At 40.6% G+C, this 121,896-nt stretch overlaps 5 protein-coding genes across 14 annotated transcripts in view; 2 read left to right on the plus strand and 3 right to left on the minus strand.

Annotated features, from left to right (window-relative positions):
- bag6 (BCL2 associated athanogene 6) overlaps positions 1-16,301 on the minus strand; it is a 17,752-nt gene extending 1,451 nt beyond the window's left edge. The window contains 25 exon segments of the mRNA XM_035390158.1: positions 1-102; positions 738-845; positions 1,095-1,310; positions 2,090-2,158; positions 2,398-2,532; positions 3,596-3,720; positions 4,040-4,142; positions 4,362-4,415; positions 6,708-6,877; positions 7,253-7,577; positions 7,864-8,180; positions 9,522-9,567; positions 9,886-10,235; positions 10,455-10,508; positions 10,870-11,104; positions 11,286-11,378; positions 11,380-11,490; positions 11,655-11,784; positions 12,141-12,313; positions 12,887-13,009; positions 13,098-13,169; positions 13,678-13,922; positions 14,309-14,426; positions 14,574-14,660; positions 16,146-16,301. The exon segment at positions 1-102 is cut by the window's left edge and continues 45 nt beyond it. Coding sequence (XP_035246049.1) covers positions 1-102; positions 738-845; positions 1,095-1,310; positions 2,090-2,158; positions 2,398-2,532; positions 3,596-3,720; positions 4,040-4,142; positions 4,362-4,415; positions 6,708-6,877; positions 7,253-7,577; positions 7,864-8,180; positions 9,522-9,567; positions 9,886-10,235; positions 10,455-10,508; positions 10,870-11,104; positions 11,286-11,378; positions 11,380-11,490; positions 11,655-11,784; positions 12,141-12,313; positions 12,887-13,009; positions 13,098-13,169; positions 13,678-13,922; positions 14,309-14,426; positions 14,574-14,651 — 3,552 coding nt within the window. The 5' untranslated portion in view covers positions 14,652-14,660; positions 16,146-16,301.
- On the plus strand, positions 16,262-35,173 carry LOC118212420. Of its 2 annotated transcripts, XM_035390271.1 has the most exons (8): positions 16,262-16,293; positions 16,384-16,443; positions 29,997-30,127; positions 30,795-30,968; positions 31,432-31,462; positions 31,628-31,663; positions 32,163-32,198; positions 34,338-35,173. In XM_035390271.1, exons 4-8 carry the CDS (start codon positions 30,843-30,845, stop codon positions 34,730-34,732), a joined length of 624 nt encoding a protein of 207 aa, XP_035246162.1. In that variant the 5' UTR covers positions 16,262-16,293; positions 16,384-16,443; positions 29,997-30,127; positions 30,795-30,842; the 3' UTR covers positions 34,733-35,173. The 2 variants fall into 2 exon arrangements, with proteins under 2 accessions (XP_035246162.1, XP_035246172.1); XM_035390281.1 differs by lacking the exons at positions 16,262-16,293; positions 16,384-16,443 and adding an exon at positions 24,442-24,570.
- Positions 35,174-40,475: 5,302 nt separating this feature from the next.
- On the plus strand, positions 40,476-43,297 carry tnfb (tumor necrosis factor b (TNF superfamily, member 2)). Its single transcript, XM_035411182.1, has 4 exons — positions 40,476-41,066; positions 41,385-41,412; positions 41,527-41,586; positions 42,005-43,297. Exons 1-4 carry the CDS (start codon positions 40,896-40,898, stop codon positions 42,430-42,432), a joined length of 687 nt encoding a protein of 228 aa, XP_035267073.1. The 5' UTR covers positions 40,476-40,895; the 3' UTR covers positions 42,433-43,297.
- Positions 43,298-46,144: 2,847 nt separating this feature from the next.
- Positions 46,145-107,132, minus strand: gabbr1a (gamma-aminobutyric acid (GABA) B receptor, 1a). Of its 8 annotated transcripts, none has more exons than XM_035435139.1 (24): positions 107,006-107,132; positions 99,109-99,195; positions 97,102-97,166; positions 95,107-95,245; positions 94,629-94,814; positions 92,548-92,565; positions 76,767-76,927; positions 69,891-70,025; positions 66,180-66,350; positions 65,136-65,237; positions 64,000-64,065; positions 63,058-63,249; positions 61,478-61,723; positions 61,227-61,290; positions 58,768-58,845; positions 55,528-55,678; positions 55,281-55,413; positions 54,815-54,931; positions 53,719-53,829; positions 52,579-52,672; positions 51,715-51,842; positions 51,109-51,237; positions 49,434-49,577; positions 48,335-48,619 (listed from the first exon to the last, which is right to left on the minus strand). In XM_035435139.1, exons 2-24 carry the CDS (start codon positions 99,185-99,187, stop codon positions 48,335-48,337), a joined length of 2,994 nt encoding a protein of 997 aa, XP_035291030.1. In that variant the 5' UTR covers positions 99,188-99,195; positions 107,006-107,132. The 8 variants fall into 8 exon arrangements, with proteins under 8 accessions (XP_035291047.1, XP_035291064.1, XP_035291030.1 ...); XM_035435130.1 differs by lacking the exon at positions 107,006-107,132 and adding an exon at positions 106,031-106,417; XM_035435112.1 differs by lacking the exon at positions 107,006-107,132 and adding an exon at positions 105,400-106,417.
- Positions 107,133-109,813: 2,681 nt separating this feature from the next.
- sh3bp5la (SH3-binding domain protein 5-like, a) lies at positions 109,814-121,354 on the minus strand. 2 transcript variants are annotated; one of them, XM_035421107.1, is made up of 7 exons: positions 121,258-121,354; positions 120,691-120,968; positions 119,990-120,052; positions 119,204-119,332; positions 116,838-116,999; positions 114,733-114,906; positions 111,787-112,419 (listed from the first exon to the last, which is right to left on the minus strand). In XM_035421107.1, exons 2-7 carry the CDS (start codon positions 120,940-120,942, stop codon positions 111,787-111,789), a joined length of 1,413 nt encoding a protein of 470 aa, XP_035276998.1. In that variant the 5' UTR covers positions 120,943-120,968; positions 121,258-121,354. The 2 variants fall into 2 exon arrangements, with proteins under 2 accessions (XP_035276990.1, XP_035276998.1); XM_035421099.1 differs by having other exon boundaries at positions 109,814-112,419; positions 120,691-121,354.
- Positions 121,355-121,896: the final 542 nt, after the last annotated feature.

Raw genomic sequence — 121,896 nt, forward strand, 5'->3', positions numbered from 1 at the left:
CTGCAGGCTTCCTGGGGCAGTGACAGGCCTGACTCCAGCTGACTTTGCTGCCCGACTCACAGCCTCTGAGAGAGTGAGGTGGGGTCCTTCACCTTGTGCTGTCTGAGGAAAACAGAGAAGCTCATGTAGTCCCTGTGTAGCAGCACACACTGAAACTGCATTGAAACAAAATTCAGGGGTACAAAATACACACAAGAGGCATTGCATCTCTGGGCCATCGCTTGGTTGTCTTAATCGGGAAGGGGTGAAAAGAAATGACCTACATTTCAAAAAATGCTTCACAAGATAAAGCTTCCAATATTTTGGACATTACACAACAGATAATTTGCACCAACAAAACATTACTGAAGGGGTCTTTTGAACCTAAAATACACACTATTAAGAGGGAAAGTATTTTTATTTCAATGAGACTTGTACAGGCAAAATAAATTCTACTTTTTAATTAGTAAGAGGCTGGGAAGAGTCTGGGTAAATTGTAAACCAAGGTCCAGGTCAGCACCAAAATGCTACTTCTTCACAGATTAATTAAGTTCAGCCTGGAGGTCCAGAACTGGGCAAAGGGTGACAGACAAACTAAAAGGTGGATGGACCAGGGCATACACAGTGGGAACAGAAGCATACACATTACACTGGAAGTGACAGCAAGTGTATTAACTGTAGTGGGGCAATATGGGGGAGTGAAAGAGGACAAATTCATGAATGAACAGCCGGCAGGTAATAAAGGACGGTGTTTTTACCTTCCTGCGTTTTGCTGGCATCCCATGCAAGTAAGCATCAGACAGAGGGGGTTGAGCCTTAATCTTCCTCTGAGAAATCAGATCATTTCTGATAATGGGAACCCACTCCTGATACGAGAGAGAGAGAGAGAGCTGTAGGATCACTATCTCTACAGCCCAGAGATACCTGCTACTGATGCAGAGAGAGGGAGACAGTGGGACAGAAGGTTCCTCTTACAGTATCAGTACAGCACAGAAAGAACCTGATCCAGAGAGAGATAACTGATAATATGATAACTATAACAACTGAACACAACACAGAGAGACAGAGTGTGTGAGAGAGAGAGAGACTGATGAGAGAAAAGCACACGCTCTTACAGGAGGAACAGCTGCGGCCCAGGGCTCCGTCTCTCCCCCCGACTCCTCCCTCCGGCCTGCTGCAGCCATGGCCCCACCTTCTCTTGTCTCCCGTAGTGAAGCCCCTCCCACAGCTCCTGGGTCTTGAGGTGACAACCCCACGGCCCCCACTTCCCGTGATGGCACCATGGCCTCCTCAGCCGTGGTGGCAGGGGCAGGAGAGAGAGTTCTGTCCGTCTGGTAGCAGTGAGGAAGGAGCAGGAAATGCGTACTGAGTCTCATGCACAAGCACTGGGTAAAAGCCCACAATAGAAGCTGAGGAAATAGAATGTAGCAAACACAGTTTCAATATTCTCAGATACTTACCAACCACTTCAGCATACTGCTGAGGACTCAATCCTCAGTCAGACTGTGTATACTGGTCTTTGTTACTACCATAATTACAGCCTCTGAACAGAAACAAGCTGGTCACTGTTCTTAATTAGATACTTAGTGTCGACTGAAGGATGATTTACCCTCTTCAGGCCACATTATGTCAGAAACAGCTTTGTGTGCAAAGACAATCACATCCCAGAAGTTTTAATCATTCACATCACATACCATCTGTTTTGCATTGCGCTGTATAAGTTTCTGTGTAAGTTACTTCTTTATAAATCAATTATAGTGAGATTCGAAATGATTGGGTCCCTAATTGCCAAAAGTATGGCCATCTTGTCACTGAAACGGAAAAATAAAGAGTTCAGCAACAGGACAAATTGAAATGTGCCAAACTGGCATTATGGTGGCATACGTGAAAGTACAAAATTATGTTAGAACTTAAACTTCTTCAGCAAATTTTAACAGATCAAGAGACTCGCAGTAACAAAACCAGCACACGCATTGGGTCCACAGGACCGAGTTTGAAAACAGAAAGTTTTTTGAAAATAACACCATGGTGAAGGAAAACTATAATGAGCTCTAAGAAAGAACGAGCAGCATCTGACTAAATAAACTAATCAGGAGAGACACACACTTACCTCCACGTTGTGGCTCTCAAACTCCGGAATGCACTGCAAGTCCGACTCCTCCATGTCTGTGGCCTCTCCCTGTGATGCATAACCAGACAAGTCCCCATAATCACTAACTGAAACAGGCGCCACTTGTCCCAGAGGTTTACAATTCCTCTTAATAGTAAGTAAATGCAATCCATTTCAAAGGAAGCTAATGAAACGGGTAGCCTGGCTGCTATGCATGACCTATCCGCAGAGTAATGACGTATGAGGTGAAGCAGTTAAGGCAGTCTGTATGCAGGCTGGGAGGGCCATTGGTCTGAGCTGTACGTTACCTGAGTGTGCACCACATAATGCAGGACCTGGTCTTCTGTAACCGGGATGTGCTCGAGTATGACCTGTAGTCTCATTGACATCATGCTGGTCAGCCAGTTCACCAGGCTGGGGTTCACCTCCGCAGACATCCTCCTCTACAGAGACGAGAGGAGAGGACCGTTCTAAAACCACAGGGAAACTATGCTTCCCAACAGGAGGGGGAGCTTCAGAAGAGACATGTTTAAGGCTCTTTAAGTTTTATTTAACTGCAGATGCACATCACAACTCGGATTAAAACATCCAGGTACACAGCTAGCCAGCCACTTAACCATTTAAAAAATTTCTAAAAAGAATTAATTTATAAATCAAGTCAACCAAAATGTCTGACGAAGCTGGTTAGAGCAGGGCATTAACAATTTATTTGTTTATTCATTTCCATAGAGGACCACATTTGTAAATACCAATGCCCTTATGTGCTACCCTCCGGCATGAATTTCTATAGCAATTTGCAATGTATGCATTTCAGTCCAGAAATAAAATCCAATCCAAGCCACCATGTGCCACTGCTAAAGCGAGGCTATACTGGGGAAAAGGGCAAATTACTGTAGCTTCAGCACAAAGAGGGATAAACCAAATGAGATCAGGTGTTGGACTGTGATAAGCTGCAATACGGCTTTCCCATGCATTTCCCAGTCTGTTCCGCATGGATTCCTCCATAAGGAGGCTGAATGGAGGAGGAGGGTTTGTTCCGCACGGATTCCTCCATAAGGAGGCTGAATGGAGGAGGAGGGCCTGTTCAGCAGGGACTCCTGCATAAGGAGGCTGAATGGAGGAGGAGGGTCTGTTCAGCAGGGACTCCTCCATAAGGAGGCTGAATGGAGGGGGAGGGTCTGTTCAGCAGGGACTCCTACATAAGGAGGCTGAATGGAGGAGGAGGGTCTGTTCAGCAGGGACTCCTACATAAGGAGGCTGAATGGAGGAGGAGGGTCTGTTCAGCAGGGACTCCTCCATAAGGAGGCTGAATGGAGGAGGAGGGTCTGTTCAGCAGGGACTCTGGCATAAGGAGGCTGAATGGAGGAGGAGGGCGGCCTGTTCAGCAGGGACTCCTCCAGAAGGAGGCTGAATGGAGGAGGAGGAGGGTCTGTTCAGCAGGGACTCCTCCATAAGGAGGCTGAATGGAGGGGGAGGAGGGGGAGGGGAGAGCGGCGCGAGGCTCACAATGCGATGGTTTATGACGGCCGTGAGGGCAGTCTGCTCCCCTCCCAGGCAGTAGAGGTTGAGGGCCAGGCATTCAAACAGAGCCTGATTGCACATATGCAGCAAACGAGGGCCAAAGGTGTGGTCTGTAGGGACACAAAAAACAAAAACATGCAGCTCATTGGAAATATAAAATCATAAGTATTATGAGGAAAAGCTACAGTCATGATCCTTCAGCAACGTCTGTCTTTCATCCATATATTCTAACCACCCTAATAGGGGAAAAAAACACTTTCAAGTTTAATTCAAAATTATTGAATCAAATATTTGCTGTATATCATTTCCTATGAACTTAGTAGAGCTTAAAAAAAGAATACTGTCCAAACTCATTTCCCTACATATGTAAATGTATGTAAACTCAACATCTCTTAATATTCTTAATTCTAAAATCTCAGATGTGATTACCTGTGCAGAGCAGAATGTGTGTTGCAATGCGTGTAAACTGCTGTCTGAAGAAGGACATGTTAGTCTGTGTGACGTCTACACCTTCCAAGACTGTAACAGTGGACTGAGAACAAAGAACAGAGACAAGGAGGTTAATACATAACGTATACACACCTGAGTTCAAAATAAATAAACAAAATAATGTTGGAGATAACTGAACGTTGAAAAGGGAAACGCAAAACTGAGAAGTTGGAATTATTTTTTAATCTCACAAAATTTCCCTTAAATCTTTTAAAAATAAAAAAGGCAGAAGCAGACAGACAGTCAGAAGCAGCATACTTACGAAGCTGTCCGTGATGTATTCCTCCAGCCCGTTAATCAGCTCTTCAGCTCCTGCCTGAGGAGGGAAAATGTGAATTGGGGCACAGATGTGTGAAAAGAAAACATGCAAATCATTCTGGTTTTCCCATAGAGACCTAAATCTAACAAATCTTTAAATATTTATTCCTCAACCGGCATTACGGTTAATGTAGAAGCACCACTAAACTTCCTCCATTAAACATCAAGGGCAAGCCATCATAAAATACTCTAAAATATTGGTTAAAAACCGCTTAGCACAGAGCTTAAAGGGAACCCCGTCTGTTAAGACATTTAGGCCTTAAAATGGTCTAAATGCCTTCAATTATATAAACGTGTCATAAAAACCGTTTAAAAGTTATTTAAAATAAAATAAAGTAAAAAATCGACTCGTAGGTCGCCATTGTTATTACCGTCACAATGCACCCTGGGTAGTGACGTCAAATGGTTGCACAGGTCTCCTGTATATATGTCTATGGTCTCCTGTCTATGGCTCTTGTCCATTGAGCGGCACTGAAAATGTCTTCTGTTCAGCCTTTTCGATAAGAGCCAGAGCGGGACACTACTCAGCAGAAAAGCACCGAGGACAGCCTCATCAAATAAATAAAAACTATGAAGACTGGGGGCCAGAGGAGACGAGAGTAGTGTATAAGAGATGGTGTCTGTGGAGCAACTGCTCGCCTACGCTAAGACGGAAAAGTTTCAGAGCTAGAGCTCCGCTTTCTAGCAGCAGCTGTTCAAAATCACTTGACCATACGGATCAAACTATCGCTTTTGGTGAAACTGAAACGTATACATGACCGTAATTCATTTAAACGGCGTAACGTAGCCTAATTATTGATCCGCATCCTTGAATCTTAAATTGGTGATAACGCCTCCTTTAAATGCATATTCCCTAATGATAATACATGCGGATACAATACAGGCGGGGTTCCCTTTAAAGCTAGAACCGTATACAAAGGTATGCATTTAGCACAGTACTGAAGCACATCATGATACTGGGGTGAGTACAGTGAGTACAGGTTCTCAGAGATGCTGGACTAAGCAGAGGGTGAACTGTGAGGGAGAAGAGGACAGGACTTAGAGATACTGGAGTAAGTAGAGAGTGAATAGAGAGGCAGAAGAGGACAGCACTTAGAGATGCTGGAGTAAGCAGAGGCAGAAGAGGACAGCACTAAGAGATGCCATAGTAAGTAGAGGGTGAAAAGAGGAAGAAGAGGACAGTACTTAGAGATGCTGGAGTAGGTAGAGGGTGAAAAGAGAGGATGAAGAGGACAGCATGTAGAGATGCTGGAGTAAGTAGAGGGTGAACAGAGAAGAAGAGGACAGCACTTACAGATGCTGGAGTAAGTAGAGGCAGAAGAGGACAGCACTTACAGATGCTGGAGTAAGTAGAGGGTGAAAAGAGAGGATGAAGAGGACAGCACGTAGAGATGCTGGAGTAAGTAGAGGGTGAAAAGAGGAAGAAGAGGACAGCACGTAGAGATGCTGGAGTAGGTAGAGGGTGAAAAGAGAGGATGAAGAGGACAGCATGTAGAGATGCTGGAGTAAGTAGAGGGTGAACAGAGAAGAAGAGGACAGCACGTAGAGATGCTGGAGTAAGTAGAGGCAGAAGAGGACAGCACTTACAGATGCTGGAGTAAGTAGAGGGTGAAAAGAGAGGATGAAGAGGACAGCACGTAGAGATGCTGGAGTAAGTAGAGGGTGAACAGAGAAGAAGAGGACAGCACGTAGAGATGCTGGAGTAAGTAGAGGCAGAAGAGGACAGCACTTACAGATGCTGGAGTAAGTAGAGGGTGAAAAGAGAGGATGAAGAGGACAGCACGTAGAGATGCTGGAGTAAGTAGAGGGTGAACAGAGAAGAAGAGGACAGCACGTAGAGATGCTGGAGTAAGTACAGGGTGAACAGAGAAGAAGAGGACAGCACGTAGAGATGCTGGAGTAAGTAGAGGGTGAACAGAGAAGAAGAGGACAGCACGTAGAGATGCTGGAGTAAGTAGAGGGTGAACAGAGAAGAAGAGGACAGCACGTAGAGATGCTGGAGTAAGTAGAGGGTGAACAGAGAAGAAGAGGACAGCACGTAGAGATGCTGGAGTAAGTAGAGGGTGAAAAGAGAGGATGAAGAGGACAGCACGTAGAGATGCTGGAGTAAGTAGAGGGTGAAAAGAGAGGGAGAAGAGGACAGCACGTAGAGATGCTGGAGTAAGTAGAGGGTGAACAGAGAAGAAGAGGACAGCACGTAGAGATGCTGGAGTAAGTAGAGGCAGAAGAGGACAGCACGTATAGATGCTGGAGTAAGTAGAGGGTGAGTGCAGAAAGAGCAGAGACTCACAGCGATGTTGGCCTCGGTGGCCTCCCTCCCGTGTAGATAGTGCTCAGTGAAGAACTGGGTCAGCTGGGGCTGAATGCGGCTCAGGGGCTGGTGCTGGCCGTGAAGCAGCAGCACCAGGTCCAGCATGGAGAAGCTCTGGCACACCAGGGCGAGCAGGTCACCGAAGAACCCTGCACACACCACACCTGACCGTGAGCCACCATTAACAACCATTCAATTATCCACCTCAGGTCTCACAACCTACTTACTGCAACATATACTCAAGGAGGAAATGCAAAGAAAACCATTCATTTGTTAGCAATTCCCAATAGCCTTCATCAGCCCTGGCATGGCCAAATAAAATAGGCATGTCTTCTGAAAGATGATGATACCAAAACTGACATGTTATTATATGGGTATGCGTTACAATCGCAGAACGCCTCATTTACAAACAGGCAAAACAATAAATACCAAAAAATCATAAGGGAAAAGGAAGCGGCAGCCACTCGCACATCACACTGTGAACTACAGGAATGCAGACACACTGTGAGAGACAGAATGATTACCTATGGCGTCACCAGTGCCAGGCGTGAATATGTTACTTGTCTGGGACAGCCTCTGGATAAACTGGGCGATGCTCTCAGCGTTATTTTGGGGGCCCCCCAGCGAGCCCATCATGGTGGACAGCACCCCCTGGACGATGCCAGTGAAGAGCTCCGGGCTGAGGGACTCTCCAGGGCCCCCCGGGCCCCCTATGCCTGCACCGGACACAGAGTTGGGGGTGGAGGTGGGGGTAGGAGTGGGTGTGGTAGTAGGAGGAGGGGTGGGGGTAGTGGAGGCTGAGGGGGGCTGTTGTCCAGTGGGAGATGGTGAGAAGGCCGGCTGGGTCGCCTTCAAGATCAAAGGAAATGGCAACAATGTTAACAAACACAATGAATTGGTCACTTTTCAAGCCCCACAAACTGCCAATCAATACATTTTATTATCATTACTACTTGTACTACTACTAGCACTACTACTACTACTACTACTACAATTAGTACAACAACTACTACTACTACTACTACTAAAAGTACTACAACTACTACTACTACTACTACTACTACTACTAATACTACTAATACTACTAGGGCCAGTTACATGTATAGCTCATGTACAGAAATGAGCCAGCATTGACCTGGATGAAGTCTGTCACTCCCTGAATGAAGACAGGCACACCAGGCATGGTCACAGTAATGGAGGTGGGGACTCCTGAGCCTGCTACCGGGCCTCCTGCCCCGCCAGCCAGCAGAGAACCCAGGAGCTGAGCCAGGCCGGCCTCCCCTGTCCCGCCCATGGAGGCCGTGCTGGTGGTGCCGGTCGACGTTTGGCCAGAGGTGTTGGCCGATGAGGTCGGTTGAGAGGTGGACGTGGTGGAGGTAGAGGACGAGGAGGAAGAGGGTGAAGAGGAAAAAGAGAAGGAATGGGTCGAAGAGGGAGTGGAGGTGTGGTCCGCTGGAGAGAAAAATGAGTCGATCAGAGGAACATCTTCCACAAAAAAAATGCTTCTCACTCCTGCTGACTAAATTCTACACCCAAATCATTTTATCCTTTTTCAATCATTTGAAGCTTACCAGTCTGACTTCCCACCCAGTGAAATCACCACCCGAGAGTGAAGTGGTTGAAAAAGAAAAGCCTACACAAAGCCTGACCCACTTCACAACAAGCAAGATGCAATCAGTAGCAATCACTGCTTTCAGATGGAATAGCTGGGTTCAAATCCCACATCTCATTTCAAACTGACATCATACAAAAATGTTGCAATAAGCAGTTCACTTTCTGGAGTTACAGACATTATTTCCATTTTAGCCAGGGGCTAGCCACCACACAGCCTGGTCTTCCAGGCCGAATGTTAGATTGAAACTGACTGAAAAAGAAGAGTTTCAGCTACGTTTCCAGACGGCATTTTTTCATGTTTGAATTTATGCAAGGCGTTGCAAGAGACAGAGACTGAGAGGTCAGGGAAGGCGAACTGGAGTGTGGACATGCCGACTGAGGGTAATTCGCCTCATATTGGATTGTCTTATGGTAGTCAGTGAAAGTGACATGTAGGTGTTTTAGTCATTCCCCCCTTGCTGCTTTGAGGCTCTTCTCACATGTAGTCCAGCAGATGCAGGAAGCATTGATACTTCTTTCCTTCAACCTCAGAGGAAATCTCTCTAACCAAAAGTGACATTAAATGTTGTTCATTTTTTATTAAATGAGGTAAAATACACACGTATAATATGTGCAGGCATATTATCACTGTACAAGCTGCTTTGGAGTATGTTGCTTTAAACCACTAACCCATCGATGCCCCAATATCAGCTACTGGGAAGCCAGCAGGCAGTGAGAAACTTTTGTAAATATCTAAAATATCCTTCATTGTACACAAAAAACTGTCCTGCTAATAAAAAACATACACTAAAACTGAAATAACTCCAGAAGGTGAACTACACGTTTAAGTAATTACATTTCTTTTAGTTCAATATTTAGGTACTGAAGCATTTTCTCATAGGAGAGGGGGTGGGGATTTCCAGTTCAATAAAGTCGTGCTGATTTTTATGTTTATGTTTCATTGAGCAACCGGTAAAACCAGAACAGTAGAGGAGTTGATTTACTATCCAAATTACAGTTTTAATGTGGAGCCAAGACCAAACTAGTACCAGCAGACTCAGCTGCCACTGACAGATAATGAGGGCCTAAAAATGAGCACCACTGTGCAAACAAGAAGGCCCCGTGATATTTTAAAAGGACTAATAATGAGAGAATACAAACTAGGGGAAATGACCATGAGGGTGGAGAGACGGGCCTTACCCATATGGACTGGCATCAATAGCTGTCCCACAAGAGCGTTGATCATCTGAGCGAGAGAGTTAGGAGGGGGTTAGGCTCAGTGGCCAAGCAGAGACATCCACACACACAGCTACAGGCGACACCTATCCGGACAGGACTGTAGAACTATGCAGGGTGCAGAGACCATAGAGCACCCGCACAGAGCCATAGACATGGCAAAAAGTAAGCAAAGACCAATAAACAAGCGCAAAACAACCAGTATTACACAACCACCTCAGAGGTTAACAGAGGCGTTCATTTCAAAGAAGCAAAGCAATGCAGAGACGAGCAGAACACACGCTAACCGCCATGCTGAGAAATATGCAGAAAGGAGAGAGTTCTGTACCTGTGCCGGCTGCGGCCCTGCAGAAGGGGGAACAGTTGCCCTCAGATTAATTGTGGCCCCTCTGGTCCCCAGATTGGGTTGGGGGACCCGGGGTGCGAAGGAGGGCCGGGTGATGACCACCCTGGCCTGGGGAGGGTGGGGAGGCACGGCAGGGGTGGCCGTAGGGGTGGGGGTGGTGGTGGTAGTTGCGGCAGAGTTGGCGGTTGCGCCACGGTCGGTAGCAGCCTGCTGCCCCTGTTGCCCGGCAGAGGCGGCTGTTGCCATGGCAACGGCCTGCTGTGTGATCTGTTGCACGATGGCCTGCATGAACTCCGGGGGCAGGCCTGGGATGTGAACAGGAGGAGCGGGGCCTACAGAGGGACAGCACACAGCACAAGCCTGTGAGAGGGAGCTCTGCTTGTCCGTACTCTACCTGAGCCAGGGAAAGCAAAGAATACTCTGCAGACCAGCGGACAGACGACTGCAGAGAACTCCTGCCTCAGCTAAAGGACAACAGCCACAAATAAACGTAATGTATGTAATAATTTGCCGCTAATGACAGAAAGTACGCAAGCATCATCATTTCTTACCAGTCTGTCCAGCAGCTGCTGTAGTTTGCTGTCCTGATGTCGGAGATCCGGAGTCTGCACACACAAAAGCAAAAACATCATTACCAACATCACTGGTATCATTACCAAAAGGAGACATTCAGTTACTGTCATTAGACTCCTACAACCAGTTAAATAATTAGGAACACAAACACAAAAAAAAGCCTTTCAAATAATTTTTCCCAACTTATCCCTCAAAACCCCTACCAACATTTAGCAATGTTTCTATCAAGCCACCATCTCATCAACATGGAATTCCTTTTCTAGTCTGACCATAAACACAATGTCTATGCTTGTTTACATGCAGTGGGTGGGGGTTCCATAGAAAATGCCTAATGAATCATTTTAAGAACTGACTGGTTCACAAAACAAAGTGAGACTGAGAAGTGAGACCCACCATCCAGGTTCATCTGCATCATCACCACCGGCTCCATGGTCTGGTGGCTGATTCTGATCATGCGCGGCCCTGCATGTCCCTGTCCAGGCTGCTGATTGGCTGAGGCAGGTTGTGGAGGCGGGACCTGTTCCTGTCCTTGTTGCTCCGATTGGTCAGCTGATTGTGCAGGTTGGGACTGGTCCTGAGCTGCCTGTCTGCCATTGGTAGTCATGGTCACAGTGGATCCCAGGTTTATCTGCTGGTGAGTTTCATATCAATACTGCACCGACAACAGCAGTTCTGTATTGAGTTCACAGTGGAAAATATGGAGTGCCACTTAAGGCCTTGCATTTCACACAAATGTGGAACGCCAGGTTTAAACACCACTGCAATGCCACTACAGACAGGTGAACGCTCACACTGTCACAACAACCCACCGGTATAGGGATGTGGTGCAGTCCACCTGGCATCATGAGGGGGGAGGTGTAGTGGGACATGGGCCGGATCACGTGGAGGTGACGGGGAGGGGGGGGCCAGCAGGTTGCAGCGCAGATCACTCAGAGCGACTAGCGCATTGCCCAGGGGACGGAGGGCTTCCCCCACCAGATTCAAAATGCGCTGGTCCTCCTCTCTCTCCTGCGTCTGGAAGACAAGTTCGTCAGGGCTCAACCAACAGAGCTCTTACAATGTCATCTCAATGCCAGTGAGCACCGTCCGCAGCAAACCAGCCAATGCATTTAACATGCTGGGCGCAAAATGTACATTATGCCTCGTATGTGGAGGGGCACAGCCAATGCGGCTCTTACGTTGTTGTTGTAGTCTGCACTTGTGGCGGAGCCCAGAATGGAGTGTGTTCTCTGCACGAAAGGCTGCAGTCTCTCCTCCACCCTCCTCAGCTCTGACAGGACCTCCACAAGGTCTGCTGGGCAGGGGTGACTGTGGGACAGAGGGTGGTACGGAGAGACACGCTACTGCTGCCCTTACAGTGGGCCACGTCAGCCGGTACGTACACAGTGCACTCGGTCCTTAACTATCTGCAATATTTTTATGAAAAATACATTTTTCTCCCAAAATATTGAGGACACTGTGATTTTTTTAAAGAATTCTAAGCCATACCATATAGTTACAGTAGAACTACACAAATTCAGGACAGTTAACAGTGTTTTATAAACAAAATTCTATACAAATTCTGTATATAAACAGAATTAATCTGGGATCGAGTCTATATAAACAGCAGCTATAGTGCAGATACAGAAAACCTAACAGGAAGAAGGAAAGCAAATCAGTCTTACTTGGGTCCAGAGAGGGGGGGGCCCTCGGTTTGGGTGGAAGAGGAGGAAGAGGAAGGCGGAGGAGGTGGAGGTGCAGGTGGGGAGGTGTCCATAGGCTGAGCTGAGGGTGAAGGAGTGGATGAGGAGGAGGGTGGGGCAGCGGACTCCTGTTGTGATGAACCACTAGACTGACCCTGAAACCAGTAGAAGGGATAGTGATATAGGAGCTTTGAAGAATTTATACAGATTAAACTGAAAAGATGAAATGCATTGCTTGAGTGTGACCCCCTTTGTTTGCCATGTGTTCTTTGTGTTTCACCAAACTGTTTACATGTGACAGTGTCCTCTACAGGGAAGAGGGGAAGAAGACAACCAAAACAAAATTGCTGATCCTGTAACTATCTTTGTCCATTTCTTTCCATTATGTTCATCAATTTTTTCACAAATGAGGAGCTCATAACTCTGACAGGTAGTTTGTACAGTGTACAGGCCTAACATGTACAATACATCTACTCAGGTCAAACATGAAATATAGGTCAAACAAAAATACAGCCAAAATATGTAAAACTGATTAAATGTATTACTTGCTAAAAAGAATAAGTGAAACAAAATTATAATTCAAGGCTTGCAAGGTGGATTCTTGCCACAAAAAAAAAACTTCTGAGAATTTTCTAGATTAAGGAGCAATGTCAAAGATCAATGCAGTTTTCAACATTGATTATGATAGTGAGGGAACCCTGCTTTTGAGCACTGCAGCTGAGGTGTACCTCCAGTCTACGGATGACTGCGTCTGTGTCCCTCAACAAGTTCTCAGCCAGTATCAGTCTCAGCCGGGGCTCGCTCTGCACCGATTGGTCCATGTCGATGTGCACATCCACAGAGCCATTGCTCTGAAACGGACAGTGAAATGATCCATTACTGGCATGTATTTCTGAGGTGAAAGTCCAAGCAATGAAGGCGACAGCAAGACCCTCTTACCCCGGTGCTGGTGCTGACTCTGGCACTCCTTGTATTCTCCCCCAAGCCTGACATCATCTGCTGCACCGACATCTGAGGGAAGGGGGCGAGAGCGAACTCAAACAACTAACTAATCACTGACAGCTATTGCTCAGGGATAGCAGGCACGGCTGAATTACAGTGCGTGGTATGTCAGACAGTGAATGCACCCTCAGATTATCACCAAACGGATTTAATCAAAAATGTTACATTTTTCATGTTACATTTATGTTACATTTCACATTGCTACGTTACATTTTTCATCCTTAAGTTAGATTGACTTTTGGAATGAGCCACTTCCACATAGCTGGTATTTTACACCAGGGGGCTTGGAATAGTCCAAGGAATGAAGAGTAGAAAGAAGCAGATGCACACTCATACACATGCAGGTAGCTGTGCATGCACGCAGAAAGACAGAGAAATAGATACACACTCATACACATGCAGATAGACACACATTCACACAGACAGACAAAGAAACAGATACACACTCATACACATGCAGATAGACACACATTCACACAGACAGACAGAGAAACAGATATATGCAGTATTTCAGCACCTGAATCTGCTGAGGGTCCATGATGTTCATGGGAAGGTTGAAAGTGCCAAGCATGACGTAGCTGTTGCCATTGCGGTCATGCGTGGGCATGTGAGCCGCTCCTTGGGAGCCGGAGGCAGACGAGTGGGAGGGCATGGCACCCTCCGCACCTCCTGCGCCCCCGGACACGCCCCCCACTCCGCTTCCCGTGTGCGTGGTCTGGGGCGGCGCCCGCTCCACCAGATGTATGACTTTCCCATCCACATCTGACAGCGGAGGGGAGGGGGGGATAAAGGAAAGAAGAGAGGACGTCATCTCAGTCCATTCTTATTCACTAGCATGATACTTCTGCTACAATGCGCAAAACATGCACATGCTAACTGTGTTACAACACGCAAAACATGCACATGCTAATTGTGCAGCATCTGTGCTCAAGCCAAATGTAATTACTTGTGTTCTGTTACTGTACTCAGATCAGAAATGCTATGTTTTTTACTGTAATCACTTATTGTGAAGAGCCATTTACCAGTTGTTCTACTGTCCTTAGGCTATACATGGTGTAGTGCCTACACGCTGCAGTCAGTGCTCAAGTTGGGCAGCTGTGAGGCAGATGTATTACTGTCACATGTAATGTAATGCCCATGCAACTCACTGTATTCTGTTAGTGTCTTCTCATCCTGGAGTACTCTGCCCTGGTAAATCAGCCTCTGTTTATCCACAGGAATTCCCACGGAAATTGAGATGTGCTCCTTAAACTGTTTAACTGTCAGCTGGGAGAAACAAATGGAAAGAAGGCAGAGGAAGGTTCCCAGTTTACACACAGCAAAGAAAGAACGAGTCACTCTTGACCAGTGCTGGTTATCATATGCAACAAAATCACAAGGGCCATACATATCAAACACAAGGGAAGCACTTACATCACTTCTGACTGTATAACTTCTGCTCTGAGAGTCCAGAGTCTTGACCGTCACCTCTATAGTGCTGGGCTCATCCATATTTATTTGCTGTTTTACATGGGTCACAGTGAGAGGGAGAAAGTTAAGTGAACACCCATGAACATCTCATTAGCCAAACAGACTTTCCTGCATTTCCCTTCTACATCACTAGATACATTATGAGCACTACATCAAAAAAACTATCACAAAATACATTTTACTCAAGTCAGTTACCAATTGGTCATTTGCTTTAGGGCTGACAAATACTACTGCCTGTTTAGAAACAGTTTTCCAAAGTAGTCTATCCAGTAAGATTAATGGTAAAAATGATACACACTAGAGTGCCACATGATAAAAAGTGGTAGTCATAAGCTTTTACTCACAGGCCCATGAGTAGTCTACCTAAGCAAACATTGAAAGTAAACAATGTACTTATGACACATGGTTTTTTCCCTGTGCAACAGAAAATTTAGGCAAGTCCAGGCAAATCTTTCTGCCATGAACCTACCAAACGTCAAACCAGCACCTACTATTTCCCAGGTCAACTTTAACAGTACGCAGACCATTTTTATAAGCTGCATAAAAACATGTTTATACTTGTTAGCTGGCGAACTGGAGTCTTTGACAATACAGATTTGCAAAACAAAAATTGAGATTTATCATTGCATCTAAGAAATATATATATATATATATATATATATATATTACAATTCGCTATAACCAAAAACGCATTAAGATAGCGGCATGTTTTGATCTTGACATCCAAATTTTCTTCAGCTACAAACTTGGCATGGCGTAGTTTATTATAGATAGTTACTAAATGAAAGCATAAACGAACATAACCTGTAAACATTTAAAATGGTTAACGCTAGTTATCAATAACATGCTGAATACTTATATATTATAAATCTATTTTCTAGATTAGCAAGGACGTTGAATTAGCAGAGCACTCTGCTAGTAATAATGCCCACTAGCACTTCAACTGCAACAGACGCCTGACGAGAGTTAGGAAACGGGAGTTAGCTCAGTTGCAAACATATCCTATAAAGCTAACTATCGCCATATACAGTCAGTTCTCGCCAAATAGTATGTAGGTAAGAAAAGTTAACTACCTATACGCCATTGTTCAATTAAAATAAGAACATCACTAACGTTAGATACCACACAGAGCAAAGAGTAAACAGGGGCAACGTAGCCTAGCTAACCATACAACGATGGTGTCCTATCGTTGTGTACCCGAAAAGGGCCGGTGTAGGTGCCGGTTTTTGTTTTAACCTAGCACCAGGACACCTGATTCGACTTATTAATGTCTTGATTGAAGATCATAATTCACTGAATCAGGCGTGGTAGGTAGTGATAGGCTAAAACAAAAATCTGCACCAACACCGGACTTTTTTTGTTGCAGAATTTGACACCCAGGATAACAGACCTGCTAAATGACTAGCTATAGCTCGCTAGCATTAGCTAAGTTAGCAAGCTAGCTAACACTTAGCAACGAGCATTTCAAATTTACTTGCCGATCTCACGGATATATTGTCAGTTTTTTGTAGTTACCTTACTTCGCGTACTGTTGAAACACCTTTATTTCCCAGTCAGAACCAATTCATGAGGTTAACGAACGACCGTCTGTTCATATTCCCATATTTCGTTAAATTGCCAGTATTTTAAAGATGCGACAAAATAAAGGAAGGACCTAGCTGACGTAAGCTTCTAACCTGGTGTCTATCTTCACCGCCTGAATTGCGTTTTATCAGGTGTTGGCCAACTACAACCGCTTCCATGTCTTTTTCAGATACAAATACTTTAATCCTGAGACGGATTTTCCGACCTGACCAAGAGGAGTATAACGCAAGTACATCCAAATAACTGCTGTCCTTTCCCAGCCATTCTGTCAATTGATTAGCGCTATTATTTCTTATGTGGATAAGAAAGGTATTTTAAAGCATGATTTTGTCACAACTTTTCTTTTATCAGAATGTACTATATTCATCCCGTAGCTGCATGGAACACAGAAATTACACTGCATACGTGTGTGTGCGCGTGCACACACAAACATTCACACACAAGCAGCGTACTGTAATTATCACGCTTTGTGTGTGTGAAAATTAGGCATTGTTGTGTCCTATATTGATTTGATATGTCTTTCCGCACTTGTAACAGTAGAGGGTGATGTTGCTGCTGAGTCACTGTTGCAGTAAAGAGTCATTGAGTCACTGCTTCAAGCAAAATAAAAAGATAAGATAAAACCTTTATTGATCCCCGGAGGGAAATTCAGGTGTCATAGCAGCAACAGCATTGAGAATGAAACACAGGAGAGGTACAGGGAAGAGTAAGAGTCAACCAAATTAAGATAAATAAGTAAAAATAAAAAAATAAAGATAAAATAAAATAAAATACTGAGCTGCTGGCCCAATAAATATAGATCAATGTACAGTGAATGCACACTGAATGGCCCCATAAATATAAATAAATGTACAATGAATGTTCGTGTGCAAGTGCGCCAGCGACCATGTAGGAGTCAGTAGTCAAAGTCATATGTGGGTCACGCTTGGTTGTGGAGCTGGTTGGCGACTGGCACAAAGGACTGGCAAAGGTGATTTGTGGTGTGCCGAGGAGGGGGGAGTCTGTGGCTGAACGTGCTGAAAAAAAAAACTATAGTACTAAAAGCCACGTGTACCTATTTACATAGCCATAAAATGCAATAAACTCGGATCTCAGTTAGCTGACTACTATTCACTACTCACCAACTCTGACTTACCTCTTTCTTTTATGCCTGATGTATAAAATAGTGTACTTCACCATACTTCAAATTTAATATATAAATGATATGCTTAAAGTAGTGCTAGCAGGCAAGATATAATACTATTGTAGTGCAGTTTAAATATAGTTAAGGGTAATTAATTGCATTATTATATGTGTGTAATGATGTAGTGTACAGCTTACTACTGTTGTGGAATGCTGGTGTAATGATGCTGTTGTATTTTGAAGGTGTTATGCTATAAACGTATTCTGGTATAATGACACTTTAGTACTATGCAGGTACAACAATTCTGTAGTCTAATATAGGTATATGAGCACTGTATTATGTATGTACAGTTATACTGTAGTGCTGTACCGGTATAATGCTAATGTATGGATTATAGCTACAGAGAGAACTGTAATCAATAAATGTATTGTTAACTGAACAACCAACAATTTGTACTGGAACAAACAAAAGTACTAGTAGACATGTCTTTATATAGCTGTGCATATAGCATTATCCAAATGAAAATTCACAGAAAGAAAGAAAGAAAGAAAGAAAGGCTAGAGGGGGGTCTGGGAGCCATTTGAACAGATGAGTCTCCAGTTCATTTTGGGAGATGGGCAGGCATTTTTCTGTCCTGCCTGCAGTGGGAAGCTCATTCTACCACAGGGGACCAGAACACACAGGAGACTTGGAAGTGCAGGCACGTGGGGGTGAGGTGCGAAACCCTTAGAAGTATCAGGATGGAGAGGTCTGGTATGTGTCCTGGGTCTGATGTTCTTTTGAAAATATAATGGAGTAGTCACTTTAGCTGCTCCATAGCCTGGAAGGGGAGTGAAATGGCTGAGTCAGAGGAGGTTGTAGATCAGATGAGCAGTAGCATTGTGGATGAGCTGCAGGGGTCTGATGGCAGAGGCAGGGAGGCCAACAGAGAGGGAGTTGCGGTAGTCCAGACGAGAGATGACCAGCGCTTGGACTAAGAGCTGGATTTAAAAAATATATATTTGTCACATTTACAACAACAAAAAATAAATTCCAATAGCAGGCAAATGTTCTGTGTAATGAGACAATAATGAGATTAGAGGAGAAAGAAACAAGTAAAGAAAAGTAGGACTTATTTATTTATTTGTTTGTTTGTTTATTATTTCTCCTTTATTTAACCAGGTGAGTCTCATTAAGATGTCTATCTCTTTTACGAGGGAGTACTGGCCAAGCAATGCAACAACAACAAAAAAACTGACACCTCTGTTTCACCAAAAAGTTCAGCTCACGTTTAAAAATGTAGAAATCCAATGTTACTGTTGGGTGCACTTGATTTAGCTTGCCATAGCCATTGAGCAGGGATGGTTGTGAGCTGCCGGGGCAGTGAATAGAGACGCATGGCAAACCAGGCTTCGTTATTTTTAGAAGTAAGACTTCTATGTCACACTGTTTGAAAAGTACATTACAGTGCAGACCTGGTTCAAATTGGCTTGTCAAGCAGCATTTCCTGTGGCATTAAAATACTACAGTGGAAGTATTTCCACTACCCCCCTCACTACCCATCTTCCGCCGTGGCCTGAAGACTCATCTCTTCAGACTATACCTAGACTAACTACCACCACACTGTATATTTCACTCTAAATCCACCCCCCCCCCCCTTTTATGACACTTGTTACATGTTGCCCCATCCCAGCACTTTTGGTAATTTGTATTTGTCCTAATACTGTAGCTTATTCTTCTGCCTAGTTGGCTTTGCAGAGGTTAGGTCAGAATAGTGTTCACTGTGTGAACTAAACGGTGTTGTTGGCTAGAAATAGCTGTACAAAATAAGTATTGTATCTTACTGAACCTGTGTTTAGTAGTTGTCTATGACCATGAAATGCACTTTTTGTACGTCACTTTGGATAAAAGCGTCTGCCAAATAAATGTAATGTAATGTAATGAAAAAAACATTCTTCAGAATTTTATCAGATTCTGTCTTCACACGTGTCCAACTCTCTCTTTCCCCCCCTCTCTCTCCCCCCCCTCTCTCTGCCTGCCATTTAGTGTATTGAACATTAAGGTAGTCAGCTTATTTATGGGGCAGTTTTCTTTATGCTAATACTGCATTTTAACTCATTTACTTCTACAGACTTAAGGGAATTGCTTCAAATTTGAGCCACCATGTCTCCAAAATTCACTGTACCATGACATGAGTCAGTGAACAGAAAAAGAAGCATGTATCTTCAACAACATATTTGAGCCTTAGCATACAAATTGAAGAGTGGATATTAATGTATTTTAAAGTGTTTTTGACATTATTCCTTAGGCATAATGTGGTTATCGTGTATCATGTTAATCAGCACAAATGTGCTGAAATGGATCTTGAAAGCTAGCAGTGTAACATGCTGTAGAACACATAGATTTTGCTTTGGTCTGAACTATCAATGAGTTAACAGTATATTTCACTCGCAAAATTCACCTTTTAAAGAACCCACCCCCACAAACAACACAGAAAAGACATGAGTAATATGTGTACAAGTAAATCTACAGTGGGACAGTGGGGAAAATAAACAGATAGAAAGAAAGTTTTTGTAGGTGGTGAGGAATTGGAGGGGGTGTTTGATTTCCTGAAATGGGGGGGGTTCTGAGATATATGTGGGTGGGAGGGAGCAAAAAAGCAAATAATTAGACATTATTAACATAACCATATGTAGCAGTCAGCGACAGCTCCATACAAACTATAAATCACAGATACTGCTGTTATGGCTTGACCAATCATATGTTCCTTTGTGAGTATGCATCACAGCATATTGGTATACAGTTTATGTTCGTGTCTGGGTTGAAGAACTTGGTAAATATGCTGACAAGGTCTTATGTTGAAACAACCTCAGCATTCAGTAGGTGAAATTGTTACAGCTGTTGGAACCTTTTTTAAATGGATTGCTGTTAGGACAAGTGCATGATGGTGCTTTAAAAACCAAAATATTCAAAGAAAATTACTTTTGAATGATGGTCAAAGTGCTCTTGAAATGATTGTGAAATAAGCAACCATGAAATTGCTTTATAGGAGAGGGAAAAAGTAAGAACAACATGTTGGGCCCTGTTCTTGGTAAAAATGGTTCTGCAGTTGCACCTGAGTGCTAGTGGAATTGTTCAATTCACCCTCAGAAATGGAATATTTTTCACTGTGGCCTGGTTTGGTAATTTTGTGATCTTGAATAAAGGTGTTTGCATCAACATGGGTGGGGCAATGCAATAGAGGGTACAGTGTGTCAATAGAAATTTGGGCTGTGCTAATGTGGTGCTGAATAATTTGTTTGTGCTTTAACCCACCCAGACCACCTCTTAACTCAAGTACAGAGGCTTTATTTTATTTTGGGAGCTTTAAAATGTAGAGATTTGAGTGTTGAACATATTGGGCAGGCGAGTGATCACACAATTTTTTAAAGAATTGTAATCCTTTCGTTGGTATTAATGTTACCTTATTTTTAAAGAGGCCACTTTCATTCTGTAGCCATGAACCTTTGTTTAAATCTACTGGTAATTAAACCAGCAGTAATCAGGATCTCATTAGAGCTGTTTCAACACCTGCTTTCCAAACATACATCTTCTTCCCACTGTCATTGGTTTGAAACAGTTTGAAACTTTTTCTGGTCTTTATTCAGAAAGCAGAGCGGAGTGTATTAATAAGCCCTATAGTCATAAGACCTGAACAACAGAAAAAAATTTCAAATGGTATGCAGATTTGTTTAACCACGTAACACAGTAGGGACAACGTCTTTCGATTTTATTCAGGCAAACTGATCCACCCTCCTCCCTGGAAATTCCACTTGAAGAAGACCTGCACTGGTCAAATTTCTGTTCTTGTGCTCTGTTTTATGTTTTTAGAAGAATCTGGGTATTAATTTGTGGTTTTCTGTTATGTACGTTTGAGTGTGTCTACTGTGCAACGGTGCTAGGTTGCTACTAATTACCAAAACACTGAATTGTTAATACAATGTGATCATATATTTTTATTCTTTTGCATATATAGCTTTTTTGATTATGTTTTTCATGAAGTACAACTGAAATAGAAGATACACACATTGAGACAATTATATTAAACACTATTAAACTTTTTCTAAATGTTATTCTTTAGCAATATTACAGAGATGTACACCTTTCGTTCACATTTTGATGTTTTACTCATAGAAAGTGAATTCTTCCAGCTTAATGCTTGCCTTTTTTTATAAGCTACTCTGAATTTATTATGCATTTTTCAAAAAGTGACTAATACTTTGCTTCCAAACTTCCTTTAGTCAGATGATTTGCAATGCTTGTGCGAAACCTCACACATTGCTCCAATGCGCTTTTATCAGCCTAGCTATTTGGACTTTTTATTTTACGTTAGCAGGTTTGGGGAAAGAACCTAGATGCAAAAAAAGACTTAAAAAAAAATAATAAATCACAGCGATTGGTTTCATGACATTATTTCTGACTTTTGCAACTGAATATGTATAGTAATGCCATTCTAAACTAATAAATGAAATAGATATGTCAGTAAAGTTTAACACCTCAGGAGATAATAAAATATATTATTAATTTAGCCTCCACTCAATGACAAAAACAATCCAAATGGTGCCTGCTACAAACTGTTTCTAGAGGGAAAGCTCTTTCCTTGTCATGTTTTCCAAATCATACAATAATGATCGCTGATGAACCTCTCTGATTTGATTGATGCTCCTTCTTTCCATGTGTACACCAGGGCTGCCCAACCTGTTCCTGGAGATCTACCGTCCTGTAGGTTATCATTTCAACCCTAATTTGGTGCACTTTATTTTACTAATTAGCAGCTCAATGAGATCTCTAGCTGTTGAGTGAAGTGTGCTTTGTTAGAGTTGGAGTGAAAACCCACAGGATGGTAGATCACCATAAACAGGGTTAGGCTTCCCTGATGTACACAATAACATAACATTTTAGGGAACATATCAGTTCAGTGCTCAAATGCCTTAATGGCTGCCTGTCAAAATCAGAATTGACTATAAGATCGTATTGTTAGAACTTTAAACAGTTTGTCTCCAGAATATTACATTACATTACATTACAGGCATTTAGCAGACGCTTTTATCCAGAGCAACTTACACAACTTTTTACATAGCATTTTTACATTGTATCCATTTATACAGCTGGATATATACTGAAGCAATGCAGGTTAAGTACCTTGCTCAAGGGTACAACGGCAGTGTCCTTACCCGGGAATCGAACCTGCGACCTTTCGGTTACAAGCCCAGAATATCTTAGTGAGTTACTTATTCCTTACTCTCCTCCAGGATTACTTTGTTCTCAAGATGCTGATTATGTGAAAATTTCATGTACTTATATCTAAAATTACAATGGGTGGTAGACCCTTCTCCTACAGAGCTCCTGGCTTATGGAACAATCTTCCTATGCATTTGCTGGCTTCAGACACACTCTTTGTCTTTCCTTGTAGGCTTAAAACATTTCTCTTTAGCCAACCCTATAGTTAGCCATTCCTAGTGTACTATATCCTCTTTAATGGTGAAGAGTAATCATGGAGTTTATGAAATTAGATGTGGTTGTCAGGGCATACTTGCAGTACTGCCACTCAAGCCAGCAGGACCAGATGCTCGTTTATCAAGTCTAGGGAGCACTTGTTAATGGGCTGTTTACACACATCTGAGGTGTCAAGCGGGCCATTACAGAGCTGACACACTTTGTAGTTTAGCGTCAAGTGTCAAGCTGGCTTTAATAAAGCTGACACACTTGGTAGTTTAGCGTCAAGTGTCAAGCTGGCTTTAATGGAGCTGACAAGCTAGTTTAGCCTTGTTACATTACATTACATTATAGGCATTTAGCAGACGCTCTTATCCAGAGCGACTTACACAACTTTTTACATAGCACTTTACACTGTATCCATTTATACAGCTGGATATATACTGAAGCAACGCAGGTTAAGTACCTTGCTCAAGGGTACAACGGCAGTGTCCTTACCCGGGATTCGAACCTGCGACCTTTCGGTTACGAGCGCAGTTCCTTACCCACTGTGCCACACTCCTTGTGCATGAATGTATGATCTGAGTTAGCCCTGCAGTGTTGGAGCATATATTGAAATCGAGTTGAGGCTCCAGTACATTTACTTTGTGTGTTGACAATCTTTATTGTGTCTAACCACATCTTCTCTGTTTGTTTTTCCTGGGGTTCCTGCACCTCCCAGACCACTCCAGCCTTATTTTCCCCTCCCTAAATTCACCCTTCATTCAACCGCTTCTTTATACCAGGCCGGCCAGTGGAGGATGGGCTCCTACCTCTTTCTGGGTTCCTCTTAAGTTGTCTTCCCTTCGGGGAGTTTTTTTAAATTGACCTCATGCGCTTGCTTTTTGGTGGTTCAGGCCTGATTTTGGCTCTTTTTCTGCTACTCTGTAAAGTGCCTTTGTGTCAGTTCTCTGTAAAATGTACAATACAAATAAAATTGATCTGACTCAATTTGATTTGACAATACCATCTTCGGGGTTTCTAAGTAGCAAAGGGAGAGAGACACGTCTCTCATCAAGGGGTGTACAGACAGAATTAATCTGCCAGTCTCACTTGCATATGACAGGTGGAGAAAGGCTGAAGAAATTTTTTTTCATTATTTTGTTGTTTCCTACTAAAATATCATGCACAAAACATGCTGGCAGCCAACTAATTATTTAATCTGCAAGAAGATCATAGAGGTAGGGGTAGTTCTTATTTTTGTAATGAAATAAACAATTATGAAAACTAGAGCAAAAACTTCGGATAAGTTATAAGTGATAAAAGAAAAAAATGAAATGATTAATCAAGTTGCATCCACAGAAGCTTTACATCCCATGACCTATTGAAGTTACTGTCGGAACTTAATCCAAGACCAAGTATGTGGAAAGCTGATAATCAGCTTGGCACAAGTTAAAATGCAAATGCGTGTTGACTGAGGCTATATTCAGTTATTTGTACAATTCATGTAAAATCCTCCACTAAAAGTCAGTGCTCTTCAATAATTGGTTTTAGTGAAAGCACAGCACTTACATAAGAATAAGAAAAGAGGAACTGGAGGAACAAAGGAACAGGAACTTTTCTACAAATCTTTGCATGTCCTGCAGAAAAAAATACATCAAGGACTGATGAAACTAACTGGGAGAAAGTGTTTTGAGTTGCCAACTTAAAAAAATACCGCTGACACCCACTTAATCTAGGACAAAGAAACAGAGAGAGAGAACTGAAATTTATGGTGATCTCGGTACATTCCTGTTCTAAGTAAGTGAAACTATCTTTAAATGTTCATGATTGATTAACACAGTATTTTTAATCTTAGAAATGGGTCACAATTACACTCAGGGGTACATTCTTTTTGATATGAATGTTTTGGATCTGGTACTAAAATATTTATATTTATTTTTTGCGTAGTCATCTGTACCCAAAATAGCTTCCATTGTTTACATTGTGATATAGTGTACATATTATATTATACCTAAGCAATCCAGAATCCACCTTACTTAATCGTACAATGCTTGAATCAGGCCAGATTCTGTTAGGCCAGATTCTGTTATTTAAGAAGTTGCCCGGAATGCCGCATAATTGGAGAAAAAAGAAAAAAGAAAAAAGAAAGCAGATAACCACAGATTCAGTACAGTAATGAAAGTACTCTTGAAGAACCATAATACAGTTATACAGCACTAATTGATTAGTTTATTATCCATGATTCATAGAAGTAAGGAACATAACCTTATTAATCCCTATGTGAAAAGTGGATTCCCCCAGTAGCCATTCTCACTGCATAATCCAAGACATGGAGGAATTCTGACTTTTTCCCTTTTCGAGGGGCGAGGTCTCTGGGCACTGGGTGGGGGCAGCGACGGCTCGGAAACACTAGGGGTTGCGAGAACACTAGGCGGAGCAGGGACACTGGGGGACTCAGGAACACTGGAGGACTCGGGAACACTGGACAGAGCAGGCGGCTTCTCCTCCGGGACAGCGGGCAGAGCGGGCCGCGGCGGTGGCCCCTGCGGGACAACGAGCACAGCAGGCGGCGGTGGCCCCTGCAGGACAACGGACACAGCAGGCGGCCCCTGCGGGAGACTGGGTGGAGCAGGCGACCCCTGCGGGAGACTGGGTGGAGCAGGCGACCCCTGCGGGAGACTGGGCGGAGCAGGCCTCTGCGGGACAACAGGTGGAGGAGGCCTCTCCTGGGCGCGGGACGAAGCAGGAGGCTTCTCCTGGGCACGGGGCGAAGCAGGAGGCCTCTCCTGGGCGCGGGGCGAAGCAGGAGGCTTCTCCTGGGCGTTGGGCAAAGCAGGAGGCCTCTCCTGGGTGCGGGACGAAGCAGGAGGCCTCTCCTGGGTGCGGGGCAAAGCAGGAGGCTTCTCCTGGGCGTTGGGCGAAGCAGGAGGCTTCTCCTGGGCGCGGGGCGAAGCAGGAGGCTTCTCCTGGGTGCGGGGCGAAGCAGGAGGCCCCAGCTGCAGTCTGGGCTGGGCTTGGGACAGGAATACGGACCCCAGCCGTAGGGAATCCGGCTGGGCCGCCGGATGGGACCGACGGGACCTCCGCGAGCCGGGCCCTGGAAAAATGGCCAGCCGAGACCCCTTAAAAAAAGCATGCCAGGGGTCTGCTGGCTGAGCAGTTGGAGGCCTGGCCGACCGGGAGGCAGCCCGACCACGACGCCTCCGTGACCGCCTGCCCCGGGCACTGGGAGGCCCGAGGGCGAAAACTGGCTCGAGCTCCCAATCGCTGGGCGGAGAATCCTAGGGATCAGTCCACCGTACTGGCGGCATGATTAAACAAGAAACCCCAAAAACCTCAGGAAACAGGAAGAGGGGGAAAAAAAACTCTGCTGGGTCCAGTACAGCTGGATCCTTCTGTCAGGAGTGGTGAGGGAATGGACCCAAATGCAGTGAAACACCCAAAACTCCCAAAGGAAAATTCACCCAAAGACTTTAATTATAAAAACTCAGGAACAAAGGCAGGAAACCAAAAAATGCCTCGCAGGTCAAATCCCAAAAACATAACACAAAACTTTCTTCAAACGCAAAAACAAAGAAAATCCAAAAACACGTAGAAAACAGAACATGGGCAGAAACACACAGGGAGCTACTCTCAGACGGAAACACACGCGAAAACACAAGCAGACACACAATCAGAAATGCAATCAGAAACACAAGGATCCAGCACCCGAGTCAGGGAAGAAAAGAACTTAAATAGACAAGACACTAATGAGACACAGGAGAGCGCAATGCACAATCAGACCACAGAGAGGGAAGGGAAAATGAGACATAACCAAAAAACAATAGTTGAATAATTGAAAACAATAATACAATTAAACAGGGAAAAGGAACAAAACTACAAACTGAAGTGCCGCCATCTGGCGGCCCAAAAAAGGAAACACAGACAGGCACAGAACCATGACAGTTTATTAGACGTATTGCTTTAAGTAATGGCCAGAAAGTGAATTGTGACCTTATCCTCCTACCCTGTCTACTGAATTGCATTACTGTATCTCCAGTCTTCCACATACCCCTGCTACCATTTCCCGCCCCCCCCCCCCCATAGGCTGAATTTATAGAACAGTAAGTCTATCTATCTATCTATCTATCTACCTATCTATTTATCTGTCTGTCTGGCAACAACACATACAAAAGACTACCTTCATTGTTGTTATCCCTTCTGTTTTAATAATTACAGTATTTCCCCAGTGTTTCTCTAGTAGGCTCGGTCTCCTGCTTGACAATGGCTGAGTCTCCACTGTAAGTTTATCTATTGACTATGCACTGAAATGTCAGGCATTTCCCCATCAGCTTCCCTGGGACACCAGCCAGCAGAGAAGATCAGCTTTGCTCCACATGACTGCTCAATCAGCTCAATAATGTCAACAGATTCCTTGTAATGGCCGCAGCACAGCCAAAAAAACATACAAATACCTCACGCTCACATTACAAAATGTCATATCGCAAATCAGGCATCGTGTTCTTCCAAGGGTAAAATCAACATCAAATCATTGAGTTTACCTGCTAACTGAAAATGCAACAAAAATAAAAGAACCAGCCAGGCTTCTGCAATAAAGATTACATGGCCATGAGGCATACTTGTATAATGATAACATGGGAGATTCCCCTCTCAGAAACAATATTAAGCTGTGTTTACAAATGAAACCTGTTTTATACACCTGTTCTAAGGAGCGCACCACTTTCCCCACCTGTATGCCTTGCCCCACATCGCACATGAGCACCCTTTCCCCACAGATGTCTTTGTGTCTTCTTATGACTGTTCATTAGGCTATATTTGTGGTTAGATAATTAGTTAGGTTCACCAGGTGTTGCTTCTGATGTAACAAAAATCCTCCTAACATTTGGTCACAGTCATGTTACAATTAATGCATTCTTCTACTTTTGATTATAAAGTCACCTTTTTGGTGAATTTTTATGGTATAAAACACTATCATGATCTGACCAAAATGCAAAACAGTTGAATACCTTATACATTTTGAAAATACATGGAGAGCCCTTACACAGAGTATGAACTTAAGGATTATGGATGAGATTTAACCAAAAAAGGTGAAATTCTCATGTATTAAATGGCTGAAACCAAACCAGAACAAATCTGATTTATTCTCTTTACAATGATGAACACATAAAAAGAATATACCGGACTACAATACACAGTGTTGGTGAAAATACTCTGAAAGCGTCATTGTACAAACTACAGTTACTTCACACTGAAAGTAGTTGAGCTACTACAAAGCAACCTATAGAGAAGGTAGCTTGCAAAACTACAATTGGTTTGGAAGAAAGATAATGTTTTACAACCAAAAGTAGTTCGTTGTTCCTGTAGTTCACTACACCTCAATATGCCAAAAAGTAATTAACTACAATCACTACACATATTTAAACTTAGTTGAACTACCAGCCAACTGCTGCATAATGTAATTAAGCTACTAGTTTTACTACATGTCATGTAATATGAGTGGATGGACAAACATAATAATAATGGGGTTTTTCAAATCGTCATATGTAGGTGTATGCAACATAATGTCATGTTCCTTTGAAATGCAATTTTATACTGATTGGACAATCATTTTCAGAAAAAGAAAATAGGTTACAGTGCCTGAATAGAAAAAAGGACTGCCTGGAAATTCCCATCAACAAGAACCTTTATCAAAAGGTTTGCAAGTTTGACAAAAACACTGACTGGTACTTCTCATGTGCACTTGGTCAGAAGGGTAAACATCCTCCACGTGAAAATGACAGACTTGCCTTTGAGTGTTCTTGTTTTTACTTGTTTTTACTTATATACAACACATTTGGAAAAATGGATTTCTGTGTGTCGGATTTATGTGCTCGTGTTCACATATGATTTTAATGTGTCAGATGTTTGATTCTGAGCATTTAAACTATGATCCCATTTCTCTCAGTTGTTGTATTCAATATTCTCTCCCACTTGAAGCCCCCTACAACAGAGTTTTTTTTTCCTTCTGAATTATTATGGGATGATTTTTGTCAGTAGAATGTTAGTGACAGAAGTTTACATCATATCCAATAAAAGCAGTATTCGATTCAGCCAACCTCAGGATGTGATTCAGCTTGGATTTAAAGAAATGTGATCCACATCAAATTTCTTCTGTTTGGATCATAAATATTTAATGAGAAAAATAACTGTAACACTTGATGGATTTTGTGTTGTTCTATATTTCTACATTTGTCTGTGCACCTGTGCTGAAGTCTTGGGACAGCACCTATGCATCCAAGTGGTGTCTGTTTGTGTTTGCCTGGGGCACTAGTGACCTTTTCTAGACAAAAAAAAAAATGGGGATGTCCCAGAGAATCGAACACATCAGACACAGGGGAGGGAGGGAGGGAGGGAGGGAAAGAGAGAGAGAGAGAGAGAGAGAGAGAGAGTGAGAGAGAGAGAGAGAGAGAGAGAGAGCAACTTTAGTGCACAGAAAAATGTCAAAGCACTTACTTCTTTGTATTACAATACATTAGACTTGAAAAGAAAGGGAAAAGTATGACCGTAGACCTAATGGGGAACAAATGTGAAGTGGTTTGTTTCGTTTTTATCACTGCCTAGGGAAGACCCTTGTGGTTTATATGTGCTCCACAATCTATATAAAAATAAATTGTTTTTTTTTTCTACACTTTATTCGATTATCCTGATTTGGTAATTGGCACAGGTTTGTATTTTAGCCATTCTACTTTCCTATTTGTCTCTCAGTATATTGGATCTTAAACATGGACTCAGGGTCTATCAGTGCAATGTTAAAGGAACATTTATTTTGGTCAGATTGGTATGGACATTCCATATGAAGACCCTCTCTCTCGGCTCAGTGTTATCATGATGCAGTGACCAGTGGCATCAGTGTGATAAGCATAGTGTTCAGGTCTCTGGTGTATAAGCATATAAAGGCTTCCCTTCACTCAACAGTTGGTGTATTTTCACCTGCTGATTTCCCCTGAAGTCTTTCTCAGTATCTCATACTATACCACAGTTATGACAACAGCTGTTAACATGGAATTAAGATCTTTCGAAACTACCAAATCAGTGTTAATTTATATAACTGCCAGAATGTACAGAAGTGGCTGTTTTATTCCAGGTGCTATTCATTCACTCTCACTTTGTCTGTACAGCCTGGTCAGTCTGCTGAGGGTAGTACATTTGAACTACCCCCTTCTTCTTTCTTTTTCCGACCACAGTGGTGGAAAAAAAACCTCTACTCATCTCTTCGCCACCATGAAGAGGGGAAATCCTGTAGTACTCTAAAGCAAACATTTATCTACACCACAGCATCAAACGTTGACACATCCATACTACAAGACACACCGAGGTAAGTCAAGTTCATGAGAATAATGTATTGTATGAGTCTCTAAACAGGAAATAATGTAAGCTATATCAGGTAATGTATGGTACTGTAGCAGTCCGGGCCTTACGGTAAATATACTGGATTTCATCATTCCTTAAGTGGACTCTAATAACTCAGTAAGTGAAACTGTTGACTCTATAATATGCTAAAGTGTTTCTGTCCTTTCTAATTTTAAATTATAGAAAACTCGCTGATTTTCTTTGGGTGTTCATCTATCATTTCTGTTTTCTACCCAAACATACCAATGTGTGTCTGCAAACTGGATACAGTTGTGCATTTCAAATTGCTTTTGATTTTCTTTAACTGACTCCACTGGTTTTTTTGGGTGTAACTCAGCTCTGTAGAAAGAATGCTTTATTTTTTGTTTCTGAAACAAACATGTACCTGAATGCACACATATTTTTCATAGTTTCCTGATTATAGAGTATGTATGGACTTGTATCTCAGAGTGCAATGTTACTGCTTTTGCAATATAATGCATGAAGGCATTTGGAGCGTTCTACCTGGAGAGTCCAAAACTCCTCTGTCATTAAAGGGGAAACACCTGCTGTGTGATATCAAAGGTGAAACCCCAGCACCCTTTCACCACTGTAAACGTGTCACATCATAATCAACCCCTCGTTGTGACCAGAGTGCTGATGTTTCACTGGGATCAGGAGCCAGTGTCACTGCTCTTCCAATGGGGGATGAAAAGATGTGCACCCAAAAGTTTTTACTGCTGCTGGTGTGGTGTGGTCTGCTGTCCGTGGCCGTGGTGGTCATGTCTGTTACTCAGCTAACCGCTCGACACAACACCCAAGACCAGGTAAGTCAGGTCGCCATATTCCACTCACAAGGACTTACTAAGTAAAGCAGTGAAAAAGAACAACATGAGTTATTTGTTATGTAATTTATTCTGTTTGTATGTCTGAAATGATTATAATGATGAGGATGATGATGATGATGATGCGCACTTAATATGCAAGCTGAATGAACATGGAGTGATTGGATGCACAGCTGTATACTAAATTTATCATACAACACAGTCGTTCAGAAGTCAGTCATTAGATGGTGTTAGAAAGTTACTAATTAAGCTATAATTGCTCATTAATGTTTTTATGTGACCACATAATTGCAGTACACTGCTATATGAAGCTTACGTGCATGTATGTGTGCTTGTGTATGCATGCATGTGTGTATTTTGTTCGTCTCCCTGGACTTTTGTTTGTTCGGAAACTATTCAAGTCTATTCAGTGGTCATGTATAGAATTTGATTACATTTTTTTCAGGTCGAAGATAACAACCCACAACAAAATGAGCGTGAGTTTTCTATTGTTAGGATTTATGTTACTATATTTTTATTATATGTTACTATATGACCTGTGAATGTACTGTACCAGTTTTTCAAACATACAATACAAATATATAGACATATGCATGTGAAAATCTTACTGGTTGCCCATTTTTGTTTTTTTAAATTCCCAGCTCAATCTCAGCCTGCTCAATCCAGCTCGACCACTGGTTAGTAGTGTATCCTCTCTCACTCCCATGTTCCTGAAAATCAACACAGGGTATGCAGTGATCTCAGTACAGTAGAACTGACTATGTTCCAAAAAGACCTGGATATCATGTAGTTGGGCAGAACATAACAGGGTGTAGTTAACAGATTGAATGTTTTGTGCTGTAGTGCTTCAATCAGAAGGTCTGAGGGGGCAGCGGGTTTTTAAGAAAAACATATCACAATACACACATTATAGTATATGCTCAAATGAGTGAAAACCTTTTGGGCAAACTGACAAAACCAATACCTGCTGCAACAATGTGAAGCTAGTTTTGAATCTCAATTGAAGTACTGCTCCTGTACTTTTGGGAAAGGTGATAAACGTAAATTGCTTTAGTAATTACCCACCTGGATAAATATATAAAGGGAAACTGAAACCATGACCAATGTACATGTGAGCAAACTGGAGTATTTGTTAAATGTAATGCTAAATCAACAGAATTTTGCTTTCCATTGCAGGTCGTCCCCTTTCTCACATTCATCTAACAATAATGGGTAAGTTACAGTCCTGAACTGAAAGAAGTTGTTGGAAAGGAAGGGACTTTCATCCATTTCATCCATTCAATAGGACTCTCTGCAGAGTCTCTGCTGGCATAAACACTATATGCAGCCATTTTGGACCACAACTATCCCTAGTTCACACATTTCAAGTTTTAATATACTTCTTTTGTGGCACGTATTAATTGTACAGTACTGTCACTTATGTGTCTGTGGCTTAACTCCACCGACCCCCACTCCCCCTTCTGGTGGTCCTAGTTCTTGGGCCACCAAAATCCTACTGCCAGCTTTGACTCTGTGCGCTATGTCAAAATGAAAAAAAGACACCCACATTCCATTCTTCCACATTTCACCCTCCTTTCCCTTCTCCCATCATTCCCCTCTGTAATGTTAAGAGGGACCGTTAGTGCTCATGATGGCAATGGCCCTGAAGGTCCTCTGCTTCACATTTCCCTTTTGAATTTCTGTCGTTATTCGACTTGACTATTGCCCTAATACTGAATAGCATTCGTGACTACAATACCAAATCACAAAATAGCTCTGGTTTTTTTATATACTGTAGAAGTCAGTTTGAATGGTGAGTAAACTCAGCATGAGGCAGGTGTAGCTGCCTGTAGTAGCAGCCAGCACGTGGTGTTTTCTCCTTAACTCTCCTCCTTGCCTCCACCCTTCACTCCTTTTGTCTTATGCTTGGATGGACTGGTGCTGGAAACAGGGAGCCAGAGAGCCAATGGCCCCTCCACTTTCAAGAAGCGAGCCGTATTAGACTAAACCAATGGATAATGTGTGGAAGGAAAAGTAGGAAAATATAATGGGTAGGAAAAAATGATATCACATCAGCACTTTCTCATTGGTCTCTGCTGTGTCGCTGGATATTGATTAGAAGCATCACTTCTAAGGTATTAAAGCCCATGTTTTCAATGCAATCATTGAAAGCCTAATAAGACAGGAACAGCGCAATTGCTATAATTAATCTCCATTCAATTGAATATCTTTTAATAATAGTAATCATAATAAATGGCAGCAATTGTAGGCAATGTCAATGAGCCCTATGGTTTCCAACTACATCCCTAATTTTCTGCAATGTAATTTAGATCAAGAATATAATTTTAATATAGTCATAAGGCTAGCAGGGCAAGCCTCTTAGGTTCATATTCACACCAGCTGGATGTGGCAACTCTATCAGTCACTAAACAATTTCTTTGCAAATGCCATACCATGACCAAGCAGCACTAGGCCTGGTTATATGCTTGAATAAGTTAAAGTGTTTTTATTATTTTTAGACGATTTACAGGTAACTCTGCCTTTTAAGACGAAAGATGTGTGTTGGCTAAACATGTTGACTGTAGTTGTGGGCTAAATTTGATTCTGATGTACTTGCTTGGAAGGGCTGCCATATTTCTGCAGTTGCCTTGCTTGGCATTCCCAATTCTCCCAACAAGGGAGCACATTGCCATGCCCCCCACCACCTGACAGACCCTAATTCTGGAACATAGTCTGTATACCTACACTGTCTATCTTTGTACGGAATTTCTCCAATTGTGATTTCTGAGCATTGAGACAGGGTGGCTGTGTCTCCAATCCCAATGTATTCAAGGTGCATTTGGCTGCCAGCTCTTTATACATTCATACTAGGATTAATTCAAACACACATGCCGAGCACGCCCAAGGTGCTTAGGAAACCCGTGGCTTTTATTACTACATGTATCAAAACCAAAACCTGGTTCAAAGCTTTATGTTCAGGATCTGGCCTATACTTTACTTCCCCCTCACGCTTTCTCTTCTTCCCACTTCTTTCTCTGCTCCTCTGTAAAGTGGGTTGTGTGACTCACTCAGCAGGCTCAGATGTGGAAACCGCGGTAATCCGAAACCAGTAAGGTATGCTGAATAAAAATAGCAAGCACAAACAAGCTTGTTTAGACTTAGACTTAAAAGATTGTTTGTCAACTTTATTCTGTTTGTATGTTTACTCCGCTTGTGGACCTTCTACATACCTAAGGACAGCTGGCTGACTTTCAGCCTTATGTCCAATCTTCTCTGAGTGATGATGAGCTTAACACTCTCTGCTCTTAACGCTCTCTCTCTCTCCCTCCCTCATTCTTTCTCTCTCTCTCTCTCTCTCTCTCTCTCGTTCAGACTCCAATTTGACCTTGAATGAGGACCTGCCTCCCCACTTTGCCAGCACCTCACGTTCACTTGTCCTCAGAAACAACTCGGTTTACGTCGAATCTGGGGGGCTCTACCATTTTTATGCCCAGGTGACTTTTGGCGAGATGCCAAACCTGACCGAGCGAACGGTCACTCTGATCAGGAACGGCATACTAGGGCAGGCAGAGAGGCGACTCAGTGAAGCAGTGAACTGGGGGACGAAAGAAGGCAGCGTATCTATTTCCCGGACAATTAGATGCCAGAAAGGGCAGAGTTTCAGACTTGAGATCAGGCCACGAATGCTTTTCAGATATAACGCACAGTATACCTACTGGGGTCTCTTCCTACTGACCCCATACGGAGTCAGGGAGGAAAAGAGATAATGTCAAAATTATAAAAAATGTTGACAGAAATAATGTTGGTCAACAGAAAAAAGGAAAAAGAAAGAAGGAAAACAGTTCATTTCAATCATGAAGGAAATTAATTTAATCTTATCTTGAAATGATGTTCCTGATCTAATGCCAAAGGAACAGGAGGGGATTGGATAATGTCATCTATAACTGATTTAAAACAGAATTGTTCCAATAAAGAAGACAGAAAGATTGTCAAATTAAGCTATTTAGTTTAATTTTTATATTTCTGTGCAAATGTAATTTTGTTAGAACAATATGTTGTTGTTGTTGTTGTTGTTGTTGTTGTCATTGTTAAAATGTCTTAACAGTTTGTGTAAATTCTCAAAAAGAATAAGATAAATAATTTAACTGGTATTGTATTTATATATAAATGTGTTGCTGACATATTTCATAATGAACAATTTATGTAAAGAAAATGTATCAGTGCCTTTAACTGAAAATAATTAAACTCGTATAAACTGAACCTGTTACTCTATTAATGTCACTGTGCGACAACTCATGTTGACTCAGGCTACGTAAACCTGTTCAGCAAGTTTGTTTTTTTTGCCATGGCAATGATTATTGCTGCAATTGGCCACTGGATGGAGCTACTCTCTATAAAACAACTTTCCTTTCACTGCACTCTGTCACTTCTACTAATTCATGGATGAGCAAGAAGAGATACAATCAGTTATGATATGATTATTCACATCTTCATGTCTTTTGTTTCTTTTACCTTTTTGCCCATCATTGTTTAAATCTACCAAAGGGAATGACGTTAACGTAAATGTCCCTGATGTATAAATCACAGTCCAGGAACAATTTACTCATGAACACAAGAACACAAACAGATTGATAAACAATGTGAAAACAGGAAACCACAACAATGCTGGTAAGAACGCTAAAACCCCCTCTCCATCTAACTCCCTCTCCTCTCAAACCAATGCTTATGCGTACATTGTTTGCTGCACTTTCAGGTGTTGATAAATCTCTTGCTCTTAAGCCAATTTGCTTTGAAATCCATACCATAAAATCCATAAGATCTGATTCAATGATGTGATGTTTTGATATACTGAACACTGTCTTTGTTATTAGTTGTCAATATGGCACCCATTACTTCTTTCCTCCCCATATCCCTTTTATTAAAAAACATTTAATTTTTTGCTGTTACATGCTTAAAAGCTCATGATCTGTGGTACATCTCCATAGATTTGTGGAAATCAACATCCTTTCCCTCTCACATTCAGCTGAATGTTTGTAAATGTCACAGATATGTAGAACATATAATGAAACATAAAATGAAACTGTCTCTAAGGTAGCGTTGTTTCCCAAGGGGAAACATATCCAGAATTTCCCTGTCCTGGGTTGATAGCAACTTTTCATTTTCTCTATTACTTTTTCATGAACAGTGATTTGGTATTGATTGAGACAAAAATTTAAAATAAACAGATGTATGATAAAAAAAGATACTTAACCAGTTTAAGTAAATAAAGAAACAACTCACTCCACATATGAAGTGGGCTGCTAACTATCACTGCAATACAAAGTATTCATTGAATAATATTGATTGTGTACATTCTGTTAGTACTAAGAGTTTGTTTACAGGATACACTAAAAAAGTATCAACTACTGTTTACACCACGTCATGTCTTGTTAGAGGGTGGAATTCACCTTCTTGTTATGACAACTTCCCTATATCTGACAGAAGGCTTTGCTCATGCGCAGAAGTGGCACATTACATTTTCCTCACTACTGCATGCCATTGCTACGCCATGCATCATTGCATAGCTGAGCAAACAGAGGATGTGTAAGGCCATTGGCTGTAGGCTATGCTCATAGCATCAATGCATGACACAGCATTGCTCTTTAAACAATGTTGAAAAAGCACCATAAGAACTTTAATCAGCATTTTGTCATTCTTAAAATATGCTTTATTTTTTAGAATTCCTTATATGCGATCATTTTAATAAAATACAACAAGTCACTCTACAATCATCCTTGTGCATGTGTACACATTAACATTTAAAAAACACCAACTGAACTCTAACCAACTTTTTGAAAATTTCAAAATTCCTTATAACACCTTTTCCAACCCAGAAAGAGACTTGGTCAAAATCGTGATTCTGGAAACCACAGAGAGTAAATGGTAAATGGACTTCATTTATATAGTGCTTTTATCCAAAGCGCTTTACAATTGATGCCTCTCATTCACCAGAGCAGTTAGGGGTTAGGTGTCTTGCTCAGGGACACTTCAACAATCCCAGAGCGGGGATCGAACCAGCAACCCTCTGACTGCCAGACAACCGCTCTTACCTCCTGAGCTATGTCGCCCCTGTGTAAGGTCACAGACCACCTGAAAGAAAGTCAGCCACACCTGGCACCTGGCACCTTGCACCTGACACCTGACACCTGCCTGGGGGGGGGGGGGGGGGGGGGGGGGGTGGTTGTCATGAAGAAATGAAGAAACATCCATATTTTTATCTTATTGACAGAGACCGAACGATATACCTTTCTGCTACTGTATTCAATGTACATAGTTGTATATATTATTTTATAATGTTTTAGTTCAGCACTAATCAAGAAAAATGCTCATTTCTCAATTCCAGGTATGGTGCATTGGCAACATACCACCTTGCGGTTTAAATTGCAACGTCACTATGCTACACTGCCAGCCTCAGTTTTTTGGCATTTTTACATTTCTTATAACTGCATCCATGTCTGAGTCAGTGGGGGTAACCACAATACCCACTTCTGATTGCCCTACATTTACAGTATGCCACCCAGTTCACAGAAAACACAGGAATGCAGGTCATGTAGTCACAAAGGGAAAGGAGTGGAAAACTATCAACACAGTTCATACCACAAAATGGCAACTCTCAGGCAAGAAAAATTGAGCGTGGGAGTTTTCTTTAAATTACAGGGCCTTCTTATCTCAGAGCCTCCATTTAATTTCCAGAATTTGAGGGATAGAGGGAAACGGGATGGTTGCAAGTCCCTTGTGAATTTTAAAAAGGAATTACATTCAGTGTGTGGTTTATTTGTGTGTGCGTGTGTGTGTGTGTACTTGTGCATTTGTGTTATATGTGTACACGGCAAGGCGGCATGCCTGAAATCTATACAGCATCAAGACTTTTCCAACAGAAATAGCCACAATGACCACAGACTCTCAGCCCTTAAGAAAATTCATTTCTCTACCCTCTGACCTCATGTCAATGGAAAGAATTCACAAACAACTTCACACATCCAAACTATAAAGCCCCAAACGTATGATGATTACATCACAAATGCTCCAGGCCCTCAAACAATATGTCTCCATATTGGACATTTAGCTGCATCACAAATGAAAACATTGGATGTGCACTCAAAATGGACATATATAGAAGTGCACACATTTATAATATAATGACTTCCTCACAGCAGGTACATCAATTTTTTAAAAGTGAGAACAGGTAAATTTACCACTATGCCGTTTCTACTGTTAGCTACTTTTTAACTAGACTATTGTAGCTACTCTACAATGCCACATTTCTACATGAATTATAGCTAGCCCTATAGATCCTCTATGGACATACATACAATTATTATGTACACAATTTCCCATTAAAAACACTTCCATTTAAAAATATGACACTATAATTTATTTGTCATTCATGGTAAAGGAAAAATGATTGAATCCATGCCTATGTGTTTCTTTCACCTAGAATGTGTGTTTGTTGGATGTATTTATGTGCATGCATGTCTCTCTCATTACCTACATTCATATGCACTTACTCATAGCAAACACATTGCAAAAAGAAATTATATCTGAAGAAAAACATGCTTTCAATGCAAAAAAATGCCAAGTTAAAATAAACAATATTAGCTATCTTAGTTGATACAAATTAAACAAGCTGTAATCCAAAGCAAGCTTGAATTAATGACTTATAGACAGTGCTTTGTATGTGTGAGTGACTTGGCATTTTTGTACATTGGAAATGTGTTTTTCAGATTAGAGCCAGTGTGTATGTGCGTATGCATGTGTACCCACATACATGACTACAGTATCACAGAATGCGTGCAGGTGCATGCTCGAATGTTAATCACATCCCCATCAGTCAGCAGAGATAAGGATTTGAAATATTTAATCTATAATCAGCCAAATAAGTGCTAAGATGAAAAACGTTTTGACTGCAAAAGTAATCAATCCATTTGCTGTCACAAACTTAAATAAACTCACTATACTTGTCTTGCATGCTGCCTTGGATGACATCTCCTGCAAACTGGGTATAATGTAGTAGAATTAACTGAAATGGAAAGCCTTAAGGTAGAATGCTTGAGTCAACTTTGAGTTTTGTGGGTGGATGAAAATGCTGGAGATGACACAGCCAGCCATCATAACCTGCATCTTGGGCCGAAATCACATCTGATTATTAGAACAGAAATCATCCCCTTTGAATACTTGTATATGTGAGAATTACTTTGCAAAAGGCATGGGTACAGAGTAACAGAGAGTAGGAGAGAGAATGAAAGTCAAGACAAGAGTAGTGACGTTCATGTTTCCTCTCTATGGTATTTTTGAGATTGGGAGGAAGTGGACTACATGACAGACAGAAAGAACACAGCGCTGAAAGAAACCATGACAAATACCTTTAAAGAATGGATACAAGACAGAACCGATAAAACACTTATTATTTCTGAAGGGACCTCTTTTTGACAAACTCAGAACCCAAGTAAAAAGTTGGGTCAGAAATGTGGATATGCTGTGATGACTGTGGTAGAGGTATTTAAGTTTGATTCAACTCAAAATGTGAGGTACTGCTCTGACTACTGCTCTACATTGTGGGCCTGATGGAAAGACGAATTGATGAAAATGATTTAATTTGTAGTATCAGATGGATATAGTGCTCAAATCTGGCCGTTGAGGCCAGTAGTACAGCTAGTTTTCATTCTTCCCGTCAAATCTGGACTGATTTAAACATGGGGCACCAAGTGAGATAAAGCTCTGGCCAATCAGTGGTATTAATCGATCAATTAACTATCTGGAAGAAAATAAAACCTGCAGTATTGCTTAAACTAAAGTACGGGCTATGTTCACAGCTAACAGTAAAAAAAATAGTTGATTGTTCTAAACTGAAAGCATTTGAGTAATTGCTGGAATTTAAACCACTCATCACATACACTGTGTACAGTTGGCATATTGACAAACCGGATGCTCTACTATATTGAATGCTATTTAATTTTTCTTTTTAAATAGTAAATAGTGGTACAAAATGTCTAATCTCCATTGTCTTTCATAACATTAATCAAGATGTGTGCTCAGAATGTTTGTGTGTAAGATTTCCAACACGAATAAGCACACAGATAGAAAAAAGGAAAACGAAACCAATGAGATTAAAAGACAACAACGAAAAAGAGGTAGAACATTGAGACCCTGTGAAAAGCCATTCTCCCCTTCTCAAAATAAATAAAGCCAATAAATGAAAGGGTATATAAAAGAGAAAGGATGGAGGATGGAGAAGAAAAAGTCATAGGGAAGATTGGTGGTTACATTACCCATGGAGCTTGAGTGTGAGTGTGAGTGTGTGCGTGGGGGGAGGGTTGTGGTTGGTGTGTCGGATGTGAGTACACACACATATAGCTGCATGTGACTGAAACAGAGAAAGAGAGAGGTGTGTGTCTGGACCTGAGTATGTATGTGTGAGGGTGCTTGTGGGTGGATTTGGATATCTGTGTGTGCGAGGGTGAGTGTGTGTGTGTGTGTGTGTGTGGGTGAGAGCGTGTGGGCATGTGTGCTGGGGAAGGAATCTTTCTGAAACTCACATTTGCTTTCCCTGTGCAACCAACTCCTCCCGATCAGATAAACCTCTCTTTCTGAGTCTCCATTCACAGTGACGTCATGGGAGTTTCCCCAGAACTGATATATACTTTATATTGCTGCATCTGGAGGAGGACAACTGCAGTCATCTCCAAAAATTCTGTCTAACTCTTTTAAGAATAATTAAAACATCCCAAAAAAAACACTATTTATTTACTTATTTAAATTTCTCTATTTATTGTCAGCAGATAAACATTTGTTCATCTCCATCCGCGTTTGATATTGTCTCATCTGTACACATAACTTTACCACGAAAGCAGCGGCAGTGAAAGTGTTCAGGCTGGTCATTCCCGGGGAGGAATGGAAGGCTACACAGCGGCACTGACAGGCATGGAGCTCGGGGACGGAGCGCCGGGTATGGTGCCGCCCCCAGGGAAGCCGTCGGGTGGCTGGGCAGGGAAGCTGTGTGGGGTAGTGATGCTTGTGGCACTGTGCGGCACCTCTGCGATGTTATTCCACTGTCATGGCCTGGTAAGCTGAACACCAGTGTGTCTTATCTTTTCTTGATTTTTATATATGCGAATGGGGGTACGTGGGGCTCTCTGGTGTGGGTACATTAGTTGGATTGGAAGGTGGAAGAGTTTGTGTGGTATTTTACATGTAATTGGCTGAACTGGTCATGTGATACACTAGCAGAATAATGTTGCATTGAAGTACAATGAATAGATATCAGCAGATAACAGTCCATATACTTCTGCATACTTCTCTCCTTTCTCTCACCCTCTTTCTCTCTCTCTCTTGCTCTCTCTCCCTTTGTGCTGTATTAATTCCCTTGTTTCTCTCTCATAGACTCAGTCGCATGGAATAGAAACCAATGGTGAGTAAATTAATTAAATTAATTAGGTTAACACCTTATTATAAAACAAATTAGTTTAGATAAGTACATCTCACCAGTCTATTCAATTACTAACCAACCTCTTCTCCTGATCAGAGCACCAGCAGAACTTGAAACAAATATCTACAAATGTGAAGGCTGCCATCCATTTGCATGGTAAGAAATTCTTTACATTGTGATGCATTTTGTAGTATCATGGTGGTTGGCTTTGCTAGCAGAAGAATATAAGATCTAGGTTCCAACCGCTGATGTACCATTGATCAAAGCATTACCCTTAATACCAGTAACACTAATTGTAATTATAGTCCCTGCTTCATTGTCTCTGAAATGTACCAAAGTTGCAGTACCTCAAAATTTCCCCCACACTAAATATAATATACGCACCTACACACTCAGTAAAAAAGAGGAAATGCCTCCTACTGTAACTTCAGAGATTAAAAGTGAAAAAAACCAGCTGTTTAGTTGGTTAATAATTTGCTCACTTGTGGCTTGGAATGTGGTTTGTGATAATGATTAAGATTCAAGATTCTCTGTGCTGCTGCTATGTAAACATCCCCTCTCTATGTCTCTCCAGGCGAATTCAACCCAAAGGTCTACAACAAATCTGTGCTGTGGAGAGATGGGGATGGACATTCCTTCTTCCAGGGGGGACTCAAACTGGAAAACAATGAGATCATTATACCCCAAAATGGGCTGTACTTTGTCTACAGCCAAGTCTCATTCCGAGTTCTATGCAGCTCTGCAGCTGGGCACACGAACCAACCCCTTAGTCACACGATAATGCGCTGGTCAGATTCATACAGTGACGAGAAGCCCCTGCTCAGTGCAGTAAGTACAATGTGCCAGAGCGATGCAAGCGGCCTGGACAGACGATATAATGCAGTATACCTGGGGGCGATATTTAGTTTAGAGAGTGAGGACAGACTGTGGACAGATACCAATCAGCCGAAAAATGTGGATGGGGGAGATGGAAAAACATTCTTTGGTGTATTTGCATTGTGATAAAAAGACAGAGACAACCATATGTAGAAGCCAACTAAATTAAAGGGAACTGAAGACACGTTTTTAAGAAAAAGAGTTAATGAAGAAGATAAAATCAAGTAATCAAGATAAGAACCTGTGACTTAGGGACATTGTGGTTATAGAGGATGTATTAGGAGATAAAACTGTAAGATCTAATTATTTTACAAATCATTAATTCAGCAGTGTGCTTTATGTTATAGTCCAGGACAGGTTTAAATGAAGGAAATTGTTTTATGTTAAAACACAGTGTTAAAACAATGTTAAAACACAATGTTAAAACATTTTATACTCAACATGAACTATTAAACCTGCAAAGTTACAAAATGAATCCATTTTATGGGTTTGAACTGCCAGTTAAAGAGAGCACGTACCCTTGTAAATTGCATACCAGTGTACCATTGTTACTATTATTATTGTTGTTATGAATGGCACTATGTGCTAGTGTGTATTATGTATATTAGGACTGTGTTCTTTGGTGTGTGCTACTGTGTGCATTACGTATAGTGGGACTGTTTGATCCTTGTTCTTAAGTTTTAAAATGATGCACTATTACATTCTCCTGTCATTCATACTATGTTATGAAAATGTATATTTTCATAATGTTTATATATATTTAAGTGAACAGCTTTAAGCTATTTTCATTTGATCTGAATGTTTTTTTGGTTTTTATATTTATCTGATTATTTAATGTGTTGTCATTGTTGTCTGTGATTTATTTTTAATGATGAATGTATTTGTATAAACAATGTGTATGTATTATATGTTATTTATGACCTCAGGTGTTGTGGAACCAGGGATGACTTTACAAAGATGTTCTCAGGTCTTACAGTAACACAATTAAAAACCTAATTTAAAAAAAGTTCATTTCAGTAGTTCTGTGCCGAATCAGTTACATAGCCTACGCTGCTTATAATTTAATTATCAACAAGACCAATTCTATTTGAACATCCGTCCACCAGGTGTAACTGAATGTAGCCAGTGTAATCCAAAATAAACCTGTCACGTCTGAACAGAGAATTAAAACACCAAGATTTAGTCCTATACCTAAACTATGAACCATGAGTACCTAAATTTAAGAAAGTGAGTGTTTATTTTTAATGTCTTTCGGGGCACTAATTCAGCAGCCAATTAAGTAAACAAAAGTTCTTTGAATGATCAAGAAGCACACATTTCTTATTCACAGTGCTTATCTAGTGAATAAATATTTATTCAACTGAATCACTTTCATATTTTTGTATTTTTAATTTTAGTTTTGTATTGGCTACATCTAATGCTGGTAATCTACAATACCGGGCCCTAGACATGACTTTGGCTTTCTTGTTTTGAATGTTTAGCTTATATCTGTTTCAATAGAAATGTAACATGCAAATGTCTATCTACTGTATAAGACCACTTTCACATGAGTTTTCTTCATGGACTGAACAAGGGAACTCCCCAATTTTGTTCTGTTTTGTGGCAGTGTTCAGTGACAAAGCTAAAATCGTAGTCAGGGAATTTCCCGGCCTGCCCTGACCTTTCAGCCGGTCTACTGCATCACCCAGCACACCTACTGTGGTTGCTTACACAATTTTGGTGTAGAGAAGCATATTTCCTTTTATCATCTTCAGAGACAGATATTACACCCCTTGTTCATTCATTTTATTTCAAAGTTACAAAGCTCACTCAAATTGTTGAATTGTAACATCCTAGAAGATTGTTGAAAGTTTTTCACTACTATGAAACACTTTTAAGGTTTTGCTGCCACCTTGAGAACACAGAGTGGAAAAAGACACTGATGCTTGGGCTCAGTAGAGAAATTATCATCATCCCCGTGACAGATGGATGATTTGCCTCATCATTTCTTGCCATGCTCTCGATCCTTCGAGAAATGCAAACATCCTTGTGATTTCTGTAGTTTATTGCTTGGGCAACTGCATAGGAAAATCAAAGACTGGCCCTGGGAAAGCACACAGGGAAATAAAACACCAAGATGTAGCAGGATTGCTTCGGTAGGAGAAATCTTAAATCTCTCCCAGAAGCACAGGCCATAAAGAATGCTGTGTGTATGTCAGATTCCATGAGCACGTCCTAAACTACAAACACCGAGGTGCATGTAAGCATTTGTAAAAGACCTGGGTGAGATAAACAGTACAATGTCCACAACAACTCTAACAGTGTTAATTCAACTCAACAGATAACACATTCCCAGAGTAGGACCAAACGGTATCTGTTAAGACTTGAATTAACACTGGACATTTTACTGTGTAAGAAAGTAGGCACCTAGACTGAGGGGGCCCACATAAGGAAACGGAAACCGAAGGGGAAAAAACTGTCTAGAAGAGGTAGGCAGAAGGTGAGACTATCAGATGAAATGCAATCTGGCTGGATCACAGGATGGCAGATATACAGCAATATGAGCCAGTAAAAGTGTGGGAGTAGAATTTCTGTTGGAGTAAAGTTAAGGGTTAGATGTAGAAGATATACATACCTGAGATAACTCTAAAGGACACTCTCTTAGAATTTCACAGAATTTCAAATCATATGAACATAGGTTTCGCTCAATCTATTTGTCAAAGTCATTTTGAAATAAAATTTAACGACAATAAAAATAGGTCCACACAACAGGGATGGGAAGAGAGAAAAGAAAAGGAGCATAGGATACACATAACGACCAAAGCTAACAATAAAAAACAAAAAATTGTATTGACAGAAAAAAATATAATGAAAGTCCTACAATAATCAGAGCCTCAGTCTTCTGAATGGTGTAAAGCTCTTTGACATGATACAGTGGTCAGGGCTAGTCCCTTGTATAATTACATGCCCCTGTCTGCTTGTCTGGGTTAACCTTTGGAACAGGGATGTACGTTGTGGCCTGGGTAAACCCCTGGTACAGTCATGGTTAGCCCCTGGTTCAGTGATGCACTGAAGGGGGAAGGGCCTCATTCAGGAGAGTAACCCCTTAGCATTTGTATAACCATGACTAATCAGGTCAATCAAGAATATGATCTGCCAAAATCAATCACACATGTTGTGCAGTACTATTAGTGACATCTTGTGGTAAAATCACAAAAAAAAAAAAAACACTTAGATTCACGACTAATGAAAATGTTGCTAACAAACATTTTGCTATTATATTACAGATTTTGTTCAAAGTTATTTATCATTTTAGATCAACATCTTCTATCACAGGCATATTATTAATTGATTCTCAATGTCGTTTAAAAAATGACTTATTTTAGTTCCATAAATTATGCAAGTGTTACAAGGGAATTGCTTTGAAATTAATTGAAAACAGCAAATCACACACAGCCTGGTAAACAAGTATTAGACAGAGCAATAAAACGATTATTATCAGACACAACAAAATAGAAATATTGATGGCAAACTAATATTTTATTATGTCAATTGGATATCAACTGGCTTCAACCACAAATAAATGTACTTATGTTCTGTATGTTTATTGGGCCATTAATTAGCATTTTATTCATATTATTTCAAATGCAGACAGTTAAATATCCTTGATTAAAGAGTGGTGGTAAAGGTGGCGGTAATTGTGTTAGCCCGTAACACAAACCTGCGTATCTGAAATAGACTATGCATCCGTGCAATCTTACAAACATATCATTGTGCCAAGAGTTCCACCAATTAATTCCCCATTTGCATGAAAACAAATGGATGTCGAGCACAAAAATAATGACAAAGCCATTATGGATACATTCAGTGAAAAACAATGAGTTTATTGTAACAACCATTCCCTTTGCATACCACATAATCTTATATTGAACAACAATGTAAATATAAATTTATTTCTGAAACCACAGAGGAATACATCTGTATATGTCCAAGTTAATACATTTATAATAATAATGACACACTGTGTGACTGTTTGACTGTGTGTGTGCGTGTGTGTGTATGTATCTTCCTGCGAGTATTTCTCTCTTAGACATACATTGGAAGGTACGACAATTAACAGATGTGGTTTCGATCAATAAAAATATTTCGTAACAAAACATGTTCAGAGAAGAAAGATGATTAAGAACACTGTAGAAAAGCGAATGGAGATTTACAGATAAACTTTACTGAAAGGGTAAAAGATGCCTTCATACTATACCTGTGTACATTTATATAAGGTCTATGTTTCTTAAAAGCAAAGATGAATAATTGATTAAACTGAAAAATAGGCACATAAAGCGCAAAAAAGGTTTGGTAATGTTAAATAGCCTCAATGCTTACAGATTTGAAACTAAATTCTGGAAAAACATATGTAGACAACGAGGCAGGGATCAAAAGACAATTTGTAATTTGTAATGCAAATTGACCAACTGGGAAGGAATTGGGTTAATATAACTTTTTGTTGTATGCACAAAGTGCCAGTGTAAATACTCAGGACAGAATCCCATTCCAGATATGTTGCATGTTGTTCTCGCGTTGTGAAATACATTTCTATACAGTACATTCATCCAGAAATTAGATATTTTCTTATCTCTTTTTCCAACTGATGATGCCAACTGCCTGAAGTGAAAAGCTTTTTGGAAGCAGTATTCATTGCAACTAAAGGCCTTTATCCGTTTAGTGGCACACCAAGAACATGATTTCTTTGCTTTTTTTATTACTTTGGTCACTAATACCAACTATTTTTACCAACAGGTTCAGCAATGTCAGGAGTAGATCCTACAAATTTTTCAAGCCTAAATGTAGTGTGATGCTCAGCTGAGCAGAGTTAGAGCAGGTTGTAGATATGCAATGTATATGTGTTTAGCCCATAAGAACAATTTTCCTCATGAAATAAACTGTGGCTGTGATCCCATTAAGAAGCTTAACCCCAACTCAATTTGCAATGTTTGTTTCTTCAGGTTCAAACTTAAGAGACCTTCACCTCATTCCAAAGGGAAAAAATTACTTTAATGTAGCAACATCAAACACCAAAATAGTTTTCGTTAGGTGAGGAAAACTCCCCAACACATACTTAAGTGCTGATTACAGTTGCAGTTAACTTGATTTTTGACATAAAAAACAGCACAGATCAGAGGGAGATAAATCTGTGCTTGCTGATTTATTTTTGACTTTCTGAGAAATTTTCTGTGGTGTCATCCCATCCTTAGAACAATGCAGTGAATATGAAATACAGTGGATGGTGATCATTTTGTTTTCACTGGGTTGCTCCAGCCCAGAGGTCAATGACACGGTAGCTGCTTGTTTCCAAATCATGGGCCAGAAGTGTGGCCATTATAATATGTGCGCTGCACGAGTGAAGTAGCAACTGACCTGGGATCTGTTTCATGCCACACCACTGGTCAGTAGTGTATATGTAAAATTAACAATGTGTAACAGGTTAATTAATTTGATACAAATAGAAATGAAACAAAATAAGTGAATACCTTGCTCTTTAAAGAAAACAATGTTAACATAAAATCTAATTGCAGCTTGTGACTAATTTGACATCCTCTGTAAAAAACGTCAATAATTTTACTAAACACAAGGACAGTGTTGGAGTACAAACAAACCAAGCAGGGGCAAAGGAGAAAACCTCTGCAAGCCCTGGTAAAGGGCTGGCGCATTCTATCAAGCACTATCTCAGGGTCCATTTTAACGCTCATTCATCTTTTTTGAGAGCTTACAACAACCTTCAAGCACTAATCGAAAACATATCAGATGTAATTCAATTAATTTTCAGTAACTGCCTGAAGTGTTACCGTATTTCATTAAGCGACAGAGAAAAAGAGAAATAGCCTCAATTAAAATGTGTTCTTGACAAATTCCTTTTGCGCACCTTACACTGTTCTCTTTCTCTCGCTGATAAATACTTCTACGCCACACAGAACACAGCCATTCCCTCTCACCGGCCCCCTCTCGTAACGACACTGTCCTCTGTCTGTCTCCGCCGGCCTCCCTCCTCTCTCGCTCACTTGTAGAGCAGCTGCAGCCGGCTGGTGTGGCAGTGGTTGCGGCCGATCTTGCTGTCGGCCTGGTAAAGGTTTGAGGAGTTGGAGAAAGACGGGGGGAGGGCGTGGTTCTCTGATGAAGGGATGGGATATCCAGGCGGAGGGAGGAGGGACTTGGGGTCGTTCTGCGACGACGGGGGCGGGGGGGTGCTGTGGTTCTGGTTCTGTGTGGAGGGTCGTCTGCGGGATCGCAGGGCCTGTCTTTCAGCCAGCTGGCTGCGCAGTTCAGACACCCTCTCTTCCTTCTGTAAGCCAGAGAGAGAGAGAGCGAACTTATGTGCTGTGCATACAGCCCCAATACACAATTACCAATATGTTTTTCCTTTTGTATATAGGATGTATACGAAACTTCAAAATTCACAATTATGTTTCTGCCATAAATTAGGCGTGAAGCAGATTCAATAGATTCATTTGACCCCATTCATCTGTAACTGTGTTATGACTACTAGCCTTTTCCTTGACAAATGACAGTTGAATGTATAGTCTTTTTTAACAGCCTGAACATCTTCATGTTCTGTATTGCCACCTACCCAATAACCTTTTAGAATCAAGATGAAATAAAAAATATTCATACTTTTGCCAGAAAACTAAAGTAAATGGAACTGCTGTTTGAGTTCTGATGAGGACTTGCTTCCCAGACACAGATCAGACGGAAAGAGAGACAGATGTAGAGGGAGAGAATGGGAGTGGAGAGGGAGAGAGAGAAAGAGGGAGATAGATCAAAAGAGAGTGATTTTGTCTGATCGCTAAAATCAACTTCAAGGTACTTAACCTGCATTGCTCCAGTATATATCCAGCTGTATAACTGGATACAATGTAAGCCGCTCTGGATAAGAGCGTCGGCTAAATGCCTGTAATGTAATGTATTTTGTTATTTTTCACGTTGTTGCTCACCTTTTTCCTTTACTTCTATTACTGTGTGAAACTGTATTGGGATGTTGCATCTGTTTTGACAATATAAATGTATGAAACTGAATTTAGAAGAGAAAGAGACAGAGAGAAAAGCAGGATAGATAGAAGGACAGAGAGAAAAAGAGTAGGAAGGGGGAGAGAAGGCACCTCCTGTATGATCTTCTGCAGTTCTCGGTTCTCCCTCTCCAGTTGGCGTGATTTTTCCTCATCGTTATTGTTTGTGGAGGAGCCAGTCTTCATGGTGTCCTGCTGTTCTGACTGCCACTCCCCTCGAGTGATTAATCTCCGCATCTAAATGACCATAGAGACTCATCAGCTCGTACTTCTACTATACCATAGAGAGACTTTGATAAGCCTGTGTAGCTGCAGGCCCACTGACAGTCTGAGCAGCCTGCATATCCATATGAACTATACAGAAAATCTAAAATCAATTTAATGGATCACACTCAAGGTCTCTGACTATGTGCACGTCCACAGGAAGACAGAGAATGATCCTCCTGTGGATCAACAGCATCTGATTAGTAGTTCTCAGATCCACCATGGCAACATAGAGCAACATACACAAATTCCTTTATAATTCTATCTACTGTACATTTAACATAAGGACTGCACATATACAGCCACATAAAACCCCAGGTCCAACTGTACACCACCATACCACTAAAACCAGCTTACAGTTTGAAACCCTACAGTCTTAACCATCCATGCTGAGCTGATCCATTTCTGATCCACCTGCACACCAAGCACAGAGCAGTACCTCTCAACTGATGTGTCATAATGCATCCACAGTCTACTCTGAAAAAGGAAACCAGTAATTCGGTTTCTATATAAGTATATGTACTGTATATGTAGTTTAAATACATTTTTTCAAGTGTCTCAAAATTATACACAGTGAATCCTGTGAATTAATAACACAATAACACAATGTGCTCTTCCACTCCGTCTGAAAATAAATCGCAAAATACTGAGTGCTCGTCACTGCACAATCACTCGATTTTCTTGGTCTCCATAGTAACCTGGCAACTCCTTCGGCGCGTTTCAGCCATAGAAAATAAATTGCAAGCAAAAAGTAAGCAGCCAGAAATAATGCTGCAACATTCACTAAAAGGGATTAATTCTTCAAATTGAATTTAAGCAAATTAGTTCTACCTTATTTTCAAAATGTTATTAAGTCAAAAGGATCCAAGGCGGAATAAGCATTCAGGTAAACAAAGGAAGCACAGGTTAGCTGTATTGGCTTAACTGCCTCTGCTTTCATTTGCTGTCTGTCACCTGACATTGTGTCATTTTCTGAGCAATCTAATGCAAACAAGGCATCTTATTTTAGCAGCTAGATGTACCTATTGTTAGAGGCGATCTAAAACTGAGAATGTTCAAAGGCATTTCACAACTGGCTAGCTTTTTCACAGTTTAAATGAACACATTTTAAATTTCATGCTCGTTGTATACTTGTGTTGTATCTATGGTTTGTATTAAGATAACTCATTTTTGCAATCTGATGAAGGATGGAAAATGAGAAAATAGGAGGTACTGTATGTCTCAAGGCCTTTCAATGTCGAAAAGCACTGGCAGACTGAGATAATATAGATTACATGATTCATTTCCACAATTAAAGCACACTGCAGACTGATCAATCCTAAAATCTACAGTTAGCTGCATTAGCTGATCGATGCCAATATGCAAGGCTACTATCAATCACCCTGCACAGAACAACACAAACAAGCAGAACAAGCATAAAACAAAGTGTGAATTAAGGCAGGAAAACAACGCTGGTATTATTCTGCTGACCACTGATGCTGTGTGCAGTGACTTGGACGCCTACCTTGGGAATGAAGAGCACAACCAGGGTGATGTAGACAGAGAAAACGATGGCCAGAGAGGCAAAAGCGAAGGAGGCATCCTGCTGAGAAGAGAGGATCATGGTGACTGGAGCCGTGATCATACACAGCACCTGAGAGAGGGAGAATAATAAAATAAAATAAAATCAAATAAAATAAAGAAATAATGAAATTTATGAAACAGCACATTTTAATTTCCGTCTTAAAATAATTTACAGTTCAGTGACATGCACAATATGGCATTTTAAGAGCTTATGTGTGGTGTAAGAATACTGTATAGTGTAAATATCCTGAATTACCTTGCTATATAATGGCATCTGTTTATAGCAATTCAGGATATATTTGGGGAAACAAGCGGACAAAATAACCACACACAAAACCTGAAGGGTGTACATGATTTAGCCGCTGCAAGCTGGTCAGCCGAATATTGGCAGAGTTCTCCTCTGCCATCACAGCAGTCACTAACTGATGAACACAGGGTAAGTGCTGCATGTGTCCACTCTTCACAGCGACAAGGCCACTCCATCAGCGCGCCGCACAAAATGAATCAGAGGCACAGGGGGACAGATCCAGGCAGCAGGGAGACTTACAGCCACATTGTAGATGGCCATTCCCACTGCTCTGTGGTCATTAATCTTCTCTGTCGAGACCGACTTGGTTTCATAAGCCAGGAATATCCCAAGCAGCAACAATAAGCCTTTGTATCCATACACCACCCCTAATGGACAGAACACAGAGGGGGCAAGACAGGGGGGAGGTATTAGGCAGTCACATTGTGTTCGGTTAATGCCAAGTCACTTCCTCTCCTTTGTAATGCACACACACTGTGCAGAGAAATATTGCCCTTTGACGATGGTACCTTTATTGAGCTGTGCGATTTGATTTTATGTTCATATCTTTGAGTACGTTATTACAGCACAATGCAAGAGATTTTGAGTACCTCCCAAGTAGGTTAAACGCAGTCGTTTCAACTGCTAAAACCCCTTCCTCAGCCACATAACAAATTGTTCCTTCTATTTCAAACCCTTGATAAAACATTTCAAGGTTACTGCTTCACTTTTGAAAAGCAAATTGCAGACATTCACTGGCAGAAGTCATCATTTTCAAAAATGTAATAGTATCATCACACCCTTGGCCCCTCCGTTTCGCCTAGCGATTTCAGGATGGACAGTTTTGTTTGCCCAGAGGAAAAATTAATCAGCGAGCCCTGCTGTCTCCTCTCCCTGGTACAGATAAAACTGGTGACTGTGCTGGTAATGCTCAAGGTCACAGCCCAGTGTCCAATGAATTCAAATACTGACCGCCAATGGAACGTACCGACTCCATCGACTGCAACAGAATAGTCAGGGAGGAGCCTGGATTTTATGGCACAGTTTATATATTCCACCCTTTTAGTCACTAATTTTGGCAATAGAGAGAGAGAGGAAAAGCTCGGGGGAATAAAAGTAGGTTACCAAGCCATGTGTTCATCTTCTCAGAACTGCAGTGCTCCAGGAGTGGCTGAATCAGAACATCCAAGTCCCCTTTCGGTGCCTCTTTAGTGAACTTCTACTCAGAGATAAGAAAATTTAGCGTAAGATACGCATTGGACATCAGTATTCTGCATCCACACATTGACAACAGTACCACAAACAGCACTGCACTGTGATACAGCAGTACCCACACACACATTACACCCACACGCGGGCTAGCGGTGACCGAAGAGCGCTGACAGAGACACAGCCGCAGACTGATAAAGAGGAATGGCAGTGATCACAGCACGGCAATTACACCAGGAGGACACAGACTAAACAGGTCCCAGGAGATAAGGAGAGGCAGCCACTGTGAAACCAGAATGTTAGAGGCAGCTGCGGTGGGGTCATCGCAAATTTAAGCCATTGGCTCTGATTGGTTTTCTTGTTATGGGGTGATGGGGGGTTATTTTTGTTTCCAATGTTCTTGTTTGCTTTCATACCATCATTGCTATTAATGCTACAGTTATTATTAACTGGATGTAGCTTAAATGTACTGTACATATTCTTATTGCCAGGTGTTGAACATTTTCACAGGATTTTATTAATTTTTATTTATTTATTTTTAGGGTGGGGTCACACCCATCCAATATAGTGATGTGGTTCATGCCAATCCAATACAGTATTTTTTCACTACAATGATTTCATGACTTCTCAAAAAGATAATCACCCAAAAGCCGTCAAGTCAATTACACTCACAATTACAGGCTGACAATTCATCCCAGTTCTGAAATTATAAACAGGAAATCCTTATTATCACTGGTTCGTTTATTGTACTACTTTTCAGTTAGTGAGCGAACAAATGACACTGTTGCAAAAAAAGGTGTAACATTACGCCGACTGAAAATGACCTTAAGCAAATATGGCTACAACAGATGAGTGACTTTGGATGTCTTGTTTGTCTTTGATAATGGTCAGCATTCAAGTTTAATGAGCTTTGAATGGCTTCTCATCTCCTGTCAACCATTTTGGTGTTAATTTGACAGCTTCAAAGCTTTCCCCAGACACACAGTCAATTAGAGCGAGCCATCATAATATTACACAGACACAAAATCACAACCCATGGGTCAAATTTCAGCGCACCTCAACTGTGATGTGTAAAGGGTCCACGATTTGCCAGATCATTAGAGACAGGATGTCGATGGCCAATAACACCCCCACAGTGGCATAGAGTTTCCAGGGCTCCAGGTGCTGCTGGGATACAGGAGGACCAATAATCATTTTTATGCACCGTACAGCAACATACTACACAGCAAGCACATAATGAGCTCCTCTAAATGAGATGACCCGCAGAGAACAGTGTTGTAAACTAATGATCTTATAAAATATATTATTTCATATTGGTTGCATTAGATTAGTGTCTTTATAAATGGTGTGACCATGCTTCCCATGTGTAAACTGTTGCAATATTGAAACAACTTCTAAACAGCAAGTTTATTTAAGACTCCCACAGAAATGAATAAGGTAACTGGTAGTAATACGAACATACTGACAACACCAAATATTCCTCTTGACTGAAATGTGCATCAGGTCCTCTGCTTATGTGTTGTAAATTATTACATTACATTTATTTGGCATACGCTTTTATCAAAAGAGACATACAATAAGTGCATATCGAAGGTCATTGGAACAGAGGTTCAATAAGGTACAATACTCATTACGTAACAGTTATCCATAGCCATGGACACCATTAAGTCCAGTTCACACAGTAAGCATGAAGCTATATGCCAAATTTTTCAAACTTTTAGTTAGGACAGTACAATTATTCGTGAATTCATTCTGATCATGGTTTAGGTTTCCAAGATTAATGAAAAGTGATCGCCTGCGATATTGACCTATTGTTAGGATGCCTGCTCTGCTGTATCAACACAAGCGTTCCATTATGGTTCAATTATACTGAAAAGGGGGTGGGGGCCAGAATACCTTATATGGATTGAAAAACCACATCACACTTGGTAGGTCTATTACTCCGTATCTGTATGTGACGGCCCCCTTCAAATTTGGCCTCTCAAGTATGACATTTTTTCTGCCATAAGAAGGGACTTCAGATCCCGCCCCCTTTCCAGTACAATGGAAAAAGATCACCTCTAACTACATACACAGCTAAATCATAAATATAATGCTGTTATTGAACATGTGTATCACTGCCAGACTCGATTGTCCCGCCTGATAAGTTTACCTTTCTCTTCTCTTTCTTCTCATCCTTTTTGGTGAAGACGGTGTGAACCCACCAAATTTTTGTGAACATGCTTCCATAAGCAAGACTGAAGCCCAAACCCAAGAGCCACAGGCGAAACTGACAACAGAAACAGAAAGAAAGAAAGAAAGAAAGAAAGAAAAAGAAAAAAAAAATCAAAATGGTTCTCCATACAATCACAGGCTTCAACATTCTGGTCTTAAATACAGACACGTTATTTGTGCTTTTACAGCAGTCTACATTTGATGTTGATTGAAAGGTAAAGAGGCATAACGAAAGAAATAAAAAAAATCAGGGAACAAAAAGGTGAAGTGTAAATGACAACAGGGAAGCATTTGCACTCTGACTTAGAATGGTATACACAAGGGTAAAAACCGCACACAGTAGGGTGGAAAAGACATGAAGCCAACATGAGAGATCCATCCACAGCACTGGCCCAGTGCATTACCTGGCAAACCACAGGAAACTGCGCCCTATGAACATGGTGTCCATCAATCCCAAGGGGAAACACAGCAGCCAATGCCATCATACAGCCCACCGCTGTCATATTGTTCAGGTAAGGTTGTGAGTTTTGAATGTACCTGTAAGAGAGAAGGCAGGGGTGGGGTTAAACAGTGTAGAGTCACAGTGATTAGACTGGACAGCCAATTGCATTTAACCCTGTTTAAAAAAAGGCGAGTTCCTTGTCTAGCTACCTCACATTGCTGTTGTAGATGTTGAAGGTGAGACACACGATCCCCAGCAGGATTCCTAGCCCAGCAAACACCGATACAGAGATAAAGAGCTTCTGAGACAGGAACCTGAACTCCTCTATTACAACAGTCTGGTCTGCTGGGGGGCCGGGACCTGAGAAACAGGAAGAGAGAGGCTTATAAAGTGGTTATTTTAACAAGCCCACCAGAATCCTGACACAGTACACAACATATACTCAACACTGCCACAACAGTAGACCACATATACTCAACACTGCCACAACACTAGACTACATGTACTCAACACTGCCACAACAGTAGACCATATACACCCAACACTGCCGCAACAGTATACCCCATATTCCCAACGCTGCAACCACAGTAGACCCCATATACTCAACACAGCCACAACAGGAGACCAGACATACTCAACACTGCCACCAATGTAGACCCCATATACTCAGCCCTGCTACTACAGTAGATCCCATATACTCAACACTGCCACCACAGTAGACCTCATATACTCAACACTGCCACCAAAGTTGACCCCATATTCTCAACACTGCTAATAAGGTAGACCCCATATACTCAACACTGCCACCACAGTAGACCCCATATACTCAACACAGCCACAACAGGAGACCAGACATACTCAACACTGCCACCATAGTAGACCTCATATACTCAACACTGCCACCAATGTAGACCCCATATACTCAGCCCTGCTACTACAGTAGATCCCATATACTCAACACTGCCACCACAGTAGACCTCATATACTCAACACTGCCACCAAAGTAGACCCCATATTCTCAACACTGCTAATAAGGTAGACCCCATATACTCAACACTGCCACCACAGTATAACTCATATACTCAACACTGTCAGTTAACAGTGCTAGTGTCCATTTGTGTTGTTCCACAGTGAAAAGCTGTATCCGTATTTTTTAACAAAGTAAATCTGTCATGGTTTTAGCATCTGTCCTTTGAAGCGTAAAAATGTCACGATGATGGTATTAGTATATTTAGAAGTGTAAAACCATCAGAATGTCAGTGTCTGGAAGTCTTTATAACGTACAAATGTCAGGGTGCTGATGTTGGTGGAAAACGACCAGATGTTCGTACTGCTGGACAGTGTAATACTGACATGGGGTTGGTATCAGGGTGTTATGGTATGGTATTAAAATGTCAGATGTATACAGTAAATGTTGCATTGATTATTACAGAATGTCAGAGGATTAGACTGTAGAAAGTCGCAACAGAGAAAACTGTCAGAAAAGTGGAGTGATGAATGTGCGTGTGTGTATGTGTGTGCCCACAGCCCACAGCCTCCTGTCAGTCAGTGGGTATGTACTGTTTAAACCTCTCTCTGTCCTTGATGAAGGAATCAGGACAGGGTGTTACCATGGAGACCAAGCTCCGTAACGGTTGCCACGGCGATGGGAGGAGAGCTGAGCCGCAGTGGTTGTCAGGGGCGACCAGGGAGAGAGAGAGAGCGAGTGAGGAAAGGGGGCACAGTGTGCATGAAGAGAACAAAATTAGAGAAGAGTTTAGTGGGGACAGGAAGGAGGTGTGGGACGATACGTGTGTGTGTGTGTGTATGTGTGTGTGTGTGTGTAAGTGTGCATCTGTGTGTACGTGTGTGAGTATGTGTGTGTGTGCGTGAGTGTGTGTGTGTGTGTGTGCGGGTGTGTGTGGGTGTGTGTATGTATGTGTGTGCGCATACGGAGGAGTGTTAGGTTTTCTTTTTTGAGACTCTGTAAATTAGGCACTGTTGATTCACTCCACAACTTCCCTGACCTCTTTAGCAATTCATTTGGCCTGAATTTCAGAGCACCAGGCAAGGGCATCATGCAATGTCATCTCTACAGAGCAGAGACTGGTCGGCCCTGCCAGAGCAGCTTTAATCAGATGTGGAGTCGGACGCTTGCCAAATGCTGTCCTGTGACCCTTCAGCCAGCCGAGTGTGAACGAGCTAGAGGTCAAGCGTGCTGCCTGATCTGGAGCAAGTAACATTCCCCCGCAGAAGCCAATGTTAAACTGACCCACATCCAAGTCATTTTCTGTAAATTTCCAAAATGAATAGATTACAGTCCTATTTCAGCCTAACTGTTTCAAACCGAATTCATTTAGAAAGTGAACGAGCTCACATGAACATCCGACATCCTGTAAATGCAATCATGCCATGGAAGAATTTGATGTAATGAAGCTGGAATCTCTGCAGACACACTAAGCTCTGGGAGGTGAAGCCAAGGAAAAAATGTGATTATTACGATCATCATGCTTATGATTATCACAATGATTTTACTTGTGTTGTACATCTCATACGCAAATCCCACAGTAATCTAATTATTCCTACTGCTGCAGTAAAATGCACAGTGGACTGTAGTTGCCAAAGAAATAGCTCCATACAAAACACCCATAACAAAAGGCATCAATAGCATCAAAACGTAATAACCTGTAATATCCTGTTTCAGTAATAACCTGATGAGCAGTGCGGTCCTGGAGGGTGTCCTTAAATGCTCTTTGGTGCAGAATCAAATTTTAGTGGCCTGCTGAGAGGGGCGTGTATGTGCAGATCCAATCGCCAGCTGGTCACTGATGCCTTGTATTAGTCAGTGTGTACAGTATTAAATATCAGCATGGGGAATGAGGCTAAGTTGGACACTGTACAGGGCACAGCAGCGACTCAACCACCTTACTCTCCTGAAGCCTCCCCTCATTTTCAGCTATACAGCTGGTTCAGTTCCAGTTCCTCATACATTACAAAGCTCTATTATAAACATGTGCGTATACTTTGGGGAAGTGCATAATGTGACAGCACTCTCAAGAAAAATGCAGTTGTCAGGAGTTTATACACAGTTATGTGCAGGTGAGTTATTTAAGGTGCAATCAGCACATTTTAGGACATGCTTTTGCAAGTCATATGGAGAGGAAATAAATATCCTACTCACATGAGACCTATCAATCTATATGTACCTGTTTCTACACACACATACACGCAAACACACACACAAACCCATACAAAAACAAACCCATATGCAGACGCACACACACACACACACACACTCACATATGCACATTGTTTCAGTATCTAAAAGCCTTATTGACCATAGAAACAGTATGCACCAACAGAATTAGGAAGAAAGGGGAAAGATGGACACAGAGTAAAACAGACAGAAAAGTAAGACAGCTGATGGGTGGAGCCAGTAACCAGGGAGATGAGCGATCATCCTGTCTCACCTATCCACTTGTCATTTCCATACCAGGACAGATTTCCTTTAGTGCTGTCATAGTACCCAATCTTCTTATAGCTGCCTCCTACACAGAGAGGACGAGAGGCAGTGAGTTAGCACATATACACGCTGAATGACTGACATGACGTTACAGGAAAGGAGCACTATACTCAGACAGCACAGTTAAATGGAATAACAGTGAAGTAGGACAGACGGAGACAGACAGATGAGAGAGAGAGAGAGAGAGAGGGACAGAGGGAGAGAGAGAGAAAGAGAAAGAGAGAGAGAGAGAGAGAGAGAGTGACAGAGGGAGAGAGAGAGGATTCTCTATTGCGGGGTATTGTCTTCTTAATCATCATAAATGCTTGGAATGATAAAAATCCAGCATAAAACTTTCATCCTTAAATCTACAGCATTACACTGCAGGTCCAGGTAGAGTTCCTACCCCATGCTAGGCATATTGTGCATAATTGGGTCACTGATCCATGTATATTACCAAAATATAGTCTAAAGCTATTGCAGATCCACCTAAGGTGAACATATTTTCTTCTGTAATGGTCTACTCCATAGGTACTGGAATTCATTAGCTCAACAAAGACAAATAGTATAGCATTTCCACTGCAAAAACCAGCAGTACTCCAATTAGATTCCAGACTTGAGGTCAACAACATCATAAATCAGCCCAACATTATTTATTTGCCATGGGTTGGACAACACTGCCAAACAGACAGAATGCTGGTTCACTGTCCAATACACAAAGCAGAGAGGGGCAGTAACCAAACACAGACTCAGTGATGGGAACATGGGAACCAAAACAGGAGAGCCAGTACGTGCCTAGGGATTGATGAGCCACCATCACAACAGACCTCCTAACATTTCCTTTCTGAGTGCTTGCAGGTGTGTGACCACCGGTACTTTAGTAATTTGATTCCTATCAATTTCTTGCGCTGTGTCATTGTTCAGCAGTTTGTATATACTTAGCAGCATGTTAAAACACTTGTGTGCCAATTGTTGCTCCTTCCCTGGAGTTTAATTGTTAAAATTGAACACAGTGGCTAAATTGAGCAGTTTCAGGCAGGACACCAGAATGATGCAGGTTTAAAGCTCTGGGAGTTGCCCTGCACAAGCCTGTATGCCATGTAAATTGATTCATGAGTCATAATAAGTATATAAATTAACCAGGAGTGAGACATTAGTATATTAAGTGATTAATAAATCATAAATAAATTATTTAATCAGAAGCCTGTCTGCTCTACTTTGGAAACATTACACTTTTTGACATGCAGACACTTTAAGAAATAAGGGCAGGGAAATATGAATATTATAGGAATAATAAATAATAAAAAACTTAATTTTATGAGAATAAGAATGGGTGCTTAAAAAGCACCTAAAAGTAGCAAGAACATCAGCTGAAAAGTGCAAAGACTATTTCATAGGTTTTAGAGGCATTCTAAAAACAACTGTGCCAAATTTGAAAAAAGATGCATGAGAGCCTTTTGGTGAGACTCCCAGCATTTCATTAAATATTCAGAGAAACATAATAACATTTTATGCATGTTCACTAACCTCATAATTCTATTCTGGGAAAAACATGACTTCTCTCAGATAAAATGGCTGTTTCAATGACACTGCATAGTTTGGGGTCTGTGCGTAAAATACGCTTCAAACCATTATGAGTGTGGTGTCTACTGAAGGTCCTCAGGTTTATAGCATTTGCTCCATTTTAGGCCTTAATTAGTGAGCTGGAAAGACAGGTGGCTAGGCTAAAGTGTGGAAGATCAGAGCAATAACAGAATCAGAACTGTCCATCTATAGGGCCTGACAGCATATTCTGTCTATAAAGCCAGCTTTCTTTGAAGGGATTTGCACGCCTACGGTAATACTCTCAGAGCTTACACTTTCTTGAAAAATATGCATTCATGTACCCAGAAATGCAATAGCATGTGCACACTGAGATAAATTTAAAACACTTCAAGGGGGTTGGACACACGGTGTGGAACCTAGCAGGTTTATATCTTAGCCCAATTTCTGTAAAAAGAATCAGGTAGATGTACTGCCATTCCCACTGGACCAGCTGAGTTTCACAGTAGGGCTAGTGCCCTAATCTATTTCTGTACTACAGAGAGCCAGGCAAAGAGCCAGTGGGATATTTGCAAAACTTCCCTTGTTACCTTGTTCTACAGAGAAACCACAACTGATAACTGATACAGTGGCACCTCCATGCAATGGGCTCATTCACATATCACATGTCAATGTTTATGGAACTTGTGGCTGAATAGAGGGGTGATATGTTGCCATGCGTCATCCAGTGGGGGCGACACATGGTGACAATGGTTAAGGTGAGTTGTGATCTCCTTTGAGAAGTTCTTCATTACTGAGCAGTAACTCAACAAAATATGCGCTCTGTGAGAAAAAGGATTTGCAGTTGAGCAAATAAAATTGAAACAAGACAAGATGGAAGAGTACCTTGCAGTTGCTCAATCAGAGTCCAAGCCATTCTCGAACCCTGGGCGTCAAATACCACATGACCCTGAAAAAAAAGAAAAGTAAGAAAAGTAAGAGACAATCAGTGTGTTTTTTGTGCTACTCTCAATGTTTATGGTGCTGCACTGCTATGTCAGGGCAGTCATTGTGTTTTCTCTCTCACTCTCTCTCTCTCTCTCTCACTCTCTACATTGTGCCTTTGGTAAACTCTCCAAGCACTTTCAAGTACTCACAGACACTCCCTCAAAGGAACTGGTGTTCAGCGCCCTGTATATCTCAGCAGTAATGTCACGGTTGTTGTAATTGAAATCCTCCAGTCTCCGTCCCTTGACTTTTAGCGGGCCTACAGTCTTATTGAGGGCCAAGGCCAGGGCCCACACAGCATCGTATGCCAGGGGCGCCTCCTGGAAGCCCCCAGTCTCCTCTGGGTTCTTCCCTCCCAACCGAGACATCAGCTGAGCCAGGAACTCTTGAGAAGTCTGAATGAAGAGTATAAAAGTGGCTTATATTACTCTCGCGTTGATGTCTTTCTGGAACCTCATCAGTTATACTGCTGCAAGTGGATCTGATACATCATTTATCTGCAGAGAACATGTGACATAAGACAAATGACCAGCCAGAAGGAGGCGTTGTTTACTTCTACAGCCAACTGATCAGTGACCTTAATGCCAGCGGCTCAAATATACTGCCTGTCTGAATTGCTGACACCAATTGAGCTAGTGCTTTAGTGATTAGGGAACTGTAAGATAAACCAATGAGATTCATCTTTGAAAACTGATTTGGACATGGCTGTAGCACAATTTTAAGAAGGTACTTAATCAGAACTGTTTCAGTAAATATGGAGCACAGTAATAAAAGCAAAAATTAAAGTACAGGCTCTGTAAATCTGAAACCTGTCAACTTCCTTCCACCGCCTTAAAACAATCTTCCAACAGTGTGCATCACAGCAAGCCTCCTGAGTAGGATGTTTATACCTCTAAATGTTCTTGGCACCAGATGGTATTGGGTCAAAATATCAAGGGGAGGAATTTTCTATGTCCTTGAACAAAGTACACATTATCTGATTTGCTTGTGCAAAAATCAAGTCTTATTAAGAGGCCATAAAACAGAGAAGAGAAATACAAAATTATTGAACTAAGTGGTTATTTATAAGCATGTGTCAAACAAAGACAATAATTCAATCCTAAACCAGTTGCATGGATCACCATTTTGTCTTTCACTTCGACAGAAATTAATGCATTTTTTTCTTCATAGACATAATTTGGATGGAGAATTCTTTTTGGTGAATTCTGAAATGATTTAGTCATAAGTCAAAATTAAGAGCAATGGTTGAAAGAACAGCCCAATTTAAAATAACATCACTATGTCTCCTCCTCTTTCAGGGTGTATCCAAAGATGTCAGTTAAATGTGATGACACGTACAATTACAGTTTTGAGACTGTTGGTTTCTACTTGTTCTGTATGATTTCACACCAGCCTGAAAATAACTCCAACAGCTGCACAGGCTTCCTAGTCTGTTAATCACATGGCTGTGGGCAGAAGCTTTCGTGATGCATCAAAATGACTGCAAACTGACAGAGAGCATGGGAAGTTGTCTAGTTAAGAGGCTCTGACTCGACTGAGAGTGGCAATCAATTTCACCATTACCACTTGGCAATATTAGCAGTAAAATAACAATAATTGATCTGACGAGAATCTGCCACAATAAAAATTGCTCTCTTTGCCACTTCATTAATCATTATCTTTGCACAGTCCAAATTGCACTACGATGTTAAAGTAACATTCATAAAAAACGAGGCGAACGAGAGGTCACCAGGTTTGACGCCCCACGGACAGTCTCGGGGTTGAGCATGACAATCTCCGTGGTGACATGCCCCTCTACAGCCTCTGTCATGTTCTCCACAGTGCAGTTGATGGCCGGATCTTTAATCTTGAACCAGTTGTCTGCATACCAGCCAATCAGAAACCACACATACTTCTTTCCATAGAGCTTCTCTTTAAAAACCTGCCCAAGGAGAAAAAGAGAACAACAAATGAATGCACAGACATAGAGTACTCAATCCATTAAAAAGTCCCTAGATTTTTCATACAAGAATATCTTTTTTTAATCATACCAAATAACCACACATACACTACATGACCAAAAGTATCTGGACACACCTTGGTCTGTGGCTGTTTTTCATGGTCTGGGCTAGGCCCCTTAGATCCAGTGGCAAATCTTAATGCTACGGCATACAATCACATTCTAGATAATTCTGTGGTTCCCCAAAAGTTTGGGGAACCCCCTTTCCAGTTTCAGCATGACAATGTCCCCGGGCACACAGCAAGGTCCATATATAAATTATTTTGTTGAGAACGGTGTGGACAAACTTGACTTGCCTGCACAGAGCCCTGACCTCAACCCCATCCAACACCTTTGGGATCAATTGGAAAGCCAACTGCGACCCAGGCCCAATCAGTGTCCAACCTCACAAATGATCTTCTGGCACAATGGAAACTAATTCTGGCAGCAATACGCCAACATCTAGTATAAAGGCTTCCCAAAGGTATGGAGGTTGTTATAGCAGCAAAGGATGGACCAACTCCATATTAATGCCCATAATTTTGGATGCAATGTTGGATGTCAGGTGCCCAAATACTTTTGGCCATGTAGTGTAGAAAAAAGATAGTGGTGTTGCAATGGGTTTACTTTCCATAATTTTATTTAACAAATATAGAAATAATTAATTTTCAGAAAAAGTGTGAAATAGCTGACCTCACAGAAGACTTTCCTGGCTTCAGTCTCATAGAAGAGGCCCACAATAATTCTGGCATCTTGACGCTACACAATCAGCATGGGGAGAAACACACATCAAACATGACACAGAATATATACGACACACACAGGACATGGAGAAGCATACATCACTAAGATTGGAATTGTTGAGCGAGGTTGCGAGCTGTAGCGCTGTTATGTTCAAAGTAATCGCCGTGTATTGCCCTGCAAGCCAGGGCCTATAACGTAGTGCAATATATATAACTGCACCAATAAATTCCACCGTGTATTATAGCAATTCCCAGAAAATCAAAACTGCTGCATGGTCAGCACATTGAAGATTACAAACAAAATCAAAAGATACTGCGCCCAGCAACACAGATTACAGACGTCATGTTCAGAGTGAAAATGTACTGATGAAAGCACTAGCTCTAGTGCACGCTTCTCCAACATGACAGATTGACACTCAGAAACACTTTGTGCAGTGAAAGTGGGTTTTCTTCCAATGAGGGATTGTCTTACAGCAGCCTGGAAGCACCTATATCTTTCTCATTTTCTGAGAAACAAGCATGTTTCATTTGAAATATACTGTAGTTGAATGGAAGGCAACACTAGACAGGACATACATTTTAACTACAGATTCAGTTGCCACTCAATATTTAAAAAATTATTAGAAGTTACCCCAGAGCTGTATATGATGATGCATGGTTAATGATTGGTTTGGGTGATATAGGCTGATTTCAAAAGGCACTTCAATGTTTAGCAGCATAATAAAAAGTACCAAAAATCAAATATGATGCAGACAGGCCATTAGGTGAAGTTGCTTCAAGGAATATAACAGATACATACATCAGAGAGGTCAGGAGCAAGAAAGCATTGAACTCAGACTTTACTCTATCAGCGCTAACAGTTGTCAAAGGCTTCAATAGCAAAGTGAACCCAGACGGATTGTATTAACAACCAGAAACACAAGCGAAGAAACCTGTCAGCCATTTTAAATAAACTTCCCATGATGACTTCAGGACATATTTATTGGTTTCACTTGCTATTTTTGTGAATTAAATGATTAGAGACACTTGCGGTGAATCGAGCAGGATGAGGCAAAGCTGTCCAACTGAATTTGAACACGAAAGCACCTTGAGGTTTTTGACAGCCACGGCAGGGTCAGTGAGGAAGCTCTGTCTCACGCTGATCTCTATCCCAGCCTCCTTCACTCTCTGCTCCAAATCATCCAGAGTCTGTACGTAAAGGAGACAGCAAGAGATAAAAGGAGAGTGCGTGCGCATGATACAGAGAGTGTGAGGAGGACAAAAATCATATGATAGAGAAAGAGTGTGCCAGGGAGAAAATGAATGTTAGAAATGGAGAGAGATGTGTGTGAGAAAGAGAAAATGTGCGAAAGAGAAAATGACTATTATTTGAGAGACTGATTACTTTATCAGAATTTCCAACATTTCAAATATCATACTGCCATACTCACCTCGATTGTAATAAAATGTCTAACAACAGTTAAACTATACTGAGATATGAATGACTGTTGCAAATTGCACTGATCTTCTGCTTTTTGCTGCAGTTTCCATGAAATATATTTTGGGTGTAGCCTAGTTTGTTTTTCTCATGACATGTTCTGTACTCTTGACACCCACATATTTTCATTTTACAAGGCTACAAATCTGTACAATTTTCCAGCCACTGTCACCATATGGTTTCATGAAATACAGTCCTTTTCTATCATCTATCAATGCTCTGGTCAGGCCACCGTAACCCTGTCATCATAAGAAGAGATGACACTCATACCTTTAGCCTAAGTCACAGTGCAGTATGAAGCTAAAGAACTTGGGGCTAGAACACTGGCATGGTGTTATAAAAGTAAAACCTGTTTTGTTTGCCTTTCATGGCAGATATTGTAAAAACAGACGACTGCTTTTGTAAATCTACTCATTACAGTATTTGAAAGGTGAAGGTAGCAAGTAAAATGGTGCATTTATCCCAGTTTCTAAGTGCACTGCAAAATTCTTTGCATAATGTAAATTTAATAGTTGAGTGAATGCTGATTAAAGTCTGGGCATAATGGCACATAATAAAGGGCACACTACATACACACAATGCATGAACTTGTGCTCACTGGGCACTTAATTCAGAAAAACAAAGATAAATTGCAGGAAAAAGTGCTAACTGACCGAAGTGAAAACCTCAGTCGTTTGTTGGATGGTGGCAATTTTGGTCCATTTCCACTTCTGGAAGAGCTGCACACGGGTGGGGTTGTGCAGGGTGGCCGAGGGGTGCGTGCGGAAGAAGGTGGGAAAGCGCTGTCGATTGGACAGTGCTGGAGAGCTGGAGCCATAGGACAGCTATGAGAGGAGGAGCGTACAGTAAGAACAGGAGAACAGTGTGTTTAATCCTTTTTTTCTTACCTTCTCTTTAAACTGCTCTGACCTACCAAAGGCTCGACAGCACATGGAAACCAGGCTCCCTCTAGTCATCTTAAATTATTACTAGATTTACCAGGCATTTGTATATTTTTCTGCTTGCATTACCACAATGTTAACCTGAAACTAATTATATTTTACAAGGCTACAAATCTGTACAATTTTCCAGCCACTGTCACCATATGGTTTCATGAAATACAGTCCTTTTCTATCATCTATCAATGCTCTGGTCAGGCCACCGTAACCCTGTCATCATAAGAAGAGATGACACTCATACCTTTAGCCTAAGTTACAGTGCAGTACGAAGCTAAAGAACTTGGGGCTAGAACACTGGCACGGTGTTATAAAAGTAAAACCTGTTTTGCACATGGAAACCAGGCTCCCTCTAGTCATCTTAAATTATTACTAGATTTACCAGGCATTTGTATATTTTTCTGCTTGCATTACCACAATGTTAACCTGAAATTAAATTCCTGATCTTACGATGATATTTTAAAGAACTTTGTATTACGCTGCCATCAAACTGGACATATGTAACATGGCACATTGTGGACAGCAGTGTATCGATGAGGGTAAGGACCTGGTAACCTAAAGGTTTCAGGTTTGATTACTGGGCAGAACACTGTTATCGTACCCTTGAGCAAGGTACTCAACCTGAATTGTTTCGCTATATATTGAGCAGTGTAAATGTATACTATGCAAAAAGAGCTGTTTAAGTTTCTATGGATAAGCATGTCTGCTAAATTCTAAGAATGTAAATGTAAGGAATGAGGCATTGGCTATTTTACTATTTGTCATGTACTGTATTTTTTAATGTGTGCTATCAAGTTTCTCTTGGTCAAACTGGGTTTTGCCTGGATAAATAAAAGTTAAAAGCAAAATGAAGAGACCATCTGAAACTAAGCGTTATTGATTCATAAAAAATGCATTGTACTGTACACTTCAGAATGGTGCAGTGTATTACCTCAATTACTTCAGTACAAGCCTGTAATTCCCATAGTTACAGTATATATATATATATATATATATATATATATATATATATATATATATATATATATAAAACGTGATTATGTCAATTGCCCTAGATAAGAACTGAAAATTACAATTTATCTTAGATTCTTGGAAAAACTATAATTAGTATATTAACTTATTGTAGTATATTAATTGTATTATCTATATAAGTATAATAAGTTTTAATCCCAGGAAAGCCTTTAATTTATTTGACAAATCAAAGATCAACCAACCAAAAATGGGCAAACAAGCCCCCACCAGGCCCAAAAATAAATGCTTGGCATGTCCATCCAACCCTTTTCTGTGGCTTTCATTTTTTTCCTCTGGGCATACTCTTGTTTCCCGTTAATTAAATCACAAGCCCTGATGAGAAATCACGCGTAAACGCAATTAAATCACAGATATCCGAGGGTGAATCGCAGGCATTCTTAATTCTTGAGTGCACGCAGATACACTGTAAACATCAATCAACCGATAAAGAGCGACACGGCCTTTAGAGAGATTAAAGAATTAGTTAATGCACTCTGCGGTGCAGTCAGGGCCTGACCGTGCCTGTGCGCTAAGTGCAGGTACAGTACGAGGGTGACATTGGCGATTGATGGGAAAATCAAGCAAAGCACTTTCTAAAAAAAAATACAAGAGCAATATTTTTGTCGCGGAGCATTTGCTGATTTGTTTCAATTTGCCTAACTAGAAAATGGTACGGATATCAGCTCCAAAATGCTGCTCTCAAAGTCCTCGAATGAAGGAGTCCCCACACTGAAGCAGCTCATTTAATTCTCAGCAGCGTGCAGCTCAGCATCGGCTGCCCCCTCAGATCAAACAGACAACGACGTGAGCAGCTTTCGCGCTGCAATTGTTTTGGAGCAGAAAGCCAACTGAGCATTCTCCAGAAAATCCCTTTATCTAGGTTTTGTGCAATTCTACATATGCAAACATATCTTTATTGGTAATTTTGATTGACTTAACTTAAGTAATTGGATTTTTTTGTTTGTTTGTTTTTCAATGTGCATTGAAGGTTCTCAACTGGCTGTATTTACTCTCAGTTTCATAAACTAAGAGGTACAGTACTAAATTCAGTTCAAAACTCCAAATGATAAAACCATAATACTCACTTGAAAATGCAAAATGGAATCAATTTTTGCCATTCCCGAGAATTGCATTATTGAACATATAGTATAAGGTTAATGAATGACACCGACAATGTGTGTTAAAAGAACAAAATAAGGTGTCTACAGAAGATTGTCTTACATACCACCTGGTTTTCTGTAGTCTATGGATGTATCAACCAGGTAATTTTCTTAAAGCAAATTTTTTATTTTTTCTCCCTCATGTAAATATGAATTTACACACAACATTTTTTGCTTAAAAAAATTCTAATAATTCAGCCTATTTCTAGAAGAACAGTTTTACTTTTGAAGCAGCAATAATAATAATGAGCATTGTTGCTGTGCATTTTGGGTTTAAATTAAACAAATTGTTAACAAACTCAGGTAGTCAGCACTATAAACAACTGATGCCCATTACTAGCTAAGCTCTTGTATAGAACTATAAGAACGGAGTTTATTGTACATTTTTACTTCAGCTCTATTAGACAAATAAATGTTTTTTATTTTTACTGTCGAGTTAAAAACAGACTGGGCTCAAAAATCGATTAAAATAAATTGTATGCTTTGGTTGGGAGTGCTTTCCTCAAATGCTATCCATTTCACAATTAATTTTCTGTGCAGGTTTCATTACTGTTGGTAAATGGGTTTACATTTCCATTATTCCATTGTACATTTCCATTTCTAAACAATATACCACATTACCGAGTCTTCATGTTAATGATATCACTTATTCAAAATTTTTTGCATTTTCTCTTGGGGCAAGCAGTACCTCAGTTTCCCAGAATTAAGATACATTAATCCGCAGTATCACAACATTGCATCTCAAACCAAATCACTACATATGCCACACTTCTTTGCAACCTGAGTAAGCAATAATTAATTAGAACAGACTATAACAAAACAAAAAACTAATTTAATGCATCTAAATTTTAAGTACCTAAAATGGATATTTCCGATAACTTTTTGTTAATTCAAGAACAGCTAAAATCATAGCTTTATGGTGAATTTATACCACTCATATTGGCTTTTTTTAAGTAGTGTAAATATTGACAGACTACTGCAGTTCTGTTGTTGGATTCTAAAAACTTGAGCCTGATTTCTTATATAGGACCACATTCAGAAGTTTTATACCACAGAGAAAGCCGAGCTGAACAAGAAGCCAATGATAATCATCACACCCACAGGACAACAAATCTAACAAATAAGACATGCATCCATAGCAAAGAGAATGCAGAGACAGAGACCATCTGGGTGACAATGTGAGATACAGTAGTTGGAGGACCTCATAGCACAAAGCTCTGAAAGTACTGACAGAGAGGAGGAGTAAAGAGGAAATTACCACAATGAGATTCCACATCCGCGCCGCCTCTGCCACCAGCGTGGAGACTGAGCTACAGCCGGGCATCAGGACGATCTTAATGGGCTCTGTGTACAGCAGGTCATACAGCAGCTTGGTGGCCTCCCCTGGATCGCACTGACAGAGACAGAGACAGAGGGAGGGACAGGACACAGTGATTACAGGTTCACTACCAACCAGAAGAAAGAGGCCCTCTGTGAGACACTTCACAGAGTTGGGCCCGCGACCATACAATCAACAATAAATCAGGAGAATGGGATGGAGACAGAGGGGCTTAACGGCACAAATACACTGGGAATACAGGGCAAGATTATAAGCCATAAACCTGCTTTGTGGGCAGAATTGTAGCTCAGATTATAGCTCTGGTCAGCTTTAGCATCAATGTAGCATTACACAGGACATTATCCAGGAATCCCAAGGGTCACAAATGCCATTTTCCCTGACTTGGCACACAATGCCCACTTCCTCAAACCCCACAGGATGAACTATATTAGGAAAATCGTTCATCCCTGTTGTTGCCCATGGTTTTGTAATATTCAGGGAGTGTAAAACTGGGGATAAATCCCCCAGGGGTGGAATATCTGACATTGATTTATGATACCAACGTCATTGCTTCATTTGTCATGTGCTCTTTGCTATACATATTTTACAAAACCGTCGGGAGATCAACGTTCATGCCAGAGCCAGTGAACAGCCATTAAAGAGCTATTACTGTCATCTGAAGTATACCTAGAAGCAGGGACATATTGGACATCACAAAGATCAGGATTGTACATTATGACATTAATGGATCAGCATTGTTTCAGTACCTGCCCAGAAACCAAAACTTGGTTGACTTTGGAAAACAAAGCCCTGCCCAAGCCTATAAAATAAGGACCCACTGCTTCTCTGCCAGCCATTCCATATCAAAGGGTGACTGAGGCTTGGTCACAGTACACAAGGTCATGCAACCACTTTCCTACAGAGGTGACCCTTATGACAGAGAACACATCCCTCCCAGCCCAGTAAAGAAGAGTCCCTCACGCTAATGCATTGGGATACCATGTCTGCATAGCAAAACCCACTAGGTCCAACTGGCCAACCTGTTCAGCATACGGGCAAACAAAAGGCCCTGTTCTGCATTCACTGCCGCACACAACTCCAGCTGAGGACAAACATGGCATCTGAGCAGTCGATTCAAGTTAATAATGACTAATTGTGCCTCAAGCGTCCCGCAAAGCCGTCTCCAGGACCTTTTTATTCAGCCTGCATCCGACGGGCCATGACACATCCGCGATGATTCAGGAGCGAGGCGGAGAGGACGCTCGCACGAGGTCCGGCTGGCTGTGGCCATTAATCGGATCTGCGAAACCGTGATTTCAGTGACAGGAGTGCTCTGTTCCAGGAGTGCTCTGGTCCTCTGGTGTCGGCGGCTGTTGTGGACGCTGTCTGTGCAGCTGCTCCATCGTGGAAGTGAACGGACTATGAGGCGACATGCGTGTCCGCGCACGGAACATCTGGACAGCCAGGGCCATTTCTACGCCCTCCACTCACTGGGCGACTGCGCGGCGTAGGTGCCATCTCCGTAAGAAACGTACAGCAAGATCCATTCTGAGGTCCACAGAAGTGTCACATCTGATAACTGTCGTCAGAACAGAAGCAGAAACTGCCCTGATTCCGCTCCATCAGTGTCAGCTCAATATGGTCTGTGGTGGAACTGGATAATGATGTCCTGATCCAAGTTTTTTTCTCCCGATCTGATCCGAGTACAGTAACACTCAGTATTGGATGATCCCTATCCGATACAGATATTTTTTTGTTATTTGTCTTTTTAATATTAATCAACAGCTGGCCAACATGCAAGAACATACTTGGCTTAAAATCAGCAAAACAATTCAGGCAAGATAAGCTTAAACAAATTTTACAGAAAATAAATAATTGTGTTTGAGAATAAATAGGTACACAATATGGCTGGCTGTATTTTTTTTTTTTCTTTGATGGTCTCCAAATGCACCATTAACTAATGGTAAGCAACAGACTCTGAAACTGGGTGATATGGCCAAAACATATGATATTTTTCAAATTATAGACAGTATGACAGGATTTGATTTTCTAACGTAAATTTGAGAAATAAGCTGAAAGCCAATTGTATAAAAAAGGATCAATCAAAATAATAATCAATTTCACTGTTTTTATTGGGACCATGAACATTGAACTAGGGATGTCCCAACCCAATCCATGGATTGGTATCAGCTTCCGATGCGACCATATTTTGTGGATTGGATTTCGGTTAGGACACGCCCGATCTGAATCCGATCCTGTCTGACACTACAACATTTAATATGCATATTAATTCTTGCCTGTAGCAAAGCTTCGCCTCCATACTTTCTGACTCTGTTTACGTCAATTGCCTGAATGCGGCATCACTCAGTGAACAAGCACTATTCATTCATAACCACGAATGAGGCTGTTGTTTATGAAACAAGGTGGTATCTGCTATGGTGTGGAACGTAAACCAAGTCCAAATGCTGCCCAATGGCCACTTATGGGAAACATTTTCAATGCCAGTGTTACTAGGGGCACAGCTGCTTGTAATACAATGAATTGGATAAAGCATCTGAGGGAATACCGACGACTCTCCGCAGTTGTTAATTTTAGCTTTTATTGGAATCTTCTGGCTTGATGATAATGCTTATACACCACTTCAAGGCAGGTCTCCAGCACCCCTCGCAACACTGACCAGGAATAAGCAGGTATAGATAATGGATGGATGGGTTTTTGTATATTAGCTTAACATTTGCATGGTGCACAAAGGGCCTTTTGTTTACTATCCAATTTCTGAATGTTATTCAACATTTCACACTGAAGTGGAAATGTCTAGAAGCAACAACAGCTCAGCCGCAAAAAGTGGTAGGCCACACAAGCTCACAGAATCGTTTGTCCTTGGTTGCAACACAGAATACCGAGTTCTAGACTGCCTCTGGAAGCAACATCAGCACAAGAACTGTTTGTCGGGAGCTTCATGATATGGGTTTCCACGGCCAAGCAGATGCACACAAACCAAAGATCACCATAAGCAATGCCAAGTGTCAGCTGGAGTGGTGTAAAGCATACCGCCATTGGAGCAGTGTAAACGCGTTCTCTGGACTAATTAATCATGCTTTACTATCACGCAGTCTGACATACAAATCTGGGTTTGGCAAATGCCTAAAAAACACTACCTGCCTAAATGTATAGTTCCAACTGTATAGTTTGGTGGAGGAGGCATAATGGTCTAGGGCTGTTTCTAATGGTTTGGGCTATGTCCCTTAGTTCCAGTGAAGAGAACATTAATGCTAGACCATACAATGACATTCTACACAATTGTATACTTCCAACTTTGTGGCAACAGCTTGTGGAAGGCCCTTTCCTGTTTTAGAATGATAATGCCCCAGTGCACAAAGCAAGGTCCATAAAGAAATGGTGGAAGAACTTGACTGACCTGTACAGAGCCCTGACCTCAACCCCTTCAAACACCTTTGGGATGAATTGGAACACCAACTGCGAGCCAGGCCTATTGCCCAACATCAGTGCCCAGACCCTCACTAATGCTCTTGTGGCTGAATGAAAGTGATTCCCCGCTACCATGTTCCAAAACCTAGAGGAAGGCCTTCCCAGAAGACTGGAGGCTGTTATAGCACCAACTTCATATAACTGCCCATGGTTATGGAATGAGATCTTCAACAACTATATTTTTCTCTGGATTTGGCATACAGTTATGAAAGCCAAGATATTGTTCTTCTAAATTAAGATTTATTAAGAAAAACCTTAAAGCCCTTACCATATTTGACATAAACGACATATATGAAATTGGCCATAGTGACTTCTGACTGATTATGATAGAATGGGTCACATTATGTCCTCTCTCTCCAGTACCCAGATGTCAGGCAGTGCATGTGCATGTGTTTGGAGGGAGGGGGTTTGCAGGGAGAGCTGAGGGGAGGGAGTGGGAGATAATCCAACTTTCTTTGTTTCCAAAATCTACCTCCCTCTTGCTCGTTTCTCAAAACTTACATACTGCACCTTTAAGTAAAATAAATGAACATACTGTAATAGTAGAGCATGGACTGCTTTCAGAAAAAGCACAAGGTACCCTTTAATCTTGGTACATAAAATAGGCTTAAATTTGGATGTGACTGTTCTTGGTGTCACAAATAACTGAATCACTGTGTAACAGCTGCCAATTAAATGTCAAGTGAAATGCAGATTCCTCATAAAGCTCTTTTCTTCTCTCTCTCTCTCTCTCTCTCTCTCACACACACACACACACATACACTCACACACTTAATAATCAGTTAATAATTGATCAAAGTTTGCAGGCTTAACTTTGAAATATCCATGGCAGCAGTCTCAAAACGATGAGTATCCATGTAAGTGGCCTTAATTGTACACTTTAAAAAAATGTTCCCTTTATTATTTTGTTCTGTGAAATGCAGCTCATGTAGATAGATTGATCAGTATAAAAGACAAGCCTTTACAAAAGTATTCTACAGAGCAGTAAGTGTGTTTGGTCTTCTTTCTTAGTGATTCTGAATAATAATAATAATAAGAAGAAGAAGAAGAATAGGATCACCAACACACACAACTTCACAGTGGGAGATATATTTATATATTATATAGTATCTAATTAAAGTAATTTATGATGACCATCAGAAATATATATAAAAGGGAATAATTTTAAAGGGAAAATTTTATTTTTGAAATAGGCTTTCCTGATTGCAAAGACCACAACCTAGGGCATGGATACTCAAAACTGGACCTCAAATCTAAATCTGGTCCTGGTTCTCTTTTCCACCAGGAAATTAACTGAACAATTAGTGCTATTGATTGGCCAGACTGTTTTCACACCTGATTCCAAGGTAAAGGGAAGATGGAAAACCAGCAGTTCTTTGACCTCAAAGGCCGTGATTTGAATAACAGGGATCTAGGGTGTGGAGGCAAAGTTTGGCCCATTCTTAAAGCATCCAGAAAAACCAAAATGGGTAATGTAATCAGTTTTTTCTCGCTTAAGTATTTTCAGGTTGAGCAAAGAGGATTGACTAAGCTTAACTTAGTCAAAAAAATCCCTCATACTTCTTCCATAACTATGAAAATTTTGATCAGCTGCTGATTGAGCCACAGTCATTATCAGTTGACAGCAAGATGGGGCTATGGCAACTTAGTACCAGCAAATCAGCCCTATTGGACTACTTCTAAAACTACTGTGACTGAGCATGATAATTAACATACAGTAACACACATAACTGAAAATGAGCTTGGAACTTGTAAAAAGAAATGTCAACCTTGCTGATTATATCAGGACATTAATATGTTTCTTTGCCTTCGTGTAAGGGGTCCCAATGTATTGTTATCTCTCAGTTACTGTGTAGGATGTGTTACTGTTTTACGGTGATTTCTCTTGCACCTCTGCCTGTCCCTCAGAGATCATATATAGCACAGTTATGCACGTATCCATTTTATAGAGATCGCCTGAACCAAAGAACCATACAGTCTTTGTGAGTTCTGAGTGGAGAGGACAACATATGAGCCATACACTTTATCTTTTGTGTCTGTGCGATTGTGTATTTTGCAATTGCATAAAAATGCCTTTGTTCACTCATTTGTTTGTCACCTTTTTTAAACTTGTTTATGTACACATTATATGCTGTTAAGTATCCTTGGAATTTGTGTCTGTTAACTGATTTGAAGGAAAACTGTACTGGCACTTGACACATTTAACAAATTACAGGTTAAAATACAAATCGATATTAGACACATCAACGACAGTTGTCTGTGAATATGTTCACATAATTATTTTATAGTTCTGATATTTTCCTGGTCAAAGCTGTGCAGCTATGTGTTTGTTTGAACTCCAGTTGCCTTGGTAACTGTTACCATGCCAACTCTCCTTTTCCCCCCCTCCCAGTTCTTTGAAGTGGGGTTCCATTGCAGAGCCATTTCACCCAATCAGAATAAAGCACTTCCCAAACACTAACCAGTCACACACAGAACAGTTAACTGTTTCTTGTCTGTGTGTGTGTGTGCGTGTGTGTTGGTGTGTGGGTGTGTGTGTGTGTGCCTGTGAGTTTGCGTGTCTGTGTGAGTGTGTGTGCATGCACGTGCATCTGTTCTGCACTGTGACTGGCTAATGAGGCAGGTGGAAAAAGGCAGAGAAAAATGATGGAGATGAAGGAAAAAAATGAAAGAGTGATAAAAAAAAGAGTATGTGAGAAAGTGTCAGTGACTGGATTGTGATTTTCATTAAAATGCAGCATAGAGTGCTGAGATCTATACTGTAGGTAATGTCAAACACTATATTGATAAATGACCAACTCTACTGAGAGAAGTGGCCAAGTTATAAAGCACAGATCAATATCATTACATGCAGGGTCAGCATTGGCATATTTATGAAAAGACAATGTGAGACAATGATGTAGGCTAGCATGCAATAAATAGTGCCACTTCTGAATTCTATCAGTAAAAAAGAAGAAGTATAAAAGGGTACACCTGATACGCTGGAAATCAAATAACTATTGGCACATAAAATGCTGCTAAATGGGTTAGAAAAAATAGGAAGATATTAAACATAACGACAACATTAGCCCTACAAATGACAATAAAACGAATTATTACAATACAAAAATGGCATGTCACAGATGTGCAGATTCCATGCTTAAGGTCACAAAATACATGGGCCCAACTTAAAATGACCACCAACGCACAAAATACATTTCGCAATTCTATATTAGTTAAAAAAAATAAAAAAAATAAAAAATATATATATATATATATATATATTTTTTTTTACATTTAAAAACACAACCAAAGAGAAAGCGAACACTTCATCGTATGTTAACTTACCATACTGTCATAGTGTATCAGCTCCAGCTCGTAATCCGGTAAAATATCAGTTCTTTTATTCACCAACTCCAGCGCCATTTGGGCAGACGGGAGGCACGCCTGTCCACCTGGCCAGCCGCCGCTCATCGGGAATAAAGCGCCGATGTATAGTTTCTTCTTCCCTAAAGCCGGGCATGTCCAGGAGAGAAGTAAAGTCAGCGAGGCGAAGAGTAGGGCATGGCCGATCCTGAAGCATCTAACGCCCCTGAGATACTGCCAAAACACAACCATTGTTTTAAGTCGCTGTGAGTTGTGAAGGATTCGATAAAGAAGTTTTACGCAATTTGGCTATTTAAAAAAAAAAAAACCTCAAATACTATCTAACAGTCCTACTGCAGTTCAGGAGTAAATGAATAATTGGAAGGATACAAAGTATGAAACTGTATTTTTAATTAAAATATATTTCCCTAAAAAGGTAGACTAAACTAGATTTTTTGCATTAATATGCGCTATATATCGGTAGTGCTTAGGTACAAAAATGTATAAAATGTAAAAAATATACTATAGTCTAGTGGTCTAAGTTTGCTAATATTGGAGAAAATATCTTCTCATTTAAACGAGTGCGCAGTCTAATAATAATAATACCGAAAATAATTAATTGATGGACGAGTATTGATCTTTGTTTTATTGTTTTGATAGCTCTTCTCGCATTCAATGAATAGGCTATGTTAAACAAAAGAATATGTTCAACACGTGTTAGCCTCGCAGACATAAAAATAACAATGCAAATTCCAGTAGCGCAGCAGTGGCATAGACTATATCATTAAAAGGTAGGATACCTAGATTTATTATCCCCGACTGCTTGCGTTTTAAAGAAGGCTATCGATTGAGTAAGGATCCAGGGGAGTTTAAAAGTGCACATACGCTAAAAGGTCAAGTAGTCTAATAATGGCACGAGTGACGGGCTCCTGTTAATTGTGGACTTCGCGATCAGAATTAGCGTATTTGTAAATCGTAAAACATAAGAGATTATTTTGCTATTTTGTGTTCTGAGATTTTTTCCCACATGCAGTCTCTCTGTCGATGCTTAAAGCGCAAGCGTCTGTCGCTCTTAGTTAACCCTCAAGAGTAGGCAATATGAGCCGTTCAGTCTGAAAATCACCCCAGCTGATAAAACTACTCAATATTGGGTTGCGTTACAGAATAAAGTGATTCACAGCAGTCTACTTATGAAACCAAAAGGGACTAACAAAGGAAAGGTGGAAGGAGGGATAAAGGGGGAGAGATAAGAAAACAGCCCACCCTACCTCTCGCCCCTTCAAAATAAGAATATCCGCGGAACCTTGGAACGCTGTCTGTCCTTTATACATTACTAGTGGCCAATGCGTTTGTCCCTTTACATACTCACGTTTTTATTCCGGAAATGTGTTCGGTAATTTAAGCGGTAGCCTATTTAATATATTTACCGTATGTTACATCGTGTGCATGATAAACGCAATAAATACTACGCAGTCTCCTGTTGTATTAGGTCCTATTTCTGATTCATATTAATGATTTCTCCTTATTAAGTCGGCATTAGGACGATGGAATTTTAAAAGAACCCCATGAACGATGGGTCGCATCAATCCGTTTATCCACCAGAAAAAAAGAGGAAGAATACGACAAACGAAATTAGAAATATTAAACGAAAGGTCTACATAATATATTTCCTTCACTGCAGCAGTGACTGTGTGTGAGACTCTACGCCAGCGTTGTCAGTATGTTTTGAGAGAGAGAGAGAGAGAGAGAGCGAGAGAGAGCGAGAGAGAGAGAGATGGAGGGTGGGGAATAGAAGGGGGGCCTTTTCTCTCTAAACCTCTCCGTTCCATAAACCTCTTTGAATTTGCAATCCCCCAACATCGCCTCACATTTTATCTTGCCCTCCCTCCCTCTTTTTTCCCAGCCAACTGACCGTCCCCTCGTGTTTTAAACCTACTTTAACTAAATCTTTCACACACAGCCCTCCCTTATTCCATTTACCCTCCTCTCTCACAAGTCATTCTAATGAGAAAAGTCATTTAATTATCAAAGTATACAGTTCTTTCTCATTTAAGTCACACATGGGATGTCTTCTATTTCAATGCATTTTCTCTTTGGTTTTCCCACTGCATTTCTTTTCTTTCACACTCCTCCAATTCCAAAAGCTCCCTAAAATCTTATATATTCTAAATCATAGACAATATCTCATCTACCCTCCTCCTATCACGCACTCATTGTCGATCCATTAAAACCTGTTATAGACCAAAAAAATATATTTTCAGCCTGACAGTAGAGAAATAAATGTTGAATCCTTAAACTGATCTCTTACACTCATATTATCATATCCTAGTATCAATGCAGTCCTCTTCCTCACTATCTTAAAAGCAATGAAGCATCATCACCCAGTTGATACCATTCCCTCTGTCCACCACCCTCTCTTTAACTCTTTCTTCTGATCAGCTGTTGGGATGTCTGCATACAGTAGATGAATGGGTGTGTACAACTCTTTTATTACTCATTTAAACATGACATTCTGGGAGAGTGTTCATTTACCATGCCAAACACACACTAAATCAGTCAATGGTTCTTTCAAGTTAGGTTAATACATGTCTGATATTTTTCAATAGAACACCCCACCGTAATTTTAATTCCATGCATTTCCCACAGTCCCACATAATACATTTGGAAAACAGCCATTGTGTTTCTGCAGATGGGCAGAATAGAGAATCCTATCATTCATTTTCCAAAATTTTTTACTGAAAAACTTGGCTTATGTTTCCTTCCAATTACTTTTTAATGTAAACAGCCAGCTGCAAATGTGCATAAGTAAAATTAATCGGAGACATTAGCATTCAAGCATTTACACCTTGGTGCCCATCATCTCAATTACCTCATTCCAGAGGATCTCTTTATCTAAACAATAGAGTTCTGTTTCACACAAGCAATTCTTTTTATGGTGAGCATCATTTCTTAAAACATTCTATTTTCTAGCATATCAATGGTACAGCATACACATTCTCCAGATCCCCAGCACATGGCTTAGCAGCTCCTCCCATCCAATCCTATCTTCATGTTTCAAACCCTCAGTAAGTTGAAATGACATCCTCAGAAAATTTTTAATATATTTTGTCATTTTGACATTATGAAAATGTAATTAAGTAAAATTAAGCAGAAATTGTTAAAGGAGTAACATGGTGGTTGAATGTGACACTTGCCAGTTGTCTTTAGGCAACAACAAAACAAATGTGCATAATTTTTTTATTATTCAGTCACTTAAATGTATTTTAAAACATATTTTTCTAAGCCTAAATTTCCCACTATAAAAGTTCACCCGAACTGTCTGGGCGTGGTAATAAGAACTGTCAGTTAGCTATGATTGACAGACCATGCCCCGTTACCATAGCTACCTCCATGCTACGCGCTCATCTTGGGAGACTGAATTTTCACAAGCTAGCTAACTTAGTAGCTATATCAAGTATCGACAGCTAAGGACGTTGACTTATATCCAATAATAATTTTTTCTAGCTATCTAGCCAGCCAAGTTAAGATAAAACCACAACTATAACGTCCTTATGAAAGCAAACTAGCTAGCTAACGTTAGCTAGCTAGCTATAAATGAATATGACCAACCAGAGATAGTCTAATAGTCCTTAAAAGGCACTCTAATAAGTGAATCTAACGTTAGTCAAATATTTGTATTGTCTTGCCTGTAAGCCAGTGGCACAAACTATGGGTCTCGAGTTATCCATTTAGAATGAGCTTTCACAGCAATCTGACTGACTGTAGGGAGGGCAAAACGTAGTTTTAGAATGTCGCCAGTAGTGCATGCGCATGAGCTGTGACCTTTTTCACAGAAAAGGTCGTTTGTCGCCTTTTTTTAGGTTATTACAGTGGTGATAGAAGTGACAATAATTAAGTGGTGCTGTGCTGTTAGCCTTTACTGATTAACCGTACAAGGTTAATGTGAAGTAGCTAGCACAATCGGACAGCACTGACCCATAAAAATATACTTTGAATGATACTTGCTCAATCGAACGGTAAATCTGAAAAACATTCGATTATAGTCAGCCGCACCGAAATTTTCTTTCGCACCCTCAATAAACGGCACAAGTCACAGTAGACGATTGAATTAAACCTTTTAAAGTTATATATTTTCTGAAACGGTATCGATTCTGCTTGGCCACAGTGAGTGAAACTAGGCGATCTGAGCGTATGGTTTCTATGTAAATTACGTCAGAAGGATTCAGCCTTGTTGTTTGCTACCTAAACTTCACACCACACTTGTAGCAGGACGGTGTGTCCAGTCAGATTTCTCTACGGGGCGTGGAAAGGGGAGTGGTTACTGTACTTGTGACGCACTAAGTTGATAACATTCTCAACCGGCTGAAAATAGGACAATAAATTTAAAACGCATATTTCTCCAAAAATAAAGAACGGACATATTTAATACTTTACTCATCGTGTGTCTTCAATGCCTCTTGTGCAAATAGCACATAAAACCGAGAAAGTGTGAAAACCACCATGTCACTCATTTAATTGCATTTTACTCTAGGGTACCTACAATGACATTCTCTTAAAGTCCTCTAGGCTGGGTAGCCCTTTTCAAACATTTACAGTGTGGTATAGCATCAGTGGTTATGCAGGAGTGTCCACTCCTCTGTGCCTCTTAGTGCTGTTATCCATAGCCCTATCCCTCAGCTGAACTGCGGTGTGAAATATTACAGGTGCTGTTTAATAACACACCTGCTGTTTAAACCACCTGTCCCTCTAAATCACCTCCCATAACTTTTCTTCTGTTAACCTACCCATTGCTGACTTGGACTTGCACACGCAGTCTGTCTGAATGTAGTGCACTGCATCCTCCGCCAGTTATAATACGTATATTCCTTACAGCATTAACCAGTCACTCTTTCTTACTGTTCCTCCCATCCCCCCTTTTCTCCCCTGCTCCTCTCTATCCCGGATCCTCGATGTAATAATGTTAATGTACTCTGCGGTACTTTGATGAAATACATACTAATCTCTCAGATTGGCTGTCTGAGCATTTGGTTTAAACCGGCTCTATATAGCACTTCAACTGCCACTAGTGGGTTTTCTATTCATCTCATATTTCATGTTTCTCTCGCTATGACATTTTTACTGCGTTCAACTTAGTCACGGAGAATTCTCATCCTGCTGCCACTGCTGTGCATCATTTAGTATTTCATCTTAATTCTGGAAAATTAAAAAAATATTAACATATTGGAGCCCGAACACTAACCACTGCCACAAACATTTCCTTCATTGATACCACTTCAACCAGCGGCGTCGCTAGGGGTGGGCTTCCGGGGCTGAAGCCCCGGATGTTTTTCGTCCAGCCCCGGACCTTTTGACACCAAAAAAAAAAAAAATTTTGACACCCAAAAAAAGAGATACAGCACCAAATTCTATTTAATGCAGCCCTAACGTAAACAAATCACCCCCTTCAAATTGAACAGTAAGTAACCTAACCGACCAGTAGGCGCAGTAGGTTGCAATCATTCGATGGCTAGCACTGGTGTAGTTCAGTTCAGCCAGTTCAGTCACAGAGTTCTGAGTGACAGACTAACAGTTCTACTTGTCTGACAAAAGACTACGCACTACGCAGAATTCTGTAGACGAGTCTGAATATTTCTCATTCAGTAACGTTAGTGTCAGTGAACTGTCTGAAACGATGGATATCCGCCGATTTTTAAAGAAAATATCGAGGCAGGTTGTTGAGGAGGAGATTCAATGATGAGATTGACAGTGTTACAGCGGGTGTTGAGAGCCAGTCAGCAGCCGGAGAGTGAAGAGCAGCTAGCTTCAGGTTTGTGGAGGGCGGCACAAGGTTGATGATACTGACTATACATGCAGCTAATTGTGATTAACTAAAACTAGGCTATTAGCGAGCTAAAACCAGATTTAGAAGTGTAACGTCAGCAAAATGATTATTCGTGATGCCAGCTCAGTAAAGTTAGTGCGGCTAACGTTAGCTAACAACGTTAGCTAGCTAGCAACGTAACTGGCTGGCTAAGCCAGCTAACGTTGTTAGCTATGTATTCTTTTTAGCTTGCATGCCCAGTACCTTGCCAGTTTACATGCTATTACATATCATCGTTAAAGCCATTACATATCATCACTCACAGCTGCATAGGATAAGCAGCTAGGTAGTTAGCTAGCTATTTATGGGTAGCATTTTGTTTATTAATTTAGTTACAGTATATCTTATACATATTCTGGTAACTAAGTGTTTTTGTAAAGCCAGTTATATTGAACCACGTGGCTATTTACTCTGTTAGTCTGTTTCTCTACTGTAACATAACCAGTTACACTAATTATGTAATTACTATGTCTTCATTCTGCTTTGCAATATAGCCACATACATACATATCACATTCACTCAACATTATATCCCTATACTAGCCAGTGTAGTATAGCACTGTCACTATTATTTTTTTGTAATCTACAGTAATGTTTGTATGTGTAGTAATATAATAACTTGGCCCCAAAAAATTCCACGCGCAAACTAAGACTCCCCTTGGGGCTAAGCCCCTGATGTCTTTGAATCCTAGAAACGGCCTGACTTCAACCCTTGTGAATAAAAAGCACTTCTAGTGAAGAAAGTTGCAGAGTGGAGGGTATTGAATGATGGATGAGACATTTAAGCAAAGCCAAACGAAGGCAATTAACCTGTGCTGCTTGCTTTGGACATATCCCCGCTCAATAAGTAGACTACCAAGCAAATAAATCTCCATGTTAATAATAGAAGTAGTTTAGAAAAGCAGGATATTTTAATGTGAGATGTGTGCCTTACTGAGATCTCTGAGACAGGAGCGGATTAGTGAGAGCTAGCCAATCCCCTGCTCTCTGAGAACTCCACATGCGCCTCCATGGCATTTGGCCTCTCCTCACACCCCCCACCGGCACTTCCTCTCTCATTCCTGCAGAGCAGCATTAATAATTCACACGTGATCTTTAGTTTTGGTTTAATGAATGAAAAGTGTACAGTCAAACACACACACAGACACGCACACACACACACACGCACATGGACACACAGACACACACACATGCACGCACACGCACATACACATGCACACACACACACAAGCACACCTCCTTCCCTTCAGATTCAATTGCTGCACTCTTGCATACTGAGAGCATGCAAAGAAAATCTGTACGTGTCAGAATGCTGTTTTGAGTCACAGACTGAGAATACGACTGAATTATGACGAAGGCGACCTTATTCTCTTGTTTGTTCTAGTGCATTTATGATTGTGTCAGTCCACACATTTCCACACACAGATAGGGGCTGGGTATTAACCTTTCCCCTGTGGAGAATGCAAGAAGTGGGAGGTGAAGGCATGCTGAGAACCAGGAGGTGTATCCTTACTGACTCACTGCAGAAGAACAAAACACATTCTGTGTGCACAGGGAGAGCGAGGGTTAATGTAAGATCAATTAATGTGGCAGCTTAAACAGTCCAGCAAATTACATCAGCACTACACTGAAATAGGCTCATTAAACAAAAGTCAACTGATGTTTTTGTTTCCTTCATTTTTGTTAAATATATCAAAATGAGAGGTGCTCAGCTTTTTGCCTGTATACATTATGCAAAAGGTGTAGTTAATTGTTTTCAGATGACTATGATCTAAGATGTTTAGGATAAGTCCCGTATCATCATACATTTAGCATTTCTTTAGTTGCTATAATCAGGACAGATTAGTAGACTTTTTTGACATGTAATCCAATTTTACAGAATACATTTACTGCATTGTGGGTATAGTAGTTAATAATATATAAGTATGCCCCTGTCATCAGTGCTTATTACTCAGTGTCACTATTGTGACATCATCCCCCATCATGGACCAGCACTTGGTGTAATCATTATTTACAATTTACAATTGTTGGACGCAAGCCTTGGGCACTGTGTTCAACCACACCCATCATGCCAGCATGAAAACATACATGTGCATACTTTCACACTTGGGGATAATGTTGAATTAAGACAGAATCATTATGAATCTGTATTTCTACATTGGTACACTTTTGATCAACACTCTACAAACTGGGTTTAGGAGATTTTTGTTTGCACAAAGACACTCCTCTTGGAATGACTTTCTCGGCATAAATGGTGTCAACGTTGACACACTTTTTTTTTAACTTCTTTGCAACAAGCTTTTCAAAGCAGCACTGTTGGTGACAGTCTAAAATTAACATGCAATATTTTGATGAAGATTGGATTTATTTATGCTCTGAGCCAGACAAGAAACAATTTATATCACATGCCCAATCAGTTGGTCACACCAACCATTACCTTTCATTTGTACTAAAAACCTTTTCACATTAATACAGTTAATACAGCGGATCCCGAACATAGTAGTTCCCCTAATGCAACTGTACAAATGTGTGTGAAAGCTCATAGATAGCATGTACTGTCACTGTTCAGAAACATGAGTGATTTCCATACTTCAGGGCTATGGCTACAACCATTTCTGACCAATAAAATTCATCTCCTTGTCTCCAGTCAGATGCATTATTAGGATACGTTTAGCAGCTATTTTCTTACATCACAGTGTTTGTGTACTATGACAACAATACATATTTATTGTTTCCTTTTTCCCCCAGTTTGAGTAAGAAATTCTCTGTGGCTGGCAGCTTATGTTGAATGTTTACCATTCAAATGCAATCTTGACATATGAGGCCATTTTAAAATGTATATAACTTGATTTGCTCAGCTGCAGAGACAAGTGGTCTTATCAAATCTCAGTACAGATTGAATGAATATGTTAAAATGACTGTGAATAATATTTGAACAATTACATCCTTTAGCACGAAAAATCAGTGCCTGTCTATTGTGTTTAATTCATTTTATATCATTTCAGTATTGTACACAGTTGGTTTTCACAGATGAAAATACTAATATTGGGAGTTATTGATTTAGCCCACCATGCCTCCCTGCATGGCTCTTGTAAATAATGGATTTTATTTTCATTTGCATTTATTTTACGAAGTCAAGGTTACCTCCCCAAGGTATAAGTTAAGGTATAAGCCCATCTTTACTTGTATATTATGTAGTGTAATAGCGCCTCTATGTGGAGACAATGAGATCTGTAGCTTCAGTAAGTATTCAATACCATAAAGTTCTCAGTTGAATATTGACATTCTGAACAATATTTCAGATTTAAACAAAAAATAAAAAATAAAAATACAGGGTGACTCGCTGGATGTTGCCTCCAGAACACACACTACATCATTTTGTGAAGTGGATTATGTTGACAAACTCAAGTTTATATGGTGTATTATGTTGACATGGCCAAATGCATGTACATAGTGTTATGCCAAGTAGGCTAACTCCAGTTCTGCCATCACTGACATTTTATCTAGAAGCTGAATGTTGAGGTATCGCCAGTTTAATGTGTGGGCATGAGGCCAGTGTTTGCCAGCACAGTATCTAAGCATAACCTAATATCCGTGGAGCTTTGGCAACATTCATATTACTCTTTGATTCGTTGATACGTTGATGCATTCCTAATTATGTTCTACTACCAGAATGTGCCACAGTACCTCTATAGGTGAACTGCTGAAATGCCTCCAGTGCAGCCCTGTTTTGGAGCCCTCACTCTGCAAGACAAAATGTTCCTGTGGGTTGTGTATTGCTATTCAGGCAGCGGTGTCCTCCCCATTGTCTCTTTTAAGCAACCCAGAGGCCTTGTCATGTGACTTGTCTTTATCCATTCTCACACTGAGCCTTTGTGTTTCAACTGCCTCCACTGGGTTCAGTGGCTCTGCTATGAGATGGACACATTTGAAGAGCAACAGTTGTATGTCCAGGAAAGCTGATATATATATATATATATATATATATATATATATATATATATATATATATATATATATATATATATCTTGGGGTGTACTTCTGACAAACAGCATTGCTTTGTCCTGGTTTAATTGTCTAAAACTTCTCATGTCAAAAAAATGGTGAATGTGAGCAAACAACAGCCTGGGTTTACTAGGTCTCTACCCTCTGCCCTGCTTCACGTTGCATCCTTTGAGTCTACAAGTAAATATTCTCATTTTGCTGTAATGCTTTGTAACTGCTACATCAAACACCCAGATATCGTACACTCCAATGCTCAAATCAGCTCCCTCCAAAAAATCTTGAGGGAGATTTTCATTGGTAGTCAAAGCCAGTGACAGACAGGCAGTATGGTATTTGTGCCACTTATTCATTTTCTAAGATCCTCATTCAAAAGTATATCAAGACAAAGACATGAGGTACATAAGGTATACTTATCTTTCTATAAATTTGGCATGACGCAAACCATTCATGATGACATCAGAAAAGGAACATTTTCTCACAATGGCCAATAATAGATACTAGGTAATATTTATTAAGTGACAAATACATATCCCTGGTTTTTCCCACAGTGCCTACACAGTGTAAAAACTGCCAATCCAATCAGTGTTTTTAATTATCAGAGCTACCCTGCCATCTCTCCCCAGACTTGCCAGTTCTTCCATGTACAGATTGTACTGACTGCTACTCTTCACTTTGGCAGATTTAATGGAACTTTTTTTATCTGCTTCCAGCTTTTGCTATCCCTCAAGGAGGCCACACACACACATACATGCTCCAGTCTTCGTTTGGACTACAAGCCAGTGTCTCTGCTGCCTGTGACTTTATTAATTTGCCAATATAAATTGGCACAGAATGGCAAGAACCATGGTAACGGTTTGATTCTGAAATCTTAACAGATTTTCAGCTTATCTGTATATCATTGATGTGTTATTAGTCTGTTGCCATGCCCTGTTATTACTGCTTTATGATGGCATTGTAAGTTTCTCTGGATGAAGCATCTGGCAAATAGATAAATAGAAATATCATCTCATATTAATATACAATGGAAATTTAAAAAAGGGAAGTGCTTTGTCAGTCCTCTCATGTTGATTTATATCAAATTTCAGTGTAATCCAGTACTTAAATGTTTTTGGGTTACTTGTCCTTTTTGTTCAACAAAATCCCTGGTCGCTGAAGAAAATGTCTTAATTTTACTCCAATACATTTCCTTGGCCTCCTGTTTTTTGTTGTTTTTGTCAAGAACACTCCTTCTGGGCAGGTCTTTGGCAGGTTGGTTGTTCCTTATTTTATGTTGGTAAGCGGACTGTAGGCGCCTTGTAACATACATCATCTTGTGATGCACCTGGACACATCATCAGTGATGTTACCTGGGGTCATTGGGTGTTTCGGGTCTTTCAACAATCAGACACCCTCACCCAGGCGACCCAGCCAGGGTTGATCAAGCCCCGGCTTGTGTCCAGGTAGCGCTACCCCACCCATGGCTCTCCTCTCCTGATCCACAGCCACCTAGAAGCAACTTCTGCTGCCTCAAGGGCCAACTAGATGGCGCTTCGCCTACTGGCCCCTGTGATGCCCAGCATGTTGTAGACCCTGCAGAGGGACTGGCCTGCGAGCCCTCTGCATCCCACCTCAATGGGCTCGAACCTCGCAAAACCTCTTTGAAAATTAATGAGCCAGATATGAGTACAATTTATCATCATTAATGCAAACCTTCTGTTGTTATGGTAACCAACCACGAGGATCTGTCTGACTGAACAGTACAGTATGTACTACGCATGGTTGTACTTTGTTATGTAAAAGGTGTGCTTCAGACCTAAACTCCAAAACAGTAGTAGGCATTCAACTTCCAGGCTTTGTTTGTGTTCCTTGTTTACATGCTCCTTTTTTTGAATTGCATTCCACAAATCCATCAATGAAATATGCAGGTGTTGTAATTTCAAAATGCAAACACTGACGTTCACTGGCTTGGACCAATCACTTTTTACAAGCTAGTGTATGCAAGCGTTTGCATTTATTTTGGCCATATTTCATTTTTCAATCCTCTGTCTAGTGCTACTTATGAACTGTAGTGATTTCCAATTTTAGTTGATGTGAGTGAGCTGTAAGAAATGTGTATTACAAGTCAGTTAGACTGAGGCAATTGACTTAATCAGCATAAACCTGTGCCTAATCATAAACACTTCATTGTATTTGTTTTCTGGTAGTATGTACAGTACCCTCTTAGGATTTTATTCAATTTGCAAAATGTATTGTAAACTGAATATATTTAAAACAGAAACCAGCAGTATTCTACACAATGAAACAATACTCCTTCTTTCCTATAATTTTCCATTACTCTTTGCAGGATAACAGTTCCTTCCAGGTCACTGCCAGAATGCAGGAATCTCTTTCCAAACGTCGACGTACAGATTTTTTATGTTAATGATCTTTCACTGCCCCTCACTGGTCATAAGTGGTATGACATCCACTTTTGACTTCACTGGGCTTCCTGCTCTGGCCCCCTCAGCCTTCAAATACCTATGATCTCTCACACAAATCTGCTATGCAGAGCTCAGCTTACACATTGTTAGACCACTTTGGGTGCAAATATGTTATTTATTCTACATTATACTCTAGGCAAAATATTCCAGCTGCTTGAAGCACAGCGGCCCTCACCAGCCTCCTCTAAAATTCCTCTAAAGGCCCCATTATCCAGTACTGAGGCCTTGCCTCCATAACTAAGGTTATTTTAGTACTGCATCAAACCACTTACAGTATATGAAGTGAATATGCTGAGAACGGGGCCTGTGTATCATACAGGCAAGTGCTGTCATCACAAAATATACTGTCACCTTAATCAGAGATTGATGTCAGTGCAAATAATTATGAATATTTATATTCATAACTAGTTTACAGATAAATGTCCTTTTTCCACTAAAGCTCAAAATTGTGGGGTGTGTGGTCATAGGCACCAGGGGGTGCCATTGCACCCCCACAAATCGTCATCACCATCACAATCTCCCTTTATTGATATCATACTGTAGAACTGCCTCCTAGACATGCGGAATGGCTTGAATCCTTCACTCCCATACTTCTGAATGAACTATTCAAATTAGTTTCTTCTTCCAGATCATCCTCCTGTTCTCTTGACCCCATGCACACAAAGCTACTGAAGGAGATGTTGCCTGTCCTTGGCAAATCAATTTTTCATATAATGAAGTCTTCAAGAAGAAAAAAAGTATTTTATGAAATCAAGCCACTGCTCAAGAAATCTCATTTGGATTCTACAGACCTTGCTGACTATAGACCTATTTCAAACCACCAATTTCTATCAAAGATCCTTGAGAAATGTGTAGCTCAGCAGTTCTCTTCCTTCTCAGCAGCTCTCTTCAATGTGTATGAGAGGTTTCAGTCTGGTTTTAGGAAGCATCATAATACTTATAGAGTATTGAATGATCTGTTTCTCTCCCTTGATTGTTACATTACATTACATTACATTACAGGCATTTAGCAGACGCTCTTATCCAGAGCGACGTACACAACTTTTTACATAGCACTTTACATTGTATCCATTTATACAGCTGGATATATACTGAAGCAATGCAGGTTAAGTACCTTGCTCAAGGGTACAACGGCAGTGTCCTTACCCGGGAATCGAACCTGCGACCTTTCGGTTACAAGCGCAGTTCCTTACCCACTGTGCCACACTCCGTCCTGATTGTGGCTGTAACAATGTTCTTGTCCTGCTTGACCTAAGTGTTGCCTTGGATACCATAGACTACCGAATTCTCCTCCATAGGCTTGGTGAAATTAGTTGGTGTCATTGGGCAAGCCCTTATGTGGTTTAAATCTTATTTCTATGACCGATCTCAGTCTGTTAGGGCAAACAATTAATCATGTGAGTATTCCAGAGTAAACTTTGGAGTACCTCAAGGATCTGTGTTTGGGTCCTTAGCTCTTTTCTCTGTACATGCTCCCCCTTGGGGACATCATAAGCAGACATGGTGTTAATTATCACTGCTATGCAGATGATACACAACTATATACATATATTAGTGAGTCAAATTAGAGGCCTGTCTTAAAGACATGATGGCTTGGATGTTTCCTCATGTTGAATTCTGATAAAACTGAGCTACTTAATGCTTAGCATACTTTTTAGTTTGGCCAGAGCAGAAAAGACACAGCACCACCAGCAGGGGCTTTTGTTGAGTGCGGATGGTGGTTTGAGCCTCCAAGTCTGTTCAGATGGCCGTCATTTTTTTCACTTCATCCAATGTCCTCCTCTCCTAGATACCTAGACAGATGTGCAGGTGAATTCAGTGCCTCTATTTCCACTGCATAAAATCAATGGTAGGGTATCTGCTGAGAAATAATAGTATTAATGAATAAATCAATAGCAATAATACTTAACAAATTTTGGCAAAGTTTAGAACAAATTCCAATTGCATTGTAACATGAAGTCATTGCAACAGAATGACAGAGTGATGATGGCATTGCTCTTATTCATAGTAGCCATCTTTGCATCTTTATTCACCAATTTACACTCACTGCTGTACCATGTCTGGTTGATCATTAAAATGCTTAATTAGAAATACTGACATTATCTTAAAATCACAAAATGAACATCAATAAGACATACTGTAGCAAACATTTGTTTGAAATCAGTAGCCTACATGCAAAGTACCAAGGGAATATACAGGGGGAAAGGACACTGAATTCAGCAGTACACCAGGGCCTGGGTAAGTCAAGAATCATTGTTTTTATTGCTCCCTTGATCATAAATCCCCACTCCCCCCGTCCCAGCATTTGATAATCTCTTTTCTTTGCCACGCACACGACAGGCAGATTTTTAAATCCTGCGCACGCCCCTTCTCCCTTTGTCTGTTGTCTGTGGTATGAATAGTCAATCAGGAATTCCATTAACATCACTTCTGTATATATGACCTGAGCTCAATGTGTTTGCGCCCTTGCATTTATAGCTAAGCATTTTGCTATGATCTAGGCACAGAGCCCCCCCAACCACCCCACCACACTAATCACACTAAACACTAAGCTCATGGGATGGTGTCATATGATGGGTTTTTCGAACTCGTAGCAAAATCGGATAAGCACATCAGAGAAAGAAGAGGGTGAAGGTTCAACTTTCCTGAGGGCTACTGCTATTGTACCCTTGAGCAAGACACTTAATAAAATTGGTTCAGTACATACCCAGCTATAAAGTTATCCTATATGATGGTGTCTACTAAGAAAATAAATAAACCAAAATGGCAGCCGTCACTGTATTCCCCACCTTGCAAATCAATATACTTTTCATCAGTTGGAGGCTAACACACAGACGATACTGATGTAAATGGTACAGTTATATCCTAGAGGGTGCTACACATTTGTGCCAGTTGAGGCAAGTTCACCTCCCTTCACTGTACAGCACTATTGCTTTTGCGAGTTCACAGTTGTGCAAAGACCTGAAGCAAATGTAATACATTTGGAATACACCAGTGTGGTGTGGGGATGGCTGGTTTAAGCAGCCACACCTGCCCTGGGTCAAGCTAATTAGACCTGGCCAATTGGATAATTGGTTAAGAATTAGATAATTGGCCAGGCTAATTGGACCCAGGAACAGGAGTGGCTGCACCTGTGCGTAGTGAGGTAATCACTGCGCACAGGTTAAATCTGCCATCCCCACCCACATCAGGAGCTCTCTGTCATGACAGGGTTTTTACATCTGCTCATTTGGCGTTACCATCTTGCCAAACCCTTGTACAATAAAATCTGGACTGCTGAACATCATCTCCCTGTGTCTCTGTGCTGGAGGGCCCCAAAGAAAGCCACTTCGGTGGCCTGTGGCAGGCGTGTTTGCCACAACCAGCTAACAGGGTACAGTATTGGCAAGAATGTCACATACTGAAATGATACACTCAAAGCAACATTTGTTGCTCCTACCTGAGTAATGTCGGTCATCTTTGAGAGGGAGAGAGAGAAAGAAGGAGAGAGATGGAACACAATACAGCATTAGTCACCAATACACAGACATACAGCAACCACATTTACATGGAATCAATTGCCTGACTAAACAACCAAACATTTAAATATTATATTAAAAGAAACAACTAAAATGAACACTGCTGACCCAAATAAAAGTAGCACATCATAAAACTGCATTGCACCATTTGGACAGCTCTCTGAAATAAGAAAACCTCACACTCACCGGCCACTTATTAGGTACACCTGTTCAACTGCACCCGTTAAATTCAAATATCTAATCAGCCAATCACTTGGCAGCAACTCAATGCATTTAGGCACATAGTCAACGGTCAAGACGATCTGCTGAAGTTCAAACCAAGCAGAATGGGGAAGAAAGGTGATTTAAGTGACTTTGAACGTGGCATGGTTGTTGGTGCCAGACAGGCTGGTTTGAGTATTTCAGAAACTGCTGATCTACTGGGATTTTCACGCACAACCATCTTTAGGGTTTACAGAGAATGGTCCGAGAAAGAGAAAATACCCAGTGAGCGGAAGTTCTCTGGGCAAAAATGCCTTGTTGATGACAGAGGTCAGAGGAGAATGGCCAGGTTGGTTTCAGCTGATAGAAAGGTAACTCAAATAACCACTCGTTACAACCGAGGTATGCAGAAGAGCATCTCTGAAGGCACAACACGTCGAACCTTGAAGCAGACGGGCTACAGCAGCAGAATACCACACTGGGTGCCACTCCTGTCAGCTAAAAACAGGAAACTGAGGCTACATTTGGCATGCTTTAACCAAGATTGGAAAAACGTTGCCTGGACTGATGAGTCTCGATTTCTGCTGCGACATTCAGATGGTAGGGTCAGAATTTGGCGTAAACAACATGAAAGCATGGATCCATCCTGCCTTGTTCCAACAGTTCAGGCTGGTGGTGGTGGTATAATGGTGTGGGGGATATTTTCTTGGCACACTTTGGGTCCCTTAGTACCAATTGAGCATCATTTAAACGCCACAGCCTACCTGAATATTGTTGCTGACCATGTCCATCCCTTTATGACCACAGTGTACCCATCTTCTGATGGCTACTTCCAGCAGGATAGTGCACCATGTTACAAAGCTCAAATCATCTCAAACTGGTTTCTTGAACATGACAATGAGTTCACTGTACTCAAATGGCCTCCACAGTCACCAGATCTCAATCCAATAGAGCACCTTTGGGATGTGGTGGAACAGGAGATTCACATCATGGATATGCAGCCGACAAATCTGCAGCAACTGCGTGATGCTATCATGTCAATATGGACCAAAATCTCTGAAGAATGTTTCCAGCACCTTGTTGAATCTATTCCACGAAGAATTAAGGCAGTTCTGAAGGCAAAAGGGGGTCCAACCTGGTACTAGCAAGGTGTACCTAATAAAGTGGCCGGTTAGTGTATATTGTACCACAAAGCATATTGAAATACTCTGAAATATGAAAACCTTCTGTTGTATCACAAAGAATACTGAGGATTTACTGATTGTTAATACATTCAGTTTATTTCTAAACCAATTCCCCTCTCAAGCATGTTACCGTTTTACTGAATTAGTATGAAAATACGAATGAATAAAAGGAATTTGTCATTATTTTAATGCGATTTCAGTGAAAGGATTTGCTCTGTCTTTTGTTTCCAGCTGCATGTGTTGATATTTTGCCTATTTTGCAAATAGGTATGTACATAACACTCATTCGTGTGTAGGACTCACAGTAAATTCCAATGATACACTTAATAGTAAGGTACTATTAGTCCGTATCAAGATTTGGTCTGGTTTGCCCCTCTGGATGGGAAGGATTGCAAAAATGACTGAGCTGCTTCTGGGAGAGAGTTTGGTGTTCACCTAAAATAGCATCCTAGAATGTTGTTTTTGCTGTACTCGGGCCTCCATCTGTGAGCTTTGTCTGTGAATACTTTCAGTTCTTTCTTATCCAAGCAGACAAAAGCACTGACAGACACACACACGCACACACACACACACACGGGTGCCCTGGATAAACACGCAGAGCAGACACACACACTCACAGTGGCAGACTGGTTTGGGTGAGTCCCACTTCCCCAGCTTGGTACACAGAGTGGAGTTTCGGCCCACCAGAATGAAGCCGGTCAGGCAGCTGTACTGCAGCATAGTGCCCTCCACCGGGGGCCCAGGGGGCCACGCTGCCACCTGCCCGTTCTCCAGGGACGTCCACACACGTGGGCATAGCAGCACTGGTGCAGAGAAGGAAAGACACTGGGCACAGGCACACTGCAACATTGCTGCACATCAATTTACTGGAGGAACTATGGAAAACTGGTCACTTCCCCATCAGCTTGAACAAGTTTGAACATACGAACATTTGACAAAATATGAAAAAGACATTAAAGAGAAAGAAAGAAAGACAGATCTGGCCTCTTTGACATTAGACTTGATGAGGAAAGTTATTTTCTAATTTAATACATGTAATATAGAGGGTAACGGAAGAGCTGCATGACAGAGATTCACAAGGTGAGTGGCACATACAGCATCTGCTCCGCAGGGTCATGTCAGTCCAGGTGTCATTGGGAAGGCACTTCCGGACCTTAGGTCCCACGATAACTCTGTTCCCCCGGCAGATGTACTCTATCTCATAGTCCACTGGCAGTATCTGCACACTGCGTATCTGCAGAGAGCGAAAGGGAAGGTCAAGAGCCGTGTTAGAGGGCATCCAAACAAAACACACCACAAACACTGCCATCCATTATTGTAAAAGCAGACATTAAGAAAGGTTGGATCGATTGCTCACGTGTGTGGCTGATTTGCAAATATGGCAAGTATGGTGGTTTGTAAAATGATGTATGTATTTATTCTTTTGGACTTTTATAAAGATAGAAAAAAATTATTTCAAAAATTTAGTGTCACACATAATGACACTCCTCCTTATTCGTTAATTCAGCTGAAAGACCTCTGTAGGAATCACACATGCCCTCAATGCAATTTATTTCTAATGTGTTTGCTTGTGTAAACAGCAACTGTGATATGAATAATACACTGCATTCTGGCAATGTATTCATAATATCTGCTGCTAATGGGGGGGGACATGACCTCCAAATGCATGTATGTATGGGGACCATGTATGTGAGTAACTACAACTACCAGTTACCTTGTGCTAATTGGTAATAAAGTGACACAATGCACAAATTCAGAATCCATCAATGTTGTGAATATTAAACATTAAAGCCAGTGTAAAACTGATTGGTATATGGTTTCGCAATGTTTTTGAGATTTAATATTCTAAGGAAATAAATTGGGATATATGAGCGAAAGGGGACTGACATAACTCTAGTGGACAGAGACACCTGACTCACACAGAAGCTGTTTTTGTGGTGTGATTTAGATTATTATTTATTTATTTATTTATTTTCAAAACTAAGCTCAAAGTCCCAAACGGCTACAATCTGAGATCTTAGAAATGTTCATTAAAAATATGAAAGTTGGGACTACTTAACCTGCATGGAAGTAGGTCCTGGGGGGACATTTTTGAGAAAACATCAAATGGTCCCCCATCATGTTGTATTGGGTGGTACTGTAAATATCCCAACAAACAACATCTTGAAGATTTTCTGCTTGCAGTCCCCCTGGCCCTGGCACCCTTAGCTGTAAGCCAACCCTAGCACTGATGTAGAGCATCCGGCCACTACCTCTTTTCACTCTGCAGTTCACCAGCTGAGCAACACGGCCATTCTGCTGAAGGAGAGCGGATGCAGACTACAGGCACTCAAACGACCAGAGGAGTCGCTCGTGCGTGATGAGGTGGGGAAATACAGCCGTCTCTCCCAGAGAAACGCTACAGCCAACTTTACTGTGGTCCATCAAGCACTACAGCTTCAGCAGCATTCAAGCTGGGCCAAAGAGATGAAATGTTGTAAACCGGTCTCCCATAAGAGTTCCATTAAGCAAAATGAATTTACCCTCTGGCTCTAAAAGCAGTGGAAATAGATATTTCTTTATCTCTAGTCTCCAGGCTGTGGCTGTCAATCTGCGTGTTAATTGCATGTCTTTGTAGAGCCACCCAACGCCTAAAGCCGTTAAACAGTTCTCAACCGTTTGTTTTTGTGACTGGCAACAACATTTCTGGCTCATGAAAACACATATACACACTACAGGTTCTACTGAACGGATTCTCCTTGGAAACGTCTGACTCATTTTAAAACCTGGTGGCTATAGCTCACAATCATTACATTGTAAGCCAGAGGTGTGAAACTCAATTTCTGGAGGTTTTAGGGTTTGCTTATTATAAACAGTCAATTTAGGCTTTGGAATAAAGCTCTGCGGACTCTAGACAATCAGTTCAACTGACTTTGGTGCTGAAAAACCAAAAAACCTCAGACGAAATGGCCCCCCAGGACTGGGGACTATAACCCCTGCTGCAGGCCATTAAGGGTGAGAGGAACACCGGCATCACCATTATTGCATAAAAACAAATTTCTCAAAAAATATATATCCTTTCTGAAGTTAAATCCAAGAAATCAGCTGTACCTGCTCCTGGGTCAGCCCTCTGTATCGTATCCCTCCATCTCGTGGAGGACGAATTATAGCACAGCCTGCAGAAGAAAGGATCAGACCAGAGATTACACCATAGAAACAATCAGACAGAAAGTTCAGACAGCCAATATGCAACTAAATTTCCTCTCCCATAGAAAATACCCTGTCAAAACTCCTCAGACACAGCATCGTATTTCATAACAAGATCTCCAAGAGATGTAAATCTATCACAATGTCAAGCATGCAGTGCAGTGGTCTAGACCTAGAATGTGGCGATACAGGTGCAGCAACACAACTGTACACTTTTCTACACAAATGTAGAAGTACTTAAATGAATTTTTCCATTAAATTCCAGCTGTGTAAATAAATAGCTACATATATTAAGGTGTGCATGGATAAGAGTGTTTGTTCAATGAGATATTTAAATAAGAAGCTTAAAAAGAAATGGCTAGATGTACTCTATCAAGCACGCAATCAAGATCCATGTTTGGGGGGTTACTATATCATGTCTGTCGATGAGATGCTCTAGGGAGTGTATGACTGGAGGATGTCTTTCCTTCATATCTAAAATGTACTGCCCATCCTTTCATCTAAACCCAAAGTTATATCCTTAAAGGCATAGTTCACCATAAAATTAATGTTATTTATTAATTTCCTAACCTTGAGAAAAGTCTTTTGACCTAACAATGCCAGCTCTCTGCAACAACTTTTTATAGACTTGATTAGTCTATCAAAAATGCTTCATGAGGCCTCATTTCAAAATAGTTAATTAGTTCAAAAACCTTAAGAATCATTAATTAAAATTAAAATTTTAATTCAAAGTAGTTTTCTTTTTTCAACAATTTTCAGTGAAGACTGAGATAAAGATACTATTGAATGCACTTTCATACGTTTCTTTTGTGTGGCCTAGTTTGTGTCTCTATTCTTGAACGTCTTAAACTGCGCACTGCAATTAACAAAGCAGCACCCTGAAAAATACTATACTGTTGTACCTATCATTGAGATATCCTAGTTTAAGAATAATGTATTTTTATATCCAGATTTCAACCATCACAATGCTCTTTACATGGAGATGTTACACTAATTCACACTAATCCACACCCACCATCAATATGTAGCACCAACACTGCTGCATGAACTTACAGCACAGATCAGGACAAGAAAGAAATGTTTGTTTATCTAACTGAATTACTGTTCAGATTTGATAGAGGACAGACTGGGGAGCATAGCTTTCAATACCCAAGTCATTCAGAAACAAATATGCCTGGGGCGTCTAAATAAAATGGTTATTTAAAATATGGTCATGCTTCACTTATGAGACAGGTGTTACCTTAGGGCCTAAAACTATATTCAGAAGAATAATGGACTGTGTCAAATAAATGCTACGGTGGTTGCCTCTGAATGACAATGCAGAGCAGAAACACTGCTATAAAAATGGCCTTTATTCTAGCCTAACACTTCACCAACTGATTCAAATGATATATTCTTGAATGTGCCCCTGTAGCTTCTCACCCCAGATCTGGTAGCATTATTGATTTAAGCAGCAGAGAAGCTGCTGGAATACAAGCTTTCAGGACTGCAGCTGTGTGAAACTCATCTAAGACCTGGTTCTTTACGCCAGTGGGATGCAGCTCACACACCATGAGACAACTGAAAGACTGGCGTACAGTAGAGACGACGTGCACTAGTAGAGGTATTCAGGATCGGACCTTCTATAATACGAATATAATATGCACCTGAAATTGGTATTGCTTCAACCTCACAAAAACATATTTACACTCTGCACTTGTCGATCACTGACAGTACTTTTCAGGACTGGATTCAAGCTAAATATTTTGTTGGCCTCAAATGTTTCTCTGTGCTGCAATTCTGCTTTACTCCAGGAAGTTTCCACATAAATCAGAGGATTTTTATAAAAGGTTTTTATAAAGTGATCATATTTGGAAGCACAAAGAGACATGAACATTCACACAAATACAAACACACATCTTTGCAGGTTACCTCCAGTCGTTGAATTATGTATTGCCACAGTGAGAGATGGTACAATGGCGAGAGTTAAAATAAACAATAATAGTGCCATTCCACTATCTGCAGAGAGAGAGAGAGAGAAGGAGAAGGATGGTTAATAATGCATATTAATCCCGCTGAGCTCACTGACAGACAGAATTACTCCCAAAAATAACCACCCCAAATCTCACTTGTATGAAATATATGGCAATCAACATGGCCCACTAGTTAATGCACATACACACACAACATTGGGAACCACTCCATGTATCACATTATTTGGCCTCATTTATCCAAAGTAGTAACATGGAAGCCTGATTTGAATGTTATTCCTAATAAAACACAGCAGAAAACTTGAATGTGTGCAAGTAACATAACATTGTTACTGGAATGCAATATTTTACTTTAATTACTAATAATTACTTTACATGTCAATGCATTACACAGGCACTGTGCAATAAACAATTTCCCACATATATTGACAGGAAACTTTACAGAAACATTTAACAAAATTACCCATGTATACGTATATCAGACTTATATCACATTTACGCATGTAAATGTAATTACATGAGCACAAGGCTACTATAAAGAAAAGATACTTTTTTCATTTAGAAAAATTCGAGCCAAATGCTTTGTATTTGCTGTGTAATTAGCTGCCCAAATTAAAAACTGAGGGGACATATCATACCACAAAGATTCCCAAAGGCAACACTGAACAACAATACACAGCAAGTGATGTTATAGCCTGCAGAATCTAGAATCATGAGGGTATTACAGGATGTGTAGGGCAGAGGTTTGGGGACCACAGAGTCACTGTATAACAGTCTGTTATGGAATGACAGACTACAAGCAGAAAGAAAAAACAAAAACAAAACAGCACTCTGGAACAAAGAAAATGAATTACAACAGTAAACATACACAATCCAACACCAATTTCATCAAAGGGACTTATCCAGGCAATAAAATGTAAAGCACAAACAGTTCAAGGGTTTAAGTTATTTAAAAAGTGCTATTTAAAATAATTGATAAATAGCAAAAAGAAAGCAATGAATAAAGTTAAATGAATGAATGAATGAATGAATGAATGAATGAATGAAGAAATGAAGTTCCACATACGTCCTGCAGGTGTCAGCAGAGCCCAGCACAACACAACTGTGCAGAAATATGTGGCTGGTGATTGTTGCTTCAAGGACCCTTCCAGTTACAGCTATAGTAGGTAGCAGGTAGAGGGGTACAGTGCCAGGTTTGCTTGAGTTGTGAATCCAACAGGGAATCGTGTAAATTGTATGAATTACAATAGATGCATGCTATTCCCATTTTAATGTATATTGAAATGTAAATACTAAAGTAATAACAGTTTTACATTAGATAAGTCTTCATGGGAAATGTGTCCCATACCCAGCAGAATTCTCAGTGCTGTATCCATGCTTGCGGAGTTGGAATAAGCCCAAACAGGAGCACAAGTTGATTTAACTCTCACACTTTGCTGTGTAGGTGTATAGAAAATTATTTTCTCTAAAAATTAATATGTAACAAACCACCATAATCTGGAGAATCATAGTACTTGAAATGAGAGCCTATAAACATGCCAGTGTACTGTTACTGGTATTTGTAGCTCATTAGCAGATCTATTCATCGCAAAGACTTTCAAATACTCATTATTTATTTAAAGATACTGAACTAAGGAAGGAAGCATCCATATGGAATTCTGCAAACTGAGAAATCCTTCTTCTTTTCCTGTCTCTCTCCATCTGCTTAATTCCCTCAGTCTCCGACCTTTATATCCCTTGTGTTCTGTACACTTTCACCATCACTCTAATCGTACATATTGTTTTGCAATGCATAGGCACCCATGCATATACAAGCACACGTTCACTGGTCGCAATGAGTATAGACATGTAACAGAAGGCACTCCTTCTCTCAGACAGTAATGGGAGCAGGCAGCTCTGCCTAATTCTGTTGCTTGGCAACTACTCACTATCCCTCCCTCCCTCTCTCTCTCTCTCTCTCTCTCTCTATCTGTCAGTCAGTTTCCATAATTTTCCCTTTTTAGACCCCTCCCATCCTCTGTTTTCCTCCCTCCCTCTCTCCGTCTTTACTGCTTTCTCTCAATCTTTGCACCAGACCTTTTCACCGACATATAATTAATTCAAGGGGTAGAAAATGGCATTTTCACACTGTAATCAGACGAAACCATTTTTGGACGTATTAAAAAAGAAACTAATTGTGGAGCGCTTTGAAGCAATTTTCTGCCTAGCACAGCATAAAAGAATGGAGGCTAGACTGGCTGACTAATTTACTTTACATGCAGGCCACAGCACAGAAACACTCAGAAACATCATTCTAAACATTTTCATGACGGAGAATGGAAAGCCATCCAAAATGTATTAGAAGCCTACCATTAAATAGGTAAAACACAATTAGGTCAACAATTCGACAATATTGCCCCAGACCGCTGCATTTTCTGAGCAGAACCATTAGAATTAATTTAGTTTTAAGCTGTAACTGCAGTATGAAGTAATGCAGTGTTGTTTTTCATTGCCAGGTACTATGGTCTGTACACTGTTCTCTGTGTGTGTATTCCCTCTCATATAAATTCAGACCTAAAAGGGAAACAGGATTCACGCTAAAGGGTGATAATGATGATTATTCTGACAGTGATGATCATAAATATTCTGGCAATCGTGAGGATGATGCAGACGATGATGAAGATAATGATTATGCTGTGATGATTATGATAGCAATTACATTAATTAACATTAATAACAAGGTTGTTGATAATAATAATTATTGTTTTTGTTATTACTATTATTATTATTATTATTATTATTAGTAGTATGCCTGTTGTTAAGATACCACTGTTTCTGTTTAGGGCCAACCATCAATGAAGATGCCCCACTTTGATGGTAGACAAATTTCCTCATTAAATTGATTCCATGATGAGTAACTAGATAATGTCCCTGCTGCTTAGGCTTGTTCTTGAAACCAAATACTAAAATGAAATTGTATTCATGTTGTGGAGCGCAGCCAGAGTGACAGTCTCATCATCACTACAATGATCTTACAAGCTCTATTATACGTACCACCAGAGACAAAATGAACCGAGTGAGAGAAAGACAGCGTGTGAGAGGGGGAGGGGGTTCAGAGCATGGCTTGGCTGTGTTGCATAACATTATCACAATCACAGCAGTACACACACTGCTGTGAAAGCGAAACATTTTCAAGGACAAACAGAAGCCATATATAATTGCCTAATTTTTTCCCATATTCCTGTTGAAGGCGACTCACTACAGAAAATTGCCACTCATTACAGAATGAGATGCTCACTCTGTGGTAACTCATGCATGCTACAGGCTCGATCATTAAGTATTGTGGAATTTCAGTGCACTTTACGCAACTCTTCCGTATAAATCATTAAAGGAAATGGGCTATAATTACACCAAAAATATTTGCCATTTGATATGGTTAAAGTTGTTTTCCTTTAATGGTATTATTAAATCTTTCATATATATTTTTTTTCTCAACATGCAAATATATGGGAATTGCTAAGAATGTTAATTAACATTTGGGTCAGCAAATGCTATATCAGAACTTTACAGTACTGTATGAATATGAAAATTTGAGACAGATCATCTAAATTAGAAACATAGATTATTTCAACATGAATTTGTCAGAATGTTATACAGTATGCATACAAGTGTGTGTAATAATTTTGAAGAGTCTTTTATTTTGAAGAGAAACAAAGCTTTTCCATTTCTGTTCAAATGGGCTATTTTCTTAGTACCACATGCGTCATAGCTAAGGTGTAAATTTGACCATTTTTAAGTCATTCTGGTGGCACAGGAACTTAATGGATCTACATGTTACAACCATGGCTCTTATTTCCACATCTGTATTTTGAATGTTGGAATCACATCTGAGTATCTGGAACACCAGCAGGGCCCCTGCATTGAATTTAATCCAGAAAACACTGATTTCTTCAGGACATATCACTACACTGCAAATGAGAGGCAAAGCTTTAGGGGACTATTTAACCATCTGGGGGTATAAACCACTACATTTGTTACATTGCAACAAACAGTGGCCATTCTCAGTGAATAGGCTTGATGGGATATAGGCCTGTTTTCACAGGTGGTTTTAATGAGAGAGTTGAGTAGGATATAGTGCAAAAATGAAAACTACAAGTAGAGACTGAAGCACAACTGAGAAAAGAATGGCATAACATTGTTCAGATGAATACATAAATCAATGGATTCTGGCTTGAGTAGAAATAAAACAGGGGATCTTGTTCAGGCACTAGCGACAGTGAAAAATCAGTTTTGGTTACATGACTGATGGAATAGCCTTGTATTTTTTTCTAACTCACTGATAATTTCAATGGGAAACTGACTGAAGTCGAATAAAAAATTTTACTGCCTTTTTTCACCTGTCATTGGGCTATGGGGTTCACTAAATTTGACAAAAACATTGTTGTCAAGTGAGTGAAAGGTTTGGTTTAATCCTGTTTAGTTTTTACTCCTTATCCAGGCTAATTATTAGTGTCGTCCAAATGTCACCCTTCCAAAAAATACCAGTCCATTACGTAAAAAACTTTTTTTTTATGTGAGTGGCGTGAATCAAATCAGATCAAAAAGCCCAAGAAAAGGGTTTAGTTAGGCATGTAAAGCTTGTGTTACAAAATGTTTTCAAGTTTTCTAAACTTCCCCTAGGGTAATTTTATCAATGAATACCATAGATAGTTACTGACATTTTATTCCATTTGAGTTAGTTACCATAATTAACAATCAATAGTTAATTAATAGTAAGCAGTGAAAGAGAAAAACATATTGCTGAGAAACAGCAAGATGCCACAGTGAGATGGATGAAGGTGTAGTTAATTAGCACTATACATAATTCCCAGAGCATCAGCAGAGTGGAGAAGACGAAGGGAGAGAGACAGTCACACACTGAGAGACATGAACACATGCTGAGAGCCACTGAAACAGTCTAGTAAAGATCAGAGAGAGAGAGAGAGACAGAGAGAGGGGGGAGGGGGCTTACATTTGAACTGGTCTGGTTGATAAATATCTAGGTAAGTCGGTTTTAACGAATAGAATTAGTGAATCAACAGTGATGTTTTCATTGCCATTTCACCTGTAAGTTAGTGAGGTAATCAGCAGGTCAGTACATGGGCCTGTGTAAGAGACAAGCCTCAGACAGACAGTACCTTTTCATCTGTTGATTTTCCTACAAACTGCTTTTACCCACAGTCTTATAATTTTATTTCTTTCCTGTTTCACAGTTTTGTTTTGTTTTTTTTAAACAACCTACAGTGCATATATCAATGTTTCCTTAAATACAACACATCTGACTTTCATACAACTTCATTATAAAGTTACATATTATAATCAACCACATTTCCAGCTTGGAAACAGGCAGTATTTCTCCCTCAACTTGTGTTTTCTGGCCCTGAAAACATTCCATTCTAAACCAGACCTTACAGTTGTACCTAAACACAAGTCAGCAGTTTATTTTCGTGGCATGGAATCAGATGCATAAATGTTGCTGAAAATCCCAGTGCTATTCATTCTAACCCACTGAAACCATGCCATCTTTTCAAAAATCCATTACTCACGGATTTAAATGTCTGTCTCGTTGTCTGGTCCTGACTACAATTCTCTCCGCCTTGATTATTTACGGTCACTCACTCTGTATAGTAGTGTAGCTGTTCGGGTACACGCACCACTGATGACACTTTTCCAGAACCATGGACAGAGACCCAGTCAAGCACAGTTGAGAATAGTTCTGGCCGAGTAATACAGAAAGTCCCCGTCGGAAAATTCTATGTTCACTCGGACAAAAAGGTGTTGGATATTCATGCTAATGTTTCCCCTTAAAATCTGTCGTGGATTTTAAAAACTGCAGTCTAAGTCGAGATATACGTAAAAGTTGTATAGAAATGTCAACGCGCAATCATTAACTGCGATACAATGGCACGGTAATGACTTATAGGCAGTTGGCTGCTTCACAATTTGTATGTGTTCTAATCTTGAATGAAATACTACAGAAGCAATATAGCATGCTGTAAATGCGCTGCAGTGCAGAACAGAACACACAATGTGACACCATACTGTTAAAGGGACTAATATCAGTATGGTGTAACACCGCTTCCGAAACTCAAGTGCATCTGAAAACGAAGGGAAGACATGACATCAACCACGAAAACAGGTTTTCCAGATAATTGTCAGACTACAATTCAAACACAGCAATGGGTGGTGAAGAGGCATTGAAATCTCGACTTACAGCGCCGCTCAGTTGCTTGTTCGTGTTGAGCCGGGAATAAATGGTCACTTACAAATAAATGCCAGTTATATCCACGCGACCAAGCGTAATTGTGTGTTTGCGCGCGTGTGTGAGTTTAAGAAAAATATATGGCTAAATATCCTATACGATCCAAGCGTAAACTGCACACCTTGGTAATATATTTCCCTGTACACAACACTACACATTCCCTGAATTGCAATAAATTGTTAAAAATGACCAAAATCTAATCGAATATGAATATGTTTAAAGGAAAATATGTACTAGCACCTGCTGGCTAGATCAGTAGCCTACACGAAAGCCAAAGACTAGCCTACAAGGTAGGCTACCACTCATACTATTACTGCAAATTAAGCAAACAAACAACAAACCTGCGGTAAAATGTATCTACCTTGTAAAAAAACATATCAGCATTACAACTGGCCTTAAGTCTGTGTGCATACTAGCTACAATTGTGCTTCAGCCAGGAAGCATATTGCTCGAATATTAACGCTCATATAATACATTAAAAATCTACAAGGATAATCTAAAATCAAAACGGAAAAAAATTAACTCGACAACAAATTACTACCAATGTAAGTGCTGACTATACGGCTGTAACGTTTGTACTTACAGATACTTAAGAAGCCCGCTCAATACGTCAATTTCCGTCGAATTGTACTCGTACAAAAATAAGCAGATGTCGTGTAGCTTATGTGGCAAAATGTGCTTATGTTCAAACAACTGTGCTCATATAACCACCTATCTGTATAAGGATGCATCCGTCTATTTTGTATACGAAAAATAAACGTGCGTCTTATTTGTATTGCTATCTAGATGTTATAATTTTGTTGGGTGGAAATTCTGAATCTGAAAAATACAGTATACATAAACGTTTCTTCCTTGGACGACGAAGCACAGTTCCCCTCCCTCCTTTCCTTCCTTCTTTCTCTCCCAACACTCCCTCGCTAACTCACGACGTCATCGACGGAGACGTAACAACGTTAACTGTCCCTCGATCGCGCTCACACTAATCACACAGGCTGCAGTGTCCATGTGTTAGGCAATGCATACCCAGCATCTACCATTTAATCAGCCAATAAGAGCTTAGAATTCCTAACTCACTATGAGTCTGTATTCTCGCTTAGATAAGTGGTGCTAGTCTCCACAACTGAAGTGTTGAATGGCATGGTGGTGTGTGTAGATAGACATGGTCTCTAATATATGTGTTCCAGTGGGGAGATTCTGTTGTCCACATTTGCGCATATGGTGGATACTACATGGAGGTATTGCTGAATGAAATCCAACGAGCATGAATATTATTAAGTTATGTATTTTATGTGGTGCTCATATCGACAGTACTATCATATATAACTATGAAACGTTCATAGTGTCAGACCTCTTTATTGTGATCAGTCAATCACATCTATATCACAGAATTATCACCTTGGTCTCTTCTCCCCCTTCTCTCCCCCTTCAATTACTTTTCCCCTCCCTCCCTTCATTCTCTTCTACACTCACCCTCCCCATGCAGTCTATTCTAAGTGCACTCTTCTCTATTTTTATATCACTGTTGAATAATTGAAACACAGAGACAGATGATACTCACTCTTTTCTCTCTTCTTGTTTTCATCAACCCTCAATGTTGTTCTCACAATGTTATCTTCCACACCTCTGTTTCTCTGCCACTCACTCACAGTGCACACAGCTTCTCTTGATATTGCTTCCTACTTGTCCCTGTGTGATCATAGTGTAATGGGCTTACCCTTGCTGTTAGCATCACTTGTTGGCATGATTTTGTCCCTTCTGGTTTAACCCCTCTGCATTTGTAAACATTTCTCCTGCCTAGGATCTAAAGTCTCTACCGTGGCAACACATTACCTTCTGTAAACAGCGGTGGTTGGGTCACAAGCAGTGCTCCTGGGAAAAAAAAAAAACTTACCAGAACAGCACAACCAATTAACGTTCAAAATCTATTTTATTTGCTGCAGTCGGTTTGTTATACATGAAACTATAAGACTGAGGGTTGCTTGTGAAGAACAAAAAAATCTTATGGCAGTGCAGTAGGTGCCATCATATACACAGCAGAAATAAACACTGTTGAATACATCATTTTTTAAATCAGTGCTTAAGCTACTTTTAATATAATTGCAGAAACAGTTGGGTGGGCTAACCAGTATACACAGTTTTACGGCAATTACATTTGCATCAAACAAGATGCAGATGCATCTGGAACATGTTCATAATTCACTTCGCCTCCTCTGGGAGGATTAAGCCTGCCAGGGCTCAAAGCTGACATCTTCAGTCATAATTGGGCATGTTTAAACATAGCCCCCCTGCCCCCAACAGCCACACACACACACACACACATACAGTAAACACCAAATACACACATTCAAGCTGTAACAGCTGGGCAATGCGTTCATTTCTCATTTCAAGTTATCATTATGCACCTGTGCATGCAGGACAAAGCATTGAATGCAATTTGTTCCACTTTGTTGATTTCACACTGCTTGTTTGTTTTTCAATTTTAGAAGAACTGTGTGCAATGTTACATGGGTGTCATTGTTCATTAATAGTGAAATATAATATTTTATCTAAAAGATGCTATTGAAATAAATTTACATTACATACATTACAATAACTTAGCAGATGCTCTTATCCATAAACAACAAGTGTAATGTTTACCTAACAAACTATTTGTATTTTATCAAAAGAAAGCACCACCAGACAGATAACTTTACACAGTTGTAACTATAACATATATATTTCCCTATAAAGGGAACTCTACAGAAATAAAGAGAAAAGAAAGGTAATCCTTCAATCTGTATAGGAATATGGGCAGAGTTTCTGCTACTGTAGTGGAATGTGTGATCTTTGTCCGCTCAAAACAAAAAATTTGTAAAAATAAACAAAAATGATAAGTATATATTAATAAATGTGGTGTGGTCCCACTGGTTTCTCTGAAAGGCTGGTCCAACTGGATTATCAACAGAATATACCATAAACCCGATATAAGGGTTGTAGATAAGTTCTTATCTATAATGTGGCAGACATATTTATGTTAACAGTTTAATAAATAATGTAAAAAAGAAAAACTGAATAACATAACTTTTAAAAATCTGTGCAGATAGAGGTTCCAATATTTTTCAGTCAACAACACTCAATATGCCTGTACATACAGTGGAGGCAGAAAGACTAAAATGATTCACACTTTTAACCCTTTAATGTGTAAGTTTGCAAGCATGTGATTAGAATGTTCTTTACTGAACATTCTAATGCTGATGTAACAATTGTTACAGGTAATTGAAAGCAATGGGGTTCTAGAGTTCCTGTAATGTGTAATGTGTAGGTTACTTAAAATTTTGAAATAATAATAATAATAATAATATATATATATATATATATATATGCATTCCAAAAATTTTACTTTTCAAAGAGAAAAAATAAAATAACAAAACACAGAGTAATTTTTAATGCATGAGGACTCACTACCATTTAAGCAGTAGAATTTCAAAGTCAGTGTAGCATAAGTGGTTCTCTGTGGTTGTTGTATAGAAACAATGTGTTTGCTTTAATAATTCTTTAAAAAAATAATAAAGGATAAACAGCAATTACTGTCAAAACTACAGTGAAAAGGTACTACACTGTGTGTGCGTGCGCACATATGTACTTTAATATAAAATGGAACTATTTTGAACAGCAACTTCCTTAATTTCACAAAATCTTTATCAAACCACTAATTTCAGACATTTGAAAAATCTACTCCTTTAACAGAGCACTGAGAAAGAGTGGTGAGCAGGTGCAGGACAACTAAGAGATAACCGCAATGAGATGTTAAAGGAACAACATCAAAGACAGTCACTCCATTATATATAATCATTAGTCAGTTCAAGTAGACAACTTTATGAGAGCCTTAATCATCATCACTGATCTCCACGATATCCATGCACTCAAATGTTAAAGCATTTAAAAACAAGTATTCTATAAGTGACATCGTAATTTTCATGTAAGTCAATGCGTAAGCAAGAGCACTGCGATTATAAGAATTAATGAGATATTCACTAAACAAATGAATACCTATATCCAAAACACAGTTAGGCCCAATGGTATAGCATTTGCAGTTAAGTTATCCAATGTGTCACAGTATTGCAAGACAACTTCCCCTCTCAAATGACAATATGCCCACAAGATGTATGAAGGCACACAATTTCAATCACAGCCACAGCTCCTATATCAAATTACTAGTGAGATTTATGAAGCAATGTTTGTTTTCAGCGAGGCGCTTTAGCCACTAGTATATATGCTGTGTTCATCAGTGAAGGAACTGTGAAGTATGCAAATGTATAAAGCCAATAAACAGGTTCGCCTGGTCAGTACTGGCTAGCACGAATCAGTGAAGACAAAAGCAAAAAACTAAATATCTTAAATATTTTTTATTTGACTGTAAGATATTGCATAAATTGCCACTTTATATTCATTATGTTAACATTATTAATGATATTGCAATACATCCACTTCACTTGAAACTAATTTCACAGAGAAATAAAGAATAAAGGGGGAGGCAGAGAGAGAGAGAAATAGAATTATGATGTATACTGTATGGGTGCTTGTACGAATGAGAAGGAAAGAATGATGCCAGGAAGGAGATAAACAGTCAAAGCACACAGCACAGTTCAATTCCAGCGATAATCAGCATTTCCAAGTGTTCAAATAAATTGCACAATTTTCCATGTAATAATTTGCCAAAATTATATACAACATGAACAAACTTCCAGCCCTCATTTCATATGGTCTGTTCCCCTCACGCCAACCCCTGGGGTCCATATACTGTGGTGAGGTAAACTTTAACAGCATCATTCCAATTCTTGAGGGTCACAATACAGTGGGATTTACAAGTTTCTCATAAACTAATGTCACTCATGAGTTAACAGAAAGAACTGGCCAATCAAACGGCTTATCTGAACAGAAAAGAAACAAATGAAAACCTGAAGGACCTCTCACACACATCTTCAATGTAATTGTTCTCTTGGTGTACTGAATTCAGGGGCTATACTTTCGAAATGAATTCAGGTGGCACACTTAAGTGAAACTTGAAAGATTGTGCCAACAAATAAAATGGCCAGTATCCAAAATGATACATAATGGAATGGCATTTTTATTAAATAAATTGTACACTTTTCACAGACTTCATTACCTAAAGAATATTATCATAATACTTAAAGGTTATTTGAAAAATCACATCTTCCAACTAATGTAGATGCCAAACTGAGAGCAATTTTTGGTTGGGGCAAAGGCAAGTGGGTCCTTGTTTCTTACAGAGAAAACAACCATACAATACATTTCTAGCATTTTAAATTCCCAGCATATAACTGAGGATTAAAAATGTTTCACTTTCTGGAAACAATTTTTTACCAATTTAGGTTTTGGTAGTATGCATAAACTGTTTGGGAATGTAAATTCAAAAGCAAAAGTATTTTTAGAAATTTTGGAAAAAATAATAAATAATTTAAAAAAAAATTTCAGCAGGACGAAGTAGTTACAATATCTTAAAATAATTTTAAAGATTATTGTTTATTGTATTATTGTTGAGGACAAACATTTCTTCTACAATATTAATGAGTAGTGAATAACCCAGTTCTCTTGCAGGTGCAGCATTAAACATACTTGTGGATTTTCTGGTATTTTTATCACATGAAATATGGATTTATTCAGTGTGTTACTACATTTCTCCAGGGACAATGCTACTTTTCTATATGGCGGCTTGATGTCAACGTATTGTTTCATAAGTAGTCTTGATGTTAGTCCCTCATCATTATATTTATGACAAGCGTAAATATTAGAAACCATTTCACATCAATTCATAAGACATATCACAGAAAGGAAAACATAAAATCTCATCATTCAGCCGTACTCAAGTAAACAGGAAGAGTCAATGAAGCTGATACAATTTCAATGTGAGCTGTTTGAATAGATCTATGACATCCTGCTGTATCTAGTTTCAGAGTGATTTTGCTCTAATGACCTCTAGCTATTCCATCATGCATTGCAAGGTTGTCCTCTCATGTAACAGTGCAGCACAATAGACAGGCTAGGAATGAGGAAACCACCACTTCCAGAGGCCGATATTTAAGATGTGGGGGTTCCTGTAGTGTGTGTACGTACCATACTGACCCAACTCATCTTCAAGTAATGAAGTGCCAATCTGAATGTCTATTTTTTACTACATAACATTTACACCTGGGTTAGTGTTGCTTAATCATCCGTGTTAATTTTCTGCTACCCCTTACTTTCCCTTTTCTTGTCTCATGTTAGTGTTTAAGCTCCATGCACTTCCCTTCAGGTTTGTAACAGCTCTGCATTTCCCTGCCCATTCCCCCCAGGCCTCACTCACAAACTGACGCTCCTGTGGTGCTGCTTGACAAAGCTCTCTCTGCCCGCTGCCTGCACCTCTCCACTCGTTCCATCTTGCCCCGATGGGCGAGCGGCCGCCCTCCCTGCTGCTCTCTCCACTTCCCTCACTTCCCTCACTTCCCTCAACCGCCTCTCCTTCTCTCCCTCCTCCCCTGACAAGCTGACCACATCGCTCAAAAAGTCTCCCAAGTGTTCGACGGAGTCACATTTTTCCAGATCGGAGGCGATGGTTTGCAGGCTGAGAACTGAGAGGGTGTCTGAGCCGGCCTTCTCCGCCTCCGCCCTCTCTTTCTCCCCCCAGCCCGAGGCTCTGTGTCTCTCCACCCACTCCCTGGTTTTGTCTCCGCCCCTCGTTCCGTCCACCCAGTCTTTCACCGTTGTCCCTCCCCCACAGGCCCCGCCCTCACCCCCAGTCTCACAGTCAGACTCCGCCCCCACTGGCGAGCTCCGCCCTCTGCAGGCATTGGTCTGCCCGGTCGCGAACCGCCGTCGCCCCCTCTGGGCGTGGATCTGCTCGCTGATTTGCTCCAGGTTACGCAGCGCCACCGAATAGCGGGTCTTCACCTTTGACACACGCTCCTCCAGCTGCACCACTTTAGACTTGTGCTCCTGTGGGGTAATACAAATACATGAAGAGAAGGATGGAAAGCAAAGTTAATACCACATTTTATTAGAACCGGGTGCATGTCAAGTAAAATCCATACACAACTATGAAGACATAATTTCCTAAAATGTCAGTGAAATAAAATGCCGCCCAGTAATTAGCTTCAAATAATTAGGGCCACAGTTAAATTAGATAATGACCCTGTGGTAAAGCATTGGTCTGGGATCCTATCTCTACTACCTTAGATGATGTGCAACACTTGCAGACTGTTGAGCGGGGTGTTATGACAGCAAGCAGAGAACGGTGTAGCAAGAGCAAATGCCATGACAACTGTCACTACAAAAAACAAAGACACACACTACAACCCACATAAACAAGTGTGTGTTTGTGTGCGCGTACGTGTGTACAGACATACATGCTCACAAAGTGATTCGTGAAAGACAAACCCTAGAGGACACTAGAAATCAGTGTCTTCCATCTGGATATTACATTTTGGAGGAGTGAGACTGAAGATGATTTAGAACTTTTTAGAACTTAAGGCTGCGCTGTGGTATTGATGGGGAGTATGATAGAAGAGATACACAGAACCGCAGAAAAGAGAAAATGGATAACCCCCCCCACCAGAGTCATAGAAAAAGAAGAGTACTGGGAGTTGGACGTGTCTACAGATTGCAGTTTGAGTAGTCTGGAAGAGAAGGATTTGAGAAGAAAAACATAATTTAAGGAATGACTTTGCTAGATTATTTTTACATTACAGCAGTGCAATGTACATTTAGTCCAGCATGTGCTTACACTCCACTGCAATAGGTGCAACTGCAAGCCTTCAAGCTAAGTCATTACAGAAGTTCCCTTGTATTTAAAAAAAATGTATTCCATTGAAAATTATTTAAATGACAATCAAATCAAGTCTGTTAGTCTGCTTACAATGGCTAACATTATTCCAAATGCAGGCTAAATGTATTCAGGGAGTTCTGTAGAAAACATAACAAGATTATTTATTGAGAAAAGTATAATTGAAATATTAATTATGATTGACTTATTCCTTGATTACAGTGAAAAATATTTTGATGTGATTAAAAATCGAATACTGAACTGAATACTGAATACTAAGGTATCAACACAAAAAGCATGAGATTTCTTTCAGAATGAAAAAACACTTTCAGTGAACACTTTCAGAATGCAATTTCAAATTTGTTCCAGAATCGAAATATTTTAGAACAAAGTATTTTAATAAAAATCTTTAGAAAGATAATCTGAAAAGAAATTTTAAAAATATCTGACCCAGGTCAGGTAGCCTCACATACAAAAACGTGGGTATTAAGAGCAAAGTGACCTTTCCCTTTCACAGAACTGAACTGAACTGAACTGAACAAAACCTTGAAAACAATGCCAAAATCTACACAAAATGTTGTGGAACATTATCAACAAAAAAAGGCGGGGATGCTGGTGGGGATATATAAGGTGAAATGCAACAATCTTCAAACAGACAATTAACTTTTAAGTATTTGTATTTGTTAGGTTCATTCTTCCTCTGTTTATTGTGGGTTTTTTCAGCAGGAGGGGAGAACAGCCCTTCAGCTCCTCGAGGCAGCCGCTTTACGCTGAGAGAGCAGGAAACGGTGAGACACACAGCAGAAAAACGAGTCCCTGGTGCTCAGCCGGAGGAAGAGGCAATAAAGGCAGCCCACAGGGCTGCCACAGCACCAGTGCGTCAGCGGGAGGGTAGCCGTTAGCTAGCAGCTGAGAAACACCAATCAGTCCACTGAGGAGGAACAGATGGTCACGGCAGAAGGGCAGAAGTAACGGAGAGGGGAGAACAGAGATCAAACCACGTAGACCCTACCTGACCACGTAGTGGTCACATACTGCGTGGCTAAAGGCTCTGGACCTTTCGCCACTGTGGCTGTGATCTTGCCGTTCCCATCTCTTGTGGACCCCCATCTCTTCCTTTGGAACGCAATGTATATTTGAAAAACATGAAAATAGCTGAAACACTCTCCAGAGTAGTTTTGTTTCCTCTGAACAAAATGTGGACAACAAAACGTTTCTTTAACAAGGTTGAAGTTCCCATTGCACTCTGATGTGCATCTATGCAGTTTTAACCACGACTAAGAGGAAAGATGGGCGTATACAGTACATCTAACATGTCATATTCTGTTCTGTGGAACCAGTGCCTCCAGCTTTTATAAAGAACTACAATTCTTCAGATGGATCTATCATAAGCTCATTGGTATAAAGTGGTTGATGAATGCACAAGTGACTTTGTGATAAACCCAGAAAGCATGTTTCACCCCAGCGTGCGCTGAGAAGGCAGGTACCTCCAGTATGTAGTTGAACTGAGCCTTGAGTTCGAAGTAGGGCTTGGACTTGATGATGACCCTCTTGAGCGCTTTCTGCAGGGTCTGCACGCGGGCCTCGGCGTCCTGGCACAGCTGCGTGACGCGCTGGTGCTCTCGCTCGCTGCGCAGACGCTCCTCCTCCGCCTCGTTCACCTGCCAACACCCACATGGCCAGCATCAGCGTCGGCGTCAGCGTCGGCGTCACCGCACCCCACCGGGTGCCTGTCACCCAGAGTCCGCCTGGACCGCTGCCCCGCCCAGCGGTATGAAACCCGCGGCTCCGAAACAGAACAGTCTCGTCTCGGACGAGGAGACAAGGCCCCCAGCAGTTCTCATCCCTTCAAGAAGACAACATCCCAAAAACTGCTGAATCCCACCATCTTACGCACACTACAGACACATTTCCGGAGCACTACCACACACAACCTCGTTTCCCTTAACCGTGGATAAAGCCGTCTAAAAGCGACCATATTTACTACTGTTATTTCACGTGTCAAAATAAAAGCGCAGTCCCTGGCAGAAACGAGCCGGAGCGTTTTATCACACGACAGCCGCACTTCCATCTCTCCCAATTTCACACTCAGACAGAGCTCCCTACTACGCAAATAACAAATGAGTGCTTTTAATGACCACACTAATGAGCTATGGTGTGGGCTACACTGCAGCAGCTACTACAAGTGACAGATACAGTAACAGCGGATAAGTTACACTTGCTATAGACGTCACTGTGAACAGGGGTGTTTAATAAGCAAACAATACATGAAAAATAACAAATGTCACAGGTTTGTATCATAAAATGGCTACATGTAATTACATTGCGCAACGGCCACACTGAACTTACATGATGTTTCTCTTATAATTCAGAAGCTGTTCATGGAAAATGAATCTCTAGAAGACAAGTGCAAAAAAATTAAGATAAAAGCAGAACAGAAAAAAACTGAATAGATAATTGAATAGAACATCGTATAAAAATCTTCCCTCTCACTTGGCTTGTGTTTCTAAATTATTCACAGTACATCCTCCAACATATTATGGTGTAGTTCCTTCAACTAAAGCATCCCTAAGGTTCAAAGTCATAGTGGGGTAGCAATGATTCTTTTCCCAGTCTACCTAAATTTCACTTTTGCTGGCAAAACTTAAAATTCTATTTTAAATACAACTATTTAAAATAATTAAATATTTTAACTATTTAACAGCTCAAACATCAAAATTTACATTTGCTGTTTTTTTCTTGTTCACTTTGCTCAAGATGCAAGCAGACATAAATGGTCTCAGTAAACCGATCAGGATTTAAGCTGAAATGTATCTCAAAAGGTCATTAAATAAAAGTAAAATAAAGCGCAAAAGTAACTAGAAATACTGCCTTGCGGTTGTATGCCTCCGCCAACCAGTAGCTAGTTTGGATATAAAATGTCATCACTTCATCATTTTATCCTATTAGACATTTGTGTGAAACTTTGTCATAATTAGCGTATGAATTATTGAGTTATGGCCAAAAACGTGTTTTGTGAGGTCACAGTGACCTTGACCTTTGACCACCAAAATCTAATCAGTTCATCCTTGAGTCCAAGTGGACATTTGCGCCAAATTTGAAGAAATCCCCTCAAGGCGTTCCTGAGATATTGCCTTCATGAGAATCAGGACGGATGGACGGACGGAAGGACGGACTGACGGACGGACGGACGGTCAACCCGAAAACATAATGCCTCTGGCCATGGCTGCACCGTCGCGGAGGCATAATAAAGCACATGCCATGTGGGTGGCCTGAAAAAGTTGGATTTATAAATTCCTTGACCATTCAATCAAATTCTTTTTCTGGCCTTAATCTTTTCAGAGAACTACCCCAGGTGTTGCCTGAATGTAATTTAAAGCATTTTGGGGTGATGACAGCAAGTGGTTATGGGAGGTGGGTGTCATCAAATGACTTCAATCTAAATTCTGACAGGGATATGATTGACTATTCACACCTCGCATATCACTCACCCGTCACGTCGCCGTGTCAAAGTTTGAGGCCTCCAAGCTGTGACGCGACTACCAAAGATACGCGGAAATTACCGGAATCCATCGCCCTCATCCACTCTCACCTTAGCGGTGGCGTGATTGAGCATCTCCTGCCACGTCGGATCCAGCGTGTTCCTGTCCGCCAGGAGCCCCTGCTCGGCCACGTACACCATCTCCCTAGCGGCGGTGTGCATGGAAACGGCTCTCTCATAGCTCAGCGCGGCCTTCTGGGTTTCCTGTTGGGCCTGTGGGGAGTACAGACAATCACAGTGCATTAGAGGAAGAGGGCAACCAGCAACCGTACACTGAGAAAGAAGTTCATAAATCACTGCACTGGGAGAAGTTAACCTGTATCACATAACAGTAAATGAGGAGAACACAGAGAGCGACAGTAACCAATGACAATTGCTCTGAGAGACAACAAATCATGCTACCCTGACAGAAAGAGAACAGTAATTCAGAGCCATTCAGTGAGTCTGGAATTATCACACCTGCCTCCAGAAGTTTCACGCCATTAATACCGTTTATCAGTCTGCCTGTTAACTTAAAACACTACGGGCAGATCCAAATAAACCTCGGTGAAAATACTGCAGAATAAGTTTTATATTTTCAGAGCTGACAAGACAACTATTAAAGGCAGTGAGTGTGTGCACTCCACAAATGGTTTGGGTTTTCATTAAACATCCATGTTCATGAACATGGATTCCTGCTATTTTTGCTGTGCAGTGGATGTTCACAGTAACTTAACACTACACAGTACCTAGTTTGTAGGTCACAGTGTCTTTACCACAGTCAAGCATCCTGTCAACACCACCCAAAAATAAAATAAATGCCCCTGAGCTTCTGAGATTCAAGTCAAGGACAGGTCCACATTAAACAGCTGAAAGCAGTATGGCCAGGTTACAGTTGGCTAATAAGTACCTAAAAGAACATGCAGTGTTCTGAAAAAAAGTATTGTGGAAAGATGAGATTCACTTGTATCAGAGTAGTGAAAAGAGCAAAGTATGAAGGTCAAAAGGAACTGCCCAAGATCCAAGTCACTCCCCTCATCAGTGAAATATGGTGGTGGGGGTGTTATGGTTTGGGCATGTATGGCTGCCACAGGTACTGGATCGCTTGTCTTCATTGATGATGTAATTGCTGATAGCAGCAGAATGAATTCTGAAATGTACAAAAGCATCTTCTCAAGTTCAATTAAATGTCTCCAAACTCAATGGATGGTGCTTCATTTTACAGTAAGACAATGATCCCAAACACACTACTAAAGAGTTTTTCAAAGCCAAAAACTGGAAGATTCCTGACTGAATCACCTGATCTGAATCCAATTGAACATGCGTTTCATATGCTGAAGAGAACACTTAAGGCAACTACCCCCTTAAGAAACAAGCAGGAGCTGAAGATGGCTGCCATACCAGTCTGGCAGAGCATCACCAGAGAAGATACTCAGCACCTGGTGATGTCTATGGGTCACAGACTTCAAGCAGTCATTGCATGCAAAGGGTATACAACAAAGTACTAAACATTACTACTTTAATTTATATAACATTAATATGTCCCAAACATTATGATGCCCTGAAATGGGGGGACTATGTACAAAAAGCAGTCTAAATTCTACATGGTGAAACCAAAGTGTATAAAAAATACCCTTAAATAAAAGCTAAGAATGTGCACTTTGACCGTGTGTGAATTGTTTGATTACAAATCTAAAATTGTGGAGTACTGAGCCAAATCAATAAAAAAAATGTCTTTGTTCCAAATGTTATGGAGCTCATTGTTAAATAAATAAAGATTATCATTATTAAAATCCATTGATTCTTCCCAAGAAGAAAATGCCTCCCTTTCACTTCAAGCAACTCCATGTGTGAAGAAAAATGATGGAACCCAAGCATAAAATCAGTACCTATTAAGTAGTGTTTTTTCACCTTGTTATGATTCTACACGCATAATTAATTGTGCATATAATTATACACCTTGTTGAGATTACTGGCAGAATGAGAAGTAATCTACCTTGTCTTTTGCTTTGAATGATGTAGGCAGGTCTGGTGTTAATTCTAAACCACTGTACTCCCTGTCCTTATGACAGACCATAAGATATGATTGGCTTGTCATGTTAAAAAATCACATTCCCTTGCCAAAGATACTAATGATGCTCTGCCTCTGGCTCTAGCGGGTGATGTCACATTCCAATGTAACCAATAAAACATCCTTACTAACTCAGTTACACAGGGGTGATGAGTTTGATGTATTCTTCCCAATGAGCCTTAGAGACACCTGGCCAGAAAGTCAAGACCCAACAATAACAGGTTACAATTCGCACACACACACACGCACACACACACACCGACACACAAGCGCACACGCACACACACACACACACCAACACACGCACACATCGACACACACAAGCACACACTAGTTAGTGTTTGGGAAGGGCTTTGTGCTTCCGTACCTCTTTGGCCAGTCTACGGGCCTCGTAGTATGGCCTGGCTTTCTCAATGCAAGTGCCAAGCTGGGAGCCCTGTGCATTCAGCTTCCTGGCTGATTCTGTAAGGATCTTCCTGTAACCTGATCTTGCATCCTGTGAACAAGGAAGTGTACACTTCAACAATAAGGAAATGAGAAATGAATGGCTGTGTATTTCTTGATTTTATTCCTGTGAATAATGATCAACAAAGTCTTAAAACACACAAACAGCCTGCTTGTTTTGTAGCACAGTCATTTCAAAATCACTCAAGCAAAAGATGATACATATTCCAGCAAGTGCCCATACTAACATATCAATAATATTAACATGATTCTGAAAATACTGTCAATTTATAAATGACTCACTGTCAATCTGTCACAAGCATTAAAACGACTAATAATGTTAATTTCCAATTGTGCATACAAAACCATGCCAATACCCTATATCGGAAGATCTTTAAAAAGGCACCACAATTTTCAAGCTCCGCGTTGACACTGAATTGCCACATCCGTAGATCTTGCAATTCAGTCTACCAAATCTGTTGGCAAACTGCTGTTGTCATGGGCTCAATGTCGCAAATTGACTGCTTATTCCCATTTCCATTTAATCCCCTTATTTACTGCTCAATGGTATAGGATGCATTCTTACCAACTTAACACAGCACTACATTAAATTAATTTTTATTAAATGCAAGCTGGCTACATAGGGCATGCACAGTTGATAATTGTATATGGCATGTATTTTAAATAATGGACCTTGGGTGACACTCACATCCAACTGAAGCTCTAGTCTATTAATCTCCTCACTGGCCTCATTCAGGTGCTCCAGCTCCTCCTGAAAGGCAAGAATTTAAACAGTTTAACAAAATAATATATGAAGTCCAATTATTTTAGGATGCTTTTGACTGGCAGAAACATGATAGGACTACACTCAAATGAACAGTAAAGCATACAATTAAAAAAGTGTTTATTCTGCATAACTGTAAGTATCAAATTGTATAATCCAAGAACTGTTACATTGGTCTGAAAACGTTACAAACAAACTGTTTGCGATTAGGAATTATACGACATGGTGTATTGTAAATAATATAAATTATGTCATAACCCCAGATTAACTCCGGAATTTTTGGTCCCGAATAGCCGCACAGATGAGATACAGTACGTGACATGAGGCTACATCGCTAAACCACCCATCTTGCTGACTACAAGCAAGCAACGTTAGCACATGACGTTAGCTTACTCATTTAGCTAACGTTAAATAAACAACTAACAAGGAAGCCAACATTTTTTATATTTTAATATAGCAAGATGACACAGCACCGCATTCTCAAAAACATATTTAAAATCTAAATCTTTTATCTATAATATATTTTTCTCTTTTACAGCAATTTGAGTTTTGCTCTATCTTTATTTGAACAAAGTATATATATATATATATATATATATATATATATATATATAGGTACTGTTTACCTGAATTCTTGGGTCTAATTCTTCTTCGTATTTGCCCTCCTCTTCCTTCCTCTCGCGGTCTCCATCTCCATCTTGGCCCTCTCCTCCGCCGTCCCCAGTATCTGTCGTCCCTCCATCACCGTCTCTGTCTTTTGGTCCCCCATCCTTCTCCTCCGCCTCTCCACCGGGCGTCTCCCCCCTCCAATCGCTCGGCTCTGGATCTCCGGAGCCCGCGGGACTCTCACGTAAGCTCTCCGGCTCCATTCCGGACATAGACCCAGTAAAATAGCTAACGTTAGCTAGAATACGGCGTGTAAATAATGAAAGAATTCAGATTTCGGGTGCAATCAGCCCACGTATTTTGTTTGCTTTAAATGTGTAATATTTAACGTCACTTATTATTATTGAATTAGAGAGATTGTTACGGCTTCTATTTGGTTAACCTATCACTAATTACTAGCTAGCTGACTGTACTACTTAGCAAGCTAGCTAGTTTGGCATATTCCTAAAATAATCTGCGGAAAAACTCGTTACATTTCTAGCTATCAAATTGTAAAATAATGAGTCTGGAATATAATTCTGATTTACTTGTTTATTGTTATGGCTGCTGTGAAGTCCTTCCTTATTTCCAACCCGTTTCTCTCGGACAATCTCCCATCCCTCCCTTCCCTCCCTCCCAGCGTTGATACTGCCACACTGAATCTCAAACATACACATGAACAAAAGGTAAATAGAAAATGCACGTTTTGCACCATTTTTAATCCTCCACGGTTACCGTAGTTGCTGTACATCATTGAACGTGCGCTTTTCCATTCGTAAGTTAGTGTGTGTTCTTATGCACTTCAGCAGTTCAAACAGCAATATGTTTTTTGCTACAGTACGCTTTGAACATTAGATTCACGGTAAACAGTATGCAACAGCTAATGAGATGTTTGTGCTCCAAATTGGCAGGTGTACTGGGAGTTGTTATGGTGTAACCATAGATGTAACCAGAAGCAGCAAATGCCATAGTTTGCACTGCAGTGTCTACAATGATCCTATCAGCACCCATGTATAGGACTGTTTGGAAAAATTTATATCAAGGCCCGTGGGACAATTTACCTTGGTTTCAACATAGGGGGCATGCCCCTTGTCTCCCACACCACTCCCTGAGGCGTGTTAAAAGGTCCTTTAAGCTCTCTGAAATTGGCATCTTAACATTAGCTGCTGGGTGAGTTTATGCATGTG

The sequence above is a fragment of the Anguilla anguilla genome, chromosome 1 (genome assembly GCF_013347855.1).
Source record: "Anguilla anguilla isolate fAngAng1 chromosome 1, fAngAng1.pri, whole genome shotgun sequence".
Lineage (NCBI taxonomy): Eukaryota > Metazoa > Chordata > Actinopteri > Anguilliformes > Anguillidae > Anguilla > Anguilla anguilla.

Bases quoted from the DNA above. Each gene is read 5' to 3' on its own strand.
- tnfb (XM_035411182.1), top strand. From the start codon at position 40,896: ATGGAAGGCTACACAGCGGCACTGACAGGCATGGAGCTCGGGGACGGA. The intron at 41,067-41,384 runs GTAAGCTGAACA...TCTCTCTCATAG, and splicing joins TATTCCACTGTCATGGCCTG to ACTCAGTCGCATGGAATAGA. The intron at 41,413-41,526 runs GTGAGTAAATTA...TCTCCTGATCAG, and splicing joins GCATGGAATAGAAACCAATG to AGCACCAGCAGAACTTGAAA.
- sh3bp5la (XM_035421099.1), bottom strand. From the start codon at position 120,942: ATGTCCGGAATGGAGCCGGAGAGCTTACGTGAGAGTCCCGCGGGCTCC. The intron at 120,053-120,690 runs GTAAACAGTACC...CTTGCCTTTCAG, and splicing joins AATTAGACCCAAGAATTCAG to GAGGAGCTGGAGCACCTGAA. The intron at 112,420-114,732 runs GTACCTGCCTTC...ATTACCCCACAG, and splicing joins AGTTCAACTACATACTGGAG to GAGCACAAGTCTAAAGTGGT.
- LOC118212420 (XM_035390271.1), top strand. From the start codon at position 30,843: ATGGGGGATGAAAAGATGTGCACCCAAAAGTTTTTACTGCTGCTGGTG. The intron at 30,969-31,431 runs GTAAGTCAGGTC...CATTTTTTTCAG, and splicing joins GACACAACACCCAAGACCAG to GTCGAAGATAACAACCCACA. The intron at 31,463-31,627 runs GTGAGTTTTCTA...TTAAATTCCCAG, and splicing joins CAACCCACAACAAAATGAGC to CTCAATCTCAGCCTGCTCAA.
- gabbr1a (XM_035435156.1), bottom strand. From the start codon at position 99,187: ATGGCACTATTATTGTTTATTTTAACTCTCGCCATTGTACCATCTCTC. The intron at 65,238-66,179 runs GTCAGTTAGCAC...CTTTACGTACAG, and splicing joins CGACTGAGGTTTTCACTTCG to ACTCTGGATGATTTGGAGCA. The intron at 61,291-61,477 runs GTGAGTACTTGA...CTTTTTTTTCAG, and splicing joins GTTCCTTTGAGGGAGTGTCT to GGTCATGTGGTATTTGACGC.